This window comes from Sorex fumeus, unplaced genomic scaffold (genome assembly GCF_029834395.1).
Source record: "Sorex fumeus unplaced genomic scaffold, SorFum_2.1 ptg000009l, whole genome shotgun sequence".
Classification (NCBI taxonomy): domain Eukaryota; kingdom Metazoa; phylum Chordata; class Mammalia; order Eulipotyphla; family Soricidae; genus Sorex; species Sorex fumeus.
In genome coordinates, this window is record NW_026606066.1 from 28,493,489 (window position 1) to 28,637,667 (window position 144,179).

Consider the following 144,179-nt stretch of genomic DNA (forward strand, 5'->3'; position numbering starts at 1 on the left):
TTATAATTACTTCTTGTTCCTCAGAAAGTTTACAGGGAGAAGGTTTCAGACAAGCAACTGAAACATAAAAGGAACATTCCTTAAAGCAAAACGTATGGATTAATGAAAATTCAATGTGAATAAAAGGTAAAAGGTAAAGGCCCTCCCGTTGTTGGTCGATTTGCTCGAGCGGGCCCAGTAACGTCTCCATCCTGAGACTTTGTTGTTACTGTGTCAGGCATATCGAATACGTCACGGGGAGCTTGCCAGGCTCTGCCGTGCGGGCGAGATACTCTCGGTAGCTTGCCGGGCTCTCGGAGAGGGGCGGAGGAATCGAACTCGGGTCGGCCATGTTGGCTGCGCACAAGGCAAACGCCCTACCGCTGTGCTATCGCTCCTAAAAAGTAACTTTGCTTAAGAGGCCACTTCCTTAGCATGGGAGGATATATCTTTTTGGGTTACCATGGCACACCCAGAGCCATGAATAAGGTGCCATACACATAGTAAATATTGGGCAAATATTAATGATTGAACTAATGAGAGACCAAAATTCAAGTCCTTCTCATTTCTCAGATACAAATCCTAGAAGTTTTTACTTTGGTCTCAGTTCTTTGTACACAGTGATAAAGCTACACACTCAGTCTGCCTCAGGTGCTGAGAGGAAGGCAGTAGGGATAGAGAAAGGACCACTATGACAAAGATAATTGGAAATGGTCGCTCTGGAAAAGAACTGTGTGCTGAAAATAGGTAAAGGAACAAATCCTATAATCTCTCATTATCTGTATTGCAAACCCCAAAAGGACAGAGAGAGATAGAGAGAGAGAGAGAGAGAGAGAGAGAGAGAGAGAGAGACAGAGACAGAGACAGAGACAGAAGAGAAATGTCTTCCAAAAAAACAAGGAAGGAGGGAAACTAGGAACATTGGTGGTGGAAAATGTGCACTGGTGAAGGGATGGTGTTGGAACATTGTATGACTGAAACAGTATCATGAAAGCTTTGTAACTGTGTATCTCACAGTGATTCAATTTAAAAAAAAAAGCTACCTGATCACCATCCCTCTCTTAAGCACTGATGTTAATTGCTGTCATTGAGAATTGACTGGCACCAAAAAAATAACACAGCAGGACCCCACTCTAGTCTAGCCAATTTAAAATGAGGTGATGCCTTCCTCTGAGTCCCGTTATTTTTATGCTCTTGCTACAGAAAGCATAAACTAGGTAAGCAGCATTGACCTAAAAACTGACACAACTTGATTTACTTACCTGCTCTTATCTCAGTTTCCACATCTGTTATACTATGTATTTGCGAGAAAAAAATGAGTCATTGTGGGTAAAAATCTTAGGTTCTCATTAGAGATAACATGTCTTTCAAAATAATTAGTATCATCTCTACGGATTATAGTAATCTATAATATTAGTTATTATATTATTATGTTTATATTATTGTTATTATTATTTACCATAGGTCTATGCTCATCCAATTCACTTTACAATGCATTTTTTGTTTTTTCTTAGTTTTGTATATCAGTGAGAATCACTCTGACAGTGAACTGACTGAGAGATAGAAGGAAAAGTTTGTGTCACAGAACCATCAGTCTAACAATAAAGTATGGCATGACAAGGGTTGTGTTCACAGTTGACTAAAAGTTTGATTTTATCATTGATTTTCTCTTCTTTTATTATTCTTTTAATTCACTGTAAGTACAGTCAGGAAATAGACTGCCCTAACTCTTCTGCACCCACCCGTGCTCTGTCCTGTCCACATACAAGAGAGCTCTGATCATTCTTTCGACATCTAAAGTTCTTCTCAAACCAAAGACTTTAAAACTATCACTTTAAATTTTTTATTTTTCTTTTCTTTTCTTTTTTGCTTTTTGGGTCACATCCTGATCTGTAGTCAGACGCGTTATCCATTGCGCCACTGGCCCACATCCAGTGATACTCAGGGGTTGCTCCTAGCTCTGCACTAAGGAATTACTCCTGGTGTGCTTGGGGGACCATATGAGATGCCAGGAATTGAACCTGGTTTGGCCGTCCACAAGATAAATGCCCTACCCAGTATACTATCACTCTAGCCCACATTTTGATTTTTGAATGTTTTCTTTCAAACCTGCACCTTGGCTCATTAGCATGACACCTTAAAGACCCCTAGTTTAAGACAGAGGCATCATAAGCTTTTTTCCTTCGTTGAGACAGAAAGCTTCATTTTGTGAAAAATAAACCTACATCCCTAGAGGACCTAAGTTTCTTTCACACGTCAGAAAAGGAAGCAATTCAAGCTGTGTTTACAATCTGGCAGTATACTTCTCTTCTAAGCAGAAACCAGTAGGCAAGTTCTATAGATCACATTTTAAGATATCACTAATAAACATTTTTCCAATCTCATTAGAAAATAGATTAGAAAGTCTGGGCAAGTGCAACCTTTTTATTCAACCTGTCCATCCATGCCTCTTGTCCCATGGTAAACTCTCTACAGTATTTTAGTGGAAAATGTGAACAAATCAATTATTTTTAAAAAGTAATGAGAAATTTTATAACTTTCTGAGAGAATGTTCCTTTACTCAAGAATCTTCTATTCTCTTATGTGACTCTTTGAGGAAGAAGGTCAAAATATTGAGTTTGAACAATTTAAATAGGAGACATTGGGCAATTTAAAAATGAGCTGTTGAGTACAAGATCCATTCATTTAAATTACATGAAAATCCAAGGTAGACAGTGTGTAATTAGGAGCCATGTAAGTCCACAGGCAATTTCTGTGAGGGTTAGAAGATTACTCTAATAGAATATGACAAGTTTCCTTTTGTTTTTCATAAAATACTGTATTCCCTCTTGAAATGGAACAAATCCTTAATGAAATCACAGTTCCTTTATTGTTAGGGAATACTTTTTATGTTTTGAGAGATCAACAATGTCAAAACAATTACTGCAAATTAATGATGGACGAACCTCCAAAGATTCAGAGGTTGGTTAGTTCAAATATATGAAGCCTCATATGAACCTATTTGAAGGCTCAAGTCTAAATCTAACTTGCTAAGGTACTCCCATGAGAGAGATAAGGCTGGTGAAATGCAGGGTTGCTCTGGGGAGAAAATGCTGGGTGAGAGGAAATCTGATTTTTACTGGTTCTGTTATTCATCTCCTGGATTATCCCAAGGAAATAACTAGAAGTCTCTAGACATGTTTTTCAATTTGGTTGTCTTTTCTTTGTTTGGGGTTGTTTAGTGAGGAAGAGAAATGCATTCTTTTTTGTGAAGAACAGAAGATTTTTGAGAAAAGAATTTTTTTTATAATTTGTAAGTGTAACATAAAGTCTACAGGTAAATTAATAGTAATCAGCTTCTGCTAAGTGAAAAACTTTAATTTTTTCCTAAATAGTGGAGTTATAGGTCCTGGATAAGTATGTAACAAAATTATGGCATTTAGTATACATATTCTAGCCAATGCCACACATTCTTAATGGGATTTACTGAAAAATAAGAGACTTAAGGAAGCAGCAAACCAAAACTATGCTTTATGAAAAAGTTACACCAAACTTATCTCTCTCTTTGGCGTTAATAAATATCTATCCAGTATAAAGTCAGTAAAAACTCTTGCACAGTGGTTGTCTTGACTACAGACAAACATTTTAAGTTAATTAGTTTGCAATACAATCAATTAGAATCAGAAACTTCCAAATTATTTGGCCTGGCACTGCCTTTTTGGAAAAGAAGTACCTAGTGACTTCTAGAAATCTATCTTTAGTGGAAAAACAGAAAATGCCTCTCCCCATGGCACCCAGGCTACTACTGGCCTTTGGATGGTTCCAACACCCTCAGTATTGGTATAGCCCACTTTAGAAAAACACTGAATTTAATAACTGTAGGATGGGTGATGATATAAAGCAAATGCTTTGTAATTGATTCAGTGACATTTTTTATGACAAGGTTTAAGTCACAGAAGGCATGCTTATCATACTCCCAGAAGAGAGAGAGAGAGAGAGAGAGAGAGAGAGAGAGAGAGAGAGAGAGAGAAAATTGGGACAATGATGTCACCATGAAGATTTAGACTTAATAAGCAGAAAGATAAACTTAAATAAATACTAAATAAATACCAAATAATAGAAAGCAAACACAAAAATAAATCAAGTGAACTTTAATAGGGGTAGAGTCTTATATTGGGGTTAAAATACACATATATGCAAATTGGATACACATATGGGGCATTGATAAGAGATGTTGATTTTTAGTACCTTTGTATTTAAATGGTCACAGTCCAGCTGACTAGAGTTTAATATGATCTCACAGTGTGGCATGACACTGAAAACATAAATATGACAACTCACACCCATGACTCAGGCCTCTGTTTTAAGATACTCACCAACATGATTTCATTTATTCCCAGTCATTTCCTGGATGGAAGAAGCAGAGGAAGAAAAAAGGCAGGTAACTTAGTTTGATACAGAGTTGAGATAATGTTTCCAGCGCACATCACAAAGTTGCTCTGAATCTATGTATCATGATGAAGACTTCCACTGTTAGTTGTTTCTTAGTGCTGAAAAGGGCTTTGTATGAACTCTTATCTCTCTGAGTACCCAATTCAATCAAAAAGAGCCATTTACCTAATGTTGGATTAGACCTGGTCATGGAGGGTGGGATTTACCCCAGAAATACTCTAACTCTCCATTTACAGCTCAGGAAAAGCAACTGCCTATTGTTCTCTGAGCTGCAAATTGTTTGTTTGTTTGTTTGTTTGTTTATGAGAGGATGGCATCTTAAAAGGAAGGGGATGCAACAATTATAAGTACAGAGCAACAAATTCATTATCACTGTATCACTGTCATCCCATTGTTCATCAATTTCCTTGAGCAGGCACCAGTAACATCTCCATTTGCCCTAGCTTTGAGATTTTTAGTAAGTGCCACATTGGAGGCTCTTTCAGGGTCAGGGAAATGAGATCCATCATTGTTACTGGGTCTTGGCATATCGAATACGCCACGGGGAGCGTTCCAGACTCTGCCGTGTGGAAAGGATACTCTCAGTAGCCTGCTAGGTTCTCTGAGAGTAAGGACTAGACAAAATGAGTCACTTGTCCACAAATGCGGCCATGCGTGCTTCCGAGAGCCTTCGTTTTATAGTCTCTGGATCTTGGCCATTGATGGGATTACATGGCAGCACCAGGGCAGTTGGAAAATGGGGGATCTGGGTGGAGGAGGCCGAGTCCCAATTTGAGCAGGCTTGAAGATCTCAGCCCCAGATTCCGCACACCTGGGTTCATCTGCCAGTTCCTACATGTATGAGGTGTGTCCAAGTGTGTGGAGAGTGGTCTTAAGCATGGCTCTGGCTGGGTTTCAGAGGTCTTCAGCTGCCAGGGCTCTGCTCGAGGCAGGGAGGGAAACTCAACCCATCCCCCTCCAAGGGACCCCGATGAGGACAGCCAGGCACAGGGGCTGGAGCGATAGCACAGCGGATAGGATGTTTGCTTTGCACACGGCCGACCCAAGTTCGATTCCTCCGTCCCTCTCGCCTGGCAAGCTACCGAGAGTATCCTGCCCGCACTGCAGAGCCTGGCAAGCTCCCTGTGGCATATTTTATATTCCAAAAACAGTAACAACAAGTCTCACAATGGAGAAGTTACTGGTGCCCACTCCAGCAGAAACAAATCCATTAAAAAATAGAAAAGCATACTTAGAGGGAGAAAGCTCTGTAAAGTCATGAGAGGTGTTACCAGATGTCAGGACTAGAGATTGTCCAGGAAGACATTGCATCTTTTCATAAGGAGTGTACATCAGAGAAAGCCAATCTATGTGGCTTTTTATTTTAATTTGGTGTGGGGAGGGGGAATTGGGCCACATCCATCATTGCTCAGTAATTACTTCTGGCTCTGTGCTCAGAAATTACTCCTTGTAGTGCTGGAGGACATATGTGGTACCAGGGATCAAACCTGGATCAGCTGTATGAAAGAAAGACAATTGCCATACCCACTCTAATATCTCTCCAGCCCCATTTTATGGCTTTTATGTATGCAGTTATAGCACTTCATTAACACAAAAGTGCCCGAGATCCTCCATCTATAACCTTGCATGATTTCTATTCTACCCTTTTATTTCCCTGTCTCCTCAACCCCAGTGGTTGGTAATCTCAGTTTTGTAATCCAAAATCAAAGGTTTATCTACTCCCTTGTTTCATTTCTCTTATACTGTAGATGAGTGAAATATTCTGGAATTTGTTCTCTTCCCTCTGATTTATTTTGCATGATAAAAATAAATCAAAATTTAGTTTAATATTTTTTGAAAAGAACATAGGAACAGAGGATAGTATAGGGGTTAAAGCATTTGCTTACATACCACTAACCCCGGTTTAATCACCAGGATCTAGCACTTCCAACAGTGATTGATTGCATGTGGCCCTAAAACAAATAAAAATTTATTTCTAGAAAAAAGCTTTTCTAAGGCAACACAAAGTTGACTCACAAAACTGAATATATTGGGGATGTCAAAAGGGAGGGGGATTGGAAATCTTGGGGAAAGAAGGTGAATATACCAATGATAGGTGTGGTGTTGGGAAATCACAATTAACAATATTGTAGGGAGTTTTTTCCAAGCCCATGTTCTCTCTTAAATGTATATCTCTTTTTATCCTCTGCTTTAAAAAACAAGTTTTATTTTGTTTTTGTTTGGGGACCACACACAGGGAATCAGTATGGGCTACCTCCCCATACTGCCCTGTACTTCCTGAAGCCTCAGCAGTCATGACCTCACCCTCAGGGACTGTGCCTGGCTCTGAGTTCAGGGGACCATAAGTGGTGCCAGGGATCAAACCCAGGTCGGCCATGTGCAAGACAAAAGCCCTACCGACCGTAATCTCTCCAGTTCTCTTCTGCTTTTTTCAAAGCCCAGCTTCTCTCTTAAATATTTATTTCTCTCTTCTCTCCTCTACTTTTTATCCAAGACAGTGTTCTCTTTTGAACAAGTATTTCTATCTCTCCTCTGATTTTTTTTCCACTCTGAAGAAGTCTGTGTTCTCTCTTGAACACATACCTCTACCTCTCTGTTTTCTCACTCTCTAAATTTCTTTCAATGAAGAGAACAATAAGCCACAGAAAATATTTTGGGACACCTTCACTTGGCTGAGATATCTGTGGCACCCCCAAAGGGAGTGGGGTCAGCCAAGTGCCCATTCAAACAGAGCCTGGCAGTAGCTTGCTCCCACACTATAAAATTACCACCATGCACCTGGCCAGACTCCATCATCTCGAGATGAACCTCACTGAGAAATTAACCTGCCAGGAGTTCAGATATGCAGATTTTGTGACTGAAATCTCAGGCTTTCTCGGAATCAATATGAGCTACCTCCCCATACTGCCCTGTACTTCCTGAAGCCCCAGCAGTCACGATCTCACCCTAAAGTCGCCACCTAGTTAAAAATTTAACTTCAGCTGTACCACCCTGTTAAAAATATAGAACTTCTTGGAGCAAACGTAGGAACATTACATTTCAAACTCTACAACACTGATAAACCAGTAGTAGCACACTAGATTGTATATAATGTAACACAGAAGGCAACCAATCTTGATTAACAAAACATAAAAATTGCTTAACCTATAACAACATCTTAGTAATCTCTCATACATTTACTTAATATCTCCATGGTGAGATACAATACTTTACACTAATCTCTTATAATGAAACTTTTTTGTCATTTTTAGGAAATTATTGATAACAAATAATATAAAATGAATTATTGAGAGCCTGCTATGGGCAGGCTTAAGGGGTGGTAGGGAAAATTAGAGACAATGTGTGGAGTGAAGGTATAATGGTCGTGGGAATGGAGTTGGAAGTATTGAATGCCTGTAACAAATCATCATGAACAACTTTGTAAACCACAGTTTTTATATAAAGTGTAGGGGGCAATTTTACATAAGCAGGCCTTACCTTATTCATATAAATGCAATAATATATTATGGCATAATTGCTTAAAAAGTTTTTATTAGGTCTGGAGTGATAGCACAGCAGGTAGGGTGTTTGCCTTGCACACAGCCAAACCAGGTTCAATTCCCAGCATCCCGTATGGTCCCCCGAACACCACCAGGAGTAATTCCTGAGTGCAGAGCTAGGAATAACCCCTCAGCATCGCTGGGTGTGACCCAAAAATGCAGAAAAAATGTTTTTATTAATGGCAAGTGAGACATGATTATTACCCTAATGAGAATGAGATCAAGTATAAAATAAGATCAAATGTAATATATTTTAGATTGCAGAGTTGAAAACATATATGCAAATAAAAATAGGCACTTTATTATATTGTATTAAATGGTTTTAATTTTCTTATTTGCACAGGTCAAAACCATACAGTAATCACAAATTGGCTCTTACTAAGTTATTTTCTGATCATTCTATTTACCATTTCTTAAAGTTTTGTTGGAATAAGCAACATAAAGTAAATTTGTTATGTGCTTTAAAGGGCTCATTGTAATTGCGAGGGAAACTGGGGGTATTGGTGGAAAGAAAAAAATCACACTGGTGGTGTTGGAACACTAAATACTTGAAATAATTGTATAATGAACAACTTTATAAATCACGGCATTTTTAATAAAGATTAATTTTAAAATTTCTTTCAATAAAAACTATTTTGCTTCACCATTTCTTCTCCTAAAATTCCTTTCTATGAGGGAAGGCATTGGACCTGGTACAGCTGTGTTGAGGTTAGTACTGACATTTTTTCTGCAAAGCACAATTCCTCACCCCAGCCTGAGTCCATAGCTCCTCCCAAAACAAAAACAAGTGGGCTTCAGGTGCAGCCTGACGGGGCTGGTGGGAAGCAAGTATCAGAGCTTCATAAGTGCTCAAAGCAGACTTTTCCAATCCTGAGCCATGCCGGGCATTTCCCCTGGTGACAGATTGGTCGAGCAGAGAGAGAAAAGCACTGTTTTCTCGAGGTTACCTCCCTGGCTCCCCACTGTACCAAATTACCAACAATATAATTGGTAAGTCATCCAGGATGAAAGGTGAAGGAAACTGTAGTATAAACTCTCCAGGAGAAGGGAGAAAAAACTGAAAATTTGCAGTGCAGAAATCATAATTCTAAAAATGAAGATCTTTAGGACCAGCGTGTTCTGATTGATAACTCTGAAACCCAATAAACCACTGCCTGGACTCCATTAATACTAGAACAGCATGAGATTTCACTCCTCTGTAGGCAGGGTCTGTGCCTACATAAAATGTCAGCATGAAGAAGTTACAGAAGACAGACCTTCACTTATGTACTCAATATGCCAAAAACCAATAACAATCATGGACCTCATTCTCCTGAACCTGAAAGAGACTTGAATATGGCACTTTCTAAAATCTCAAGGGCTAGGACAAAGGAGACGTTACTGGTGCCTGCTCGAGGAAATCAATGATCAACAGGATGATCGTAATCGTGATCATGGGGAAATTTTATATTTAAATAAAGAACTGTTAAAATGGAAAATATTTGTATGCACGCATTTGTGTGTTGTGTGTGAGACTCTGTGTGAGAGAGAAACCACATAATGTGCAACTAAAAATAAAATAAATGCCAAAGTTAGTGATTCTATATTTATGTATTCATAAAATACCTACATGAGTTCTTGTAGCAATACCAACATAAATTCTTATTGCTGAACACCAGTATATAATATCTATGCACACTGATATCAACTTTAAAGATATAGAATCATTGGAGATCATTTAAAATAAAACAATACAAGATTCTTCCAAAATGTAATTTTAAATTTAACCACTCAAAATCTACTCTTCACATGACAAGAGTGAAAATATAAGCAGGTCAATTACAAAAGTATTACCTTTAAGGAGCAGGATATTATGTTCTATCATGAGTAAGATAACAGATGTGGAATAAATGTAGAAACTGGAGATGAGGTGATTTATTTTCAATTTTCCTAGATTACATTACAACTGAATCTTGAAGTCATCATTAAAATATAGGGGTTTAAACTGTTCAATAAGAGGAAAGTTCTTTAGCTCAGGCTTAGTGTTGTGAGGAAGCTAAACATGTTTCTCATGTGTGTAAACTAAAGATAAATAATGCATCAACTAGAATTGGGATAAAACTACCAATAATAACAAGCACTATAGCACTGTCCTCTTGTTGTTCATTGATTTGCTCAAGCGGGCCCAGTAACATCTCCATTGTGAAACTTGTTGTTACTGTTTTGGGCATATCAAATACATAATGGGTAGCTTGCCAGCTTTGCCTTGCGGGCGAGATACTCTTGGTAGCTTGCCGGGTTCTCCGAGAGGGGCGGAGGAATTGAACCCGGGTTGGCCAAGTCGACCGTGTGCAAGGCAAACATCCTACCGCTGTGCTATCACTCCAGCCCAATAATAACAAAATAAATAGAAAGCATTTAGGTAAATTGCCAACCTAGTTTTCAATCTCCTCATGCTTAGTAGATTATCACTGGACCTTTTTTATATTTCAGTTTTTGAGCCACACCCAGCTGTGATCAAAGTTTACTCTTGGGTTTGCATTCGGGGTCATTCTGCGGAGGCTTGGAAGCTCATATGCAGCTCTGAGAATCAAAGAGTGGTCAGTCTCATGCAAGCCAAGTGCCTTAATCCCAGTAATATTTCTCCAGCCCTATACTATAGCACTTTCATTTTTTCGATAAGCAAAATTGTTTTTGTAGAAATTTATTTAGACAGATAAGAGAGGTAAGAAAGAGGTAAGTGTTCAAGGTAGAACATGGGCTACTCCAGAATGTAAAAATTCCCTAGAAAAGTTTTTTTTCTCTGAGATTACTTTTTTGTTTGGAATCTCTAAATAGAATGCAAAGTATATTAGTTTATACCTGCAATGGTAACATATTTTGAGAGGACAATGGCCAGCAGTTGATCAAAACTCATTCTCCCTTCTTAGGCACGCTGTAGATTTTACTTCTTAGTCTTCCCTCACACTAGATAGTTTTCTTAATTATTTTTTATGAGTCTATCTATGGTGCTGGTAGGGATAAAGAGTGTTGGAGATCATTTCAAAGAACATTCACCCAGTATTGCAGTTGTGCCCAACATCCCACTTGCATTCTAGACCTAAATTTATATGAGCAATTCTCACTTCATTTACTTAAGATGAGCCTTCCTGGTTAGAAGCAATTTGATAAATGCTTGAAGCAAATTATGGGCTGACTCCATGAGTACCTGGGTAGGATATCCTACCCTATCCTCTGAAACCTGATCCTTGGAACTCGCCTGGGTGAAAAAAGAGAACACTTTTGTTTTATAAATTAATTTATTGCCAGGTCTCTTATTATAGCCTCTTACAATCTTGTCTAATTAATACATAAGGCTTAAGAGTTGTTTTCATTTTCTTATACTCAAAAATGTGGGACTACAGGGATTGACTTTTTAAAAAATATTTTGAGAAGAATTACTATGCTCAAAACTTATAAATGCTATAGTCACTCTAAGAATTTAATTAGATTCTTATTTTTAGATTTTTCTTATTTTCCTTTCACTTCATCAAAATAACAGTATGCCTTTATAAAAGCAGAATAAATTATCTGACTTCAGATCATTTGAATGAGAGTGATTAACTCAGAAGTTCTATCATCAGTTTGAAAATAAGTCTTCTCGGTTTTCTTAGTTATTTTTTATGAGTCTATCTATGGTGCTGGTAAGGATAAAGAGTGTTGGAGGTCATTTCCAAGAACACTCACCCAGTGTTGCAGTGCTTGGTGTTGCAGTGTTGCTCAAACCAAGCTAAGTAGTGCTGGGGACCACCAGGGCTACAACCCACTATTCTTGGGATGAGTGTGGGAGGGCATGTGGCAGTAGGTATCATACTCAAGGTCTCAAGCATGTAAAGGCTATGTTCCATCCTCTTTCAGCTATCCCCCAGTTCCCTGTGTTATGTTCCTATCAATATTGTTTCAGTAGACATCTAGAGAGAAAAAGATAAAAGAATCCTTATTTTTGAATGAAAGATTAAATAATCCTAAGCAGGAAGTAGTTAACTATAGCAGTCCAAGAATGTTATGCTTAGAAAGTCCTATTTACAAGTTAGATCTGTATATCTGGTTATGAAAATTTGCCAGAGATAATATCTGGGAATGAAAATTTCAGGCAGGTTCCAACCAATCTCCGCAAGGTTAGTTCAATGTAGTTAAACCTCATTCAAACCATGTGGTTTATGCAGAAGCCCTGCTTTCCCTCAGGAGTCTGGACACCATACCTGTGAGACAAAGGGGGACTGTTTGACTTTTCCCAAGAAGAAACTTTAGCATTGAGCAAAAGGAACTAAGATTCTCTGGTAGAAACTCTCACACCAGTGACACATTTGTCTTTGGAGGCATTAGGTAATCCTATGTCTCTGTTGGGAGAAGATTCTGGCAGCTTACACTGGTTTCCTCCCCAGGTTTTTCCCTGCACCTTTTTCCTGTGCTGATTTTTCTTTTTGTCCCTTCACTGTCATCAGCCAGGCCTGTGTGTATGGATGAGTTGGCCCCTAGAGCAACTCCAATACTAGAAATCCTAGTTCCTCTGCTCCTTCTATTATCTTTCAGTGCTCTCTGGATTTCTATCTATTCTTTTGATAGATGCTTTTATTTTGTTCATCCTGGAAATCACTTGCACAATTAGGGCTTTGAAATCCAAATAGCTAATGGCAAAATAAGAGGAAGAGGAATGTCCTAACAGACTTGGAGAACTGGATCTAAGGTACAAAATTCCTGGGACTCAGAAATAAGGGGAAACCAACAAGAACTCCCAAAAGAAAGAACCCTCAAAGTTGGGAATATTGCCACAAAGGCATGGAAAACCAACCTTTGGTGTTCCTATTAAAGTTCCTCTTTCAAACTTCTTCAGGATCTCTGAGATTTGCAAGCCATAAGTCTCCATATTCAGAGTAAAGGGTTGATAGAGGGAAAGACTTGTTTAAGGTCATAAAGCCAGAATTTTAGAATTGACATGAAACACAGACCTTCTGAAGCTGCATTACCTTTCATTTATTTATTTATGCTCTGACTCTATGCTCAGGGATCACTTCTGGCACAGTTGAGGAGACCTTATGTGGTGCCAGCTATGGAACTTGGGTGGGTAGCTTTCAAGACACACACCCTACCTGCTGTCCATCTCTTCAACCCACCTTCCATTCTCCTCAATCTTTTCACTCTGTTTCTGCAACTGCTGGAATTTGAGACAAGTTTTAGGGGATCATCAGTTGAAGGTGTGATAAAGCAAGACAGGAAGACTCTAGCTGTCTATTTGACCTCATTCAAATGGATGTACATTTATCAGGTTCAGACATAGAAGTTCTGCTTAAATTCATACAAAGGCAAGAACTCTTTTGTTTGCTTCATTACCACTGCTTTAGGCTCTCCTGCCTCATAAAATAAAATTTAAAAATTTTAAATCAAAATTACAAATTCATATTTTTATCTGTTCACTGTTTAGTCTTTTTTACACTTTCCCAAATATAAAGTCAGGTGCTGGGCATCCAAGCAAGGGCCTCCTACCACCAAGTCACTTGCCCGAGTCCCAGTGTCTTCACATCTGAAAGGCAAAATCCACACTATCAGGAAGTTCAGACTCAGCAAAATGATTCTAAAGTAGGCACTAAATATAAGGAATTAGTGATGACCACACCATACACTTTTTATTCTGTTCTAGTGCAACATTTGTTTATTAGTTTCTCTGCCTCTTCCTTTGTCTTCCAGTGCTCTCTGGCTTTCTATCTGTTCTCCTTTTGATAGATGCTTCTATTTTGTTCATATGTACTGAACCTAAAGCTGAAATAGGACCAAGATCTGTCCTGATTAAGGTTACACAGGTTACCAAAGGACAAAGGAAGATTAGCTTTAACAAATTGACTCTCAGCTTTTGTTGGACAGTGTGTTATCATTACTAGCACAAATCCATTGGCCACTAAAAGTATAAAACAGAGATTTTGGTTGGAACCATAGCATTCTGAAATTAGATCCTGATTCTCTGCAGCTCTGGGGCCTTGATTACATCAGCTTAGCCCTTCTAAGCCGAAATATACCAGCAAAGAGACAGTAACAGCTCCCATGTTGGAGGGGGTTGAAAGTACAAAAGAAAATATCAGTTAGTCAGGGTGTGATGTTCTTTTTATGTAGCCCTATTACAAACATGGGCTAGAGTGATAACACAGCAGGTAGGGTGTTTGCCTTGCACACAGCTGACCTGGGTTCGATTTCTCCCCCCCTCTTGGAGAGCCCGACACGCTACCGAGAGTATCCCATCGTCACGGCAAAGCTGGCAAGCTAACTGTGATGTATTCAATATGCCAAAAAAACAGTAACAACAAGTCTCACAGTGGAGATGTTACTGGCGCCGAATGGATGAACAATGGGAGGACAGTGACAGTGATAACAAACTTGATAGAGTGTAGTATCACCCATACTTGAGGGTAAATTTCCTAGGGGGATATAGAGGAAATAACCTGTTATAAACCTTTGATTATTCACAAAGGAGAGGAAAAAGGTAACCTCTGAAGACAAAAAAGTATGCAAAATGCTGAGAGTTTAGAGGCCCTTGCTGATAAATGCTGTAGGGTAAATTGGAATAAGAAAGGAAGTGAAAAGTTAGAGAAGATTCACCCTAGTAAAGAGGGTTTTTTTTCAAGATCTCTCTCTCTCTCTCTCTCTCTGTGTGTGTGTGTGTGTGTGTGTGTGTGTGTGTGTGCGCAGAAACAACAGAATCACATGTCCAAACATTCCAACATTCTAAGTCTGAATGGCTAGAATAGGTGATAAGTGTTGAATTATTCACACTGCCCTGAATTAAAACATAAAGGAGGCTATACAGAAACTGAATGCTTTGGCCTGGAAGACTTAACTGGCCTCTTGTTATTCAGTTAGATGACCTCAGCTATCACAGTGCACTTTATCTCTGATTCAGAGATGTGCCCTTTGCTCCACTGCCCAGTATCCCAGGGGTTATCCTACACTCAAGAACTCTTGGAAAAATCCATCCTTAACTCAGCACACATCCTTAACTCAGCACATCCTTAACTCAGCACACTCCTGCTTCTCTTCAAATGATTCACAAAGCATCTAGCAAGCAACAGCTCTGAACCCCGTGGACTACATGAAAAATGTGGACTGTTGCAGTGCCTTGGAAAGCAATGGCCCAAATTGGGGCTGTAGTGAGGTTCTAAGAGACTTGGCTCCTTGGAAGTTAATTTGGGTCCCCCTTCTCATAGTGGAGTGCAGTGTTTCAATTGCCTAGGTTATAATCAGTATGTCCTTTTATCCACTAGCTCTTAACCTCATTATATGTAATAACAATATGCTCTGCAGGTATTTAAAATAAGATTTATGAACCCCCTTGTAACAAATTCTGGTTCATTAACTGAAGATGAAACTCTGGAATCTATTTTTGTGGAGGACAGCACACCCAGTGGTACTCAGGCTACCATGCAATGCTCAGGGTCACAGGCAGGGCCTGTACTAACAAGGTTTGTACACTGCCATTTGAGCCACATTCCTTGTCAAGGGATCTGCTGTTTGTTTCTGAGACAGGAATTCATTACACTATATTATGATTTTCTCTCTCTTTTTTTTTTTGGTGCGGGTTAATTTGTTTCAAATATTTGATTTAGGGGCCACACCTGGTGGTACTCAGGGATAAATTCTGGCTCTGCACTCAGGGATCACTCTTGAGGGGGTTTTGGAGGATGATATATGATGCTGGGGATGAAATGGATTAGCTATGTTACTCATTGAGTGCAGAGCCAGGAGCAACCCCTAAGCATCACCAAGTTTGACCCAAAAGGCAAAAAAAAAAGTCTTCTTAATGTTGGGATGAAGGCTCATCTACTAACTTTCAATTCCAGTAGTTTTTATTCTTGCTATCTTCATTCTTTATCAGATATCTGTACCTGTAAGTTTAATGCTCAAAAGTAAATACTCCCACCCCCAGTGCCGTCTTACAACACACAGCAGCATAGAAAAAAATGGCTGGAGGGCCCCACAGCTCCCGGAGAATTCTCTGGGCCCATACAGAGCCAATATCACTGGGAGGTCCCAGATGGGGTAGGTGCTGTCTCCCCGCCTTCTCCAGATGGAATCCCAGTGACCATGAGCTTCTACAAGCATGGCTCTGGCATGCGGGTACCAGGACTATTTCCGAACCGCGTGGCTGCGTAAGGGGCTGCGAGACATTTCCTGATATGCAAAGTGATCGATGGAAAGTAAATGATTTGTCCCTGAAAATCAGGCTTGAATGGTGGTGGGAAAAACTGAGCAAAATATAATGCCCAACCGAAATACATCTGGACTGTGTATTTAACTATAGTGCTATGTCGCCCTGGGAGGAGAAGGGTGTCTGTCTCTCCGCCTTTCCCTCTTTGCAGCGGCGACATGGTGGCCTGCATCTCTTAGTCTAAGGAACAGCCAGGTATGAGACTGCATTGACGAGGCACGTGGGGCTTCATGAGATAGAGGGTGGAATTGGCCCTGCTCCCTGCCATGACAATGCTCTGGGTTGCCACCCTCAAACGCCTCCTCCGACTTCTGACCAACCATGAACCCAGAGGCACACATGCCAATCTCAGAAAACAGGGGCTTCTGGCAGTAATCCCTCTAGGTTTATTAATAAAATATGAGAAATCCACATTTGCGTGGCTGCTATTGTGGCCACACGACATCATATGCTCTTCATAATCAGCAATAGAAAACAAATTATCTAATGATGTCTTTGTAGCAGACCTGAATGTTGGGGAAAATTCCAAATAACAATTTTGGGTCTTTTGTAGTAATATTGAATGTGATCAACGTAGAGAGAGAGAGAGTAAAGGGGAAATCTGCCACACGGTGGGGGGGGGGTGGGCTGGGAGGGGGTATACTGGGGTTCTTGGTGGTGGAAAATGTGCACTAGTGAAGGGACGGGTGTTTGATCATTGTATGACCGACCGAGATTTGAACTGAAAGGCTTTGTGACTGTTCTCATGGTGTGATTCAATAAATAAATAAATAAATAAATTTTTAAAAAACAAATACTCATGCTCAAACATGTGTGAGCATGATCATTTGTGTGGAATTGAATGAACAAAAAGAATAGGCTTTGGTATGTATTTCTTTTTGTACTGTTTAGCCTCCTCTTACTTTCCCTTGCTGGAATATCATCTTCTGGTGCACCCTGGTTATTTCATCCTCTTTCAAGAAATGCATGTATCTACTTCTTATTCTGAAACCATATGCATGCTATGTGACATGCACTATACGAGGTAGTGTATATTTTAAACAATAAGTAAGTCATAATCTTTGTCCTTGAGAAGGTTACAGTGCTGTGAGCAAGGCAGACACAGTACAGTTATTGACAGTACCATCTGACAGGTGCCTTAATAAAATCATATTGTCATGAAAGTACAAGGAGAGGAAGATTAAATATATTGAAAGGGTAAAGCTCCAGGAAAATATGGAAGCTTTAGAGAGGAGAAATAATATTTTAATAGGAAATTTTTGTGGTACTCAGGGCTTACTCCTGGCTCTGTTCTCTGGGATTCCTCCTGGAAGGGCTCAGAGGATCATATGCGGTGCTGGAGATCAAACCAGGACTGGTCACATGTGAGGCAAGTGCCTTATCCCCCTGCACTGTATCTTCAGCCCTCCATGGACTCTTGAAATAGGAACCGGAGTATGATAGAGAAGACAAAGTGTCATGAATACAGCAAGTAATGAATTTTGAGACTCAGAGTTGTGAACAACAATTATGTCAGAGAAGGAAGGTGTAACAGTAAAAATGGTGGTTTTTAAGACCATAAAAAGGAGAACAAACATTCGCACAATTAGAGACTACAACTATTTCCTATTGGAAGGAAGCAGGGCAATATTTAATCCAGAAATACAGCTTGTTATTAACAATGTATAGGAAGAAATGAAAAGTGAAAGTTTAATTTAGGAAATGTTCATGTCTCTAGGGCAGAGGGATGAAAACCTCAACAGACAATAGAAATGATAACAAAGGCATAGATTTGAGATAATTTCTGAAGTCAAATCCAAAGTTTCATGCAAATCAGTTGGATAAAGTGAGGAAAGTAAGGAGTATGCCATTTGCTATAATGTAGACTATATATCAGAGAGTAGACTTGTTGAAAAACAAAACCATTTATATAATTATAATAAAAAATTTTCCACACCATATCAGTTTCCAAACAAAATAACAGGGGGCCATGGCAATAGTACAGCGGGTAGGGCATTTGCCTCGCATGCAGCCAACCCAAGTTCAATCCCCAGCATCCCATATGGTCACCCAAGCACTGCCAGTAGTAATTCCTGAGTGTGAAGCCAGGAGTAACTCCAGACCATTGCTGGATGTGACACAAAAAGCAAAATAATAATAAAATAAAATAACAGGATTCCCAGTCAAATGTAAATAGTAAAAGTAAATTGTAGTATAAATATCCTCAAAATATTGCTTCAGATACACTCATAGTTTTTTAAAGTATTGTTTATTTGAAAATATTTAATTGGTGATCATTTTTTATGTTTCTTTCCTTTTTACTTTTATTCCCTAAAGCTGGTGATCCAGTACCAGTTTGAGTAACATTATCACTGTCACTGTCCTCCCGTTGTTCATCGATTTGCTTGAGCTGGCCCAGTAACATTGTGATACTTGTTATTGTGTTTGGCATATCGAATACGTCACGGGTAGCTTGCCAGGCTTTGCTGTGCAGGCGAGATGTATTATAGTAATATATAATTATTAGGCATATAGTTATGTTATATAATGATAGCTCACCTATAAATTCACCTGGATCAATAAACTGCATACCCCCCAAATAGAAGCAACTCAAATTTCTCCCCAAAAGGAGATTGTTTTTCTAGAATTTCTGGTACCTGTATGTGCTCTAGATTCTTTCTGATGATCTTACTATTCCTACAGCATCATTCTCACTATTTCAAATCCATGTGCTCTTCTATGAGCTGGAGCGATAGCACAGCAGTAGGGAATTTGCCTTGCCACAGCCAGCCCGGCCAAGCCGGTTTCAATTCCTCCGCCCCTCTCAGAGAGCCCGGCAAGCTACTGAGAGTATCTCGCCCAAACGGCAGAGCCTGGCAAGTTACCCATGACATATTCAATATGCCAAACACAGTAACAACAAGTCTCAAAAAAATGGAGACGTTACTGGGCCCACTTGAGTAAATCTATGAACAACGGGAGGACAGTGTTTTTGCTTGTGCTCTTCTAACGTTTCTGTGAGCTGAGTCATTTGACTTAATCAATATAACTAATGTATTGCTATTCCATGCTCTGTAATTGTTATGGAGTAGCTGTATGCTGCTCCAGCCCAGTTGGAGATTTACTCAATGTTTCTGAGGTCCGGAATTATTTACCATCCATTTAACTTCAGTTCTTACATTTATATTTCCTTTCATTGTGTATGGAAAGACAATAACCACCATTCTTTCTATTCTTTTTTATGGTCTTTCGAGCAATTATTGGGGCCCTTGGTGATATAATTTTTGGTTTTGTGTTTGTTTTACTGCACTAGACCCTTGTTACTAGGAAGTAAATTCAACCTTTTTAAGAGATGCAGGCATTTTTGGATACAATCACATATTTAGAAAGCAACTTGCTAAAGTTTGACATCATACCAATTGCTTTCCAGAAGCCCTCCAAGACTGTTTCACACACAGTGTTCTTCCAACTTCAGTTCCTCAAATACATTCTAGTCCCAGATTGAATTTCTATCTCATGGAGCTTCTGAGTTCCATACAAATAAACAGTAATGGCAAATATCAAGTATGGACAGTGTTTATGGCATTTTAAAACATAATAGCGGGGTTCCTCTCTGGGCACGCGCAGCTAGAAGCAGCCCCGAGACAGCCGGTTTTCAACCCCTGAGCCGCGTGGGACAGGCACAGAGGCCCAGCTCTGGGCAACAAAGCTGAACGGCTCCAATTCCAACAGGTACAGCCCGCCCCCAAGGGCCTGGGTTCCTCTCTGGGCACGCGCAGCTAGAAACAGCCCCGAGACAGCCGGTTTTCAACCCCTGAGCCGCGTGGGACGGGCACAGAGGCCCAGCTCTGGGCAACAAAGCTGAACGGCTCCAATTCCAACAGGTACAGCCCGCCCCCAAGGGCCTGGGTTCCTCTCTGGGCACGCGCAGCTAGAAACAGCCCCGAGACAGCCGGTTTTCAACCCCTGAGCCGCGTGGGACGGGCACAGAGGCCCAGCTCTGGGCAACAAAGCTGAACGGCTCCAATTCCAAACAGGAGACATTCCCAACTCCTCGCCCAGTGCCAGGGACTCTTTCCGGAGCCGCGGCCGCGTTAGCGGCCGCGAAATATTTTCCCACTACATATGCCATAGGAACCATAAGCTAACTTCTTAGATGGAAACTTCTCTATTTTAGCTCAGCCACTAGAAATACAGTTGCCAATAACTCATAAGCCTATCTTAACTCACACTGCATATCAAGCAGAATAGTAACACTGAACGTGAAGGACTAAACCACACCTCTCACAATGGTAAAGCAACGCAAAAGCCCACCAAACATTCATATTGAAGAGTCTAGCCCAGATGACACCAACAGTACTGTAGTGTTAGACAACCTCTCTGACAAGGAATTCAGAAGGGAGCTACTTAGGATGCTTAGGGAATTAAAAGAAACAATGGAAACCAATGCCAATAGAAGACAAGAGGATCTGAAGGCAGAAATGAGGAAAATGCAATCAGAAATGTCAGACCTGAAAAATCTCGTAGGCGAATTGAAAAGCTCAGTGGAAGGCCTCAGCAGCAGAGTAACAGCGGCTGAGAACAGAATCAGTGAGCTCGAAGATGAAGTTCAGAGACTCTCCCGAAAAGAGCAGAAAATGGAAAAGAGACTCACAATTCGGGAACAGATGGCAAGAGAAGATCGTGATGAAGCCAAGAGGGGTAACATAAGAATTATTGGAGTCCCAGAGGGACAGGAAGAAAACCTCGATGAAGAAGAAACTGTCAAAGACATCATTGCTACAACATTTCCAGAGCTGAAGAAAACTTGTGACCACATTCAGGAGGCCCGAAGGGTACCAGCTAGAAGAAATCCGAATAAAAATACCCCAAGACACATTCTGATCAAAATGACCAAAACCTTAGACAGAGACAAAATTCTGAAAGCAGCAAGATCGAAGAAAGAAATCTCTTACAAAGGAGCATCCTTAAAATTCACAGCTGATTTTTCTGATGAAACCCTCATGGCCCGAAAACAGTGGTGGGACATAGTAAAAAAACTCAATGAAATAAATGCCTCCCCCAAAATACTTTTCCCAGCAAGACTCTCATTCATAATAGAAGGAACAACACACAGTTTCACAGACAAACAACAGCTCAGGAACTTCATAGACTCAAAACCATGGTTACAAGAACAACTAAATGGGCTACTTTAAGGCAAGAAAGGCCCCTCAAATACACCCAATTTTAACATAACAATGGGACAAAATCCCATAACAATAATCTCTCTCAATGTCAATGGGCTAAACGCACCAATTAAAAGACATAGAGTGGCAGGATGGATTAGAAAATTGAACCCAACATTCTGCTGCCTGCAAGAAACGCATCTCAATAGTCAAAGCAAACACAGACTCAGAGTCAAAGGCTGGAAAACAATCCTACAGGCAAACAGCTCCCATAAAAAAGCTGGGGTAGCCATCCTTATATCAGACCACATTGATTTCAGAGTGAGGAAGGTCATAAGAGACAGTGAAGGCCATTACTTATTGATCAGAGGATCTGTACAACAGGAAGAACTTACAATAATAAATGTATATGCACCTAATGAGAGACCAGCAAAGTACTTAAAACAACTACTCATAGATTTGGAAAAAGACATCAATAGCAACACAATACTAGTGGGAGACTTCAACACTGCTTTGTCACCTCTTGATAGATCAACCAGACTCAAGCTTAGTAAGGACATACTTCATTTGAGGGAAACAATGGAAGAAAGGGACTTAGTAGATATATACAGGACACTTCATCCACAAAAAGCTGAATACACATTCTTCTCAAGCGTACATGGAACATTCTCCAAGATAGACCACATGCTGAGCCACAAAACATGCCTCCATAAAATTAAGAAGATAGAGATTGTATCAACAATCTTCTCAGACCATAATGCGCTGAAATTAGAAGTAAATCACACACAAAAACAGAAAACTAAATCAAACACCTGGAAATTAAACAGTGCACTATTGAACAACGAGTGGATTAGACAGGAAATCAAAGAGGAAATCAAAAGATTCCTAGAAACGAATGAAAATGAGAACACGAGTTACCAAAACTTATGGGACACAGCAAAGGCTGTGTTAAGAGGAAAGTTTATAGCTCTACAAGCATTCCTCAGGAAGGAGGAGCGAGCACACATAAGTAACCTAACCTCACAGCTTAAGAGCTTGGAGAAGGACCAAAAAAAGGAGCACAACCCGAACAGGAGAAAGGAAATAATAAAACTCAGAGCAGAGATTAACGAGATGGAAACCCAAAAAACAATCCGAAAGATCAATGAAACCAAGAGCTGGTTCTTTGAGAAAATTAACAAGATCGATAAGCCTCTAGCAAAACTCACAAATAAAGGGAGAGAGAAAACCCTAATAAACCGAATCAGAAATGAAAAGGGGGTCATTACAACAGAAACCACAGAAATTCAGAGGATCCTCAGGGAGTACTTTGAGAAGCTTTATGCCACGGAACATCAAAACCTCGAGGAAATGGATAAATTCCTAGACTCCTACAGACTCCCAAGGCTGAACCAAGAAGACCTGGAATACCTGAACAGACCTATCACCATCAAGGAAATTGAAATGGTAATAAAAAGTCTCCCCAAGCACAAAAGTCCTGGCCCGGATGGATTCACTAGTGAATTCTTCCAAATCTTTAAAGAGGACTTACTCCCAATACTCTTTAAGCTTTTCCACGAAATTGAAATATCAAAAACACTTCCAAACAGTTTCTACGAAGCAAATATCACACTGATACCAAAAGCAGACAGAGATACCACAAAGAAAGAGAATTACAGGCCGATATCCCTGATGAACACAGATGCAAAGATCCTCAACAAACTACTAGCAAATAGAATCCAACTACTCATCAAAAAGATCATACACCATGACCAAGTAGGATTCATCCCAGGGATGCAAGGATGGTTCAACATTCGGAAATCAATCAACATAATCCACCATATCAACAAAAGAAAAGATAAAAAGCATATGATCATATCAATAGATGCAGAGAAAGCATTTGATAAGATCCAGCACCCCTTTATGATGAAAACCCTAGCCAAAATGGGTATAGAGGGGACCTTCCTCAACATAATTAAAGCCATCTACCACAAGCCTACAGCAAGCATCATCCTCAATGGGGAAAAACTGAGAGCCTTCCCTCTAAGATCAGGGACGAGACAGGGATGCCCACTCTCTCCACTGCTGTTCAATATAGTACTGGAAGTACTTGCAATAGCGATTAGGCAGGAAAAAGATATTAAGGGCATTCAGGTAGGAAAGGAAGAAATCAAGCTCTCACTATTCGCAGATGATATGATACTCTACTTAGAGAACCCAATAACTTCCACCAAAAAACTCTTAGAAACAATAGACTCGTATAGTAAAGTTGCAGGTTATAAAATCAATACCCAAAAGTCCATGGCTTTCCTATATGCAAACAGTGAGAGAGAAGAAAGCAACATGAAAAAAACAATCCCATTCACAATTGTGCCCCAGAAAATCAAGTACCTAGGAATCAGCTTAACTAAGGAAGTAAAGGACCTGTACAAAGAAAACTACAAAACGCTACTTCAGGAAATAAAAGAGGACATGAGGAAATGGAAAGATATCCCCTGCTCATGGGTCGGGAGACTTAACATTGTCAAAATGGCAATACTACCGAAAGCATTGTATAAATTCAATGCAATCCCTATAAGGATACCCATGACATTCTTCAAAGAAATGGAGCAAACACTCTTGAAATTTATACGGAACAATAAGCCCCCACGAATAGCTAAAGCAATTCTTGGGAAAAAGAAAATGGGAGGAATCAACCTCCCGAACTTCAAACTGTACTACAAAGCAGTAATAATTAAAACAGCATGGTACTGGAACAAAGGCAGAACTGCAGACCAATGGAACAGGGTTGAATACACTGACATCTCTCCTCAATCATATGCTCATCTAATCTTTGATAAAGGTGCAAGTAATGTGAAGTGGAGTAAGGAAAGCCTCTTTAATAAATTGTGTTGGCATCACTGGATGGCTACATGCAAAAAAATAGGCTCAGAACTCTGCCTAACACCATGTACAAAAGTAAGATCAAAATGGGTTAAAGACCTCAACATCAGACCAGAAACCATAAGGTACATTGAAGATAAAGTTGGCAAAACCCTCCGTGACATTGAAGCTAATGGTATCTTCAAAGATGCCACGCCACTGGCCGAGCAAGTGAAAACAGAGATAGATAAATGGGACTATCTTAAACTAAGAAGCTTCTGCACCTCCAAAGAAACAGTGACCAAAATACAAAGACAGTCTACAGAATGGGAAAGTATATTCACCGAATACACATCTGACAAGGGGTTGATATCCAGGATATACAAAATACTGGTTAAACTCCACAAGAAGAAAACATCCAACCCCATCCAAAAATGGGGCAATGAAATGAACAGAAACTTTCTCAAAGAAGAAATCCGAATGGCAAAAAAGCACATGAGAAAATGCTCTACATCATTAATCATCAGGGAGATGCAGATCAAAACCACAATGAGATACCATCTCACACCTCAGAGACTGGCCCAAATTCAAAAGAACAAAAGCAACCGATGCTGGCGTGGATGTGGCGAGAAAGGGACACTCCTTCACTGTTGGTGGGAATGTCCACTGGTTCAGCCCTTCTGGAAAACAGTATGGACGATTCTCAAAAAATTAGAAATTGAGCTCCCATTTGACCCAGCAATACCACTCTTGGGAATATATCCCAGAGAGGCAAAAATGTATAGTCGAAGTGACATCTGCACTTGTTTGTTCATTGCAGCCCTCTTTACAATAGCCAGAAACTGGAAGAAACCTGAATGCCCAAGAACAGATGACTGGTTAAAGAAACTTTGGTACATCTACACAATGGAGTACTATGTAGCTCTTAGAAAAGATGAAGTCATGAAATTTACATACAAGTGGTACAATATGGAAAGTATCATGCTAAGCGAAATGAGTCAGAAAGAGAGGGATAGACATAGAAAGATTGCATTCATCTGGGGGATATAAAGTAACAAAGTATGAGATTAATACCCAAGAATAGCTGAGATCAGCACCAGGAGGATTACTCCATAACTTAGAGGCCAGCCGGGTATCCTAGAGGAAAGGGCTATTCAGATAGAGAAGGGAGCACCAAATAAAGTATGTTTGGAGGATCCTCCCAGGAGGGGAGATGCATGTCGAAAGTAGACTATGGACTGAACATGTTTGCCACTCAATGCCTCTTTTGCAGACCACAACACCCAAAAGGAGAGAGAGAACACAGGGGATTGCCCTGCCACAGAGACGGGGGGATGGGGGGATGGGGGTGGGAGGGATATTATCCATGGTGGTGGAAAATGGGCACTGGTGGAGGGATGGGTATCTGATCATTGTATAATTGAAACCAAAGCACAAAAAATTGTAAATCTACAACTTTAAAAAAAATAAAATAAAATAAAGGGGAAAAAAAAAAAACATAATAGCACATCATGAATGCAATAAGTAATATATATGTGTGTGCATAGATGTATATGAATATATATATTTGTTGTATATATGTATTTATAATTCCATGTCATTTTCATATGAAGTTTATATTGTTATGTAATATATATTTTAATAAGTTATCAATAAGCTGTAAACATAAAAACCAAGACTAATACTACACCAACTCACATTATAACCAAATTTCCACAAAACAGTGATAAAAAGAAAATAAATGGTGAAGGTATCAGGAGAAAATAGCACTGTAGCACTGTAGCACTGTCCTCCTGTTGTTCATCAATTTGCTTGAGTGGGCCTAGTAACATTATGAGACTTGTTACTGTGTTTGGCATATTAATACATCACAGGTAGCTTGCCAGGCTTTGCCATGTGGGCAAGATACTCTTGATAGCTTGCCAGGCTCTCCAAGAGGGGTGAAGGAATCAAACCTGGGTCAACCAGGTCGGCTGCATTCAAGGCAAACACTTTGCCTGCTGTGCTATCGCTCCAGCCCAGGAGAAAATAAATTACGGATAAAATTAACATAAAAAATTACAAGTTTCCTGTTAGATATGATTTTAAGAAAAACATCAACAGAGTAATATATTGAAGATTCTAAAAGAAAAAACTAACAACCCAATGACAGTGTCTTTCAAAAGTTAAGGCAGATTAAGAATGCTTTAGTTATACAAAAACCAAAATAGCTATGAACAGCAAATTTACACTAAAAGAAATGTTAAAAAAATATTCTTTAGGTAGGAGAAAATGATGGAAATATAAATCTATACAAAAATGAGGAACACCAAAAAGCTTCACGCATAAATATATAAGATTCTTAAATTGTTCAAACACCTTTAAAATATAATTGACCATTTAAATATAATAGCAAAAATGGGGAAGATGAAAATGTATATGTATATGCACCTAATGAGGGACCAGCTAAATACTTAAAATAACTGCTAACAGATTTTAAGGAGGACATTGCCAGCAATACAATAGTAGTCAGAGACTTCAACATTTACCTTATCACCTCTGGATAGATCAACGAGAATAAAACTCAGCAAGTAAACACTGGCTTTGAAGGAAGAAATAGAAGAGAGAGGGCTAACAGACCTATACAGGGTTTTACACGCCAAAAAGAAAGAATACACATTCTTTTCCTGTGCACATGGAACATTCTCTAAAATAGACCACGTGGTGGGTAACAAAACATACCTCAATAGGATCAGAAATATAGAAATTGTATCAGCTATCTTTTCAGACCACAGTGCACTGAAGATAGAAGCGAATCACACACAGATGCGGAGAGCCAGAAACAAAAAAACTTCTGGAAATTAAACAACTCAATGTTGAACAATGAATGGGTCAGGAAGGAAGCTAAGGAAGAAATCAAAAGATACCTGGAAACAAATGAGAATGAAGACAAGAGCTACCAGAACCTATGGAATGCAGCTAAAGCCGTGTTAAGAGGGAAATTTATAGCTTTGCAAGCATTCCTCAGGGAGGAAGAAAGGGCCTACATAGATAACTTGACTTCACAGCTCAAGACCTTAGAAAAATAATAACAGAAGGAACCCAAACCTGGCCAAAGGAAAGAAATAATAAAATTTAGAGCAGAAATTAACGACATGGAAATCCAAAAAAAAAAATTCATAAAGGTTACTTAATCACTTAATTACTTAACTTCCCGTTAGTCGTCAATTTGCTCGAGTGGGTGCCAGTAACGTCTCCATTTGTCCCTATCGTGTGCTAGTGTAGCCCAATGGCATCTGTTCGCTCTGGGAACAGGAAGAGTCTCAAACCGATCGTTCATGATCTTGATGAAGAAGTCTGACCATCTGGTAGGTGGGCGGCCACGCGGTCTTTTGACATCCCGTGGAATCCAGTCGGTAACAGCTCTAGTCCAGTGGTCGTCTTTAAATTTCATTACGTGACCAGCCCATCTGATTTTTGACACCTTGGCAAACGAGACAGCGTCCCTGATTCTTGATCGTTGATGGATGTCGGAACTCCGGATTCTTTCTCTCATTTGAGTGAAATGTGATATTCCAAGCATAGCTCTTTCTATTCTTCTTTGGGAGACCTGAATAGCGTCCTCATCCTGTTTGCATAGGGCCCAGGTCTCTGAGGCATATGTTAATGCAGGAAGAACAGTGGAATCAAAGAGATGTGCCCAGAGCCAGAGGTTCTTCGTCCTCTTAGCTTTTTCTTTGACGTTCTTGAAGGCGTTCCAAGCCACTCTCTTCCTCCTGCGCAGCTCGGGTGCCAGGTCATTTGTCATGTTGACTTCTCGACCTAGGTACACATAGCTGTTGCATTCAGAGATGGTCGTTCTGTTGAGAGCGAATGGGGCATCAGAAACGAGGCTGTTTCTCATAAACATTGTCTTCGTAAGATTCAGCTGTAGTCCTACCTTTCCACACTCACGGTCAAAGTCGGCCAGCATTTGTGCCGCTTGGCTGATGTTTGGTGTTATTAAAACAATGTCATCAGCAAAGCGGAGGTGGTGTAGTTGCCAACCATCTATCTTCACTCCCATTTCTTCCCATTCCAGTCTTCGCATGATGTTCTCGAGGGTGGTACTGAAGAGTTTTGGTGAAATGGTATCACCCTGCCAAACCCCACTCTTGACATCAATGAAGTAATCATAAAGGTCATAAAGGTCAATGAAACCAAAAGCTGGTTCTTTGAGAAAATAAACAAAATTGATAAACCACTAGCAAGTCTCACAAAGAAAGAGAGAGAAAACCCTAATAAACGGAATCAGAAATGAAAAACGGGACATTACAACAGAAACCAATGAAATTCAAAAGCTCCTCAGAGACTACTCTGAGAGTCTCTAATGTCACAAAACAAGAGGACTTCAAAGAAATGGATAAATTCCTGGATTCCTACAACTCTCAAGACTGAGCCAAGAAGACTTGAAATACCTGAATAGACCCATTCATAATAAGGAAATCGAAACCGTAATCCAAAGTCTTCCCCAAAACAAAAACCCAGGTCCAGATGGATTCACTAGCGAATTCTTCCAAACATTTAAAGAAAAGCTATTGCCAATTCACCTCAAGCTTTTCCATAAAATAGAAAAAAAAACAGAAACTCTCCCAAACAGTTTCTATGAGGCACATATCTCCTTAGTACCAAAAGCAAACAAAGACACCACTAACAAAGAAAATTACAGGCCAACATATCTGATGAACACAGATGCGAAGATCCTCAACAAAATATTAGCAAATAGAATCCAACATTGCTGGAGTAATAACACAGCAGTAGGGCATTTGCCTTTTGCACAGCTGGCCGGGCCGAGCCGCGTTCAGTTACTCTGCCCCTCTCAGAGAGCCCAGCAAGACACCGAGAGTATCTCGCGTGCACTGCAAACCCTGGCAAGCTCCTCGTGACGTATTCGTTATGCCAAACACAGTAACAACAAGTATCACAATGGAGACGTTACCACTTGAGCTAATTGATGAACAATGGGAGGACAGAATCCAACAATTCATCAAAAAGATCATACACCATGACCAAGTGGGATTCATCCTGGGAATGCAAGGATGATTTAACATTCTGAAATCAATCTATATAATCCATCATATCAACAAAAGTAAAGATAAAAACCATATGATCATATCAATAAATGCAGAGAAAGCATTTGCCAAGGTCCAACACCCTTTTATGATGAAAACTCTCACCAAAATGATCTTAGAAGGAACTTTCCTCAAGATAGTCAACCATCTACGGCAAACCCGTGGCAAGCATTATTCTCAACGGGGAAAAAATAAGGGCCTTCCATCTCAGATCAGGGAGAAGACAAGGATGCCCACTCTCACCAATTCTGTTAAATATAGTAATGGAAGTACTTGCAATAGCAGTTAGGCAAGAAAAAGATACTAAGGGCAACCAGATAGAAAAGGAAGAAATCAAGATCTCACTATTCGCAGATGATATGATACTATATTTAGAGAATCCTAAAGCCTCTATCAAGAAACTTCTAGAAACAATAAACTTGTACAGTAAAGTCGCAGGGTATAAAATCAATTACCCAAAAATCCATGGCCTTTCTATACGCAAATAATGAGACAGAGGAATGAGACATGAAAAAAAAAATCCCGTTTACAATCGTGCCCCAGAAAATCAAGTACCTCAGATTCAGCCTAACTAAGGAGGTAAAGGACCTCCACAAAGAAAACTACAAAACGCTACTCCACAAAATAAAAGAGGACATGAGGAAATAGAAACATATCCCCTGCTTATGGATAGAAAGAATTATCATTGTCAAAATTGTGATACTCCCCAAGGCACTATACAGATTCAATGCAATCCCTATAAGGATACCCATGAAATTCTTCAAAGAAATAGATCAAGCATTCCTGAAATTCATATGGAACAACAAATGCCCACGAATAGCTAAGGTGATTCTTGGGAAAAAGATGTTGGAAGGCATCATCCTCCCCAATCTCAAACTCTACTACAAAGTGGTAACAATTAAAACAGCATGGTACTGGAACAAAGGCAGGGCTACAGACCAATGAAACAGAATGGAATATCCCTACACACAACCTCAAATGTATGAACATCTAATCTTTGATAAGGGAGCAAGAAATGTGAAGTGGAGCAAGGAAAGCCTCTTTAACAAATGGTGCTGGCATAAATGGAGAACCACATGCAAAAAATGGGCTTAGACCATTTGGTTCTTTCCTAAGATCTTGTGCTGTGTAGTCAAGTTGTTTATGTGGGTCCTTTCTTTCTTCCTGAGATGTGTTTGCAGAGCTATAAATTTTCCCCTTAACAATGCTTTAGCTGCATCCCATGGGTTCTGGTAGCTTGTGTCTTCATACTCATTTGTTTCCAGGTATCTTTTGATTTCTTTCTTGACTTCCTTCCTGACCCACTTATTTTTCAACATTGAGTTGTTTAATTTCCAGGCATTTGATTTGATTCTCTGTGTCTGTGTGTGATTCACTTTTATTCTCAATGCATTGTGGTCTGAAAAGATTGTTGATACTATTTCTATTTTCCTGATTCTGTTGAGGTATGCTTTGTGGCCTAGCACATGGTCTATTTTTGAATATGTTCTGTGTGCACTGGGGAAGAATGTGTATTCTTTCTTCTTAAGGTGTAAAGCCCTGTATAGGTCCATAAGCCCTCTCTCTTCTATTTATACCTTCAAAGCCAAAGTTTCCTTGCTGAGTTTTGTTCTTGTTGATCTATTTATAGGTGATAAGGTGATGTTGAAGTCTCAGGTACTGTTGTGTTGGTGAATTTAGACTGATGACATTGAGAGAGATTATTGTTATGGGGCTTTGTGTCATCTTTCTATAAGGGTCTGTTGTGTCTTGTCTTATAGTAGCCCCTTTAGCCCTTCTTTTAGGTTTTGTTTTGAGTCTATAAAGTTCCTGAGCTTCTGTTTATCTAGAAAATAGTATACCATTCCTTTGAGTTTGAGTGAGAATTTAGCCGGATAGAGTATTTTGGTCAAGTGTTCATTTCAGTGAGGTTTTTTTTTTCTCACTATATCCCACCATTGCTTTAGAACTTGGAGGGTTTCCTCTGATAGATCTGCTGTGAATCTAAGGGGTGATCCTTTGTATGTGATTTCCTTCTTTGACCTTGCTTCTTGCAGTATTGTGTCTCTATCTGCTTCATCCATGATTCTAAGTAAGATATATCTTGGAGTGTTTTTGTTAGGGTCTCTTTTTTCTGGGACCTTCGTGCTCCTTAAATCTGAATGGCTACATTATGCAGCTCTGGAAACTTTTCAGTAATGATTTTTCATTGGGATTGTTTCCCTGATCTTCTGGTATTCCAATGATTCTAATATTGTTCCCCTTGGAATCATCTCCTAGGACTCTGATACACTCTAGAGCTATTTTGAGGTCTCTTGCCATTGTTTGTTGTTGCCTGTTAGCTTCGTGTAGTTGATCTTCCAACTCACTGATTCTGTCTTCAGCTGTGGCCATTTTACTCTTGAGGACACAGATGAGTTTTTAATTTCATCTACTGAATCTTTTATTCGTGACATTTCTGTGCATAGCTTTCCAATTTCTGCTCTTATTTCTTCCCATATTTTCTTGATTGTTTCTTTCATGTCCTCTTTTTATTTACTGAATATCTGTCTCACTGTTTCATTGAGTTCATTGAACATATTCATTACTTCATATCTGAATTCTTTCTCAGAGAGATCCCTTAGCATATACTAGGCTTCTCGACTCTTTTCATCGTCCTGCCCTCGGTGGGGATTTGCAATATTTCTTCATGTTGTTGTGGAGGTACGGAGACTGAGATGTTATGTGAGATTGCTGAGTATGAGTAAATTACCTGTGACTGTCTGAGTGTCCTCCTGCCCACAATTAGGCCACGCCCACTACTACAGAGACCATGCCCCCTATGGGTACCTGGTGTCTATGGGTGGGTACAACCTGAGGGAGGAAGAAGACCGGGCAGAGCACTGGGGACAAACAAGAAGAGGCTCCTCTCCAATATTTTAAACCCAAATAATAATACTGCAAATAATCCCTATCAAAGAAGAAATCAACGGGAAAAGAGAAAAAATTAGATTATTTAGGGCTAGATTTAAATTAAAATGAAAACATACCAAAATTTATGAAATTCTATTAATGTAATTTTCTAGAAGAATATCCCAGCAACTTTAGCTTTACCTTCTGAAGTCAGAAACAGAAGATCAAATGAAATTCAAAGTAAGCTGAAGAAAAGGAAATAATAAAGATAAGGGTAGAGATCAGAGAAAATAGGAAAGCAATAGAGAAAAATCAATAAACCAAAAGCTGATTCTTCAACTAGACAATAAAGGTACTAAATTTTTGCCAAACTGATTTGAAATGAAAACGGAAAAAAAAACACTTATATGAGAGTGGTAGCATGACTATATTATTTACAGATATTAAAAATTATTAAAGAGGGACTGGATAGATGTCACAGCATTTATTGCCTTGCCTTGCACGTGGCTGATCTGATTTTAATCCCTGGCATTCCATTTGGTTCCCTATGCCCTGTCAGGACTGATCCCTGAGAACAGAGTCAGGCATAATCCCTGAGCATCTCTGTGTGTGACCCAAAAACCTAGTAAAAAAAAAACACTACATTTTTATGACAATTAATTTAATAATTTACATGAAATGAAATTTCTTTTTTTTAAATTTTTATTAGTGAAACACCATGAGGTACAGTTGTAGACTTACAAATTTTTGTGCTTGGGTTTCAGTTATACAATGTACCCATCCCTCCACCAGTGCCCATTCTCCACCCCACTAATCCCACTATCCCTCCCACCCCCATCCCCCATCCTACCCTGCTTCTGTGGCAGGGCACTCCCTTTTGTTCTCTCTCTCCTTTTGGGTGCTGTGGTTTGCAAAAGAGGAATTGAGTGGCAATCATGTTCAGTCTGTAGTGTACTTTCAGCATGCATCTCCCATCCTGGGCGGATCTTCTCAACACCCTTTATTTGGTCCTCCCTTCTCTATCTGAGCTGCCTTTACCCCTAGAGTGTGCGGCTGGCCTCCAAGCCATGGAGTAAATCTCCTGGTATTTGTCTTGGCTATTCTTGGGTGTTAATCTCCTATTTTGTTACTTTATGATGAACAAATTACTTAAACACACAAATACCAAATTTAGTTTAAGAAGAAATAGATTACCTGAATAGTCTTACTATTACAGAAATTAAATTTATGGCTAAGAAGTTTCTCCCCCAGAAATTTCCAGAATCAAATGACCTCACTAATAAAATCTATCAAAGAGTGAAGGAAGAAATTATATCAATTATAAGCAAACTCTTCCAGAAAATTGAAAAGAAGAGAATGCATACCAGCTCATTTATGAGACCAGCATTACCCTAAGCCCAAAACCTCAGAGTCACAAAAAATTACAGACTTGTACGGCTCATGAACATAGATGCATATATTCCAAATAAAATTAGCAAATTTAATCAGCTATATTAAAAGGATAACATATCTTGACCTAAAACTGCTTATTCAGGAATTCAAGACTAGTTTAACATCATGAGGTTAAGCTATTTAGAAGTTCTAGTTGTTGTTGTTGTTGTTAGTGATGGTGGGTTGTGGTGTGTGTGTGTTTACTTAAAAATAATAGGCTATATTCAGTATGTTTCTGTTTTCCTGCCCAGGGAAAATCCTGTCTTTAGTGAGGATAACCAATAGCAGAAGTGTTCACTCTTCAATATATAAAAGCTCTGACAAAGAAGCCAAATGTATACATTAGAATGAAGGGAAAAACAACTTAGTTTCTTTGTTGTTGTTTTCTTGTTTGGGGTTCACACCTTCTCGTGCTCAGGACTTACTCTTGATTCTGTGCTCATAGATCATTTTTAGCAGGGTTCAAGACTATGTGTGGTGCAGGGGATAAAGCCCAGGATGGTTGCATGAAAGGCAAATGTCTACCTACTGTATTATCTCTACAGCTCCAACTCTGACTTTTTGTTCAGAAAAGACACACAATTGAATCTTAACTTGCTAGCTAAGTGACTTTATCAAACTACTTAAACTTTGAAGATTCAGCTGCCTCATCCATATAAAACATCTACCACATATTCATGTTGTGAAAATGAAATGAATTAAATGAGATAACACATAGTCATTGAGTAAATGGAATTTATCAATATTTGCAAAGGAAAATGGAGACTTTCTGAGTTTACAGTGAATAGCTATTAGGAAAACAAGGTACTGTCACTGATAATAATGATAGTCATAATGAGATAGAAATCTGATGTAATAATTGGGCATCAAGTTATTGGAGACTCTTTACAATTATTGGATACCATACTTCACAGAAAAAGAATATTTAGGGGACAATACCAACATAGTATTCAAGAGATAAAAAGACTCAGAAGATTAAGTGTCATAAGAATGTGATAGATCAATAACCAAAATAAGGATGGAAAAATTGAAGTTCATGATAAGCAATGTAGATATGTATCTCATGCAGTGTTCTTGCACTTCCTGCATCAAACAACCATGAGCACATGTTAAAAGTGTACTTTCGGGGCTGGAGTGATAGCACAGTGGGTAGGGCGTTTGCCTTGCATGCAGCCGACCTGGGTTTGATTCCCAGCATCCCATATGGTCCCCCGGGCACTGCCAGAGGTAATTCCTAAGTGCATGAGCCAGGAATAACCCCTGTGCATTGCCGGGTGTGACCCAAAAAGCAAAAAAAAAAAAAAAAAAAAACTGTACTTTCCAGGAGTGGGATTGTGGCTCACATGGTCAAACACAGGCTTTGTAATATGAGGCCCTTGGTTCAATCCCCAGCTCCCCGTGATCCTTCCATTTTAGAAGGTTGGGAGGGGCAAGGCTGGAGAAAAAGTATAGGGGTAAGGCACTTGCTTCAAGCATGGCCAAACATAGTTCAAGCCCAACTTGAACATGGTCCCCCAAGCATCACCAGAAGTGATTTTTGAGCACAGAGCCAAGAGAAAATTCTGACAATTGTTGGGTGTGGCACACACCTGCAACCTCCCACCCCTTCGAAAAAAGAAAAAGAAAACCTTTATGTTTTGCTTTCTTTGGGGGGGCACATCCAAGAATTCGCATGGTCTACTTCCAGCTCTGTGTTCTGGGATTTCTCCTGGCAGTGCTCAGGGGACCATGACGCTCTGAAACTGGAACCTGAGCTTCCTGAACATTAAGTGAAAAAGAAAAAAAATAATTCAGCTTCCTTGGCCCCTGTGCTCAGATTCCTTGTGTGGCATCACACCAGGAGGGACCAACTTCTTCCAAGATTGTCAATCATTAGGTCTGTAGGGCCCAGGAATCTAAATTTCAGATAAGCTTCCAGGTGACTTCTAGGCCCAGAGAAGTGGGAGGATCACTGCCTCATGGAAAGATTTGTGGTACAGAAATACATCCTAAAGAGAAAGCTCTGATGAGAAAACCACTGATGGGGATGTTTGGCATGCTGGGACAGTCAGAGATGGCATGTTATTAGCATACCTGTGGCACTGACCAATCAAAAAATAAGTTGTCACCCCAAATAAAGGTGAATCTGAGTGTTTTATCTATCCTTCCCTTCATGGAGTAAATAAAGCCTAAGGACTTGGGAGAGAGGAAAGCACATGAAATAACCCACTCATGAACATAGATTAAAACAAGGCACTTAAAGAGCTTTGATATGTAATGAAAAGACCACAGGAAGCATCTCTGCCTAAAGGGAAGCTAAGCATTGGCCCAGTTCCAGAGGATAGCCTTCCAGGTTATCTGATTTCACTTTGTCCTAACTTTGATCAATCAATAAGTCTGTAAACTGGATAAAGCAGATAGCTGCGCTAAATAATTCCATTCTTTAAAAAAAAGTTTAATATATTTATTCCTTCTCCCTTCTCCTTCCTGCATCATTATCATTATTGAAGCTTTGCAATAATCAAGGGCCATGGCTGTGGCACTTTCACATTTGGTTGTGGTGCTTGCTGGGGTCAGCTGCGGTGCTCATACATCTTTTAGTTGCAATATTCCCTGGAGGTTGCCTTGTTTCGTTGGTGATGCTCACACACACCTGATTGTCAGATAGCCCAAAATTACTGTGACATGGGATCCCAGACAGTGAAGCTGCCAGAATTTCAGCTGGTACATGTGAAACATCAGGAATTGGGCTCTTAGCCTTATACTTTCCTGGCAAGAGTTCTAAGCCATTGAACCTTTTCTCTAGGCCAACCTCTCCAAATTCCCATCTATAGGCATGCAAATTCTTACCCATCAAAATATTCCAATTGACTACTACCAACTCCCATGAACAAAACAATTTTGCCTCCATTTTCTATTTTATTTCAATGTTTGCATTCACCTACTTGTTCATAGCATCCAATTTATCCTTTAGGCAAGTTATAATGTGTGTTCTTTCACAGATAAATTGTTAGAAAACATCTCTACTGTGCTCACTTCATATCTGTGAGAGAATCATGATTTTACCTTTCTCAAAAATTATATTTTAACTGGGCTAAGAAACGGGTCCTCCATCACGAAAGCCTGTACAACCTGTTGCAGTCAGCATCTGCAAAGCTCTTCTCAGAATTTTCATTCTGCAATCTATTTTCTCAATTGCTTTGATCTGACACTGGTTACACTGAGGTGTTTGAACACAGGCAGAAAGTTAATAAAGAGTAGTTATTAACTGTTCTGGCAAGTTAAGTTAATAACTTCTAAATTGGAGGGACATTATAGGATAATCTGAACAAATTAATCATCTAAACAGCAGCAGAACCTTAGTCCATTTTCAATACGCAAAGACCTGAGAAACGAAAAGACTATACTTTCTAGGTGCCTTCAACACACACATGGGAACACTCTACCTGTTCCACAAAATTTCCCACGCTATTTCCTATGAGCCCAGCACACCCTTCTTTTCCAGAGCTGTCATGCAGTCACTCCTGATCCTCTTTGCTCAACAGCTGCATCACTGTTATCAAATATGCATCTTATGTTATCAAATTTGCACCCTTTGTTAGATGCTGAGGATATAAAGATGAGTAGGCACAGCCCCATAGAGATACTGACAAACCCAGCGTGGCTGTAGATATGATGTGTGCTGCGGACACTGTGTTGTACAATGCTAGGCGATGAGACAGACAACACGGAAAGGAGAGGTGACTCACCTTCACTGCAAAGGCACAAACTAAAAACAGAAGGTTACAAGGCAGTAAATAAGGTGAGGAAAAGAAGATTCATGTTCTAAATAGGGGAGCTATTGCACATTCCAAAGGTGTCAGAGAAAGTCTTGAGGTACAGGAGGCTACAGATCATTTGGAATGTAGAAGGCAATATGTGATGGTATGCAGAAAGGCAATCCTGACTGCTGTCTGTACACTGGTGCAGGAAAGTTATTAAAGAACAATTTCCAGCATGTCAGCTGCTTACTAGATGCCAGGGATTATAATAAGCAATTTACAAATATTGACTCACTTAATCCTCCCCAAATCCTAAGTAGGTCAAGTAGGTTTTACTGCTCTTTTATTGTATTTTAATTATAAAATGAATATACGATTGTTGTAACTCATTAAACAACCCGTCAAGCCCTAACCCTGAGCAAATGCGATGATTTGGCTATTTTTTCCACCTACTTCCCAACGTTCTTCCAGTGAATAGAAATGTGTAACAATGCTTATTTGTAAAAGACGTGTTTATTTTCAGAAAATTATTAGCAGTGTTACATACTTGGACAGAAAGACCAAAAATACTGAGATAAAATATATCTTTGTTCCCACACTCCCTCATTTTTTCTGAGGGGCTCCTTATTGCTATGAGGGCTGAGCAAGTGCTAGGCGATCAGGATACCAGATTCTAAGTGGAATGTCATTAAATTATGAATGAGTACCTGTCATTGTGGTCACATGACAGGCCTGTTCTGACCGAATCACTCTGCAGCCAAATCAAAAACTATTTCATCAGATGAAACCCTGTCATTTGCTGCAACTTGGACGGATCTGTAGGGTCTTCAGCAAATGTTGAGAAAAGTAAGTCAGAGAGAGAAGGGCAAATACACGTTGATCTTACCCATCTGTTGTATAAAGCACAACAAGGCAAGGGAATGAAAAGTATCAAAGGATGGCAAAGTTTGGCTCTGAATTACAGAAGTGATAATGTTAAGAAATGGAGATTGGAGAAGAGGAGATTATATGACATAAGGATATAATATAAGGGCATTGGTCTTGGACACTATAATAGTTAATATTTTTAAATGAGCTCACTAAGGAGGTTGTAAGGTTGCTCGGGATCACCCAGCTATGTCAATATTTCCTCTGCAAAATCTCTCCCAGTTCCCTTCCCTAGATCCTCAATTCTGACCACTTTTCTCCCTGCTGTCAGATTGTGTTCTCATTACATCTTGGAGTTTGGGGTCTCTCACCACCACTGTGTTCCTAATAAAACAAGGGTTATGTCTCACTTAAGGCTGAATCTCAGTGCTAGAGCGATAGCACAGCAGGTAGGGCATTTGCCATGCATGCGGCCGGCATGGGTTTGATTCCCAGCATTCCATAAGGTCCCCCAAGCACCATTAGGAGTAATTTCTGAGTGCAGAGCCAGAAGTAACCCCTGAGCATTGATGGGTGTGATCCTCCCCCCCCCCAAAAAAAAAGACTGAAGCTCTCAGGGACCCAGCAAAATACTTTTAGTCGACACTTGTTCAATGTCCATAGACATATATTCAAGTCACAAAGGCAGGAACCAAAGGATACTTTTCATTTTCAAACTCCCCAAAAGATAAAAGATTATCAGTTTTCTAAAACCCTGTCCTAAGAGTCAAACCAAACCTTTATTCAACTCCTGTAAAACCTGCCCAGGCAAGACAAAACTCCATGTGTAAGGCATAAACCTGCTGAAACCTGACAGTGGAGCTAGCCTCTTAGCTCACACTCCATTGAGGCACTAGCTGTGCACTCGTGAGTCAGTTCCTGAGCTGTCCTGTGCCTCAATTTCCTCATCTGGAAAACAAGTATGAAAATAGCACCTATTCCATAGAGTAATTGAGAGGATTCAATTATTATATAAAGTGCTTAGCACAATGTCTGGAATAATAATGTCTGCTAGGGCTGGAGCGATAGCACAGCGGTAGGGCGTTTGCCTTGCACGCAGCCAACATGGCCGACCCGAGTTCGATTCCTCCACCCCTCTCAGAGAGCCCGGCAAGCTACCGAGAGTATCTCGCCCGCACGGCAGAGCCTGGCAAGCTCCCCGTGACATATTCGATATGCCAAACACAGTAACAACAAAGTCTCCAATGGAGACGTTACTGGGCCCACTTGAGCAAATCGATGATCAACGGGAAGGCCTTTATTTACTTACTTACTTACTTATTACTATCATTATCAAATCCAAAATTATTTAATGTCCTTGAACATTATTCAAATTTTTCTATATGCAAATTCCACTAATATATTCTCAATGATGCCAACATTAATCATATCAGAATTTGCCCCATAAGCATATTTGAACATAGGAAACTATGCCAGTATAGTAGGACTTCAACGGCCACCATTCCAGGGACTAGCAGTGAGAATGTATTTCAGTGACCTTTGCCCTGGCAGTTAACAAATGATAAGTGAGTTCATTCTCTGGGATTTTAAAGGCAGCTAAATTGCTCCAAGTTTAGACTATCTGAAACTGTTAGGGCAAAGCTCACCCTGGCAGCAGGGGCACTGAATCGGTGACCCCTGCTAGTTAGTATGAAGGGGAGCAAGCAGAGGGAAGAGGGCCCCTGGAGCATAAAGAATGTAGAATGAGAAAGAGAGGGTTCTCTGACATGTGGACGATTTCTCAGGGGAAAGATGTCGACGAGCCTGGGAAACATAAGTTTTAACAAGGGTTGCTTTTCTTCTTTTTTTTTTCCACACACAACTTCTGTTGCATTGTTCATTCTCTATTTAAGGTGATTACTAACAAGCTAACCTCAAACTAACATTTTAGAGGAACCGTTTTCTATCCTAAGAGCAACAGCAAAATCTTCCTATTTATTTCCAAGACAAAAATAAACTATAATATTCACTAGTCTCCAACTCAGGACAAAATGCAAGTTTTTTTTTTACACAAGATTGTAAATCTGTTTAACAATCCCTATTTGGCAAACACTATACAATGTTCATTCATAACTTTACCTCATCTGCCCAAGAAGACAGGACCTCTATTAAAAACCCAGCTACAGTTAAGCTTAGAGGCTGGAGCGATAGCACAGCGGGCAGGGCGATCGCCTTACACGCGGCCAACATGGCCGACCCGAGTTCGATTCCTCCGCCCCTCTCGGAGAGCCCAGCAAGCTACCGAGAATATTCGATATGCCAGACACAGTAACAACAAAGTCTCCAATGGAGACGTTACTGGGCCCGCTTGAGCAAATCGACGATCAACGGGAGGGCCTTTACCTTTTACCTTTACCTTACTTTTTTTTTCCTCTTTTGATTTTTGGGCCACTCCTGGCTGTGCCCAGAGCTTACTTTTGAATCAGCTAGGGATCATTTGTGGAGATATTTGGGGGATCATATGTGATGGGAGAAAATGAATCTTGGTCAGCCTCATGCTGAGCAAGTATCTACCTACAAGACCATCTCCAGCCCAAAATTGCATTGCTCTTATCCAGATTCAGTTTCAGTCAACCAACTATGGCCAAAAGTATAAACTCAGTATTAACTTTGCTGTTAGAATAAAACAAACATTTTTAAAAAATTTTACATGTATGTTAAACTTAGCTAGCAATTATTTTTGGTCCCAGGATTAATCAAGGAAATTTCAAGAAGATCAGATGCACAAGAAATAGTACTACTCCAAATTCCATAATTTTGTAGACTGAATTGTCCCCTCACATTCCCCCATTTGTATGTAGAGGTCTTAGGTGTCAGCATTTCAGAAGCTGTGACTATATTATTATGTCTGAAGAAGTAATTAAGAGAAAGATACTTTAGGGTAGTTCTAGGCCATTTGTAAGGACAGAGTCCTTACAAAAGGAACAATGTATATGCTCTGGGCATGCAGAGGGAGACAACCAAGGTAAGAAACATCGTTGGCATTTGGGTAGTCAACCACAAATTGATTAGGAAATTCATCTCAGAGCAAACTTTGATCTTGGTAATCCAGCCTCCAGAATCATGAGAAGGTAGACTCTGTTACTGAAGCCACCCAATCTCTGGCAGCCCTAGCAAACAAATACTAAGAATTGCAGTAATTGATCCCCTATGGAATTGTAATAATGGGTACACTAGTTCTTGTCCTCAAGTACTCAAAATTGAAAGCAATGGACTGGAGAGGAAATGGCCAAATTCAGTAGAAAACTTTTTTCAGGGAAAGGGAAAGGAGGGGAAAGAAATGACAGGAAGCTCCCAGGTTATGCGATGACCCCCTAAAGCAGGATTCCAGAGAAAGACAAAAGCCCTTCTCCTTTTATACCTTTTTGACAAAGGTGAGGCAATATTTCTTTAGTATTCTCCAAGAATTCTGGCTTTTAAAACAGGGGAGAGGATGCTGAAATGATTATTGTTTAGTGTCCAGATTCAGCAGAGCCGGGGTCATCCACCTAGAATACACTTGTGACATTCCATACCATTAATTCTCTTGTTTAGGGTCATATACCTAATCTTTCCCTGCCTTCTCCCCTTTCATTCCTATCAGAATGATGAACAAAATTCTTAAACTCTGTGCCATTAATGATAAGATGATCATGAGAAAGTTTTCACCTTTGCTCCCTCTTCCTTTCCCTGCACCACGTGGCCTTGGTCTGAACAAGAGCTTTACTGGGAACCCGCCTTCTTCTATCAGAGACCAAGGGAGCTCCAGTCTCCAACAGTCCTTCCCCAGCTCTCCTCAGATATCAACGTCATGAATCACAGAGTTTATGGAAACAGGTTTCTGGGCCACATCCTATAGTTTCTATTTCAGTAAATCTGAAATCTGAGTAAATCTGACATGGGACCCAATAGCTGGCATTTCTAACAAGTTTCACGTGAACCTGTAGTATGGATCAAACTACCACTTTATCACATGTAAGTTACTCATCATCTCCCAACATCAGCAGCACCTATCCCCCACCCCCACCCCACCAACCAGTGCCATATACAGCAACTGGGGGTGGGGGTGTGGAAGGAACCCTCATTCTATTCTCTGCTGATGGGAATATAAACCGGTTAAACTTTTTGTATAAAACATTCTGGACACTTCTCAAAAACTAGGAATTGGTCTTCCATATGGCCCGGCAATGCCACTTCTTGGGGTCTCACCCTGAGTGCCCCACAACTCTATTCAGGAAAGATATTTTTCACTTTTATATTCATTGCAGCACTATTCACAATAGCCACTATCTATTGGGAGACAACCCAAGTGTCCAAGAATAGATGGCTGGATAAAGAAACTATGGTGCATATACACAGTGGAATAATACTAGGCTATAAGGAAAAACAAAATCATGCAATTTTCTGGTACCTGGGTAGATCTGGAGACTATCATGATGAGTGAAGTTAGTCAGAGGGAAAGGCACAGATACAGAATGATGTCCCTCATATATGAGATATAAAGAAATATAATAAACAGCAAATTTCCAAAGGCAACAGAAAAGGAGAACTGGTCTTTAGTAGGAAGCATATCACTGTAAGGGGGATGGATGAGGGGAATAGGATGAGAAGGGAACACACCGGGACAGTGATGGAGGGAAGATGACACTCTGGTAGAGGGCACAGTGATGGAATGTGTTATGCATGGAACCCTGCCATTATCAACATTGTAAATCAATGTGCCCAAAATAAAAACAAAATAGCAAAGACAGTACCACATATCCAGAGAGTCCTACTTAGATCTCGCAGGTTAAGATTATAAATTAATGTTTATGTGAATAAATATACTGTCCCTCCTAGGATATTTTCTTTTATAGCACCATTAGAATATTAACTACGGTTAAAAATCATTTGCTGGGCTGGAGCAATAGCACAGCGGGTAGGGCATTTGCCTTGCACGCAGCCAATATGGCCAACCCGAGTTCGATTCCTCCGCCCCTCTCGGAGAGCCCGGCAAGCTACCGAGAGTATCTCGCCCGCACGGCAGAGCCTGGCAAGCTCCCCGTGCGAGACACAGTAACAACAAAGTCTCCAATGGAGACGTTACTGGGCCTGCTCGAGCTGTAAGTCAAAATTGACCTATATTATTTAGACAGGCTAATTCTATTACAAAGGATCCCCCAAATCTCCATGGTTCAGTACAGATTTATGTCATGCTCACACTAGTGCAGGTTATGAGGTGGAGGGTACTTAGCTTCATGCAGTGTTTTAAGGATTCCAAGGCTACTAAGAGCCCTCTGGGTTTGCTCCCCCTTGTGTTTTGGAGCACTCCTTTTCTTTCACTAGAGGTGAGTTAGTTCCTGCAGATGCACATGGCGCAATGGAGAAAGGAGGTGCCGGGCTTCGTTGTGGAAGCCTGTCACTTTCCAATGGGAGACTCCAAGTCTGTCATGTGTGATTTAAAGCCTAGGTGTCCTCATTTATAGAATGGAAGCAAGAACATCGAGGTCTTGGATGGGTTATGGACTTATCCCAGGATCTGATAGACAATAACTGTTCACTGGAGGTTGACCCAATACCTCTCTTCTTTCCATTTGCAGAATTCTTTTTTCTTGTTTGTTTGTTTGTTTTGGGTCACACCTGGCAATGCTCAAGGGTTGCTTCTGGCTCTGCACTCAGGAATTGCCCCAGGAGGTGCATGGGATGCCAGGGATCAAACCCTGGTCAGCTGCACATGAGGCAAGCACCCTACCCTCTGTAATTCTCTCTTCAGCCACCATTTGTAGAACTATTTAGGGTACTAGATCTATTTAGGGTGTAGATCTCCAAGCCTGCTCGGATTGGGACTGGGGCCTCCTCCACCCAGATCCCCATCTTCCAGTATGTAGGCATTACACCCACCAACTGCCCCTGCACTGTGTAATCCCATCAACGGCCAAGACCCAGAGACTATAAAACCCTGGTCCAGGAAGCACGTGGCCACATTCATGGCTGCACATCTTATCATCTAATTCTTACTCTGGAGAATCTGGCAGGATACCAGTAGTATCCTGCCCACACGGCAGAGACTGGCAAACTCCCCTTGATGTATTCAATATGCCAAAAGCCAGTAACAATGATGGGTCTCATTCTCCTCACCCTGAAAGAGCCTCGAATATGGCACTTTTTAAAATCTCAGGGCTAGGACAAAAGAGACGTTACTGGGGCCTGCTCGAGGCAATCGATGAACAACAAGATGACAGTGATACAGTGATTTAAGATGGAAAGTTCCTTGTTCATCCTGGTGTCCCCTTTGCTCTATGCAGAGTAAGTGCTCCCCCCAAAAAAATTAAGACAAAGCAAAACATTTGTAGAGTGCAGGCATCTATGCATTCTGCTCAGAATCATTTTTCGAACATGAATGAACAGATTAATTGCTCTGTGTTTTCTTGAATGTCTCTCTTATCTCTTGTCTTTCTTCTCAAAAGATGATTAAGAGGATATGGTTTCTTAAGTTCTTAGGAGAGAAAAATTAAGTCAGTCAGAATTGCTCACTAATTTTCCAGGGCTCATCCAAGCTTGGGCTGGTCCCCTGGGAGACGTTACCGTGGCCTCGTGGGAATTGGAGCAGCTGCTGCAGCAGCCTGCCAGTGTCTGCGGTCTGTGAGGCTCCGCCGGCCTGGCTGTGTGCCACTGGGGCCGGCTCTAAACATGGCTGTGAGGACGAGTGGCAGTAGCCGCAAGGAGGTTGGGATCATCTCCTCCAGCACAGCCAGAAAAGTAAATTTTTGAAAATTTTCTCCCAGTGTTGACATTTGACCCCCTCCCAGTCACTTCTATGCCTAAGGAAACTCAGGCTTGTTAAAGATATTGTTCCTTCCTGGGGCCGAGACATTGACTCAAAGGGCTGCAGTCTGTGCTGGTATGCAGATTCTGGCTGTAATCCCCAGCACTTCATGGTCCCCCGAAAACTGTCAGGGTGGTCCAGGTGGCCCCAGCACTACTGGTCCCAAGAAACTCCAGGATGATTATAGCAGGGGTGGCCTCCCACCCTCTAAGCATTGCTTGGGAGACAGCTAAAATATAAATTATGATTTGGGGCTCAGAATAGTAGAGTCCCAGCACATGAAGAATGGCCAAATGTGGTTTCATTCTGTCTGATTTTGATTTCACGGCAACACACTCGGGAACTGGTGGGGGCTGAAGCTGGAGATACATTCTCCCAGGTGCCCCAGTGACAGTACAGAGGGTTCAGCCAAGAGGGTCTATAAGGTTTATTTGGAGCTATGGAAGCAGAGAGAGAGAGAGAGAGAGAGAGAGAGAGAGAGAGAGAAGGCTCTTGCAGGCTAGCAATATCTGGGGTTGTGATAATCACATGACTAATATGCAAGCTGTACTGAGTACCCATAAACTACTTCCTAAAGCACACTCAACCGTTTTAGAACCAAGGAACCTGAGGTACAGAGAGATAGTTACTTGCCAAGATCTTCTAAGTAGCAATTATCAGTTTGGACCATGGCCTTGCTCGACTTTTCTTTTCTTTCTACTGCGTTTTGCTTCTAGTCAGGAAGTATCAGACTCTAGGGGTTCACCAGAATCATGGGAGGCTGGGTTAAGACCCAGATACATGAAATTTTCATGCCAGAGGTCCAGAGTAAAGCCCACTGCTTCACATGTGTCATGAGTTCCTTGGTGAACCTCACACTGCTAGTCTGGGAGTTCTGCTCTAAGAAACAAAATCTAGAGCAAATGCACACCTGCCAAATCTAAACCATAGAAGTTCAGGAAAGCCACAACTTCTCAAGGAAACTGAAGGGGTGCGTATTGCTGTCAACTCTAAACCCTACACTCAGCAGAAAACAATGATTGCCTTCTTTTTATCAGGTGACTATATCTTTATTTTGGAAAATTTTGTCAGCATTACCAATAATTCTTACTAGACCAAAATATAAAAACAGCAGCAACAGGAAAACAGTTTAACAGAGTTCCAGTAACTGGAATTGCATGCAGATTCCTGTTTCCTTGTTTGGTGCATTGGTGGTTTTAGCATCCCCATCAACCAAAAACATTTGCACCTGGATGCCACATCTAGGCTGGAAGTTAGACTAGAAAAAGTATGGCTAGGAATTCAGATAACTGGACTCATGCTGACCCTGCTGGTTCTAACCATGTATCCTGGAGGACTCACTCTAGCATCTCAATTACACTGTGGGAGCCCTCAATTCTCCTCTAATTCTTGCTTCTACCATTTGATCTAGAATGATTGGCTAATATTGGCAGACTTTGGCTAATCTTGGTGACTGGGACTGGATGAGGCCAAGTGAGCTGTCTCCAGTGACTCTTCTCATGGTCTGGACTCTACCTCACTTCCATCACTACTGTCTGAACTCAAGACCCTGATTTTCCCACCAGTTGCTAGTCTGGCTTTCCCTCTAGGTCTCAACACAACCTATTGCTGGAGTCTCTGGAAACATGGATGCCAGATTCTTCACTGGGTGATACCCAGATTCTTGGAAAGAAAGCAGAAGGAGTCTTACCAAAATCCAAGCTACAACATGGGGCTTGTCACCTTTTCCGTTATCGTGATCCTACAAAGGATTTCAAGATTGTGGCAAACTTGATTAGAGCTTGCAGTACCACAGGAGCAAGACTAGGAATATCAGCACTTGGCTGGTTTCTCTTCCCTGAGGAAGTAACTTCCTAGTAACAATGACAGGTTAGCTCATTTTACTCTAACTAAGACCCCTGTGTTCATTATTTACACAACTACCAAAATAACTATATGAATAAAGTTGTTCCCTGAAATTTCAGTACTGTCCTATGCTCAGAATCCACATCTCTAGGGAAATTTGTTAGGCAAACTACTTAATTCTAAAGCTCTTTCAATATTTAGAGATGGGATGTTCAGGTAACTACAATCAACTAATTCACTTCTTCTCTCAACATGTAGAACAGTGATATTTTTTCCACTTCAATGATAAATACTATATGAACAATAACTTCAGTGAAATTCTTTTCTATTTTGACTTGAGGCAGATGGACCATAAGAGATTTCATAGTGACGTCTAAGAACCAATTGGGAAAAGAAAGAGAGTTCCGGCAGTGTTGAGAGGTGGAAAGGAATTTGAGTTCTAAGAAGTAATGGAGGGCAGCTCCTGCCATTCCTGTGAAAGCCAGGAGCCCCAGACACCACCTCTGTCAGGTAGGTATCTAGGCACTCACACCTCTGATCACCTTCAGTGGAATTCACTAATCCAAGATGAAGTTCTGATATCATGTTTGTAAGCCTGTTCCTGGACCATACGTAGTACCTTCTATGGACTCAGATTCCCTGAATCTGGTGTGCACAATATCACTGTCTCCTCCATTCTTGCAGATTTCCTTTCTTCTCAACTTGTTTTCCTATTTATAATTTTGCTTTTTCTTGTTTGGTATCTTTATTGAGATCTTGAAACCTGGAGTCACTGGTCTTCTCTAGAGTTCAGACTATTTGTTATAGTAACCCTTGAGAGACAGACCCCCCAGTACAATTATCTGGTAGTTTACCCCCATTCTCCTCCCCACCCCCACACACCACCAAGACACACACTGATTCTCACTTCTGTTCTCTCCCAACTCTATTGCTGTGTGTGTGTGTGTGTGTGTGAGAGAGAGAGAGAGAGAGAGAGAGAGAGAGAGAGAGAGAGCCACCTATGCTGGAAACATCCAATATCCTGCCCTTTTATCCCCCTTCCATGATGGCTTTATCTAAAAAGGATTTAAATTTCAAATGATAAAATATGCATTTAAAATTCCCAGTCTTCTGCAGACCCACCTCTGACCCTACCTTCTGCTACAACTTAGGTAAATTTGAGGAAATAAATAGGAGATAGAGATATATTCTTTAACACTTCATTTATTAGGAAAAGAAAAATGTATTATTGGGACAGAGGTGTGTGTGTGTGTGTGTGTGAGAGAGAGAGAGAGAGAGAGAGAGAGAGAAAGACAATGGTAGGAGTACCCTTGTTCATTTAGCCTGAATAACAGGGAAGATACAATTACAACTCGGCATTTAGCAACAGTACAAACGAAACCAGGCAGTAAGTGGGCAATTCCCCTTCTGTTCCAATATGCCCCAATTAACACAAACAGAGGAAGGAATAAATTTAAGCAGGAACAGCTTATCAACATACAATTAGCACTCAATAATTTATCCCTGTAATACCAGACCAAATAAAAACATGGTGTTATAAATCACTTACTCAAGTAAACCACCAACCCTACACTGAAATGATATTTTGGTTGATTTGCTTTCTATTCACCACCTTCTGGCACAGCATCTTTTTTTTTCTCTCTCAGCTCCTCGACAGGAAGGCAGCTGCAGTGGCATTTGCTACTCTTCAGAGTTCAAGGTGATCTTAACCATAAACAGAATTATAGTTGGGGTAGCTCAGCCCCACAGAGCATGCACTTAACTCCACCACACAACAGCAAAGAAATAGATGCCTGGTCCTTGAACCTTTCAGTGGAAGTGAACATTTTTTTTCCTCCATTCTAAGCATCTTTAGGTCTTTCAATTATTACAGATCAAAGTTTCTTAACTCTTCCATCCTTGTTTTCTATTTTAACTGAAAATTCATTGATGTTGGGACAATGGGGATTAAAAACAACAGTTCATTATCATCCTCTCCATAATAATATCGACAATATCGACTTTATTCCTGCAAATTTGCCTCTTGACTAACATATACATGTCACCTCATAATCAGTACTGTTTTGTTCATCTTCTTGCTTGTTTGTTTTGGGGGTCATATCTGATAGTGTTGGGTTTGGCTTCTTCCTGTGCTCAGTGTTGGTTTGATTTATTTGCTCAATATTAACAATCTATTTAATTTGTATTTTTTTCCAGGGGATTTATTAGACGGGTTCAATGGGGGGTGGGGGGGATTAGTAGTTATTGATGGTGGCATTTATTTCAGCATAATATCTGGCTGACTCCCTTTTTTGCGATGTTAACAGTCTTTAGTAAGTGACAGTGTGGTGTATAGATAAATAATAATTAGATAGATCGATATGTGTGTATATATATATATAAATTGGTCTTAGTTTCTATTTTTATCACAAAACTCTGAATATCAATGAAATTTGTGAAGTAGCAAAGTAGCAAAGGCGTCTCTTATGTTAGTACGGTGACTTTTACTAACTCACGTAAGGACGGGATTGCTGACCAGGAAAGCCAACCACACTTCTGCAGAGTTGAGTTGCCACTCCCACTTTCTGACCTCTGGGAGAGAAGAGGGACTGGGAGTTGGGTTCAGTCACCAATGGTCAATGATATTGGTGACTGAATATCATTGAATATTCAGTATCAGAGTGCTTCCTGGCTAGTGACATGGGGAGTTTTGGGGACAGTGATGCCTAAAATGCTCATAGAGGCCCCAGACCCTTTCCTTGTGCCTTTTTCTGTGCATTTTTTACATCTAGTTTTTCCTAAGTTATACCCTTCCATAATTAGCTGGTAATTAATCTCAGAGAGCCTGGCAAGCTACCGAGAGTATCTCACCTGCACGGCAGAGCCTGGCAAGCTACCCATGATGTATTCGATATGCCAAACACAGTAACAACAAGTCTCACAATAGAGACATTACTGGGCCCGCTTGAGCAAATCGATGAACAACGGGAGGACTGTGACCATGAATTAATTCAGTGAAATGTTTCCCCTAAGCTTTGTGAGTGGCTCTAGAAAAGTACTAGAACTTTCCCAGGAGGAGGTCATTGGAACTATCATTCAGTGTACAGGTGAATATGTTGGCTTCTGATTGTCATCTCAAGTGCGGAATGTATGTTTTGGGGACATGGGAGATGACATGCAGTCTTGTAGTACCGTGTTCTTAACCCATGGAATCTGATGCAATCTCTGAGTAGTTACAGAATTCAGTTGAATTGTAGAATTCCAGCTGTCTTTTGAGAGTTGCTTGGTCGTGGGAGTAATTCCCTTCACTCACTCATCCCCACATACTAACACTCTCTTTAGTTTGGTATTTATTTCCAGGGGACTTATTAGATGAGAACTTTATTAATTTATTGGGGATTATAGAATGGTGAGATTATAATTCTATCCTTCCTTCTTTTGTTATGTAGGAGATAGATTTGTTTATAAAGGAGAATTTAGCCAAATCAATTTGGTTATTATAAAATACACTTCATACAAGAACAATTTTTATTTCTCTACTATGTGTTTGGTTCATTGCCATCTTCCAAAGGCTACTATTGATGATTTCAGTTTTAGTAATGATAATCATATATTTAAATATAACTGATATGTTTCAATTCATTACATTTTAACCCTTATTTATACACAAATTGACCTATATTTAGCCAAGGAAACTTCTTCAAGATGATTCCTGAGTTTTTGGACATACCATGGTCTTTGATAGCTGTGACTTGGCAAGATATTCCAGAATCACTTTATTTTCTGTCCTGGGTATAGAATCAGCCATTTCTCCAAGAACTAGTTCTATAAATTGGACATTATATTTAGAAATTACATCATGTGCACTAATAGTGATCATCAGTAGTGAATTGTTTTTTTTCTTTTTGACAGAGTTAGTAAATATATTTTTAATGATGAAATATTCATAATTTAACCCGCTAGTTCCTACTCCAACTCAATCCTATATGATTTGTTGTTTTTACTGTTTTGGGACCATGCCCAGCAGTGCTTGATGCTTGAGGATCACTCCCAGCAGTATTCCAGGGACTATACAGTGCCAGGATGAAACTTAGGCCTTCTACATGCAAAGCATGAACTAATATCTGAACCATCTCTTTGGGTCCCAAGATACATTATGAAGTAATCCAACCAAAGAAAGTTTTTTCATAAAATAATATTCTAGAATAGTAGATTTTCTTTTTTTAACCACAAATGCTAGTACAAGGGTATAAAAAAGTTGGAAATCACAACTCTAGAAGAGCTCAAGAAAATTATATCAACTCAATAAGACCTTTTTCCTACAATGGTCTTACTGAGAACAGTTTAATGTTACTATTTCCTTGGTTTTGGTTGGTTATTTAGCTTGATTGTTTATTTTATTACCATCTTTTTTATACTGAAATGCACAAAGACTAAATGAATATTTTACTTACGCATACTTAGCTCTTATTCTACCTTACATAAAAAATCTTTAAGATTTAAGTTTCTTTTATATCAGCAGATAAAATTTGTCTTCATCTCTTAAGATGGCTATTATAAACTATACCTTATCTACTTTCAAGCTGGTGCCTGTGGCAAAAAATAAAAGTTACTATCATTTCATTTCCAACTGAAAGATAGGTGGTGTTTTTTAATGAAGTAACATTAGTTTAAGGGACTATGTGTGTTTTAATGGTATAATTTTGCACATCTTTAAAGTATGTCACTACACCATCAAGAATTTAGTACAAACATTACAGGATTTTTGGAAGAGTTGGGAATGCAAAAGAAATGGTAAAGGGTTAGCCAAAACATATATAACTACTAGAAATTCTAGGATTGGAGATGTTAAAGTGGCAAATTGTATTGTTCAGAGTCCATGAACCTCTGCATGTCACTGAATCCCTCTACTTCCTGGAGCAGAGAATCATGAATGCACATTGTTGTTATTAGTACTCTGACTTTGATTTTCCTCCCATCTTCTTCTCTTACCTGAATGGAACTCACTGGTACAATCCAATAGAACCAGCTGATAAGCCATCTGAGTAACGCAGTAAGCATGTATTCATTCCCCCAAATACAAGACAATAGAAAGACTGTGAGAATCAAAGACAACATATAGCTACTATGTCTAATATTTATTTAGATATATTTCTCAGTAGAAACAGAGACTTAACATCTCTCCTGGTCCTGTTCAAGATTGATAATTCATAACTAAGATGAAGGACATACTCTGTGGTAGAAGCAAAAGTAAAATCAAATGCCTTGAAACACTATTAAAACCATGGCATTAGCCTTTTTAGTAAAAAAAAAACAGTAATCTCTTCTATTTTATGTCTTCAATCCTCTAAACATAAGGAAAGTAAGGATCATACAGTCATGAACAGATATCTAAGCTCAGAGAAAAAAGTAACTAGTTTAAAAATTTTTATTCATTTAATTTTTCTGATTGGAAATTATTTACTAATTAAATAGGCTAACAGCTAAAGTAAAAAAGAGACAGACATTGAAATCTGTTAGTATCAACTGTATAGTCATTCTTCTGAACATGACATATTGTTGCTATATATAGTTTAGATATGAGTAATGAGAATGTGATTGCAAGCCAATATTTAGGAAAAATCTAGGCCTATCACGACCACAACTCTGATGGAATGTCTTGGTGATGGATTTAGTCTTACACTTTCTCAATTTATTTTTCTCTGGGATGCTTTTCTATTTAGGGTATTAAATGACTTAGAGTTGATGGACAGAGAAGGACACTTATTAATTGTGAAATCTTGGGCAAGTTATTTAACCTTTCCAATATTCCTTATCTATGAAATGGGATAATAATAGCATCTACCTCATACAGTTACTTATGAGGATTAAATGAAACAATATGAAAAGTTGAGGTTACTGTCTGACATAGTTAAGCTCTCAATAAAAAGCTGCTTTTATTCTAGAGAACAGCTTAAGAAATAGAAAGTGATTTCAATTGTCAGTTAAAAGTAATCTTATTTGAACATTAATTCTGGTAAATTATAACCAATTCTAGATCTAGCAAAAGTTAATGATACAGGTAAAGGAGCCACTAAAAATAGAAAGAAAATCTTATATAAAACAAAGGCTACTCTGGAGAGCAAGTACTTCTGCTCCTCTAAGAGGATGAAAATAAAAAACTTTAAGCCAATTTAAATTGGAAAAAATATATAAGAAACATTTAATTGGAAGGTCATTCCAAGGAAGTAGGAGTGTAAACACCCATCTCTCATATTCTTGGTATTTCATATGAGATGAAAAGGGAGAGTGATATTTGACACAAAATATGAAAAGTCGTCAGAAAACAGGGATCCAAGAATGTCCCTGAGAGAGAGAGAGAGAGAGAGAGAGAGAGAGAAGAAACCTGGTTTTCTTTCATTTTGTTTTGTTTTGTTTGATTTCTCTCTCTAGCCTGTTCACCTCTATTAGAATCAAAATGGTCTGGGTTTGTTTGTTTTGTTTTGATTTTTGTCTAGTGTGGTTAAAGCTAAAAGCATGAATCCATGTGAAAACTGTGTACATTTTCATATCCCCTAGAGAAAAATGTAAATTTGCAGTGCGCCACCTTGATAAAAGTGACACTGTCTCACCACAAAGTATTACTGTGTAATGAAAACCTTGGTGCTTTCATATGACTCAAGACAGTTGGAGACCCATATTGAAATGGTGATCCTTACACTAGAGTCACAAATATAGTCATACACAGACGTACACATATGCAATGTGTAAATGCACACACCTAATCATATATACAAAATTATATGTCCATACTCCAATGTACACTAATACAAACATTGCATCAGCACAAATCAAATCAAATCAGTAAGATGAGTTTCTGAATCATTTTTGTTACGTTTCTACACCCCCCTCCCCACCCCCCCCAAAGTCCCTCTCCTCTTAATTAGATGCTGTTTGCATTTTCAGGATCATTAAACCCAAGAAAATCTACTTGTTCTTCTAAGTTAAATATAATTGGACTTAAGGTTCAGAAAAATTTTAGACAAATCTTGAGAAACATTAAAACTTTATCATGCCGCCTATCTTCAGTATCTTTAACCACCACTGAACTATGCTCATGAATACCAGAAGTGTCCTTTCATCATTGTGTCAACCAAAATTGCCTTCCATATCTTCAAATTGCTTCCCCTCCTAGGGGTGGTGCCACCTGGAAAGCACTGCTATAAGGGAGTCAGCCAAAGCCAGAATAAAATGGACAAAATGCTATTTTTAGGAGACAACCTTATTTTACAAATTATTAACAGTGAAGACTATTGTGTGTCTCACAGGGCATCAGTATAGCTAACTCAGTCAAAGAGGTAATAAACATTGCTAAAACATCCTCACTGAGAGAAATGTACATCCCTAGCCTTAGCCAGCTTCCCATATCTAGGCCATTCAAGAGAGCATACCTCACTCTGTAGTGGGCACCCACCCTTTTCTTTCTTATCTTAAAGTAATTAATTTTATTTAGGACATATGAGCAAGGAAAGAGACCGTCCTGGAAAGTAAAGGAAGATAAATTACACACCCCAAGCTGGGATGCAGTTGACTCCAGAACAGAGAGCTGCATCAACCCTTTTCATCATTGTCAGCCCTAGAGCTCGGCTCCCTAAGTCCCACGTAGGATGTTGGAGCAAAAATGTTTGTTTGCCTATGGGAAGTGTTGCTTTGCACTACTATCAACAAGATAGCCCTTAAATTACAGTTGATTCACAATTCACCTTGCTGTGTGGAGTATCTAGTGGAAAAATAGCCAATCTGAGAGCCCCGTGGGTTGAGTGTCAGGGTGCTCATTACAGGGTCCAAAGGGAATTTTAAGTTAAACTCAAGGCAGGAGCTTTACGAAGACTGATTCTTCCTGCAGCTGAATCTAGAGAACTCACCAGCAAGAGATTCTCAAACTACCACTTCTCCCTCTCAGTCACTTTTAGTAGGCCACTCTCAAGTTCAGACAGGTAAAGGTAAAGGCCCTCCCGTTGATCATCGATTTGCTCGAGCGGACCCAGTAACATCTCCATTGGAGACTTTGTTGTTACTGTGTCTGGCATATCGAATACGTCGCGGGGAGCTTGCCAGGCTCTGCCGTGCCGCGAGATACTCTCGGTAGCTTGCCGGGCTCTCTCGAGATGGGTGGAGGAATCGAACTCGGGTCAATCATGTTGGCTGCGTGCAAGGCAAACGCCCTACCGCTGTGCTATCGCTCCAGCATGGACATGGATATGATTGGTCTGGTTTATCCTTCAGAATTAAGCTGCAGGTGACAAACTGTCCGTTGACTTGGAGGTAGGCGCTTTCCCACACGTCTGTGTGCACTCTTGTAGTTTGAATGAAAAATAGAGACACAGGACCCACAGTCCACTCAGCAGAGGTCATGGGCAAAGATATATTTCCTGAAAAAGCAAAATGGCACTCTGAAATATATTTGATATACTAGAAGATGAGAGGAACTTTTCAAAAGGTAACCAAAATTTTCTTCTCACATCTGAAGGAAGGATGAAAATGCTAAAAGAAGGAAGAAATTTTGTGCAAGAATGTATTTATTAATTGAGAAGGGAATCTGCATTCTCACATTCTAGGACATCATAAATGAGTACCCTAAATGTGACCAGAGAGTAAGGTATTTAACTTAAATTAACCCGACACACACACACACACACACACACACACACACACACACACACACACCTTAATAGATAAAATCTCCCTCTATGAAATCTCCTTTCAGAAGTTGGTGGAGTAAGTAGGCTCTTTAGGGCTCTTGAATAAAAGATTTGACTTCTCTGAGAAATCAGGAGAATCAGATCAGGAGTTTCTAAAAACATTTTTATTTTTGGTTTTTGGGTTACTCTACTGCTCGGCATGCTCATCCAGTGTTCCTCCTGGTTCTGTGCTCTGTGTCACTCTGGAATTGTTGGAAGACTATATGTGATTTGGGGATCAAACCAAGACATTTTAGCATAATTATCCCAAGTAAGTTAATTATGGATTGGGAACAGGCTTCAAGAGTCAGGACACTCCCAATCCAGAAATTAGGAATATATTTGCATATGTCTTGTTCCCATTGAACACTTTGCATTGGATGAAGGTAATAGAAGTGCCACAATGGTGACAGGATGGTAAGAGGGAACAGTGCTGCTAAGCAAATTCCCAGAACATGTAGATAGTTTGAGACTGAGGACCTCTGTTTTAGCTAAGTTTGCTTAGCAAGCATTCATCACATGTTAAAGGGGTCTATGATCCCAATTAGTTTAGCAAAACAACTCTAAGCTTAGGGGACAGGCCACAGAGAACTCTGCTTGGAATCCTCACTTTATGCCTGCTTCTTCTAGTTTCACCCAGGACGAAGTCCTTGATTTCCTCTCTACACAGTCCTCAGCTTCCAACTCAACCGCCCCAGTCCTTATCTCACAGAAAGAAGAATCCAAATGCCAACCACCTCCGAGCAGACCATCTCTCTAACCCTCTCTCTGCCACTTAACACTCCTTGACATTTTACCTTTCCACAACCTCACAACCTCAACCTATCTCATCACCCCAAGTATATCAAGCTGAAAAGTTATTCACTACTTTACCTACAAGTACCACAAGGCTATGCTTCGACTCATGCTATGCTTCGACTCATGCTAAGTCATTAAGAATTTTCCTGCAGTCAACAATCAAGTGGTTTTATGTCCTACGTGCTGTAGACTGTACCTTTTCAACTCCATAGAAAGATAAAACAGGTGGAGCATGGGTGTACAGGTGGGGATGAAGTATGGAAACACTTGTGGAGGAAAGTGGACATAGGTGGTTGGATCGATGTTGAAATATTATATATCTAAAGCACAACTATCAGTAGCTTTGTAAATCACAGTTCTTTAATTAAATTAAAAAGCATAAAATGAATATTTTTTAAAAAAGAAAGATAAACCAGACTTTCTAAAAGGAATGACAAAGCATCAAAGCATTCTTTCTCTACTAAGCAGAAGGGAACTCTAACCTAAAGGAAGCGGTGGGACTGGATCATGTTAGAGTGGGCACTGCTTGCAGTGGTACTTTGCCTTGAGCAGAATGTCCTCATCTGTGAGGTCCCTTAGGTCTCTGCAGGAAAGAGAGCACTAGGGCTGTTTAAGACTTTGTCACAAAATATAAGTTCACATATTAGGCTACCACAATGAAACATACCTTACATAATCCAGACTCTGATAATATGCAGTTAAATAGTCAATGGAGGAATCACATGGAGGAGACCAGAGAGATAGCTCAGTGGACTGAGAGCAATCTCCAATACTGTATGTTCCTTCAAGCACTGCCATGCAGAGGAAACCCCGAGCACAGAGTTGGAAGTATCCCCCAAGCACAGCCAGGTATGACCATGTCTCCAAAGAAAAGAAATCATAAAAGCAGAGAGTTCTATATACAAGTTAGAAAAAGAAATAAAAACAAAATGCAGGTGCAGGATCAAGCCCAGCCAGGCACTAAATGCAATTTTCATTTGCTTTTACCCAGGGGCATTTGTAGAAAAGATTGTTTTGCCAAATATTTATCTTTTTCTTCATTTTCTTGAAAGTTGTCATTTTGTGAAAGAAAAAAATTTTAACAAGTATTAAAAACATGTGTTTAAGCCATTTAGAAAGTTTCATTTTCTTTACAAACTGTTTCTGGAGCTGAGGTCTTCTGCAAGTTTCTGGAGGTGCATTTTCACCTGATCATATGTCATATCTGACTGGAGTGATCCTAAGGGGGGTCCTGTCATTCACAAAGGGGTCTGTCCCTGGACTCCCCAGTTAAGATATATACTATAACAGAGAAGCAAAAGCAAGCATAAGACAAGACATATTTGTTTGATGTAGAAAGTTGAGTTGGTTTTGAATTCTGGGAGTTCATTTTAGCTTATAGAGAAAGCTATAAAGCAACCTTCTGGAAGAAACCAGAGACTTTTGGACACTGTTTTCCTGAGTCACTCTGGTCCATAAACAGAATCATAGTTTGCATTAAGTTTATACCTTGGATGTAGTAACAACAACAACAACAACAACAACAACAAAGTGCTGCCAAAGATGCTACAGCCACTCAGAGAAGATCATGACCATGAATGAAAATTAACCATTGCCTGGTGCATGGTAAACTAGACCCTGTCATCCTATTGGGGAATGTGACCGAAGAAAAGCCAGGTGCCAGCTTCCATATCCCATTCCTACATGAATTTCAGGTTACCTGCCCAGGTCACAAAGGCAGAGTTATAGAACATGGCTGAGACTTCTTATTTTTTAAGGATATGTTTTCCAGTGACATAAATTAAATTATTTTTTAATTTTTTATTGAATCATGTGAAATACAGTTACAAGGTTGTTCAAGATTGGATTTCAGTTACATAATGTTCCAACATCCATCCCTTCACCAGTGTATGTTTCCCCACCACCAATGTCCCCAGTTTCCCTCCCCAGCTGACCCCCACCTCCGGCACTTGTCTCTGTAACAATCACTTTTGTTCTCTCTCTCTCTCTCTCTCTCTCTCTCTCTCTCTCTCTCTCTGTATGTGTATGTGTGTGTGTCTCTCTCCGTCTCTGTCTTTCTGTCTCTGTCTCACTCACTCACTATCCCTCTTCTTGTAGCTTTGACTTGTCTGGATCCAAACTAAAACAGCAATGGTCTTTTCCTGCAGGATGAAATAAATAAAGTAGATCCTTAAAGTCAAATGACTGTTGTCTTCTTTTTTTTCTGATCTGTTCATAAATGGCATATATGATTAAAAGTGCTTTAGCACTCTATTTTTATCAACTAAATCTTCAGAAATCAAGCTTACAATTGTCAATGAACATTAGATTTTTTTTAAAGGGAGAAACAAAGAGATATCATGAAGACTAAAAAAGTTTAAGACTCATAAAAGTCAGTTTCTGTGATGAAAACAAAGAAATATATAGGTAGTACAATACAAAATACAAGATGCTAAGTATGACTTGGGTGGTAAAAAAAATGTATTTGAAGTTCAGCAAAGGGCTTACTTTTGAAGCACTGTGATCAGCAAAGGAGGACCAAGAGCAAGTAGCACATCAGTTCTGTTCAATGAGAGCAATACAGAAAAATTGAGCCAAGAAATGTGCCATAATTTTATTTTTTTAACTCCTTTTTTTAAAAAAAATTTTTTTATTAGTGAAACACCATGAGGTACAGTTATAGACTTACAAATTTTGGTGCTTGGGTTTCAGTTATACAATGATCAAGTACCCATCCCTCCACCAGTGCCCATCCTCCACCACCACGGGTCCTAGCATCCCCCACAACCCCCCCATCCCACCCTGCCTCTGTGGCAGGGTATTCCCCCTTGTTCTCTCTCTCTTCTTTTGGGTACTGTGTTTTGCAAGAGAGGCATTGAGTGGCAATCATGTTTGGTCTATAGACTACTTTTAGCATGCTTCTCCCACCCTGAGAGGGTCCTCACAACACCCTTTATTTGGTGCTCTCTTCTCTATCTGAGCTTCCTTTTCACCTAGCACGTGTGAATGTGCCATAATTTTAAATAGCCAAGACGCTAGTAGAGTTTTCTGTGATTAAGACCAAGAAGAGTTGGTTTTGAAGTCAAAAAGTAGACTTGGGTGCAAAGAAAAAATAAAATGAAAGACTGAAAAGCATAAATACCTAGAGTGAACAGTGATTTACCAGATTCTAAAAGTTCTTGAAACTAGATGAAAGGCATAAATACAAAATGTTAACTCATCTGTCTAAGAATAATTGTCTGTTTATATATTACTTATAATGTGTCTATACATACACTCTCTAAGTCTTTAGTTGATGAATGAGAATTTTCCATGGGAAAAAATGACAAATTCGTTCTAAATATACTTTGCTGGTTGTAGTTAGACTCCAAAAATGCTGTGTAGATGTTTTAATTAATCTTATTTATTTAATTGTGTGGTAAACCTAATATTTTTTTAAATTTGGGGGTGACATTCAGTGATACAGTTCAGGGATTACCCCTGGCTCTATGCTCAGGAGTCACTCTTTTGGGTGCTCCAAGGACTATATGCAGTGGGGATCAAACCTGTATTAGCCACATGCAAGTTAAACACCTTACAGCTACACTATATCGCCAGTCCCCAAATAAAGTATTCATTTTTAAAAAAATGGGAGGGCACTCTAGTTTCCAAACTATTATTAGTAGAATTTTATACATGAACTATTCCAAACACCCCATTGGCCTAGGGTTCCTCACCCATCCTCCCACCCTTATGGTAAGCTTTTTATTAAAAACAAATTCTAGGTTTCTATCACCTTTGGGCATTTGTTTTTCCCCTACTATGTTTCTGCATATACTGTATAGGAGAGAGATCATTCTGTGTCTGTTCCTGCCCTGGCTGATTTTATTCTGCAAGAAAGTCTCCAGCTCCATTCACAGGATAGCTATTCTTAACTGAGAATGGATGAATGAATAAAACTTCATCAATTAACATAGTCTCTCACTTTCAATATATTAAAGTTTGTCTATGCTCAAGCTGCAAACCAAGATGCCACCTTGAGGAAAATAGAATAGTCTTTGAAACTGAGATAACTTATATTCAACATATTAAAAAGAAAAGTAATTATGTCAATGTTAAAACATACCATGTTTCCACTGAATGAAGAGAAATAGAAACTAGAAGACTAAAATTAATAGCCTTAAATTATGACATCAACCAAAAGCTGGTTTTGTCATAACGTGAGACACCCAAGGACAGTAGACACAAGGGCCAGGAATATTGCTCCATAGTTGGAAGTCTGCCTCATGAGCTGGGAAAGAAGACTGTTGGAATAAAGAATTGCTAAGTCATTAATGGTTGGAGGGATTGTTCGGGATGTGAGATGTGTGCTGAAAGTAGATAACAGAACAAACGCGATGGCCTCTCGGTATCTGTAGAGCAAACCATAATGCCCAAAAGTAGAGACAGAATATGGGGAAAATTGTTTGCCATGGAGGATTGGGAAGGGGGTGGGGATACTGGGAACACTGGTGGTAGAAAATGTGAACTGGTGAAGGGATGCGTGTTCGATCATTGTATGACCGAAACTCAAACATGAAAGCTTTGTAACTGTAGCTCAGGGTCATTCATTAAAAAAATACATTTATGAAAAGTTGGTTTTGTATCATGCATTTATATCTGCTGTCATAAATGACAGTTCTTTGTCCAAAATGTTTTGCTTTAACCCATCATCAAGGAGGAAATCAGAATTTATTTTTATTTGAGGGGTGTCAGGGGAGCTGGGCAATAACCAGTGGTTCTCAGTAGTTATTCTTGGCACAGTACTCATGTATGAGTCCTGGTAGTGCTCAGGGTACCATATGTAAGAATCCAGTTTATTTAACCTGATTTTTACTTCTTTTTTTAATTTTTATTAGTGAAACACCATGAGGTACAGTTGTAGACTTACAAATTTTTGTGCTTGGGTTTCAATTATACAATGATCAAATACCCATCCATCCATCAGTGCCCATTTTCCACCACCATGGATCCCAGAATCCCTCCAATTCCCACCCTACCATCCCACCCTGCCTCTGTGGCAGGGCATTCCCTTTTGTTCTCTCTCTCCTTTTGGATCCTGTGGTTTGCAAGAGAGGCATGAGTGGCAATAATGTTGAGCCCATAGTCTACTTCCAACATGCATCTCACATCCTGGGGGGATTCTCCCAACACCCTTTATTTGGTGCTCCCTTCTCTATCTGAGCTGCCCTTTCCCCTAGAATGCCCGGCTGGCCTCTAAGCCATGGAGTAATCCTCCTGGTACTGATCTCAGCTATTCTTGGGTATTAATCTCCTATTTTGTTACTTTATGTCCCCAAGATGAATGCAATCTTTTTATGTCTATCCCTCTCTTTCTGACTCATTTCACTTAGCATGATACTTTCCATGTAGTACCACTTGTATATAAATTTCATGACTTCTTCTTTTCTAACAGCTACATAGTACTCCATTGTGTAGATGTACCAAAGTTTCTTTAACCAGTAATCTGTTCTTGGTCACTCAGGTTTTTTCCAGATTCTGGCTATTGTAAAGAGTGCTGAAATGAACAAACAGGTGCAGATGTCACTTCGACTATACATTTTTGCATCTCTGGGATATATTCCCAGGAGTGGTATTGCTGGGTCAAATGGGAGCTCAATTTCTAATTTTTTGAGAATCGTTCATACTGTATTCCAAAAGGGCTGAACCAGTCAGCATTCCCACCAGCAGTGAAGGAGTGTCCCATTCTCGCCACATCCGCGCAAGCATGGTTGCTTTTGTTCTTTTGAATGTGGGCCAGGTGTGAGATGGTGTCTCATTGTGGTTTTGATCTGCATCTCCCTGATTATTAATGATGTAGAGCATTTACTCATGTGCCATTCGGATTTCTTCTTTGAGAAAGTTTCTGTTCATTTCATTGCCCCATTTTTGTTGGATGTTTTCTTTTTGTGGGGTTCAACTAGTGCTTTGTATATTCTTGATATCAACCCCTTGTAGGATGAGTATTGGTTGAATATCATTTCCCATTCTGTAGACTGTCTTTGTATTTTGGTCACTGTTTCTTTGGAGGTGCAGAAGCTTCTTAGTTTAAGATAGTCCCATTAATCTATCTCTGTTTTCACTTGCTTGGCCAGTGGCATGACATCTTTGAAGATCCCATTAGCTTCAATGTCATAGAAGGTTTTGTCAACTTTGTCTTCAATGTACCTTATGGATTCCGGTATGATGTTGAGGTCTTTAATCCATTTTTATCTTACTTTTGTACATGGTGTTAGGCAGAGGTACGAGCCCATTTTTTGCATGTAGCGGTCCAGTTTTGCCAGCAATTTGTTAAAGAGGCTTTCCTTACTCCACTTCACATTTCTTGCTCCTTTAACAAAGATTAGATGGTAATATGTTTGAGGGCAGATGTCAGTATATTCAACCCTGTTCCATTGGTCTGCAGCTCTGCCTTTGTTCCAGTACCATGCTGTTTTAATTATTACTGCTTTGTAGTAGAGTTTGAAGTTAGGGAGGCTGACTCCTCCCATTTTCTTTTTCCCAAGAATTGCTTTCGCTATTCGTGGGGGCTTATTGTTCCATATGAATTTCAGGAGTGTTTGCTCCATTTCTTTGGAGAATGTCATTGGGTATCTTTATAGGAATCGCATTAAATTTGTACAATGCTTTGAGTAGTATTGCCATTTTGACAATGTTAATTCTCCCGATCTATGAGCAGAGAATATCTTTCCATTTTTCTCGTGTCCTCTTTTATTTCCTGAAGTAGCATTTCTTCTCTCTCACCGTTTGCATATAGGAAAGCCATGGACTTTTGGGTATTGATTTTATAGCCTGTAACTTTACTATACAAGTCTATTGTTTCTAGGAGTTTCTTGGTAGAGGTTTTAGGGTTCTCTAATTATAATATCATATCATCTTCGAATAATGAGAGCATGATTTCTTCCTTTCCTGCCTGAATGCCCTTAATATCTTTTTCTTGCCTAATCGCTATTGCAAGTATTTCCAGTACTATATTGAACAGCAGTGGAGAGAGTGGGCATCCTTGTCTCATCCCTGATCTTAGAGGGAAGGCTCTCAGTTTTTCCCCATTGAGGATGATGCTTGCTTGCTGTAGGCTTGTGGTAGATGGCTTTAACTATATTGAGGAAAGTCTACTCTATACCCATTTTGGCTAGGGTTTTCATCGTAAAGAGGTGCTGGATTTTGTCAAATGCTTTCTCTGCATCTATTGATATGATCATATACTTTTTACCTTTTCTTTTGTTGATATGATGGATTATGTTGATTGATTTCCGAATGTTAAACCATCCTTGAATCCCTGGGATGAATCCTACTTCGTCATGGTGTATAATCTTTTTGAGGAGTCATTGGATTCTATTTGCTAGTAGTTTGTTGAGGATCTTTGCATCTGTGTTCATCATGGATATCGGCCTGTAATTCTCTTTCTTTGTGGTATCTCTATCTGCTTTTGATATCAGGGTAATATTTGCTTCATAGAAACTGTTCGGAAAGGTTTTTTATAATTCAATTTCGTGGAAAAGCTTAAAGAGGATTGGGAGTAAGTCCTCTTTAAAGATTTGGAAGAATTCACTAGTGAATCCATCTGGGCTGGGACTTTTGTGATTGGGGAGACTTTTTATTACCTTTTCAATTTCCTTGATGGTGATAGGTCTGTTCAGGTATTCCAGGTCTTCTTGGTTCATCCTTGGGAGTCTGTAGGAGTCTAGAAATTTATCTATTTCCTTGAGGTTTTCATGTTCCATGGCATAAAGCTTCTCAAAGTACTCCCTGAGGATCCTTTGAATTTCTGTAGTTTCTGTTGTAATGACCCCTTTTCATTTCTGATTCGCTTTATTAGGGTTTTCTCTCTTCCTTTCTCTGTGAGTTTTGCTAGAGGCTTATTGATCTTGTTAATTTTCTCGAAGAACCAGATCTTGGTTTCATTGATCTTTCAGATTGTCTTTTGGGTTTAGTTCTCGTTAATCTCTGCTCTGAGTTTTATTATTTTCTTTCTCCTGTTCTGGTTGTGCTCCTTTTGTTGGTCCTTCTCCAAGCTCTTAAGCTGTGAGGTTAGGTTACTTATTTGGGCTCGCTCCTCCTTCCTGAGGAATGCTTTTAGAGCTATAGACTTTACTCTTAACACAGCTTTTTCTGTGTCCCATAAGTTTTGGTACTCGTGTACTCATTTTCATTCATTTCTAGGAATCTTTTGATTTCCTCTTTGATTTCCTTTCTTAGCCATTCGTTGTTCAATAAGGCACTGTTTAATTTCCAGGTGTTTGATTTAGTTTCCTCTTTTTGTGTGTGATTTACTTCTAATTTCAGCGCATTATAGTGTGAGAAGATTGTTGATACAATCTCTATCTTCTTAATTTTATGGAGGTATGTTTTGTGGCTCAGCATGTGGTCTATCTTGGAGAATGTTCCATGCACACTTGAGAAGAATGTATATTCAGCTTTTTGAGGATGAAGTGTCCTGTATACATTTACTAAGTCCCTTTCTTCCATTGTTTCCCTCAGATGAAGTGTGTCCTTGCTAAGTTTGAGTCTGGTTTATCTATCAAGAGGTGATAAAGCGGTGTTGAAGTCCCCCACTAGTATTGTGCTGCTATTGATGTCTTTCTCCAAGTCTATGAATAGTTGTTTTAAGTACTTTGCTGGTCCCTCATTAGGTGCTTATAAATTTAGTATTGTAAATTCTTCCTGTTGTATAGATCCTTTGATCAATAAGAAATGGCCTTCATTGTCTCTTGTGACCTTCTTCACTCTTAAATCTATGTGGTCTGATATTAGGATGGCTACCCCAGTTCTTTTATGGGAGCTGTTTGCCTGTAGGATTGTTTTCCAGCCTTTAACTCTGAGCCTGTGTTTGCTTTGACTATTGAGATGTGTTTCTTGCAGGCAGCAGAATGTTGGGTTCAATTTTCTAATCCATTCTGCCACTCTGTGTCTTTTAATCAGTGCGTTAAGCCCATTGACATTGAGAGAGATTATTGTTATGGAGTTTTGTCCCATTTTTCTGTTGAAATTTGGTGTATTTGAGGGGCCTGTCTTGTCTTAAAGTAGCCCATTTAGTTGTTCTTGTAACCAGGGTTTGAGTCTATGAAGTTCCTGAGCTGTTGTTTGTCTGTGAAACTGTGTGTTGTTCCTTCTGTTATGAGAGTCTTGCTGGGTAAAGTATTTTTGGTGAGGCGTTTATTTCATTAAGTTTTTTCACTATATCCCACCACTGTTTTCGGGCCATGAGGGTTTCATCAGACAAATCAGCTATGAATCTTAATGATCCTCCTTTGTAGGAAATTTCTTTCTTTGATCTTGCTGCTTTCAGAATTTTGTCTCTATCTAATTTTTTGGTCATTTTGATCAGGATGTGTCTTGGGGTATTTTTATTCGGATTTCTTCTAGCTGGTACCCTTGGGGCCTCCTGAATGTGGTCACAAGTTTTCTTCAGCTCTGTAAACGTTGTAGCAATGATGTCTTTGACAGTTTTTCTTCATCAGGGTTTTCTCCTGTCCCTCTGGGACTCCAATGATTCTTCTGTTACCCCTCTTGGCTTCATCACGGTCTTCTCATGCCATCTGCTCGTGAATTGTGAGTCTCTTTTCCATTTTCTGCTCTTTTCTGGAAAGTCTCTGGACTTCATCTTTGAGCTCACTGATTCTATTCTCAGCAGCTGTTACTCTGCTGCTGAGGCCTTTCACTGAGTTTTTCAATTCGCCTACCAGGTTTTTCAGTTCTGATATTTCTGTTTGCATTTTCCTCATTTATGCCTTCAAATCCTCTTGTCTTTTATTGGCATTGCTTTCCATTGTTTCTTTTAGCTCCCTAAGCATCCTAGGTAGCTCCCTTCTAAATTCCTTGTCAGAGAGGTTGTCTAACACTACAGTACTGTTGGTGTCTTCTGGGCTAGCCTCTTCAATAAGAAAGGTTGGTGGGCTTTTGCGTTGCTTTACCATTGTGACCAGTGTGGTTTAGACCTTCACGTTCACTGTTACTATTCTGCTTGATATGCAGAATGAATTGAGATAGGCTTAACAAATTATTGGCTAATGTGTTTCTAGTGGTTCAGCTAACCTAGAGAAGATTCCATCTAAGAGGGTAACTTATGGTTCCTATGGGATAAGTAGTGGGCAAATACTTCGTGGCCTCATTAGCAGCCGCAGCTCCAGAAAGGGTCCGTGGTGCTGGGCGCCAGGTGGTACCTGTTTGAATGAGGAGAGAATGCCCGGAGCGGTTCAGCTTTGTTTCCGCGCAATGTGCCTCAGTTCCCGTCCCGCGCAGATCAAGGGTGAAAACCAGCTGTTCTAGGGGATCAAGTTAGCTGTGCATGCCCAGAAAGGGTCCCTGGCACTGGGCACTGGGCGATACCTATTTGAATGAGGAGTTTTTACTTCTTACCCCCAATCCAGAGTCATGTGGAAGTGGAGGAAGTGAGCATTGAGCATTGAGAAGCCATCTGGAATTGATTTCTGAGTAAAGGTTCAAATCACAGTACTGAGGTCAAATTATCTGAGCAGTCTTGAATCTTGAATCTAAGACAAGTGTGAGATCCAGAGGAAAAAGTGGGTGTTGGAATTCACCAGAAAATGAGTCAGCCTCTTGATGCAGTCCCTCTGGGAATTCACTACTGTTCCACTGTAGAGAAACATGAGCATGAGTCCCATTATGTACAAGTGGATGTTAGACTCTAAAACTGGAATCAGAGCTGAAAAGATAGCTCAGTGGCTGAGCACATGCTTTGCATTCAGGAGAGTCAGATTCAATTCCTAACACCCTGAGCACATTTCAGGGAGCAACCTCCAAGCATCACCCAGAGAGGTCCCCAAATAAAAACTAAACAAAAGAAGATAGACTTGGTGCAAAATAAAACTTGGAGAAGGGACAGAGGGAGAAAGTGACCTCAGAGTGAGTATAAACCCTTCTCCTGAACTCTGCTTCTGCTTGTCCAAAGGCTGTGAGATTTGAAAGGCAAGAGGGATGATAATAATGACCAACTACATGACCAGGTCAGAAAGCTACATTGAATAAGCAGGATCCCAACTATCAAGAATCTGGGTGTGAAGGATGGGGAGAGATGGGCACTGACAGGTCATTGAAGAGCCTAAGCAGAGCTTTGTTCCAGGGTTTTTCAAAAGTCTGGGAGAAACTTTAGAACAATGGTTACAGTAATTTCTGAGGCTCTGTTGATTACTCCAATTGATATGTAAAAGCTGAGAATTCGAAAAATTCCTTTTTTTCTTTTGGAGTCTGAGTTGTGATATAGTCTCTTCTCTCTATTGTGACATGCCCATCTTCTTTCCTAGGCAATTCGAAATCCAACTCCTTGACTTTCAGGGTAAATTTTCTTCTTTGTTTGCTCCTCAGTCTTCTGGAGGATCTTAAGCTTTCTCTCCTCACTTCAGTATACTCATTACTAAGAGCTGAACGGACCAGTTTGGCACTGAAAGGGGATTCAGTAAGCTCCCTTGTGCATTAGGCCCCTGTAGAAAATCATCGGACCTGAAACTAAATGATGATGCATACCACAAAGGTACATGTAACTTTTGTCTCAAAACCTAAAGAGTTTTTGAGTGTGAGAGAAGGACGGAGTGAATAGAAGATAGATAGGAAACAAAAATGACATAATAAGGATCATATTGTAGCTGAGAAACTGGTGTGTGAGAAGAAATTTTATTATTCTGTTTGTTTGAAACTCTGTATGTTTAAATTTTACATAATAATTAGATTTATCCAAGGTCAGTTTACCCGCCATTATTCGAACCCAAGACTTGGCTTTCTCCGCACAAACACCCCAGGCATCCTCTAGGACCCTGGGTCACCCACCATCCCTGAGCCTTTTCCAGTTCGAACCCAATGTTGTGCCAGTCTTCTTCCCCTCCCAGGTCACTTAACCCACCAGTATTCGAACCCGGGACTTGGTTTACTCTGCGCAAGTGCCCCAGGTGTCCTCAAGGACCCTGGGTCACCCACCATCCCTGAGCCTCTTCCTGTTCGTCCCCAACACTGTTGGTCTTCTTCTCCTAGCTGGTACCCCGCACACACACCAGGTACCTGCAGGGGTGTGGCCTCTTCAGAAGTGAGCGTGGCTTCTGTAGAGGTGGGCGTGGCCTAATTTTAGATGGCCAGCCACTCATGCGGCTGCAGTTAGTTTAGTCATACCAAGAAATCTAGTGTAACATCTCAGTCCCAATACCTCCACACAAAAATGCAAATCCTCACCACGTGGGGAGGACGATGAAAAGAGTCCAGAAGCCTCAGTAGGTGCTACTCACCTAAAAGACCTTTCTGAGAAAGAATTCAGATGTGAAGTCATGAAGATGTTCAATGAACTCAATGAAACAGTCAGACAGATATCCAGTAACATGAGAGAAACAATCGAGAAATTACGGGAAAAAATGAGAGCAGAAACTGGAAAGCTACGCACAGAAATGTCACAGATGAAAGATTCTGTATATAAAATAAAAAACTCAGTCTGTGCCCTCAACAGTAGAATGGCCACAGATGAAGACAGAATCAGTGAGCTGGAAGATCAGCTGCAGCAAGCCAACAGGCAACAACAAACAATGGCATAAGACCTCAAAAAAGCTATAGAGCGAACCAGAGTCCTAGGAGATGATTCCAAGGGGAACAACATTAGAATCATTGTAGTACCAGAAGGTCAGGGAAACAATCCCAATGAAAAAGCCATGATTAAACAAATCATTGCTGAAAAATTCCCAGAGCTGGACAATGCAGCCATTCAGATACAAAGAGCCCAAAGGGTACCAGCTAAAAGAGACCCTAACAAAAACACTTCAAGACCTATCATAGTCAGAATGATGGATGCTGCAGATAAAGACACAATACTGCAAGCAGCAAGGTCAAAGAAGGAAATCACATACAAAGGAGCACCCCTCAGATTCACCCCTTAGATTCACAGACCTATCAGAGGAAACCCTTCAAGCCCGAAGGCAATGGTGGGATATAGTGAAAAAACTCACTGAAATGAACGCTTCACCAAAATACTCTATCCGTCTAAACTCTCACTCAAACTCAAAGGAACGGTACACTATTTTCTAGATAAACAGCAGCTCAGGAACTTCATAGACTCAAAACCAAATCTAAAAGAAGGGCTAAAGGGGTTACTATAAGACAAGACAAACCCTACAAGTACAACAGACCCTTACAGAAAGATGACACAAAACCCCATAACAATAATCTCTCTCGATGTCAACAGTTTAAATTCACCAATTAAGAGACATAGAGTGGCAAAATGGATTCAGAGATAGAACCCAACATTCTGCTTCCTACAAGAAACTCATCTGAACAGTCAGAGCAAACACAGCTTCAAAGTTAAAGGATGGAAAACAATCCTGAAAGCAAACAACTCCCTCAAAAAAGCTGGGTTGGCCATAATAGTATCCGAAAACATCAATTTCAGGTTGAAAAAGATTAGAAGAGACAGTGAGGCCATTTTCTATTTATCAAGTGTTACATATAACAGGGCTGGAGCGATAGGACAGCGGGTAGGGCGTTTGCCTTACAAGCGGCCAACATGGCAGACCCGAGTTCGATTCCTCCGCCCCTCTCGGAGAGCCCGGCAAGCTACCGAGAGTATTCGATATGCCAGACACAGTAACAACAAAGTCTCCAATGGAGACGTTACTGGGCCTGCTCGAGCAAATCGATGATCAACGGGAGGGCCTTTACCTTTACCTTTTTACATATAACAGGTAGACATCACACTCTTAAATGTATACGCATATAATGAGGGAACAGCTAAATATTTAAAACAACTGCTAACATATTTTAAGAAGGATAATTGTTAGCAACACAACAGTAGCTGGAGACTTCAACATTGCCTATCACCTCTGGATAGATCAACAAGAACAAAACTCAGCAAGGAAACATTGGCTTTGAAGGAAGAAATAGAAGAGAGGGCTTATAGACCTATACAGGGCTTTACACCCCAAAAAGAAAGAATGCATATTCTTCTCCAGTGCACACAGATCATGTTCTAAAATAGACCACGTGCTAGGCCACAAAATCTACTTCAATAAGATCAGGAAGATAAAATAGTATCAACAATCTTTTCAGATCACATTGCATTGAGAATAGAAGTGAATCACACACAGACACAGAGAACCAAATAAAATGCCTAGAAATTAAACAACTCAATGTTGAACAATGAGTGGGTCAGGAAGGAAGTCAAGGAAGAAATCAAAAGATACCTGGAAACAAATAAGAATGAAGACAGGAGCTACCAGAACCTATAGCATACAGCTAAAGCCATGTTAAGGGAATAATTTATAGCTCTACAAGCATTTCTTAAGGAGGAAGAAAGGGCCCACATAAACAAATTGACTTCACAGCTCAAGATCTTAGAAATGGATAAACAAAAGGAGCCCAAATCAGGCAGAGGGAAAGAGATCATAAAACTTAGAGCAGAAATCAACGACATGGAAACCAAAAAAAAAAAAAAATCCAAAAGACCAATGAAACCAAGAGCTGGTTCTTTGAGAAAATCAACAAGATAGATAAACCAACAGCAACACTCACAAAGAAACACAGAAGATCATCAGAGACTACTTTGAAAGTCTGTATGCCACGAAACAAGAGAACCTAGAAGAAATAGATAAAATCCTGGATTACTATCATCTCCCAAAGCAAAATCAAGAACATCAGAGTACCTGAATAGACCTATTAACATCAAGGAAATTGAAACTGTAATCAAAAGTCTTCCCAAAAACAAAAGCCCAGGTCCAAATGGATTCACTAGCGAATTTTTCCAAACATTTAAAGAAGACCTACTGCCAATACTTCTCAAGCTTTTCCAGGAAACTGGAAAAACAGAAACTCTCTCAAACAGTTTCTATGAAGCCCATATCTCTCTAATACCAAAAGGAAACAAAGACAGCACAAGAAAAGAAAACTACAGACCGATATCCCTGATGAACACGGATTTGAAGATTCTCAAAAAATACTAGGAAATACAATTCAACAACTCATCAAAAAGATCATACACCATAACAAGTGGGATTCATCCTTGGTATGCAAGGATGGTTTAACATTCGAAAATCAATCAACATAATCCATCATATCAAGAAAATAAAAGATAAAAACCATGTGATCATATCAGTAGATACAGAGAAAGCATGTGACAAGATTGTGCACCCATTTATGATGAAAACCATCACCAAAATTGGTATAGAAGGTATATAATATATATTATATATTATATATAATTCCACAATATAGTTAAATCCATCTACCACAAGCCTATGGCTAGCATCATCCTCAATGGGGAAAAACTGAGAGCCTTCCCTCTAAGATCAGGGACGAGACAAGGATGCTCACTCTCTCCACTGCTTTTCAATATAGTACTGGAAGTACTTGCAATAGTGATTAGGCAAGAAAAAGATATTAAGGGCATCAAGGTAAGAAAGGAAGAAATCAAGCTCTCATTATTCGAAGATGATATGATACTATACTTAGAGAGTCCTAAAACCTCTACCAAAAAAACTCCTAGAAACAATAGACTTGTATAGTAAAGTTGCAGGCTATAAAATCAATACCCAAAAATTCATGGCTTTCCTATACGCAAATAGTGAGAGAGAAGAAAGCGACATAAAAAAAAACAATCCCGTTCACAATTGTGCCCCAGAAAATCAAGTACCTAGGAATCAGCTTAACTTAGGAAGTAAAGGACCTGTACAAAGAAAATTACAAAACGCTACTTCAGGAAATAAAAGAGGACATGAGAAAATGGAAAGATATCCCCTGCTCATGGGTCGGGAGACTTAACATTGTCAAAATGGCAATACTTCCCAAAGCATTGTACAAATTCAATGCAATCCCTATAAGGATACCCATGACATTCTTCAAAGAAATGGAGCAAACACTGCTGAAATTCATATGGAACAATAAGCATCCACCAATAGCTAAAGCAATTCTTGGGAAAAAGAAAATGGGAGGAATCAACCTCCCTAACTTCAAACTCTACTACAAAGCAGTAATAATTAAAAACAGCATGGCACTGGAACAAAGGCAGAGTAGCAGACCAATGGAACGGGATTGAATATACTGACCTCTCCCCCCAAACACATTATCATCTAATATTTGATAAAGGAGCAAGAAAAGTAAAGTGGAACAAGGAAAGCCTCTTTAACAACTTGTGCTGTCAAAACTGGACAGCTACATTCAAAAAAATGGGCTCATACCTCTGTCTAGCACCATGTACACAGGTAAAATCAAAATGAATTAAAGACCTCAACATCAGAACGGAATTCATAAGGTATATTGAAAACAAATTTGACAAAACCCTCCATGACATTGAAGCTAATGGTATCTTCAAAAATGTCACGCCACTGGCCGAGCAAGTGAAACAGAGATAGACAAATGGAACTATCTTAAACTAAGAAGCTTCTGCACCTCAAAAGAAACAGTGACCAAAATACAAAGACAGTCTACAGAATGGGAAAGGATATTCAACTAATACTCATCCGACAAGGGGTTGATATAAGGATATACAAAGCACTGGTTGAACTCCACAAGAAGAAAACATCCAACAAAAATGGGGCAATGAAATGAACAGAAATTTTCTCAAAGAAGAAATCTGAATGGCTAAAAGGCACATGAGAAAATGCTCTACATCATTAATCATCAGGGAGATGCAGATCAAAACAACAATGAGATATCATCTCACACCACAGAGACTGGCCCATATCCAAAATAACAATAGCAACCAGTGTTGGTGTTGATGTGGTGAGAAAGGGACTCTTCTTCACTGCTGCTGGGAATGCCAAATGGTTCAACCCTTTTGCAAAACAGTATGGACGATTCTCAAAAAATTAGAAACTGAGCTCCCATCTCACCAGCAATACCACTCCTGGGAATATATCCCAGAGAGGCAAAAAAGTATACTCAAAGTGACATAGGCACTTGTTTGTTCATTGCAGCACTGTTTACAATAGCCAGAATCTGGAAAAAAACCTGAGTGCCTGAGAACAGATGACAGGTTAAAGAAACTTTGGTATATCTACACAATGGAGTACTATGTAGCTGTTAGAAAATATGAAGTCATGAAATTTATATACAAGTGGCACTACATGGAAAGTACCATACTAAGTGAAATGAGTCAGAAAGAGAGGGACAAACATAGAAATAGTTCATTCATCTGGGAAACATAAAGCAACAAAATAGTAGACTAACACCCAAGAATAGCCAAGATAAGTACCAGGAGGTTCACTCCATGGCTTGGAGGCCAGCCGTACATACTAGGGGAAAAGGTAGCTCAGATAGAGAAGGGAGCACCAAATAAAGGGTGTTGGGAGGTTCCTCCCAGGATGGGAGATGCATGCTGAAAGTATACTATAGACCAAATATGATTGCCACTCAATGCCTCTTTTGCAAACCACAGGACCCAGAAAGAGAGAGAACAAAAGGGAATGCCCTGCCACAGAGGCAGAGTGGGATGGGGGTTGTGGGGGGGAGGTATACTGGGATCAGTGGTGGTGATAAATGGGCACTGGTGGAGGAATGGGTACTTGATCACTTTATAATTGAAACCCAAGCACAAAAATTTGTAAGTCTACAACTGTACCTCATGGTGTTTCACTAATAAAAATTTTTTTAAAAAATTAGATTTATCCAGATATATGTATCCATGTATATGTGTATTTGTATGTATGGATCCAGATATGTTTGCTTTCCCTCTCTGTCTCTCTGTCTCTGTATCTCCTGTCTCACACATGCGTGCACACTTTCACACACTTGCGTGCAGACACACACACACATACACACACATTCCAAAAGAGTGAAGACATCTGTTTTAAAATCATCTGATTTTGGCCCACAGAGATGGTTCAAAGAACTAAGAGCACATACTTTGCATGGAGGAGTCCTGAGTTTGAAACCTAATACCACATCTCCTGAACACTACCAGGAGTAGTCCTTCACCATATGATCAAGACTTCCCTCCACCCCTCCCCCATATTTTAGAACCATCATGTCTTGATATGATCATGTGTGATTTACTACTTACCCAATGATGAAGAGTGGGCTTCTATCTGACAGCCTATCAACACTGCATTGACTTAAGCATTTGGCTCTGAAATCATCTTTACTTTTTTTCTGGTCTCCAAAATGAGTGCTGGACCGTTGGAACACATCTCCTCTGCAGTAAGATTTCCAATAGCACGACTTTATATAATCCTCCCAATCTCTTGGCATCCTCCTAACTGCTGGTCTGTGCTCCATCATTTGGTATGATATAGGGCCTGCAATGTGATAGCTCAATGAACAGCCAGGTATGTGACTAAACATTTTCCCCTAAAACTCACTTCAGTGAAAAGTATCATTAGGTATATAGTTCTTCTCATTCTTGTCTGGTGGTTTATTTCCTTTTCACTAGTACATTCTTAAATTACCGAAGTGCTGTATAATATATGGTTTCTTACCAACTCTTTAACAGATTTATTTCACCACCAAAATATGGATTACTTCCCATCATTTTCTTTTTTTCGCACTTTTGCTTCATTTTCCTTGATATGATCTCAGAAATTCTTGGGGGCAATTTTCTTTAAATGGAATTTATTCCATAAAAAGTTGAGTATATGTCCTAGAAATTGTTTAAAATATTCTGTATATGAACTCCTAGTATACATTTGATGATTTTGACTTAAAAGGTAAATTCTAGTTTGAATTATGTAATAGTTAAATAGAAATCTGCTATAAAATAAAAATTCTTACAACCTATAAAAGACAAAGATATACAATTAGTAGAGGTAGGAATGCTTACAAACATATTCTGATGTTTTTAATTATCAATGTTTTTAATTATCATTAATGTTTTTACAATTAATTTACCATTAATGTTTTACCAATCTAATAACCTTTTATGGAAATTTTTCCTGCTAAAATATTGAGAACACCAGACTTTCCTAATGAGGTGGATAAGAAAACTGACTTTCATTATTCATCTGCTTCACAGAATTGTTCTTTCTTTTTTTTATGTTTAAGATAAACTGGGAAGATCTCTGCCTCCATTTTCAAAAATTGTGAGTTTCTGGGTCCAAATTCATGAAGTTCAAATAATATATAATAATGCAGAGGGGAGTTCTGCGAGGGGGGGACGGTATTGTTTTGGTTTTTCTTTTTCTTTTGTATTTGGGACACACGCAGCTGTGCTCATGGCTTATTTCTGGCTCTGTGCTCATAATTACTCTTGGGGCTGGAGCAATAGCACAGCGGGTAGGGCATTTGCCTAGAACGCAGCCAATCCGGCCAACCCAGGTTAGATTTCTCCGCCCCTCTTGGAGAGCCCGGCAAGCTACCGAGAGTATCTTGCCCACACGGCAAAGCCTGGCAAGCTATCCATGTCGTATTCGATATGCCAAACACAGTAACAAGTGTCACAACGGAGACGTTACTGGGCCCACTCAAGCAAATCAATGAACAACGGGAGGACAGTGACAGGACTTGGGTGGATCATAGGGAGTCCCAGGATCAAACTTGGGTTGGCCTTCAAAAGTAGAAAGTATGGGGGAAATTGTCTGCCATAGATGCAGCGGGAAGTTTGGGATGGAGGTGAGGGGGATCCTGGGGACATTGGTGGTGGAAAATGTGCACTGGTAGAGGGATGGGTATTTGATCACTGCATGACTGAACTCAAACACGAAAGCTTTGTAACTGTATCTCCCAGTGATTCAATACTTGTCACTTGTCATCCTGTTGATCGTTGATTTGCTCAAGCGGGCGCCAGTAACGTCTCCATTTGTCTATGCTTAGAGTATCACTCATCACTCAAGTGAGAGAAGGAATTCGGAGTTCTGACCTCCATCAATGATCAAGAATCAGGAACACTGTCTTATTTGCCAAGGCATCGAAAATCAGATGGGCCAGACACGTAATGTGATATAGAGACGACCGCTGGACTAGAGCTGTTACCGACTGGATTGGGTGTTCGATCATTGTATAACTGAAACCAAAGCACAAAAATTTGTAAGTCTACAACTGTATCTCATGGTGTTTCACTAATAAAAATTTTTTTAAAGTGATTCAATACCAAAAAAAAGGTCATTAAAAAAAATGGGTTTGCCTTGTGCAAGGCAAGAACCCTATCCACTGTACTATCACTCTAGCCCAATATTGCAGAGGTTTTGAGCAATTGTGATCTGACTTACACGTTTTTTGAGATGGATGGTAGCTCTTCCTTCTCCTTTATTTTCCCACTTGAGGAATGTTAAATACCCACGAAACAACTCCCTCTTGCCTCTGGTGGTTTGATTGCAACCTGTAGAAAAGAAGCATTCTGAGTCCATTGCTACAACTAAGATCAGAGAATGTGAAAGGAAATGGTTAGTTAATAGCACCTAGAAGCCTATTGTCTCAGCAAAGGAGGTTGCCAGGGAGCTCACCCTTGCTTCTTGCTCACAGACTTTATTTCAGCTATCTTCTATTTTTCTTCCAGAATGCCCTGTGCGATTTCCCTTAATGCTGGGAGATCCCAGATACTGTCTCTTACTTCCTAGACTTTGTGCTTTGGGACTTTTCCGCCAAAGTGTTTTAAAGATCCTTTACCATGGGATCCATAAAATTCAACTGTGTGGGGTTTAAGCCCAGACAAAAGTGGGATCTGAACTAAACTAATAATTGAATAGCCTGGCACAAATAAAACAGTACTCAAAGTTAAGTGTACCTCCCTTGATGCTCTAAACCTTGGCCCCAGTTCCACATCCTGCTAGTGAAGGAAGGGCCAGACCACAAATTTATTACTCTGGTTCAGTTCTGAGCACATATGTAAGTATTTCATTAGTGAAAAAATGTGCCTGAAGTCCAGGTTAAAATGAACTTGACATTTAAAATCAAGAGAAGGAACATATCCTGAGAGTCCCAGAGCCCTTGTTTTTCTCTTTTAAGCTTCTCTTTATTAGCTATAAGTGCATTTTCCAGATTTTGTATTTTCAGCAACAAATTCCTCTTATGTTTCTCTCGGCTCAAACTAATTTGGATATACCTGAGTTAAACACAATCAGATAGGAAAATCTGCTTAAGAAAGAAAAGGCAGTTAGCTCAAGAGTATTATTAGATACTGTACATTTATCTTTGGGAAGTCTGTTTCCTCTGCAAATATCAGAGCTACTTCTGAGGACATTTAGAAGGTTACATGTGTATATAATTTTGTATCTGTGTGTTTGGCAAATTTGTCTGGTTTCTAGATACCACAGAATAAACATGTCAGGAAGAGGAACTTACATAAGGTTTCAACATCCCAACTGTTGTTCTCGTTCTGGAGACTGTACTTGAGTCAATGAACTCAGTAAACTTACTTTTCCTCTCTTTGCAAAGATTTCCCTTTCTCTGTCCCACAAGGATTAGACTTGTCCAAGGATTCCATCTCATGAAGAAATTTATGTGTTTACCCTTTAGTAAGAGTATCTATATCTATACCAGATATAATCAGAGTCACCACATAACCAAGTATGGCAAATGGCCTGTAGACAGAAGTGATCATACAGAGAAAAGCAGTTAACCAAATTAGATATGGCAGTTCATCCTTGTTTTTGGCTAAGAAAGAATACATTGAACAGTTCAATTTCAAACAATAATAGAATGAGTAATTTATAATACAAAGAAAGAGCTTCTTTTACCAAGTATATTATGTTAGTTAAAATCAGAAGCCTGGTTCAGTATAGTCCAACAAAAGCATACCATCATTATGATTTCTAGGAATTAGGTGACCCACCTATCATTAGCACATATTAGTGTTGCCAATTGCACTCTAATAGTGGGTTTGATTTAACTTGTTCAAATCAATTATATTGATAAATAAGGACACCTACAATGTATCACATGCAGTTTCGGCTAAAAATTTAGTGATTGGCTAGAAATGAGAAATTAATACTTGGTTTTATTTCTAGTGTTGTTTACGCTCCTCTGGCACAGTAATCTGCTTCTACTTGTAGACAGTTCTTGGAAGTAAGTGGTAATAGGTAACTTCAGTAAAACTGTAAAGATATGGAGTAATTTGGTTGCTTGCTTGTGCATGGAAAAGGAGGATGTGTACTTTCTCCCTTTCACTCTTGCTTTCAATATTTGAACTCATCCTAGTCCCTAAGGGGCTTCTGAAACATCGTTTTTATATTTATTATAATTAGGAAGGAATTAACACTTATAAAAGGAATTGCAGAATGAACTTCAATTAGACCTGACTTTCTAAAGGTACACCCTGCTAGCTTCTGCCTTCCATTCATCTCTCATTCTTGCAGAAATCAATCTGATTCTCCTCTCTCTGTGCAGGATGTCTTTTTCTTTTTGCCCAGATCGTCCCACTGGGTGAGAGGTGCTATAACTCCAATTCTAAATATCAGTCCTTTTTTCATAGTATCACTAGCTAAAACTTTGACTATTGCAGCTGATGGTTAGTATTGAAGACATTGAACATATATTCACCTTCTCAAAGAATACTAAGACACTAGAAAACATGGACTCATACTTCCTAATAGGTGGGAAAAAAATGAAAAATTTCAAGTCAAAAGCAAAACTTTCAAGGGGGTATGGTGCCGCCAGCAGGTCAACCTGTATCTGTGTGGCAAGTGCATCAGCAGCCTGATGGTACCTTCAAATTTCCAGATACCCCCAAATTGCTCCTGTGCCTTTGGCCAGATCCCAACAACTTGGTACCAAGTTTACCAAGAAATTAAACAGTCAAAATTTAGGTATGTGTGAGACACACCCACAAACCATCCCCGTCTCAGCTATATAAGCTCATTTATTGACCTTATTTCAGAGACCCATAAATCTCAAAAGAGATCAAAAGAATGCAATTAGGATCTATAGCACAGAGGTGGGCAGGAACCTGTGATTGAGAGCTCCAGGCCTGCTTGGATCGGGACTGAGCTTCCTCCCCACAGGTTCCCAGTTTTCCAGTAACTTGGCAGTCACACCACAAACTGCACCCGGTGCCATGTAATCTCATCAACAGCCAAGACCCAGGGACCATAAACTAAAAATCCCAAAAGAGAACACCGCAGTATATCTTGACCTCATACCAGGCTCTCTTCACTGTGGCGCCCCAGAGGGGGGAGAGTGAGAGCTCTCCCCACACCAAGGGACCCAGCTCTGGCAGCCAGAAACATCCACAACCCAACCACTGCCATGCTCAAGACCACTCCACAAGCTCTCGGGCAGAGCCTCACACGTGAGTGAAGTCCTATAGAACCCAGATAATGTGGAACTTTGTGACTTTGGACTCTGAGCTCAAAAGAACTAGGAGCGGAGATCCTCTGCCTGTTTCCCCAGTCTCCAACTACCCAGGGGTCATGCCCATAAGCTCCCTCCTGTGGGCACAAGATAATCTTGCCATTGGCCGCCATCCAGATCACAAAGCTACTTCTCCCAAAAGAGAGCATAAAATGAAGCCCCATAACCATGTCACTGGACTTTGTACCAGGCTGTTTCACACGGGGCGCCCCAGAGTGGGGTTAGGTGAGAACCTTCCCTGACCCAAGCAACCCAGCTCCAGCAGCCAAAAACCTCCACAACCCGACCACAGCCATGCTCAAGGTCGCTCCCCACTCATTCGGGTCGAGCCTCATATATGATAAACATATTCCTGGACTGCATGGCCACTTTTGCAGCTGCGCAACACATAATAAAACACTCCTTACCCATTCTCCATAATTACCACACCACATTTGATGAGGTTCAGATAGTAGACAACAAATCATAGAAGGAAATATATATATATATACTATATACATATTTTCAGATATATATTCCAAAGCTTACATCACCCAAACTTTAACAACATGTTAGTGATATCCTATAAAATGTCTTAATGGCTCCTGCCAAAATAAAGCAATCTTCACACTGTTCCCTATATGAACACTTTTTTGTAAGCATGTTCATCAGTTCTTCATAACAGATGATATGAAATATATTATTTCAGTTGTGTTTTGGGACAGGGATTGGGGTTTGGGATGGAAAGATCCTAAATTTGGTGGTGGGAAGATGTAATGGTGGTGGAATTGGTGTTTCAATATTGAATGCAATAAAATATTGTGAGCTAACTTATAAAATTTTTAAAAGTTTTTAAAAAGTAATGTAGGGTTCATGCCCAATTTAATCAGCTTAATCAATGGCTGAATAAATCGCAGTGCTCCTGCATTATAAAAAAAACAACCTTTCAGATAAGGATAAAATGTTGATAGTTAATCTGCCAAACATTTCAAATGTGTTGTAGTAAAAATAAGTCTATTTATGTTTGAGAGGACGCATGTACAGTCAGAGTGAAAATGGAGGAATACATGTTGGTTGCAGTGAGTATCAAAAGGGAATTTGAGAGAAGGGAGAGAGCATGACTGTTGTCAGACTGATCTGCCCTCTACATGCTCCTAGGTGAAAATGGGGCAAAAATCCACTAGATCCCTAGATCCACTCATGAGCTTGGAATAGAAATGTGTCATCTGGAGGAAGAGATCCCATTTTCTAATTGAGCGTAAGTTGTATGAAAAATAATTTAGTGTACGTGGAATAGAAAATGTTCAATTATTTCTGAGGCACCAAATGAGCTAGAAGAGACCCCATGAAGTAGTACTTCACAAAAGTCCCCAATATGGGCTGCATGAGCACTCCAGAATGAGACAACTGCCTGCTATTTGCCAGATATTGAATCTCACAGCCATAACCAACTCTCAGAATTTCTGTAAAGTTCCCACAAAATTCTCTGATAGGAAGTTTTACTTTGGTTAACTAGGGATGATGACAATACAATACACATTATGCCCCTGATCAAATTCCCATAACTTCAACGTTTAAAAATGAGTCCCTCAGGTTTCTTAATTTCAAGCATCAGAAACCAACTTCAACAGATTTGACAGAAGGAAATTTATTGAGTAAGCAAAAAAAAAACCAAAATCACCAGAAATACTTGGAGGAGGGAGAAACGCATCCTCAGAAAATAGGTAGGAAATGTGTGTTCAGGAAGAGGTAGACCATAAAGAAAAACAGTATGTATAATCAACCCAACTCCTGCCATCGCCACTGAACATTTGGCATGTCAATACCCCAACCATTTCCAGTACTCACCAGAGGAGCGTGATTTTCCCCAGGCCCCGCTTTCTTGCACCATTCCCTTTGGATGTCACATCTTGCGTTGTAGCACCTGATGGGCTGAACCTTTGGGAGCACCTAGAAAAATAGAATTGCGTATCTTCAGCATTTCTATGTAAGGTGAACTTCGTTTCCCACCTTGATTCCCAATGTGAGGGATTCCTCAAACACAGCTATGGGATTCAGACTGGGAAAGTTGAAGAATCAGAATTTTTAAGTATTATTTTATTTTTATAAAGTTCACAATAATTCATTAAATTTAATATTCAAAACCAATCCTGCCACCATTGCACCTTCCCACTACCATATTTCAAATGTTTCCACCCCAAATCCCGAATAGTGCTCCCAAAGCAGAACCAAAACAATTATTTTTGTATTGCTTATTATGTATAATTTGCTAAAAATGGTCCAATAAAGTTTCCTTAGAGGAAAGAGTGTGAAGATTGTTGTATTTCAACCTGGAACCATTAAACCCTTGTATAAGAGATTACAAACACAGTTGTTAAACTCAATCAAATATTGTGTGCTACTCTTGGTACATCAGTGGTGTAGAATATGAAAGACCGCATGCTCCAGGAATTCTAAAATTTAGAAGACGATTATACAGCAGATTCACTCATAGGTCAGATCTATGTCACTCTCTTCCAGGAGCTTTATTTGTGAGTCTCTGGATCATGACCATTGATGATCTTATATGGCACCAGGGGAAGTGTGGTTGTGACAGCCAACCTGCTGGTAAACTTGGGAGATGGGGAAGGAGGCTCATTCCTATTTCCAACGAGCTTGGAGATTTCAGTCACGAGTCCCACATACCTGGGTTTTTGTGCAGATTCACTAGTGAGTGATGCTCTTCCAAGTCTTTTGGCCCTGAGCATGGTGGCAATTGAGTTCTGGAGGTTTTCAATTGCTGGGGCTCTCTTGAGGTGGGAAGGGAAACTCACCCCACCACCCTCTGAGTTGCCCTGGTGAAGATGACCTGTTGCTCTCTTAGGGAGCTTTATTTCTGAGTCTCTGAAAATCAGAATATTTATCTGTGACTACATATATCTACATATTGAGCCTCAGTTACATGCGAAAAATTTCCTATGTATGGAATGGAAAATTTTGTTGTTTCACTTCAATTTCATTTGTTTTATTTCAGTTTCATTGTGAAAGTCAATAATAAACATGAATCCTCTCAACTACATGACTTCAAGTGAGATCCCAGCACATATAACATTTTATAGAGGTTGAGAGTACCATAGAATTTCACCAAAATGTACTGAATTGGAGCAAATTATACATAAGGAGTAGAGAATTCTCAAACAGGAAAAATGGTTTCAGCAAATTTTCCTTAATTTTGATAGGTGTTTAATGCCAAACATGGAGTAATACAAAATTAAAAGTTATCATAAAACCCCTGCCTTTCCTGCGCACAGGTGCATCCCCCAGTCCTGTCCAGCTCCGTGAAACCGCTCGCCTGGCACCCAGACAGCGGCCTGAGGGCACTCCCCAGAGTTCCGGCACGTGAGTCCACCCAGTTCCCGCCTTTCCTGTGCACAGGTGTGTTCCCTGGGCGACCTCCAGTCCCGTCCAGGCCTGGGATCCCGCTTGCCTGGCACCTGGGACAGTGGCTTGAGGGCACTCCCCAGAGTTCCAGCACACTAGCCGACCCACCTCCTGCCTTTCCTGCGCATAGGTGCATACCCTTGTCCTGTCCAGCCCTGCATCCTGCTCGCGTGGTACCCAGACAGCAGCCTGAGGGCACTCCCCGGAGTTCCCACCCACGAGCCCACCCAGCCCCGCCCTCCTCTACACAGGCCCCTGGGCCCATGTCTGTGGACTAGCATCAGTATCAGCTGGGGGTGTGGCCTCCACGTAGGGGGCATGGCCTCCTCAAAAGTGGGCGTGGCCTTCTCTGAGGTAGGCGCAGGCTCACGCAGATATACATCCTACCTCGAGCACTCTGACTGAAATCCCAACCTGTATCACCTAACTCTTTGGAACAAGTCCTGGTCACCTCAAACAAAACACGACAATACTCCACTGGCCTACCCCAATCACAACAAAAGGCCATTATGCAAGAAGCTGTTCAAGCCCAATAGAAAAAAGTATCTCCTCCAATGCTTTACTAGATGCCTATCATAAGCCAAAGATTAATGTCTGAGAGGAAGGACATATTGTAGAAGGGGAGAAGGTTGAGCACCATTGACCGACCTTATTCAGAATCCTTTCCCATAATAAGAGGGAACACTGCTAGTGAACCTCAAGGTTTTATCTCCATACAACCACAACAGCATGAAGAAATAGTGCAAATTTCCACTACAAGAAGACAAAGAAAAGAGTCCCGAACCCTCAATAGGGATTACCCACAAATACATCTCTCCGATAAAGAATTCTGAGATGAAATGCTGAAGATGTTCAAGGAACTACTCAAAGAATCAATGGAGCGGACATCCAGAAAATTAAAGGAAGAAATGAAGGAAACAGTGGAACAGATAGTCGAGAAAATACAGGAAGAAATGAGAGCGGAAATAAGAAAGCTACAAAAAGAAGTGTCCAAAATAAAGGATTCAGTAGATGAAATTAAAAACTCACTGGGTGCCCTCAGCAATAGAATGTCTACAGCTGAACACAGAATAAGAGATCTTGAAGATGAGCAACAGAAATCATACAGGCAACAACAAACAATGGGAAATGACCTCAAAATAGCTCTAAGGCGAATCAGAGAACTAAGGAATGACTCCAAGAGGAACAACATTAAAATTATCAGAATACCAGAAGGACAGGGAGGCAACCCAATGAAAAAGCCACAGTGAACGGGAGTATGGCGCCACCAGCAGGTCAATCTGTACCTGTGAGGTGAGTGCATCAGCAGCCTGATGGCACCGTCAGACTTTCAGATACCCCTAAATTAGTGCTGTGCCTTTGGCCTGACTCCAAAAACTTGGGGAAAAGTTTACCAAGAAAGTAAACGGCCAAGTTAGGTATGTGGGAGACACACCCACAAACCACCTTCAGCTCAGCTATATAATTGGAGACATGGCCTCTCTGGTTCCTGATCGAACTGCTTAATGGCCATGATCCCAGAGACTCAGAAAGGAATCTTGGAACCCAAAGGCTTTTGGCAGAAATGAGTCCTGTTCCTGCAGTAGGTTACTGGTGCTGGACCACTCCAGGTGGGAATAGGTTTTGGGCCTTTGCTGTTCCCCATGGCGGCCTGGTGACTGCCATCCTCCAGAGGTTACTGGACAGTCAGGTTTGGGCCTGTAGTGACGAGACACGTGGGGCCTCACCAGATGAGGGTGGAACCAGCCTTTTCCTCTCCATCCCAACGAGACCCCGAGTCGCCACCTACAAACGGCCTCTCTGGCTCCTGATCAAGCTGCTTAATGGCCATGATCCCAGAGACTCAGAAACAAATCTCGAAACCCAGTGTCGTTTGGCAGAAATGCATCCAGACCACATACAAGGTATCTGCCGCCTCAGAGCTTATTGGAAAGCCAGGTATGGCTGGCGGTGACGGGGCAACTGAAGTCTCATGGGAAGGGAGACGGTACTAGCTCGTCCTTCATGCCTTACCGAGGTCACAAGTTGCCGCCATGAGCGGCTCTACAGCATGGCCATGGCTCCAGAGGCAAAAGGATTTAGTCCAGAGCCCAGCAGCTTGTGGCAGAAAAGTGAATGGACCATGCATTAAACTACGATGCCATGCCTCCCTGGGAGGGAAAGGGTGTTACTCCCTTCTGCCTTTTTTGCCCCCAGCAGCAAGGTGGCCGCCACCTCAGAGCTTATTGGAAAACTAGGTATGAGCCGCCGGTGACGGGGCAACTGCAGTCTCATGGGAAGGGGGGTGGTACCGGTTCATCTTCACGCCCTACCGAGGTAACACGTTGCCCCCCATGAGCGGCTCTCCGGCACAGCCATAACAGGAGACACACAGAAACCAATCTTGTGATTATCTGGCTCTTTGCAGAAATCTAAAATCATTATATGATTCTCATAATCAACTATAGAAAACAAAGTATTTCACAATGCCTTTTCAGTAATTTTGATTGTTGGGGGGGGTGGAATTCTGAGCAATAATGGTGCATCTTTTGTCGAAATAATGGATTTAATCAATATAGAGAAGAGTTAAGTAGAAATCATCTGCCTCACAGGCATTGGGAGGGATAGGAGGGGGGTATATTGGGGTTCTTGGTGGTGAAAAATAAGTACTGGTGAAGGGAAAGGTGTTTGATCATTGTATGACTGTGACTTAAAAATAAAAGCTTTGTAACTTTTCCCACAGTAATTCAATAGATAAATATAAGAAGAAAAAAGCAATAAATAAAATTATGAAAAAAGTAAGGTGGAGTTTATGCCCAATTCAATCAGCTAATCAGTACCTGAAAAAATAGCACTAGTCTTACATTTAAAAAAAGAGCCACAGTGAAAGAAATCTTTGCTGAAAATTTCCCAGAGATAAAGAATGCAGATATCCAAATCCAAGGAGCAAGAAGGGTACCAGCAAAAAGAGACCCCAATAAAAACATTCCAAGGCATATCACAGTCAGAATGATGGATTCAGTGGATAGACACACAATACTGCAAGCGGCAAGGTCAAAGAAGGAAATTACATACAAAGGAGAAATCCTTAGATTTACACCAGATCTGTCAGAGGAAACCCTCCAAGCCTGAAGACAATGGTGAGATATAATGAAAAAACTAATGAAATGAACGCCTCACAAAGAATATATTATCCAGCCTAAAGCTCATTCAAACTCGATGGAATGATAAACCATTTCATAGATAAAAAAAAACTCAGGAACTTCATAGACTCAAAACCAAACCTAAAAGACAGACTAAAATGGCTCCTGTAATTCAAAAAGGAAAACACCAATAAGCACAACAAGCACTTACAGAAAGATGGCAAAAAACTTCATGACAATACTCTTTCTCAATGGCAATGGTCCAAATGCACCAATGAAGAGACACAGAATGGCAAAATGGATCCAGAAACTGAAACTGACAATCTGCTGTCTACAAGAAACTTATCAGAATAGTCAGAGAAAACACAGGCTCAAAGTTAAAGGATGGAAAACAATCCTGAAAGCAAACAGCACCCTCAAAAAAGTGGGGTGGCCAGACTAGGATCCAACAACATCAATTTCAGGTTGAAAAAGATTAGAAGGGACGGCTAAGGCCATTGTCTGTTTATCAAGGGATATGTACAACAGGAAGAAATCACTCTCTTAAATGTATATGCACCTAATGAGGGACCAGGTAAATACTTAAAACAACTGCTAACAGATTTTAAGGAGGACATTGTTAGCAATAGAATGGTAGTCAGACACTTCAACATTCACCTTATCACCTCTGGATATATCAACAAGAAAAAAAAACTCAGCAAGAAAACACTGGTTTTGAAGGAAGAAATAGAAGAAAGAGGGCTAACAGACATATACAGGGATTTACATCCCAAAAAGAAAGAATACACATTTTTTTTCCAGTGCACACAGAACAGTCTATAAAATAGATGACGTTTTGGGTCACAAAATCTACCTCAATAGGATCAGGAAGATAGAAATTGTATCAACTATCTTTTCAGACCACAATGAGATGAACATAGAAGCAAATCACACACAGACAAGGAAAACCAAGTAAAACACCTGGAAATTAAACAACTCAATGTTGAACAAAGAGTGGGTCAGGAAGGAAGTGAAGGACGAAATCAAAAGATACCTGGAAACAAATGAAAATGAATAAATGAGCTACCAGAACCTATTGTACGCGGCTAAAGCCATGTTAGGAGGAAAACTTATAACCTTGTAGGCATTCCTCAGAATGAAGAAAGGGCCTATATAGAGAACTTGACTTCACAGCTCAAGATCTTAGAAAAAGACCAACAAAAGAAACCCAGGCTTGGCTGAAGGAAAGAAATATTAAAACTTAGAGCAGAAATCAACGACATGGAAATCCAAAATATAATCCGAAAGTTCAATGAAATCAAGAGCTAGTTCTTTGAGGAAATAAAGAAGATTGATAAACCACTAGCAAGACTCACAAAAAAAGAGAGAGAGAAACCTAATAAACCGAATCAGAAATGAAAAAGGGGACAACACAACAGAAACCAATGAAATTCAAAAGCTCATCAGAGACTACTTTGAGAGTTTGTATGTCACAAAACAAGAGAACCTAGAAGAAATGAATAAATTCCTAGATTCCTACAATCTCACAAAACTGAGCCAAGAAGACTAGGAATACCTGAATAGACCCATTCATATCAAGGAAATAGAAACCATAATTAAAAGTCTTCCCAAAAACAAAATCCCAGGCCCACTAGTGAATTCTTCCAAACATTTAAAGAAGAGCTGTTGCCAGTTCTCCTCTAACTTTTCCAAGAAATTGAAAAAACAGGAACTCTTTCAAACAGTTTCTATGAGGCACATATCTCCATAATATCTAAAGCAAACAAGGACACCACTTACAAAGAAAACTATAGGCCAAACACAGATGCAAAGATCTTCAACAAAATATTAGCAAATAGAATCCAACAACTCATCAAAAAGATATACACCTTGACCAAGTGGGATTCATCCCACCTCCAAGGATGGTTTCACATTCGGAAATCAATCAACATAATCCATCACATCAACAAAAGTAAAGATAAGAATGATATGATCATATCAATAGACGCAGAGAAAGCTTTTGACAAGATTCAGCACTGTTTTTGATGAAAACTCTCACCAAGATGGGTTTTGAAGGAACTTTCTCAAGATAGTCAAAGCCATCTACGACAAACCCATGGCAAGCATTATCCTCAATGGGGAAAAACTAAGGGCCTTCCCTCTAAGATCAGGAAAAATACATGGATGCCCCCTATCACCACTTCTGTTCAATAAAGTACTGGAAGTACTTGCAATAGCGATTAGGCAAGAAAAAGACATTAAAGGCATCCATATAGGAAAGAAAGAAATCAAACTCTCACTATTCGCAGATGATATGATACTATATCTCAAGAATTCTAAATCCTCTACCAAGAAACTCCTAGAAACAATAGACTTCTACAGTAAAGTCACAGGCTATAAAATGCCCAAAAATACATGGCCTTCCTACACCCAAATAATGAGACAGAGGAAAGTGACGTGAAAAACCAATCCCATTCACAGTCGTGCTCCAGAAAATCAAATACCTCGGAATCAGCCTAACCAAGGAGGTAAAGAACCTCTACAATGAAAACTCAAAACTCTTACTTCATGAAATAAAAGAGGATACGAGGAAATGAAAACATATCCCCTGCTCATGGATAGGAAGAATTAACATCGTCAAAATGGCAACACTCCCCAAAGCATTATACAGATTCAACGTGATCCCTATAAGCAGACCCATGAAATTCTTCAAATAAATAGATCAAGCACTCCTGAAATTCATATGGAACAACAATTGCTAAAGCAATTCTTGGGGAAAAGACGTGGGGAGGCATTACTCTCCCCAACTTCAGACTCTACTACAAAACCGTAATAATTAAAACAGCATGGTACTGGAACAAAGGCAGGGCCGCAGACCAATGTAGCAGGGTGGAATATCCCTACACATAACCCCAAATGTATGAACATCTAATCTTTGATAAGGGATCAAGAAATGTGAAGTGGAGCAAGGAAAGCCTCTTTAACAAATGGTGCTGGCATAACTGGACAACCACATGCAAAAAAATGGGCTTAGACCTCAACTTATCACCATGCACAAAAGTCAGATAAAAATGGATTAAATACCTCAACGTCAGACCAGAATCCATAAGATACATTGAAGACAAGATCAGCAAAACCCTCCACAATATTGAGGCTACAGTATCTTCAAAGTCGACTCTGCAATGACCAACCAAGTGGAAACAAAGGTAAACAAATGGGACTATCTTAAATTAAGAAGCTTCTGCACCTCAAAAGATATAGTGACCAGAATACAAAGACAGTCTACAGAATGGAATGTATATTCACCCAATACCCATCCAATAAGGGGTTTTTATCAAGGATATACAAAGCACTGGTTGAACTCCATAAGAAGAAAACATCCATCCCCATCAAAAAATGGGGTGATGAAATGCACAGAAACTTTCCCAAATAAGAAATCCAAATGGCTAAAAGTCACATAAGAAAATGCTCTTCATCACTAATCATCAGGGAGATGCATATCAAAACAACAAGGAGATATCATCTCACACAACAGAAACTGGCCCACATCCAAAAGAACAAAAGCAACTGCTGTTGGCACAGATGTGGCAAGAAAGGAACCCTCCTTCACTACTGGTGGGAATGCCGACTTGTTCAGCCCTTTTGGAAAACACTACAGATGATTCTCAAAAAATTAGAAATTGAGCTCCCATTTGACCCAGAAATACCGCTCCTGGGAATATATCCCAGAGATGCAAAAAAGCATAGTCGAAATGTTCATTGCTGCACTGACCACAATAGCCAAAATCTGGAAAAAACCTGAATGCCTGAGAACAGATGACTGGTTAAGGAAACTTTGGTACATCTACACAATGGAGTATTATGCAGCTGTTAGAAAAGATGAAGTCATGAATTTACAAACAAGTGGTACTACATGGAAAATTTCATGCTTAGTGAAATGAGTCAGAAAGAGAGGGACAGACATAGAAAGACTGCACTCATCTGGGGAATATAAAGTAACAAAATAGGAGACAGGTACCAAAGAATAGTTGAGATAAATTCCAGGAGGTTCATTCCAGGGCTTGGAGGCCAGCTGCACATGCTAGGGGAAAGGGCAGCTTAGATAGAGAAGGAAACACCAAGTAAAGGGTGTTGGAGGATCCTCTCAGGATGGGAGATGCATGCTGAAATTAGCCTATAGACTGAGCATGATTGCTACTCAATGCCTCTTTTGAAAACCACAGCACCCAAAAGGAGAGAAAGAACAAAAGGGAATGCCCTGCCACAAAGGCGTGGTGGGCTGGGAGGATGGGAGATGGGAGGGATACTAGGATCAGTCGTGGTGGAGAATGGGCACTGGTGAAGGGATGGGCACTCGATCATTATATAACTGAAACCCAAGCACAAAAATTTGTAAGTCTACAACTGTACCTCTCGGTGTTTCACTAATAAAAAATTGTTTTAAAAGTTATCATAAACATATAAACATCAAAATTTCCAAAACACTACAGAAAATTTTCCCAAGAGTGAACTTCATATTTTTACTTAAGATGAGAGTGGCAAGACTTTGTAAATAGAAGGGAATAGCACAGATTATTTCATTGGCTCCTCTTTAAAACCTGTACTGAAATTTAGAATGATACTCTAAATCTCAAAAATATATAAAAGAGTAACTGGATTCTCTTTCTTAAATTCTATTCTAACAAATGCAGAAGATATTGTTACAATTCCTCCTACTTTGCTTCTATAAAGATATTCTGTCTCAATATTTAAAAGAGCAATAACATATTAACAATTATGTTAGGATACAATGAGATAACTAGTCAAATTTTTTAAACTCTTAAAAATAGTAATAAATAGCAAGAATATTAAAGTATAATTTCTCAGCTAAATGATGGACAGTGACAAATACTATGAATCTCACGAGTAACATTTGGTTTTGCTTTAAAAGAGCCATATAATATACACTTTTTTATTTTCCAAAATCAGGTGATGATTTTTGTCATCTCTTGCAACTACACCACCTCCGCTTCGCTGATGACATCGTTTTAATAACACCAAACACCAAGCGCACAAATGCTGGCCGACTTTGATCGTGAGTGTGGAAATTTGGACTACAGCTGAATCTCATGAAGACAATGTTTATGAGAAACGGTCTTGTTCTTGACGTTCCATTCACTCAACAGAACGAACATCTCTGAATGCAACAGTTATGTGTACCTAGGTCGAGAAGTCAACATGATGAATGACCTGGCACCTGAATTGCGCGGGAAGAAGAGAGTGGCTTGGAATGCCTTTAAGAGTGTCAAAAAAATAGCTAAGAGGATGAAGAACCTCTGGCTCTGGGCACATCTCTTCGATTCCACTGTTCTTCCTGCATTAACATATGCCTCAGAGACCTGGGCCCTACAAAAACAGGATGAGAACTCTATTGGGATCTCCCAAAGAGGCATTGAAAGAGCTATGCTTGGAGTATCACACTTCACTCAAGTGAGAGAAAGAATCCGGATTTCCGACCTCCATTGACGATCAAGAATCAAGAATCAGGGATGCTGTCTCATTTGCCAAGTTCTCGAAAATAAGATGGGCTGGACACGTAATATGATTTGGAGATGACTGCTGGGCTAGAGTCCTTACCGACTGGATTCCATGGGACGTCAAAAGATCATGTTGCCACCCACATACGAGATGGTCAGACTTCTTCGTCAATACCCTGAACGATCGGTTTGAGGCTCTTCATGTTCCTAGAGCGAGCAGCTGCCATTGGGCTACACTAGCATGCGACAGGGATGAATGGAGACTATACTGGCGCCTGCTCAAGCAAATCGATTATTAACGGGATGTCGCAGTGATCAAGTGATCAAAACTCATGCTTATGCTGAGAACATAGGTAATAATCTGGTTCTTTTTCATTCATTCATCATTCATCATCCTGTTAATCGTCGATTGCCTCGAGCAGGCCCCAGTAACGTCTCTTTCATCCTAGCCCTGAGATTATATTCAAGGCTTTTTAGGAAAATGAGACCCATCATTGTTACTGGTATTTGGCATATTTGGTGCGCCACGGGGAGTTTGCCAGACTCTGCCCTGTGGTTCTAGGCTCTCTTTTTCATTTCACTGAGCAGAACTCTTCACTGAACTCTCAGACCCAATTCCTAAGTTCTGTGAAACCCTCAACTTCCATGACATGCTGTGTATAGTGGGCTCTTCTCTAAAGTTAAGTAGCAGAGAGCATTAATATTTAATGAAAAACTGCCAAAAAAGTGGTTCACTCAGGTGAAGAGTATTAAAATCTGTATTAATAAAACTAACTCCAGAGAGAAATTCTCCTCGTGTACCTTTCAATCCTTATCTCCCACGACTTGTGACCATTGACATATTCCCATGATGTCTCATTTTCTTTCTTTCTTTTTTTTGTTTTCTTTTTGGGGGTCATACCCGGCTATGTTCAGGCTCTGCACTCAGGACTTACTCCTGGCAGTGCTCAGGGGACCACATTGGATGCCGGGATTGAACCTGAACCCCGGGTCGGCCATGTGCAAGGCAAATGCCCTACCCTCTGTACTATTGCTCTGGCCCCAATGTCTCATTTTCAATCATTCCCATAACCTGTTGCTATTGCTTGCCATTTCAACCGTTCTCTTTTTGATTTTTCATTCTGAAAAGTCTTCAGTACACAAACGAAATCATTTAAAGTAACAGACACCCTCCAGAATATGGACTTATGTCCACACTTTCCTGGGAAACTGCTTATAGATACAAGCTTGCTTTTGTGGGAAGAAAAGCAGTATCTGGCATGGAGACTTAAAAATCAGTGCATCTGAGTAATGTCTCAGAAGAAAGTCCTCAAGGTTTGTAAAAACAGAATTTTACGGGCAACGATGAACTAACCAGCCTGTGTTCTGAAGGCAGAACCAAGGAGGGAGACCCATGACATGACGGTTTCCTCAGTAATTGATCTGCACTAACATTTTTGTGATTATTAGCCCATATGTCAGAGGTCCACAACAGGTGCCAGTAGAAATAGAGAGCAAGCACTGAAAATTTGTATAGTAATTTGAAAATCCTGCTGCATCTAATAGTAAAGAACTGGTATTTGTATTTATCATATTTTATATATATTTTCTAATGATTCACTTTAATGATCCACCTTAGAGTGGAATGGATTTATAAAGTATTGTAAACTCTTTTTAATTGTTCTTCATTAGTTTGATGAGCACTGATTTTGAAGAGTTAGAGACAAAAGTGAATTACTTACAGTACAACCTACTAGCCCTATGGTACATACTTCCTTATGGTTTTAGTTTACTTGAAGATTTAATTTAAGCAAATCATAATAATCAGGAATGCATATTTGTGTGAAATGTGTGTGATCATTTGTGTACTCATTACCCTAGCAATACTAAGAACATGGAACACTCCAACCTGAAAACTTTCCCACAGGAGGTGAATTCTTTTTCAAGTCTAAGAAAGTGTTATAATACGAAAAGAGTAATGGAAGCCATTTGGATTCTTCCATTAAAATAACAACTAACCTTTCAAGCCCAAAACTGAGAAAATGCTTGCTTATTTGGCCCTAAAAATTTCCTCCCCGGGGCTCCCAAGATACTCTGAAAATCCCTTTTGGTCTTTGGTTGGCTCTGGAATACCATCCTGGCTTACACTGAAGCACAAAAGGACATCTCAGCTCTTGCCCAGCTTATCTTCCCTCCCAACACCTGTTCTCAAGATTTCTGTTGGCAAGAGGAAGTAGGTGGTCAGCATAAATGATAAAGTCACTGTCATCACCCCAGTTAAAAAAGACCTGGGAAGATCTGAGTAGCATGTACAAAAGAACTTCACAGCCCTCCCCGCAAGCTCCCCTTGTAACAGCCTGTATTAAAGGCTTTTGATTTGTGATTTTTTTCAATTTTCCATTTCCTATGAAACTAAGAGAATTCCTTATCACCTCTTGGTATAATTAGAAAAAATCAGACCTAGCCCACACCCTAACCTCAAAAGAGTCCTGTTGGGGAAGAGCAGTTACAATGGCAGAGAGCTTCACAGACATTTCTGGCACCTGAATAGTTTTACTTCATCTTGAACCCATTTAACAGCATAAAATCAGGCTGGAGCAATAGCACAGAGGGTAGGGTGTTTACCTTGCACGCAGCCAACCCAGATTCGATTCCCCCATCTCTCTCAGAGAGACTGGCAAGCTACCGAAAGCACCCCGCCCGCACAGCAGAGCCTGGCAAGCTCCGCATGGTGTATTCAATATGACAAAAACAGTAATAACAAGCTTCACAAAACGGAGATGTTACCAGTACCCACTCGAGCAAATGGATGAACTACAGGAGGACAGTGCTACAGTACCAATCAGGGGACATTAAATTTTTCCAGTGCTCCTCTCTGGAAAGAAAAATGGCGGCCGCATGGGAGCCTTGTGGACAGCAGGTATAAGCCAGGGGTGGGGCGCGACTGAAACCTCATGGGACGGGGGGCGCTCCGGCCCGTCCTTCACGCCCTACCGAGGTCCCCAGTTGCCCCCCACGAGCGGCTCTCCGGCACGGCCATGGTCCCAGAAGCACAAGGACTTAACGCAGAAAACCAGCAGCTTGGAGCAGAAAAGCGAACGGACTATGCATTAATCCATGCCATCATGCCTGCCCGGAGGGGAAAGGGTGTTGCCCCATTCGCCCTCTCCTCTCTGGAAAGAAAGATGGTGGCCGCATGGGAGCCTTGTGGACAGCAGGTATGAGCCGGGGGTCGAGGGCGACAAAAACCTCATGGGAAGGGGGCGTTCTGGCCCATCCTTCACGCCCTACCAATGTCACCAGATGCCCCCCTCAAGCGGCTCTCTGGCACGGCCACGACTCCAGAGCACAGACACCAATCTCTTAATTATCTAACTTTTAGTAGAAACACTTCCAGGGTTAATAAGTAAAATAGCAGAAATCCAAAACTGACAACATTTAATTCTTGAACCCAGCTGTAGAAAGTAAATCATTTCACAACGCTTTTTCAGCATGTCTGATTGGGAGAGGGGGGAGGGTGGTAAACTCTAAATAATAATGGTGCATCTTTTATCGAAACAATGAATCTAGTCAAATTAGATAGAGTGTTAACTAGAACTCATCTGCCTCACAGGAATTGGGAGGGGTGGGAGGTGGGGTTCTATTGGGGTTCGCAGTAAAAAATAAGTATTGGTAAAGGGAAATGTGTTTGATATTTGCATGACTGAGACCTAAATCTGAAAGCTTTGTAACTTTTCTCACAGTGATTCAATAAATAAATAAATTATAATAAAAAAAATTTTCCCGGCAATCTATAGCAACTCCCTACAATAAGGTAAATTGAGGAAGGAAATAAGAAAAAAAAAGTGATACTATAAAATGTAGTACTATTTTGTACTCCTATTTTATACATGTATACATATATGCTATTTATACATATATGTATTTATCATGGGGCTGGAGCGATAGCACAGCAGTAGGGCGTTTGCCTTACAAGGGGCCAACATGGCTGACCCGAGTTCGATTCCTCCGCCCCTCTTGGAGAGCCCGGCAAGCTACCAAGAGTATCTTGCCCGCATGGCAGAGTCTGGCAAGCTACCCGTGACGTATTCGATATGCCAAACACAGTAACAACAAGTCTCATGATGGAGACGTTACTGGGCCCGCTCGAGCAAATTGATGAACAACGGGAGGACCGTGACCATGACCGTGTATTCATCATATGCATCTATACCTTTGTTCCTAAAAGTGAACTCAACATCGTTCACCTTGCTGCAGGCAAGATAATAGGTAGGCAGACAGAAAACTCTTGGCAATGTGGATTTAAAAAATTACAGACACCAGCTTAAAATTTTGAGTGTCAGAAAGCCACTGAAACGCAAAATCTCAATCCCAGAAAAGGCTGGATCCACTCAGGAGAGGAAAAACTTTAGCAAAAACAAAAGGCTGAGACAAAAACATGAAAGGAGACCACCAAAGTTCTCATGCTTCAGTTGACAATACCCTTGCAATAGATTTTTATCTCTATAGAAAGCACCACATATGAGCAGTTTGGGAAAATTCTTATAACTCTGACATTAAAGAAGTAAGTGGGGCACATTCTCCACTGGGGCCATCACCCACATCTCAATTTGGAAGTATATTCCCCATCTTCAAAGTCACCTGCATCTGGTTTTATTTTATTTTATTTTTTGCTTTTTGGGTCACACCCAGTGAGGTACAGGGGTTACTCCTGGCTCTGCACTCAGGAATTACCCCTGGTGGTGCTCAGGGTACCATATGGGATGCTGGGAATCAAACCCAGGTTGGCCGCGTGCAAGGCAAAGAGCCTACATGCTGTGCTACTTCTCCAGCCCCTGCATCTGTTTTTAAACTGAGATGTATCAGTTAAAAAACGGATGTATCTAGTATGAAACTAATACCCAAGTACAGTAGAGTCAAGGATCAGGAAGAGTGCTCCATGGTTGGAAGCCTGCCTCAAGTGCTGTAGGAGAAGGCAATTGTGATAGAGTAGGGACCACTAAGTCAATGATGGTTGGAGGGATCTCTCAGGATGAGAAATGTGTACTGAAAGTAGATAATGGACCAAACATGATAGCCTCTCAGTATCTGTACTGCAAACGATAATGCCTAAAAGTGGAAATAGAGTAAGAAGGAAATTGCCATAGAGGCAGGGGGGGTGGAGGTGGCAGGAGGGATACTGGGGGCATTGGTGGTGGAGGGATGGGTGTTCGATCATTGCATGACTTAAACTTAATCATGAAAGCTTTGTAACTATCACACTGTGATTCAATTTAAAAAATAATGGATGTCAGCCCGCCCCCAAGGGCCTGGGTTCCTCTCTGGGCACGCGCAGCTAGAAACAGCCCCTAGACAGCCGGTTTTCAACCCCTGATCTGCGTGGGACGGGCACAGAGGCCCAGCTCTGGGCAACAAAGCTGAACGGCTCCAATTCCAACAGGTACAGCCCGCCCCCAAGGGCCTGGGTTCCTCTCTGGGCACGCGCAGCTAGAAACAGCCCCGAGACAGCCGGTTTTCAACCCCTGAGCCGCGTGGGACGGGCACAGAGGCCCAGCTCTGGGCAACAAAGCTGAACGGCTCCAATTCCAACAGGTACAGCCCGCCCCCAAGGGCCTGGGTTCCTCTCTGGGCACGCGCGCTAGAAACAGCCCCGAGACAGCCGGTTTTCAACCCCTGATCTGCGTGGGACGGGCACAGAGGCCCAGCTCTGGGCAACAAAGCTGAACGGCTCCAATTCCAAACAGGAGACATTCCCAACTCCTCGCCCAGTGCCAGGGACTCTTTCCGGAGCCGCGGCCGCTGACACGGCCGCGAAATATTTTCCCACTACATATGCCATAGGAACCATAAGCTAACTTCTTAGATGGAAACTTCTCTATTTTAGCTCAGCCACTAGAAACACAGTTGCCAATAACTCATAAGCCTATCTTAACTCACACTGCATATCAAGCAGAATAGTAACACTGAACGTGAAGGACTAAACCACACCTCTCACAATGGTAAAGCAACGCAAAAGCCCACCAAACATTCACATTGAAGAGTCTAGCCCAGATGACACCAACAGTACTATAGTGTTAGACAACCTCTCTGACAAGGAATTCAGAAGGGAGCTACTTAGGATGCTTAGGGAATTAAAAGAAACAATGGAAAACAATGCCAATAGAAGACAAGAGGATCTGAAGGCAGAAATGAGGAAAATGCAATCAGAAATGTCAGACCTGAAAAATCTCGTAGGCGAATTGAAAAGCTCAGTGGAAGGCCTCAGCAGCAGAGTAAGAGCGGCTGAGAATAGAATCAGTGAGCTCGAAGATGAAATTCAGAGACTCTCCAGAAAAGAGCAGAAAATGGAAAAGAGACTCACAATTCGGGAACAGATGGCAAGAGAAGATCGTGATGAAGCCAAGAGGGGTAACATAAGAATTATTGGAGTCCCAGAGGGACAGGAAGAAAACCTCGATGAAGAAGAAACTGTCAAAGACATCATTGCTACAACATTTCCAGAGCTGAAGAAAACTTGTGACCACATTCAGGAGGCCCGAAGGGTACCAGCTAGAAGAAATCCGAATAAAAATACCCCAAGACACATTCTGATCAAAATGACCAAAACCTTAGACAGAGACAAAATTCTGAAAGCAGCAAGATCGAAGAAAGAAATCTCTTACAAAGGAGCATCCTTAAAATTCACAGCTGATTTTTCTGATGAAACCCTCATGGCCCGAAAACAGTGGTGGGACATAGTAAAAAAACTCAATGAAATAAATGCCTCCCCCAAAATACTTTTCCCAGCAAGACTCTCATTCATAATAGAAGGAACAACACACAGTTTCACAGACAAACAACAGCTCAGGAACTTCATAGACTCAAAACCATGGTTACAAGAACAACTGAATGGGCTACTTTAAGGCAAGAAAGGCCCCTCAAATACACCAAATTTTAACAGAACAATGGGACAAAATCCCATAACAATAATCTCTCTCAATGTCAATGGGCTAAACGCACCAATTAAAAGACATAGAGTGGCAGGATGGATTAGAAAATTGAACCCAACATTCTGCTGCCTGCAAGAAACGCATCTCAATAGTCAAAGCAAACACAGACTCAGAGTCAAAGGTTGGAAAACAATCCTACAGGCAAACAGCTCCCATAAAAAAGCTGGGGTAGCCATCCTTATATCAGACCACATCGATTTCAGAGTGAGGAAGGTCATAACAGACAGTGAAGGCCATTTCTTATTGATCAGAGGATCTGTACAACAGGAAGAACTTACAATAATAAATGTATATGCACCTAATGAGAGACCAGCAAAGTACTTAAAACAACTACTCATAGATTTGGAAAAAGACATCAATAGCAACACAATACTAGTGGGAGACTTCAACACTGCTTTGTCACCTCTTGATAGATCAACCAGACTCAAGCTTAGCAAGGACATACTTCATTTGAGGGAAGCAATGGAAGAAAGGGACTTAGTAGATATATACAGGACACTTCATCCACAAAAAGCTGAATACACATTCTTCTCAAGCGTACATGGAACATTCTCCAAGATAGACCACATGCTGAGCCACAAAACATGCCTCCATAAAATTAAGAAGGTAGAGATTGTATCAACAATCTTCTCAGACCATAATGCGCTGAAATTAGAAGTAAATCACACACAAAAACAGAAAACTAAATCAAACACCTGGAAATTAAACAGTGCACTGTTGAACAACGAGTGGATTAGACAGGAAATCAAAGAGGAAATCAAAAGATTCCTAGAAACGAATGAAAATGAGAACACGAGTTAGCAAAACTTATGGGACACAGCAAAGGCTGTGTTAAGAGGAAAGTTTATAGCTCTACAAGCATTTCTCAGGAAGGAGGAGCGAGCACACATAAGTAACCTAACCTCACAGCTTAAGAGCTTGGAGAAGGACCAAAAAAAGGAGCACAACCCGAACAGGAGAAAGGAAATAATAAAACTCAGAGCAGAGATTAACGAGATGGAAACCCAAAAAACAATCCGAAAGATCAATGAAACCAAGAGCTGGTTCTTCGAGAAAATTAACAAGATCGATAAGCCTCTAGCAAAACTCACAAAGAAAGGGAGAGAGAAAACCCTAATAAACCGAATCAGAAATGAAAAGGGGGTCATTACAACAGAAACCACAGAAATTCAGAGGATCCTCAGGGAGTACTTTGAGAAGCTTTATGCCACGGAACATCAAAACCTCGAGGAAATGGATAAATTCCTAGACTCCTACAGACTCCCAAGGCTGAACCAAGAAGACCTGGAATACCTGAACAGACCCATCACCATCAAGGAAATTGAAATGGTAATAAAAAGTCTCCCCAAGCACAAAAGTCCTGGCCCGGATGGATTCACTAGTGAATTCTTCCAAATCTTTAAAGAGGACTTACTCCCGATGCTCTTTAAGCTTTTCCACGAAATTGAAATATCAAAAACACTTCCAAACAGTTTCTACGAAGCAAATATCACACTGATACCAAAAGCAGACAGAGATACCACAAAGAAAGCGAATTACAGGCCGATATCCCTGATGAACACAGATGCAAAGATCCTCAACAAACTACTAGCAAATAGAATCCAACTACTCATCAAAAAGACCATACACCATGACCAAGTAGGATTCATCCCAGGGATGCAAGGATGGTTTAACATTCGGAAATCAATCAACATAATCCACCATATCAACAAAAGAAAAGATAAAAAGCATATGATCATATCAATAGATGCAGAGAAAGCATTTGATAAGATCCAGCACCCCTTTATGATGCAAACCCTAGCCAAAATGGGTATAGAGGGGACCTTCCTCAACATAATTAAAGCCATCTACCACAAGCCTACAGCAAGCATCATCCTCAATGGGGAAAAACTGAGAGCCTTCCCTCTAAGATCAGGGACGAGACAGGGATGCCCACTCTCTCCACTGCTGTTCAATATAGTACTGGAAGTACTTGCAATAGCGATTAGGCAGGAAAAAGATACTAAGGGCATTCAGGTAGGAAAGGAAGAAATCAAGCTCTCACTATTCGCAGATGATATGATACTCTACTTAGAGAACCCAATAACTTCCACCAAAAGACTCCTAGAAACAATAGACTCGTATAGTAAAGTTGCAGGTTATAAAATCAATACCCAAAAGTCCATGGCTTTCCTATACGCAAACAGTGAGAGAGAAGAAAGCAACATGAAAAAAACAATCCCATTCACAATTGTGCCCCAGAAAATCAAGTACCTAGGAATCAGCTTAACTAAGGAAGTAAAGGACCTGTACAAAGAAAACTACAAAACGCTACTTCAGGAAATAAAAGAGGACATGAGGAAATGGAAAGATATCCCCTGCTCATGGGTCGGGAGACTTAACATTGTCAAAATGGCAATACTACCGAAAGCATTGTATAAATTCAATGCAATCCCTATAAGGATACCCATGACATTCTTCAAAGAAATGGAGCAAACACTCTTGAAATTTATATGGAACAATAAGCCCCCACGAATAGCTAAAGCAATTCTTGGGAAAAAGAAAATGGGAGGAATCAACCTCCCGAACTTCAAACTGTACTACAAAGCAGTAATAATTAAAACAGCATGGTACTGGAACAAAGGCAGAACTGCAGACCAATGGAACAGGGTTGAATACACTGACATCTCCCCTCAATCATATGCTCATCTAATCTTTGATAAAGGTGCAAGTAATGTGAAGTGGAGTAAGGAAAGCCTCTTTAATAAATTGTGTTGGCATCACTGGACGGCTACATGCAAAAAAATAGGCTCAGAACTCTGCCTAACACCATGTACAAAAGTAAGATCAAAATGGATTAAAGACCTCAACATCAGACCAGAAACCATAAGGTACATTGAAGATAAAGTTGGCAAAACCCTCCATGATATTGAAGCTAATGGTATCTTCAAAGATGCCACGCCACTGGCCGAGCAAGTGAAAACAGAGATAGATAAATGGGACTATCTTAAACTAAGAAGCTTCTGCACCTCCAAAGAAACAGTGACCAAAATACAAAGACAGTCTACAGAATGGGAAAGGATATTCACCGAATACACATCTGACAAGGGGTTGATATCCAGGATATACAAAATACTGGTTAAACTCCACAAGAAGAAAACATCCAACCCCATCCAAAAATGGGGCAATGAAATGAACAGAAACTTTCTCAAAGAAGAAATCCGAATGGTAAAAAAGCACATGAGAAAATGCTCTACATCATTAATCATCAGGGAGATGCAGATCAAAACCACAATGAGATACCATCTCACACCTCAGAGACTGGCCCACATTCAAAAGAACAAAAGCAACCAATGCTGGCGTGGATGTGGCGAGAAAGGGACACTCCTTCACTGTTGGTGGGAATGTCCACTGGTTCAGCCCTTCTGGAAAACAGTATGGACGATTCTCAAAAAATTAGAAATTGAGCTCCCATTTGACCCAGCAATACCACTCCTGGGAATATATCCCAGAGAGGCAAAAATGTATAGTCGAAGTGACATCTGCACTTGTTTGTTCATTGCAGCGCTCTTTACAATAGCCAGAAACTGGAAGAAACCTGAATGCCCAAGAACAGATGACTGGTTAAATAAACTTTGGTACATCTACACAATGGAGTACTATGTAGCTGTTAGAAAAGATGAAGTCATGAAATTTACATACAAGTGGTACAATATGGAAAGTATCATGCTAAGCGAAATGAGTCAGAAAGAGAGGGATAGACATAGAAAGATTGCATTCATCTGGGGGATATAAAGTAACAAAGTATGAGATTAATACCCAAGAATAGCTGAGATCAGCACCAGGAGGATTACTCCATAACTTAGAGGCCAGCCGGGTATCCTAGAGGAAAGGGCAGTTCAGATAGAGAAGGGAGCACCAAATAAAGTATGTTTGGAGGATCCTCCCAGGAGGGGAGATGCATGTCGAAAGTAGACTATGGACTGAACATGTTTGCCACTCAATGCCTCTTTTGCAGACCACAACACCCAAAAGGAGAGAGAGAACACAGGGGATTGCCCTGCCACAGAGACAGGGGGGATGGGGGGATGGGGGTGGGAGGGATATTATCCATGGTGGTGGAAAATGGGCACTGGTGGAGGGATGGGTATCTGATCATTGTATAATTGAAACCAAAGCACAAAAAGTTGTAAATCTACAACTTTAAAAAAATAAAATAAAATAAAGGGGAAAATAAATAAATAAATAAATAAATAAAATAAAGGGAAAAAAAATAATGGATGTATCCTCTCAGATCTCTCCTTGTGAAGAAGTCAGCAATCTCTATGACTCGGTCTCTCTCTCTCTCTCTCTCTCTCTCTCTCTCTCTCTCTTTGTCTTCTCTCTTCCTCATATTTCTGGAATAAATACACCTTAATTCACTCTTTGTCTTCCTAAAATTCTTCTCTGTGAGAATAGAGGATAGGCCTTGAAACCTGGGCAGACGTCAGGATAGACTTTTCTTGTTCTGCTAAGAGCAATTCCTTGCTTCATCCTAAGGTCATGATTCCCTGAGAACTTGGGTGGTGGAGACCAATTCCATACCATGAAGATCAAGAAGAATTCAGATACAGCGTAACACTGCTTGGTGAGGCTGTTGGGACAGAAGCACTTCATGGCTGACTTTACAAATTTTAACATCACACACACACACACACACACACACACACACACACACACACACACACACCTCACAGTCCCCACTTAAGTCACCTGTGAAGACATCCAGCAGTCAGCTGACTGCAACACCTCATGAGCCACACAGGAGACCTAATTTTGGGGATGGGGGTGATAAATTCTTTCACCTGTAATAAATTTCCCATCTCTTATAGCACTGTGCATATAAATGTGTTCCCCATGAGATAGTAACAGCAACAGGAAAACAGGGTCAGGCTCTGACATAAAGTCCACAATGCTAAACTTAAAGCAGAGGTGAATTGTTGTTTAGAAATAGCTTAAAATACAAACAAGCATAGTTTCCTGTCTGGGCTTTGTTCCTTAGTTTCTTTCACTTATTAAATGAACTTATCTCAAAAATAAAACATCTGTGTAACAACTACAAAAAAGTATTGCAAATAGATTTGAAGCCTTTGAGTTAAAGACCCATGATGAAGGAAGAAATTATTTATAGAATTATTTTCTAACTACTAGTAGTCAGAAATGAGGGAAGAGGGGTGGTAAAGAGAAGGTGGACAGTTGGTCAATGTGGCAAGGACAATAACCAGGCTCTCAGCTTGCCACTGCATTAGTTAAATGGCCTGTATTGTTTGGGCTAAGAAAGGCCAATTAATCACCCAAAGTGTGATCTGACAGTAATTAACAATCAGCAGTGACAAAATATCCATAAATGCTCAGGACAAAGAGGTTTCGTTTGTTTTCTCTTTCCATATACCACTGAAAAAGGCATCATTGACACTCCATACTTCCTTTTACAGCTTCATTAGTGATATTTGGCTCCTAAGAAGGAGGAAAAAAAATGTAAGGGTTGCAGCTTACCTAAGCAGGCCCATGGGTAATTAGCACTTCTTCTGCAGAATCATCTTTTAACAAGACTCTCAAATGTTTCTGGGCAAACCTTGCTTAGAAAGGAGAGAAAAGAGTAGGTGGCATAGACCACCCCTTGGCCTGAATGGGCTCCACAAATTACAGAATTGGTGAGGGGAAAAAAAAGTTTGTTAAGCTGAATCCCAATTCTGGGTTATGGGAAATTAAAGCTAATATTACAAATTCTCATCAGTGCTGCCCCATACCTCAAGATTTACGGCCAACAGAATAAATCTGTACACTTATCAGTTTGTTTTTGTTTTTGACTTGGACTACACCCAGCAAAATACTGGGATAGTACACTCAGGATACTGTCCTCAGAGGACACCCAGAGCCTTACTCTTGGCTCTGCACTCAGAGATCACTCCTGACAGAGCTCAAGGTATGATATAGGGGTGCCGGGGATTGAACCACAAGCAAGGTGAGTATGGTTCCAACTGTACTGTGTACTTTTTTAGTGCAAGTTTCAGTATTCACATTTATACCGCAAGCAGAAGATACTGTAATGTCCAGAAGTCCTCAAAGGTTGATGTTCACAGTCATTGCTGCAACCTTCATAGCTCTCATTCACATCCTCAACAAGGGAAAAGTCCCACCTTGCTTCAGGGAGGCCCTCGTTGCTAAATCTTCTTGTAAACCTGCAGGTGAGGCAAAACCTTTAGGTCTGAGGTCTTCTCAGATATGTTTATAGACAATTCTGTTGGCTCAGCAACCAGCTCTCCAACCTGAACCCAGCAAGGCTGGGGCTGTGTTCTTGGTCTTGTTTCAATCTGATGCTTCCCTCTGAGACACAGTCTGTAATCTAGCCTTGATATTCTATCTTCCAAGTCAATAATTCGGTAACATAGGTGACTTTTGTGAGAAGAATCACAACTTGTTTCAAATAAAAGATGCAAGTAGGTTCGCTTCACTATGTAGAAACCACAATGCTACAGAACACTGTTTTCTCAGCAACAGAAGAAAAAAGGCCAATTCAGACACTTTCTCTTCCATACCTGGGTAGGTTGTGGTTTCTTTTTTTACAAACTCTCTGAGTTTAGGAATACGGAGCCATCTAACACTTTCCTGACTGTGAGTCAACCATGGATCAGTGATCTTCAATAGTTTCAGGGGATGGAACTCTTGAAAAAGTGTCTCCTCTGGCTGTTAGCTCTAGAAAGCACAAATTAAAGTATTTTCTAACTTCAATCATTTGTTCCAGCACTACCTTTTGGGTGAAACACAACTTGAACATATTTTCCTGTTTAGCACAATCCCCCTAAAGTCCTGAACAATCCCTTCCTCTCCATCCTAGCTCCATTTCCTGTCCAAGCAAAATGCTACTTGTCCCTTACTCTTCTCTATTATAGGATTTCTAGATGCTTAACTCTATCTAGACCCTTTAACCCTTTAAATTTTAATTAAAATTTCATTTCCTAAATTCCCATGAAAACAATCTTTTCCAGAATATGTGTTCAGCTCAGAGGTGACCAGTATTAACATTAATGCCTAGAAGACTATATTAGTGATGTTGGAAGTCCAGAACATGATAGCCCATATAGGTGTGAGTAACAGGATCCAATATGCTTTGAATTCCCCATGACAAATGAAGCTGTTTCTCCTCTTCTTGCCTCTAGGCAAGGTCTATCCTCTATTCTCACAGAGAAGAGTAAGGAAGTCTTCAGAGATTATAGAAGGGGTAAGTAGCCCCGAACTGGAGGGATGTGTGTAGGACTCACCACAGGCATCCTTTCTAATTTGTCCTCATGGATTGGGTCTGCAAGGACACACTGGACGGTTTGGAACAACTCTAAGGAGAGGAGTTGTTTTGTTTGAATCAACACCATAGTCCTCTTCCTTCCTTCCTTCCTTCCTTCCTTCCTTCCTTCCTTCCTTCCTTCCTTCCTTCCTCCTTTCTTTCTTTCTTTCTTTCCTTCCTTCTTTATTTTCTCTTTCATTTGTTTTCTTTGGGACCACACTCAGCATGCTCAGGGGTTACTCCTGACTCTGCACTCAAGAATTACTCCTGGGAGAGATACTGGGACCCGTGGTGGTAGAAAATGGGCACTGGTGGAGGGATGGGTGTTTGATCATTGTATAATTGAAACCCAAGCACAAAAATTTGTAAATCTACAACTGTACCTCATGGTGTTTCACTAATAAAAGTTTTTTAAAAAAGAATTACTCCTGGAGGTGCTTGTAGGACCATATGGGATGCCAGGGATCAAACCTGCATCGACCATGTGCAAAGAAAATTCCTTAACAACTGTACTATAACTGGCCCCAATCCTTTCCTTTCTGGATCCAGCTACTGTACTAGATGGAGCCTTAGTTCATGTGGTATTTTTGTCAGTCTCAGCAATATCTCAGCAAAATTCCCTTGTGGACAAGAGAAGCAGCCTCAGCAGTATGGGATGTGGGGTTCTCAGTTTCTCCAAAGATACCAGCTCCCATCTTCTCTGCTTGTTAGTAACATCATGGTGCCCAAGATGCACTAGTTCTCCTTCACAGCACCAAAGGGATTTTGATCAGCAGTTCTTGAGGACAAAAAATTAAAAACTGCAAAGAACTTGGCTCTCATAATAGACCTATTAATAGGGCTATTATGCTAGTATAGAGTTCCCAGTATAAATGTAAAAAGAAATTGGGGTGGGGGCGGTGCTGCACCCAGCAGTGCTTACTCTTGCTTCTGTGCTCAGAAGTTACTATTGGAAGTCCTCAAGGGAGCATGTTCCAGGGATCGAATCAAAGTCACAGGTGCAGTGGTCACATGCAAGGCCTTACCTCCTGTACTACCTCTCCAGCCCAGCCCAGAATAAACTTGATCCATGTAACACCAGCTACAAATTATGGATGAATGAAACTACAGTCTGTATTTATTGTCCCCCACTCATGAGTGAATACTTTATATAGCAGTTATCGAGAAAAATATTTTAGACCTTTCCAGAATAACTGTTTCTTAAATGATGTCATACTATCCACTGATTAAATCAAGGATTCCATAAAATTGGGTCTGCTTTCTGCTCCTACACCTAGACTACAAAGTCCACTGGAAGAAGATGCACAATGCCACAGAAAAATCTTGTGGAATTTTTCTTCTCTAATATCAACTAAATCTTTAAACTCATGTAAATGTATACTCATTTGGATAGCGATGATGTTTATACATTTTTTTTTAATTGGCACATGTAGGATTTCAATAGAGTCATCGAAATCCTTCTGCCTTTCTGGTGTTGAAATGTAAAATAAAGCAGTCAATTTGTCAGTTTCTAAAAAAATTAAGCATGGAATTATCGTATGAGCCAGGAATTCTACTTCTGGGTATATATCAAAAAGAAAGAACTCATACAAATGCTGTCATGTTCATTATGCCATATTAGTCACAATTATTAAAAGGTGGAAGCAAGCCAAGTATCCACTGTCCTATTCATGGATAAACTCAATATGATGTGTAAATACAAAATAATCTTACTCAACCCTGAAAGGAAGAATATTCTGATACATGCTGCTATATGGGTGAGCCTTAAAGACATTATTCTCAGTTACATAAATTATACACATAAAAGACAAATATTGGCAATGGAGAGATAGTACAGTGTGGGTAAGTCACTTGCCTTGCATGCAGCTGACCTAGGTTTGATCTCCAGCATCCCATGTGGTACCCTGAGCACCGCCACGAATAATTTCTAAGTGCAGAACCAGGAGTAAACTCTGAGCACTGCAGGGTATAGCCCCCCAAACAAACAAAACAAGACAAAGACAAATATTGTGCAATTCCACTCATATGTAGCAACAGCAGTCAAGTTCATAGAGACAAAAATGGAGGTAGAATGGTGGTAGCTAGGGGCAGGGATACGGGAGTGTTGCTTGGCAGCAGCAAGAAGGGAAAGAATCATGAGTTCCTTCAAGAAATGCTAACATGTGATCTGAGGGAAGAGAGAGGATTCTAGAAACATGTAGATGCGCAATGGTTCCATCTACTGAAGGAAGAGCAGGCTTGGGGGAGAGTAAAACATTCTATTCTGGCAAGTTTCATTTAAGATTCTTGTTGGACAACCAAATGAAAATTGGTTAAGAAGATTACTGGGTATCCAAGTCCAGCATTCAGGGAGAAGTTGGGTCTAAAATCACAGACGTGGGAGTGTATTTGAGAATCACCCAGAAATCTGTTTATAATAGTGATACCCAAGCCACATTCCTAGAAACTCAGGAGGCCAGAAGAAGTGAAATTCACACTTCTAAGTAACTCCCAAATAGTTCTGAAAAATCCTCCAATCAACTATTCCACTTCCACTGGTTGCCACTAATCATTAAACAGTTGCCCTTCATTATTTATTTTTACATCGTATACACTGACTTTTCATATTTTACCTAAATATATAATATTTAATTTTGTAAAATAGTTAATCATATTGTTATTAATAGTATATTGTACTGTCATGCATGTCATATCTGTCACTGTCACTGTCCTCCCGTTCTTCATTGATTTGCTCGAGCGGGCCCAGTAACATCTCCATTGTGGCACTTGTTGCTGTGTTTGCATATCAAATAAGTCATGGGTAGCTTGCCAGGTTTTGCCCTGTGGGCGAGATACTTTCAGTAGCTTGCTGGGCTCTCCATGAGGGGCAGAAGAATTGAACCTGGGTCGCCTGGGTTGGCCGCATGCAAGGCAAACGCCCTACCTGCTGTGCTATCGCTCTATTATATGAAAATGCTATTTCCTCCTTAGTCTACTGGGCCATTAAAATAAAATACCATAGATTGGGCAACTTAAACAACACGTTTAGTTCTCACAGTTCTGGAGGCTATTAAAGTACAAGATCAAGAGGAAGAGAAAGAGAGGGATGAAGGAAGACTCAAAAGATTGATTGCATTGATTTTTATTTTATTTTGCTTCATTTTTTGAGTCACACCCTGAAGTACTGGGGACTACTTCCTGATTCTGTAAGCAAAAGTCACTCCCAGTGATACTCTGGGGACCTTGCTGTACTAGGAGTCAAATATGGGCCTCCCACTTGTAAAGCCTGTGTTTAGTCAGTCCATTAAGAGCACCACTCCAGGAGAGATTGATTGCATCTGTTTGCATTGATATTAACTATTCTTATGAGTCTTTGCAGTTCTGTAAAACAAAACCATTATGTGTCTAGGGGTTTATATACATTCTGTTCTAAAATCATGCAGGTCCTGAGCCAGTCCTGTTATCTCTACATTTGTTAGAATTCTCTTTTTGAAGCTAAGATAGAATTTTTCTCCAATCTGTGACTTTTGTCACCCATGATTCTCAAAACGGGCTGACTGGCGCTATTATCTCCAGATCACATTTGTGAAGTATTTCAAGAAATCTCAGCCTATGTGGTTTCTCTCTGAGTAGTCATGTGCTTGGCCTTGCTGCTGAAAGCCGTTCTCCTAGAGAGCTGGGAACTCATATGACAGGCCTGTATCTGGGGAAAAGGACTGTCCACTCATTCGGATCATTTATTACCAATGACAAAAAAAACAAAAACACCCATATTTTCCATTCTTTTTCCTTTGGAGGCATGGTATCTTGGATTTAGTTGGATTTTCTTTGTTTTATGCGTGGTTTCTTTAGCCCCCAGCTCAGTCCCCCAAGCTCCAAAGGTTAGCCCTCCGAACTTCATTTTCCCTGGCCTCTGAATACTACATCACATGCATCTTTGGCTCCTTCCAATGTCTTTTCTTGTGCCCCTAGTTTCCAGGCACCCACATACGTTAATGGGTACCAAAACAGATGTTTCTAAGTACAGGGTGAACATCCATATACTCTTGTGGCATGGTGGAAGCACCCCAGCTTTGTCTGAAGAATCAAGCCTGGTCAGGAACCGTCAGAAAAGCTGAGCGTGTGTCAACTGCCACTGTTGCTCTTTAGCTGACTGCTCTGGTGGGGTCAGACTATTAAAGGATTCAGGCCCTTGACCACTGACCTTAACAGCTCCCAAGGCTCATTTACTAAGTAAGATAAAAAGGAATTTTGAAAAGAAAGTTCTGGGAGAATTTGTGGTAAAATAAATGATGATGGTGAATTGGGACACGAACTTGTCATTAAAAGTGGCATGGTTATGGGGTGCTGACACAGTTTATGGTGTGCATTCCTTTGAGTACCAGCCAGATCCCTGATTTTCTTAATGCTTTAGAATTTTTTCCAAAAGTTTAGGCAACACAGCTCAGTTGAAATTACCAGAGAATTCCCCAGCTGAGGGTTGTTTTCCTGATGAACCCTTGGTCCCTTCCACAGCCAGACCAGTTCTCCAAACATGAGTCAGGGGTGGCATTTGCTTTAACTGGGACCCAAGAACAAGGACTGCATGTGGCATGTTTCAAGAAGGCCCTACCCACACAGTGTTCCATGCTGTACTCTAGAAAGACCTCCCACTGACTAAAGACAGAATGGCATGATCCTGTTTGTGCTACCCACAGACCCTGCTGGGACCCCTGCACTCCCCTTCACTTCTCAACTTCACATCTTTATACACAGCAGCCAGCTGCTGGGCATACACTGCTCCAGTGAATTCGGCATCAGGTTCGACCTACAGGTCATGTAGTGATGGTGTCCACATAGATTTCATAGCCAACTAGATGCAACTAGCCCCTGTTGCACATCTCAACAATCCCTGTGTGGAGAAAACACCACAGTCCTGCCTGAATCAAACAGGCCCAAAAATTCTTATTCAAATCCATAGTGTTCCATAACCAGTGGCCTGGCTTTCTCCCCTGCTCAAGGCTCTTTCCACTATTCCCAGTTGCCAGGACAACTGCTCAGAACATAGCAGATGACAGAGCCCTAACATTTATTTCTAGATCTAACCTGTTGCATCTCTGCTTCCTAGAATACTAGAATGGTTGGGGGCCTTGAATTTAGATCTTTGCTTTTCATTCAAAAGGAAATTTATGACTTTGCAATCCTAACTTCCTTAGCTTATGTATTGATCTAGATCTCTAGAACTTAATGTATCAAAGGCTTGTTTTGAGACAGACAACTAGAAGGTGCTATATTCTGTAATATTGACCTGCTCCATCTAGCTCTAAGTATAGAATGTGGTTAAGTCTCAAAAATTAGCTGAAGAGAAAGATGGTCCCTGCTCTTTTGGTATATGTTTTGATGTTTTTGGTGTTTTACTTTTTTTTTTTTTTGGTTTGTTTGTGGTGCCAGGGATCAAACCCGAGGCCTTACACATTCAAGGCAAGTTGTCTACCACTGAGCCAAATTCCCAGCTCCTATGCAAGGTTATTTTGTTGTTGTTGTTGTTGTTGTTGTTGTTGTTTGTCCTTGTAGAGGGAAAGGTGGGCCACACCCAGCAGTGTTCAAGGTTTACTCCTAGTTCTGAACTCAAATATCACTCCTGGTAGTGCTCAGGGGTCCATATGTGGTACCAGAGATCAAACTGAGGTTAACCATGGGTAAGGCCAGTGCCTGAACCCTATAATATCTCTCTGGCCACTTGCCCCACCCCTCCATGCTTGTTTTAGTCTCTCTCAAAATAACTTATTTTCTCTGCCTCAGTCCTCAGGATAAATCACAGTCACCAAGACTGCCAAAGCTTTATGAATAGAAATGTACTTGCTTTGAAAACAAGCCATCTGTTCCTCCTGTCCCAACAGGAACTCTCCTCCGGAAATGAGTATGTAGCTCAGCTTTGGTCAAGTGTCCACCACTGCACAAAGTGAACACAGTAAGACTAGACAAGTGATACTGACACATTGACCTTGTAAGCAGAAGCCAGAAAATAAGAGCAGGAACAGGTGGACTATAAGGAGGGGGACTGGACAAGGTGTCCGTGCTAGAAATGTTCATAACTTAGACTCTGTATTTGTACCAGACCTATTCCCTATTTAGAGCTCCATCCAAATTCCTCCTGTAGTTTCTGATCTGGGCTCTTTTGCCTGCTCCTATTACTTTGCTCCACATTGCTCCTTTTATCTTGATTTTTTTATACTTATTGAACTCAGCATTCATTCTGGCCAAGTGCTCAGAACATAGTCAAAAGGAGTTCACCTTCACCTTTACTTACCCCATGCTAGTTTCCACAATATATTTCAGAGCCACTGGACCATTGCTCAATCAGTTCTCAGTGTTCCCACCTAACACAAATGAGATGCTAGGACCCACTGCAGACCCTCCAACCTCCCCTGCTCAGACTGTCAGAGGTTAATGTTTTCTCTTTTCCTTCCTTTATGTCCTCTTCCTTGGCTTCTTTTTTCTCACTTTCTTCCCTCTGGAGTCTAGACTCACATGTGTTCTCTGCTCACTCCTGCAATATACACCCACTATAACAATATTCCCCCATATTCTTTTCCAATTTGATGAATCATTATTTCTTTGACTTATCTGTCACTTTTCTAGTCATAGTATTAACTTTCTTCAATGCACCATAACTTTTGTCTACTGTCTTCACACAGGTATTTGGAGAGAGTGGTTGGTATTCAGAATTTATCCTGTAAAAGAACTCAGTAATACTATTAGAAAAGGGATGACTATTCAAAATTAGCTACATATTAATTAAATTCCAACTTACTCAACCCTTACAAGTTGATAATAAAGTCAGTATGGATGAGTAAATACTTGAACTTCATAATGAATTTTTGAACTATGATGAGAGGTACAAACAGATTCAATTACATAGTAAAGTATCTGTAACTAAAACACCAAGGCATTCATATGATAGATTGATAGAACAGAGAAAACAGAAATAAATCCATGAATAAATGGGTGTTGAATGACTTTTAAATGCAGCATTTAAATTTTATAAAAGAAAGGTAAAGTAAAGTAAGGGCCCTCCCATTGATCATTTGCTCGAGCGGGCCCAGTAACGTCTCCATTGGAGACTTTGTTGTTACTGTGTCTGGCATATCGAATACGTCAACGTCACGGGGAGCTTGCCAGGCTCTTGCGTGCGGGCGAGATATTCTCAGTAGCTTGCCGGGCTCTCGGAGAGGGGCGGAGGAATCGAACTCGGGTCGGCCATGTTGGCTGCGTGCAAGGCAAACGCCTTTCCACTGTGCTATAAAAGAAAGGTAAGTCAATAAATAATTTCAAGGATATTTAAAGAATTTTGAGAAAATCAATAATTTAGATATTATCTCATATTAGACCCCAAGCAAAATAATAATTTACTGAATATTTCAACTTTTTAAAAAATTATATAATTATAGAAATATCAGAAATAACTTATTACAAGAGTGAAAGACATTTTATCAGGATTCAGAGATATGAAATCATAAATAATGAGCTTTATTTTACTAAAAATAGTAACTAAATCTCTGTATGATAGAGTTAAAAAGAAATAAAATACAAAATTTTTCCAGCTACTATCAAAATATGTATAAAGAGTATCTATGATGCAATAAGTAAAATGATATAGAAATAGAAATATATATTAAAATAATTAAAATAAAGAACACATATAAATATTCTCATATTATTATAAATTATAACAAACTAAAATGGTGATATGCTTTTATCTGTGCATCTAGAAATGTGTAAAAGAATATGCTTAAACTTAAGTAAAATGGCTAATTTCCATGTTGGAATGTCAAGAAACACACTTGTATATTAGTAGTAAGACTGGAAGAAATTTTAAAGCAACTTTCTATCATATAATTTGTCAATATGATAATAATTATAAACATTTTCACTCTACATTTAGAAATTTATCGTACAGAAATTCTTCCATTAAAGTCTAAGATAAATCAACCAAGATGTTTTTGGAAACATTATTTGTAAGTGAAAAGAAAGGTCCAAAAGGAAAAATTAAGGACCATTTCAATGCTCACATGTTCAAGGACAGTAAATGCATTCTGGTTCTAAAAATTTGCTATAGAATACCACAGAAGAATACATACCATGCTATAGAATATAATAGAAGAGTTCAAAAATATTTCAAAAAGTTTGTTTTTACATCTCAAAAAATTCTTTGCAATATGTTATTAGATGAAAAAGATAGCCATAAATCAGTGTTATAGTGTTATTCTATTTATGTTAAATAATAACATATTCAAACATTACTGAAAAAGAGCCAGGAGCAATATTTACTAGTTAGCAGTAGCTATCCTTAGAGCATAAGATGATGTATTTACTATTCCATCTCTATTATTTAAATATGACATGACAAACTTGTATTCTGTTCCTATTGCCTCCAAGTATCCCTACCTCTGGCCAGAACCCATCACATGTCCTGCCAGAGTCAAACTCAGTGATGTATGTGTGCACTCATCTTTAATGGTTAAATCTGGAGTGTTTTTAACATCTGCAAAACTCAATATGCAAAAGTAGCTATTACACTCAAAAAATCATTGTAATAGATTTAAAAGAGCTGTACTGTAAATAACATGAGCAAATGGTCAAGTTTTTGTATGGAATAACGCCAACACATTTTTTATATGAAGGGCATGTTTTGTTTTCCGTGTGTGTGTGTGTGTGTGTGTGTGTGTGTGTGTATGTGTTGTAAGCACATCTAGGAAGCTTTGTCCTCCTTTTATCCCCTAAAAGTCAATAAGAGATTTCACAGGCCAAGAATCTGGTGTCGAGCACCTGAACTAACATCTCCAGCTTGGGCCGAAAGGAAAAGCGACTGATGGTTGGCATCCTTCCAAGGACTTTTCAAATGATGCCAAATAATTAGGACAAGATCATGTTAAAGACATTCAGACAGACTCTCTCTGGGGATGGGGTCTGCAAGAAGAATAGTAGGGGCAAAGAATCTCTCCCCTCTCACACACACACACACACACACACACACACACACACACACACACACTTTATTTTATCATCAGTTGCTCCTTATTAGTGCACACTCTCTTTTTTTGCCCAAGGAAATTTATCTAATTTAATTGCAAAACATGCAAGGCGGGCAATTTATCTTGCCCCATGGCTCATAGAAACACAACAGAAGAGTGGCTGCTTCCTCCAGCTTCATCTCTAGCAAAGTCCTTTCACTTTCAAATTAAAGGAATTATAGAGTAAACATGGTAACTACAATTAAGATATTTTTAGAAACATAAAATCCTCTGGAAAACATGACACTAATACTGGTATTATGATGGAAGTTAGGAATTATGGTTATTAGAAGCTTTGCAGTTTATGTGCCTCATAAATCTAATCACTTCACACATCCAGGGCTGCTGTGGCTATATTTACTGCAGACATCTATGATGACAGACAGTACCTTTGAGAAAGGCCAGATAAACAAAATATTTTACATACTCCAGCTTCGCAGAGTCTAATGGATTCATATCATGGAGAGAAAAAGGCTTCATTAAAGGAATGGCACCAGATGCTGAGAAGCCGATTTACCACAGAGATTTGGTCTGAGTTATCTACCCCTTTCTAAATTGGGAGGCTGCTCCCCCACTCCCAGAATCCTGAGCATAGAATAGACAGGGAAGAGACTTGCAGGGCATTGAGGTTCAGGCAAGGAGGCTGGTAAGCTGAAAACTCCATAGATGCCAAACTTTCCCTGACAATGTGGAAAGCATACAGAAAAAAATATTTCAAATCTTATGTGCACAGGAACCATGGGAAAACCCTTGCAAATGTGGGTCAGTGATGCTTGACTTGAAGAAAGTGACCTCAGAAGACTACTCACCAAAGCTCTTGACGATGAGACAGAAGGATGAAGGGTGTTACCCCATCAAAGCTGAGATGAAACTGGTTCAATGCTGTACTAACATTTGATGGTTACTGTAAATCAGATGTGACCTCACAACTGAAATCCTAATCTCAAAGACAAAAATTTGTGTTTAAGATTACACTATAGAATTAGTGTAATTTAAGACCATGTTAAAAACCATGAGCTCCCTTTGATTATTTTTTCCAATCTGAGTATTATTGCAGAAATATTGTCATAGTAGATATATAATCGGTAAATTCATTTGTACCCCACCCCCATTTCCCTTTTCCAATACATACACACACCATGTGTCTGCTCACTAATCTCATAGACTCTCTAAATAGAGTCCTGCCTTTGGGCAGTGAACACTATATAGGGAGACAGGAAGAACCTTTCAGTCCCTCCTACTACATTGACCCTTCAGGCTTAGATTTTTGAGCCTGAGCATATAAGTAAGAGCAATATATGGCAAATGTTCACAAACATTTGAGTGTGAGTGACAAGATAATCCAGGAAATGGTGTCATCTTGGACCCAAATGTGGCACTAAAGAATGAGTAAGCAGAACAGCAGAGATTGGAGGGCTATTGTGAAAGTGGAACCGACAGCTTTAACTGTTGTCTGGTTGCGTCAAACAGTGCAGAGTGAGGAAGCAAAGTTGGAGTTTGAGTCTCTGGCTAGTGAGATTCATGATTTAGTGGCTAGAGGTGTTTGGGGGGGAAATGATGGATTCAGTTATAAACATACTGATGCAACAATGCCTGTGGCAATCGAGATGGAGAAAACCAACAGTCTTAATGAGGTATAAAAACAGCCATAATAGAAGAGAATCAAGTCTGGAACAGAGAACAGGAAACGCATTTTATGTGTTGGAAGACTCAGTGCACTTTTCTTATAATGAAAATACTATTTGGGTAAGGACAAAAATATTTTAAAAATTCCTCAGAATAATGAACTCTTTGAAATGTCATGTTTTTGCCATAATTCCTAGTAAATAAATGAGCTTTTGTTTTAGACATCTTTACAAACAAGAATGCCATTCACTCAATAAATGGAGCCCTGCCCTTTAACAAAAGAAAATAAACAAAAACTTACAATACAAACAAAATCTAAAGTCACCAGAAGAAAAATCCTGTTAATGTCAGATTACCAAAGTCAAACATTCTTCTGAAGGAAAAAATACCCACGTACTTAATACCAGAGTTTTTAAAGTAAGTTTAATGGATAGCAGTAAAGAATATAATCTTTGACCTTATCTAAATATGTGGAATTCTGATGGGGGGAAAAATAAGTTGTGTGTAGAAGGCCAGAAGCATGAATTATGCATGCAACATCATCACACTTGTTCCTCAATAGAGTTGCAGCATGCTTTGCATGGAAAGAGAAATTAGAATAGAACAGATATTGAGCAATTTTCTCCATAACTGGTTCTTACCTTAAATGTAAAATTTTATTTAGCTTATTTCAAAGGGAGACATCCTTATTAAGGAAACACATTTACTGGCGCCTGTAGAAAAGGATTTAATGCAAACAAGCCTGATATAATTGAAGGAAAAACACCTTCTGACTGTTCTCAGAAGAGCTTAGTAAAGAAGAGGATGGCAGGAAAGAATTACTTTATTATATTGATTTTCTTGGAGAAATCAAAGGAGGATAACTCAAATAGACCAATTCGCTTTTGCCAAACTCAGTGGAAGCTTGTAGAACAGCTGTGAATTTACATGTCAAAAACTGTTTGCCATCGTTTAGTTGAACATGCAAATCAGGATTCACACATTATTACTCTAATAAAATAGTTAATACAAAAGAGTATCTGGATTCATGTGCACATATTCCCTGTTTCAAATGATTGCAAGTATTTTGTTGTTAGGTTTTGCCTAACAAAATGTTGACAGGCCAATCAGATCATTAACCTGAAATATGAAGGGAGTGATGTATTCATTGCAGTGCAAGAACAAAGACACTGGAGCACAACAAAAGTAATTGGAAGACAGTTCTCTCTGAGATAAAATCTATTTTTCTTTCACAATGAGCAAAACATTTTACTTCTATAAAGACAGTTTCTTATCTAGATAGCATTGGTCATGCATTTTAGTATAAGGTGGCTTCTGGTCACTTAGATACACTTGCATGATGCATCAAATAACATCACCAAATAGTATTATTTTTTTTTGGCTTTTTGGGTCACGCCCGGCAATGTTCAGGGGTTACTTTTGGCTCTGCACTCAGGAATTACTCCCGCCAGTGCTCGGAAAATCATATGAGATGCTGAGACTCGAACTCAGTCACGTGCAAGACAAATTCTCCACCCACTGTACTATCACTCCAGCCCCAATAGTATTATTCTCCATTTAAATTTTTGTTTTGTTTTGAGGTCATTCCCTGCTGTACTCAGGGCTTACTTCTGGCTCTACATTCAGGGATCACTCCTGGTGGGCTTGGGAGGAAATATGGGATGCTGGACATCAAACCCAGATTGGTCTCATGCAAGGCAAGTACACTACCCACTATTCTACCACTCCTGCCTCTAGTATTCTTCTTTAATAAAAAAAACTTTGTATTCAGTTTTTTTACATTTTTTTTACATTTAGCACAGTAGGTAGGGCATTTGCCTTGCACGCAGCTGTCCCAGCCAACCCCAGTTTGATTCTTCCGCCCCTCTCAGAGAGCCTGGCAAGCTACCAAGAGTATCTCGCCCGCATGGCAAAGTTTGGCAAGCTACCCATGATATATTCTATATGCCAAACACAGTAACAATGAGTCTCACAATGGAGGCGTTACTGGGCCCACTCGAGCAAATCGATGAACAACAGGAGGACAGTGCTACAGTGCTACTTTAAGTATTCTTTTAAGAATACACAAATTCAAAGACGACACTCCACTGACTAATCAAGTGGAAACAGAGATAAACAAATGGGACTATCTTAAATTAAGAAGCTTCTGCATCTCAAACGCTACAATAACCAGAATACAAAGACAATTACAGAATAGGAAAGGTTATTTACCCAATACCCATCTGATAAGGGGTTGATATCAAGGATATACAAGGCACTGGTTGAACTCCACAAGAAGAAAACATCCAACCCCATCAAAAAATGAGGTGATAAAATGAACAGAAACTTTCTCAAAGAAGAAATCTGAATGGCAAAAAAGCACATGAGAAAATGCTCTACATCACTAATCATCAGGGAGATGCAGATCAAAACAATAATGAGATATCATTTCACACCACAGAGATTGACCCACATCCAAAAGAACAACAGCAACCAGTGTTGGCGCAGATGTGGCGAGAAAGGGAGCCTCCTTCACTGCTGGTGGGAATGCCGACTGGTTCAGCCCTTTTGGAAAACAGTATGGATGATTTTCAAAAATTAGAAATTGAGCTCCCATTTGACTCAGCCCAGAGAATACAGCCTGGGAATATAGCCCAGAGAGGCAAAAATGTATAGTCGAAATGACATCTGCACTTCTATGTTCACTGCTGCACTGTTCACAATAGTCAAAATCCCAAGTGCCCGAGAACAGATGACTGATTAAAGAAACTTTGGTACATTTATACAACGGAGTACTATGCAGCTGTTAGAAAAGATGAAATCATGAAATTTACATGCAAGTGGTACTACATGGAAAGTATCATGCTAAGTGAAATGAGTCAGAAAGAGAGAAACAGAAGTAGAAAGATTGCAATCATCTGGGGAATATAAAGTAACAAAATAGAAGACTAACATCCAAGAATAGTCAAGATAAGTACCAGGAGGTTCACTCCATGGCTTGAAGGCCAGCCACACATGCTAGGGGAAAAAGCAGCTCAGATAGAGAAGAGAGCACCAAGTAAAGGGTGTTGGGAGGATCCTCCTAGGATGGGAGATGCATGCTGGAAGTAGACTATAGACTGAACATGATTGCCACTCAATGCCTCTTTTGCAAACCACAGCACCCAAAAGGAGAGAGAGAACAAAAGGAAATGCCCTGCCACAGAGGCGGGGTGGGATGTGGGGTATGGGGGAGTGGGAGGGATACTGGGATCTTTGGTGGTGGAGAATGGGCACTGGTGGAGGGATGGCTACTCAATCACTGTATAACTGAAACCCAAGCACAAAAATTTGTAAGTCTATGACTGTACCTCATGGTGTTTCACTAATAAAAATTAATTAATTAATTAATTAAATAAAATTTATAAGAAAAGAAAAAAAGTAAAAGAATATACAAATTCCTTAGAAATTTGTTCTTGTACCTTCAGGTGGGACAACATTATTCAAACATGTGTCAATATTTCCCAAAGTATGCTCCATAAATACTAAATTCCACAGGATGTCAAAAGTATGTTAGTGGAAGAAATAAAGATTCCTAGTTAAAGAGGAATGGAAAATGCTGGAGGTCGGGGGCTGGAGGAAAGTCTGAAAGATTTTTCTACAGTCTTTCCCTAGTCTTCTAATGTGCCAATGCACAATGAAATTCTCAGGAAGTTTATAGAAAAACTCTTGAGTTCCCAAAATATTTGGTCTCCTCAAAACCCCCTTTTTGTGACCATTTTTAAGACTTTTATCAAATCTATTTATTTCCATGATCTAGACCAGTCAGATCAGGTAACAAGTGAAGCAGACAGACTGAAATGACAATACTGAGGTGGGGGAGAGTAGTTTCAAACTAACGAACAGGTTTTTTTGTGTGTTTTTTGTTTGTTTGTTTTGTTTTTATTGAATCACCATGAACTACAGTTACAAAACTTTTATGTTCGAGTTTCAGTCATACAATGATAGAACACCCATCCCTCCACCAGTGTATATTTTCCACCACCAATGTCTCCAGTATCCCTCCCAACCCCCGTATTACTCCTCCCCCTGCCTCTATGGCAGACAATTAAGGAACATTTTTGTTCTTAAAAAAAATAGAAGGACATTTCAATACTTATGAGTAGCAGGAAATTTGAGTTTTTTGTATTTGGATTTCAAAATTAATACGGTATGTACATTTATTTATAATAATAGCACTGTAGTACCAGTAGCAGGACCAGTAATGTCTCCATTGTGAGACTTGTTGTTACTGTTTTGGGCATATTGAATACGCCACAGGGAGCTTGCCAGGCTCTGCCATGTGGGCGAGATACTCTCGATAGCTTGCCAGGCTCTCTGAGCAGGACAGAGGAATCGAACCCAGGGTGGCCGCATGCAAGGCAAACGCCCTACCCACTGTGCTTTCACTCCAGCCCTCTGACTGCAATAACAGAATTTTATTCCCTTATAGACTAGAATTCCAACATCTAGGTATCAACATAGTAAATAAGTAGGTTGAATGTTTCAGAGTCCTCTATCTTTAATTTGTACATGGCTGTCTTCTTTTTTTTTCTTTCAGTGTTTTTATTTTATAGAGTAGTTCACGATATTTGATTATGTTTAATATTCAAACACCAATCCCACCACCATTACACCTTCCTACCATCATATTTTGAATGTTTCCATCCTGAACCCCAATCCCTGTTCCACAGCAGAACCAAAATACTATATTTTGTATTGTTTGTTATGGAAAACCACTGAAAACACTACAAAAAAAGTATCCTTCTATAAGGATACCCATGACATTCTTCAAAGAAATGGAGCAAACACTCCTGAAATTTATATGGAACAATAAGCCCCCACGAATAGCTAAAGCAATTCTTGGGAAAAAGAAAATGGGAGGAATCAACCTCCCTAACTTCAAACTCTACTACAAAGCAGTAATAATTAAAACAGCATGGTACTGGAACAAAGGCAGAACTGCAGACCAATAGAACAGGGTTGAATACACTGACATCTCCCCTCAATCATATGATCATCTAATCTTTGATAAAGGTGCAAGTAATGTGAAGTGGAGTAAGGAAAGCCTCTTTAACAAATTGTGCTGGCATCAATGGACGGCTACATGCAAAAAAATGGGCTCAGAACTCTGCCTAACACCATGTACAAAAGTAAGATCAAAATGGATTAAAGACCTCAACATCAGACCAGAAACCATAAGGTACATTGAAGACAAAGTTGGCAAAACCCTCCATGATATTGAAGCTAATGGTATCTTCAAAGATGCCACGCCACTGTCCAAGCAAGTGAAAACAGAGATAGATAAATGGGACTATCTTAAACTAAGAAGCTTCTGCACCTCCAAAGAAACAGTGACCAGAATACAAAGACTGTCTACAGAATGGGAAAGGATATTCGCCGAATACACATCTGACAAGGGGTTGATATCCAGGATATACAAAATACTGGTTAAACTCCACAAGAAGAAAACATCCAACCCCATCAAAAAATGGGGCAATGAAATGAACAGAAACTTTCTCAAAGAAGAAATCCGAATGGCAAAAAAGCACATGAGAAAATGCTCTACATCATTAATCATCAGGGAGATGCGGATCAAAATCACAATGAGATACCATCTCACACCTCAGAGACTGGCCCACATTCAAAAGAACAAAAGGAACTGATGCTGGCGCAGATGTGGCAAGAAAGGGACACTCCTTCACTGTTGGTGGGAATGTCAACTGGTTCAGCCCTTCTGGAAAACAGTATGGACGATTCTCAAAAAATTAGAAATTGAGCTCGAATTTGACGCAGCAATACCACTCGTGGGAATATATCCCAGAGATGCAAAAATGTATAGTCGAAGTGACATCTGCACTTGTTTGTTCATCTCAGCACTCTTTACAATAGCCAGAAACTGGAAGAAACCTGAATGCCCAAGAATAGATGACTGGTTAAAGAAACTTTGGTACATCTACACAATGGAGTACTATGTAGCTGTTAGAAAAGATGAAGTCGTGAAATTTACATACAAGTGGTACAACATTGAAAGTATCATGCTAAGCAAAATGAGTCAGAAAGAGAGGGATAGACATAGAAAGGTTGCATTCATCTGGGGGACATAAAGTAACAAAATATGAGATTAATACCCAAGAATAGCTGAGATCAGCACCAGGAGGATTACTCCATAGCTTAGTGGCCAGCCGGGCATTCTAGAGGAAAGGGCAGCTCAGATAGAGAAGGGAGCACCAAATAAAGGGTGTTTGGAGGATCCTCCCAGGAGGGGAGATGCATGTCAAAAGTAGACTATGGACTGAACATGTTTGCCACTCAATGCCTCTTTTGCAGACCACAACACCCAAAAGGAGAGAGAGAACACAGGGGATTGCCCTGCCACAGAGGCAGGGGAGAATGGGGGGTTGGGGGTGGGGGGGATATTATCCATGGTGGTGGAAAATGGGCACTGGTGGAGGGATGGGTATCTGATCATTGTATAATCGAAACCCAAGCACAAAAAATTGTAAATCTACAACTGTACCTCATGGTGTTTCACTAATAAAAAAAAGTATCCTTAGAGAAAAGAGTGTGAAGGTTGTTGTATTTCACCCAGGAGCCATTAAGTCCTTCTATAAGTCTATAAAGAAAATATTTCCCTCTAAGATTGTTTGCCTCCTACTTTGAACCTCATCAACTGTGGTGCAGTACTCTTGGAGTACAGGTAGGTGTGTAGTATGAAATTTCGCGCCGTCCAGAAATAGGTTCACTTTAAGTGAGGCTCAGCCCCAGCGTGTGCAGAGTGGCCCTGGGCTCAGCAGCGGTTGAGTTATGAAGGCTTTCAGCTGTGGGGTTTGGGTTCCTTGGGGCAAGAGGTGTCTCACCCCCCCCCCCACCGGGGCTCCCTGAGTGAAACAGCCTGGCATGGGGTACGGCATTATGGTTATGGCAAGTGTCATGGTATGCTCTCTTCTAGGAGAGGACATGCAATCTCACAAGGAGGTTTTCTATGACATCATCTGATCTCTGATTGTCTCTCTATCCTAATTTCTTCTTAAACGGACCCATTTCTAGTAGATTAGGACACATTCTGAAGACTTCATTGTACTACAATTGCCTCTTAAAGGACAGTCTCCAAATACAGTCATGTGGTTCTGTGGTTCAGGGAATTAAGATTTAAACACATCAATTTTGAGAGCTACAGCTCAACTCATTATTGTAAAGGATCTTATGAAGTGAATAAATGAATATTTAGACCTCTCTTTTACCTGCAGTTTTAAAAACCGTATCTAAAATCATAAACAATAAAAAAGGGAAACCTGTCAGAGGAAAGGAAAGCATCAAGCTAAAATTGGTAACGAAATAATCAGGAGACACTTTTGCAAAGTCAGGTGCTCTTCAATTGAAATTGCTTGCCCACTCAAGCACACAGCTCTAATAATGACCTACCATCATGACCATGTCGAACAGGGAGTATCTTTGGGACTTTCTTCATGATTGGAGACCAAGGCAAGGGGCTTTGTAAAGCACATCCTCAACCTCTGAAAATCATAGGACTGAGGTGTTCCAGATACAAAAAATACATCAATTTTGTGTCAAGTTTCCAGAGATGTTAAAGGACTGGATGGTAGCTAATAAAATGCTGAGAAGGTTAAATCATATTAAATGGAATATTAGAATCTTTTTTTCTTTTAGTAGTGTTGCCTATTTTCTGTACAAGTCATACTAATAAATTAAGAAGAAAAGTAGAGAAATAATGGTAGAAGTAAGCAGATACTCTGGCGAAGGGTATAATATTGGAACATTGTATATATATATATATATAAAATGCCCTATTACTAACAGTACTGTAAATTGTGGTGTTTCATATGAAAAATAAAGATAAATACATTTAAAAAAGAAAGAACAAATAAAAGCAGAAGACAATAACAGATACAGTGTACGTAGACTTCAGTGAAGTTGACAATTTTCTCATAAAAGCTTTTATCATGTTGGCTCTCAAATATAACCCTCCAAAATGTATTTATAGTGACTTGATGTAAGTGCAAGATTTTTCTCAGAAAGTTAGTCTTTGATTTTGATACAATATCTTTATTTACACTTTTATTATAAAATGCAATAATCCATTGGGCATACTATTTCTTTTTTTTTTGTACCAAAGAATATTTTATTTTATTTTTTTTCTATTCTTTATTCCCATCCCTCCACCAGTGCCCGTTTTTCACCACCATGGATAATATCCCTCCCACCCCCATCCCCCTATCCCCCCCTGCCTCTGTGGCAGGACAATCCCCTGTGTTCTCTCTCTCCTTTTGGGTGTTGTGGTCTGCAAAAGAGGCATTGAGTGGCAAACATGTTCAGTCCATAGTCTACTTTCGACATGCATCTCCCCTCCTGGGAGGATCCTCCAAACATCCTTTATTTGGTGCTCCCTTCTCTATCTGAACTGCCCTTTCCTCTAGGATACCTGGCTGGCCTCTAAGTTATGGAGTAATCCTCCTGGTGCTGATCTCAGCTATTCTTGGGTATTAATCTCATACTTTGTTACTTTATATCCCCCAGATGAATGCAATCTTTCTATGTCTATCCCTCTCTTTCTGACTCATTTCGCTTAGCATGATACTTTCCATATTGTACCACTTGTATGTAAATTTCATGACTTCATCTTTTCTAACAGCTACATAGTACTCCATTGTATAGATGTACCAAAGTTTCTTTAACCAGTCATCTGTTCTTCGGCATTCAGGTTTCTTCCAGTTTCTGGCTATTGTAAAGAGTGCTGCAATGAACAAACAAGTGCAGATGTCACTTCGACTATACATTTTTGCTTCTCTGGGATATATTCCCAGGAGTGGTATTGCTGGGTCAAATGGGAGCTCAATTTCTAATTTTTTGAGAATCGTCCATACTGTTGTCCAGAAGGGCTGAACCAGTCGACATTCCCACCAACAGTGAAGGAGTGTCCCTTTCTCGCCACATCCACGCCAGCATTGGTTGCTTTTGTTCTTTTGAATGTGGGCCAGTCTCTGAGGTGTGAGATGGTATCTCATTGTGGTTTTGATCTGCATCTCTCTGATGATTAATGATGTAGAGCATTTTCTCATGTGCTTTTTTTGGGCATACTATTTCACAAACAATAATTTAAAGGACTGTAGTTTGTTTGACATAAGCTAAAAAAGCAAAAGGTATAGAGGTAGGATGTTCAAAAGGATCTCTTAGACAAGAAGAGAGCTCAGGAAATTCTGGACCTACTTTCTTGAATGAAAATCAAATGTAAGAGTACTCTTTAAATGTATGATGTTCGTACTCAGAATTGAAACTTTTTCTTAATCTACCCAAGTGATTTGAGCCAGTTTCTAGCAAGTGACCTACCCTTATGGGCATGTCTTACATAGTTATATAACTTAACAAGCATGTAGTCTGAATTCCAACCCAAATCTGGTCCCTTGGTTTTGGATAAAGTACTTTCTGTGTATCTTAATTTCACTGAACATCTAGGATAAAAGGAATTGTTCTTATAATCTGTTGTATATAATATTTTTAGTTAAGGACTCCAAATACCTATACCACTATAAAGTCATCATTTGGCGAGTCTAGATCTAAGTTTGAGAACATTTAAGAAAAATAGGGTAAAGATGGATTCTTGGCCACTTAGCTACAGATGTTGCTAATACCATCAGATTCTGTGTTTATTCTACAACTGCTGAACTCATGTCTTGGCAGGTCAAAACCCTTTCTTTGCACTTTTCAACCCAGACTGAAGTCCAATGTCTGGAAAAACACTCAGGAAAGTATTATTTCCATTTGCAGATTTCCTTGTGGTAAGTTTGCTATTTTTTTCATAATCAGACAGAAATTAAATATCCATGAAATGCATAGTACGAATTTAATCAGTTAATATATGATTAACCCTTTCATTTTCATTAAGACACTAAGAGACTGGTTTTAAATTTTTAAAAAGATCTATCTTTATGAATTTCTATGAAAACTCACATGATTCAGACTTAACCTACAAAATGAAATTAAGTAAAATCTTACCAAAATTAGAATGTCTTACTAGAAAAAAATATTCCCTTAGTACATGAAAAAAATACTTATAAATATATATATGTACATCGTACTCATGCCTCCTTCCCTTTAGTTGTAACCTAAGATTTCTTGTTTTTAACCTACATTTATTGAGCAACTACTAAGTGATTAAATTAGAACACCTAATTATATGTTCTAATTTAAGCACTCAGATTCAAAGAATGAACTAGACAAGATTCCTGTATTCAGTATGCTCACATTTGAGGGACAAAACCCGTGAACTGAAGACATTGAAGAATGTAACTACAGTTCAGTATAAAGACTTTAACAGAAGCAAGTAAGGGTGGTGGAGAAAGGGGAGATTTATACACTCCCCAGAGTTCTAAGTCAACAATTGATTTCCCTTGTCTTGAAAGAGAGTTGGCAAACTACAGTCCACTGGTCAAATTTAACCATCTGGTTTTGTAAATAAAATTTCAGAGAACTTATTTACATAGGGAACAGCCATGCCCATTGGTTTACATTTGGTCTATAACTACTTTTGAGCTAAAGTGGCTGGAATGAAAGATTGAGAACTTCATGAGACAACACAATTCCCCCCTGCCTCCACCCAAATATCTAGATCTTAATACCCAAAACAGGTAGTACTTTTCATGGCCCAAATTAATCACAAATTCTTAATAGCAGAGAATCTTTTTTCTGTCTGTGGCCATTGAGAAGGAAAGCATCATGTGAAGGAATTAAGGCTCCAAATCTGATTGCTGATTCAGGAGATAATTTTTGTACTGTGCAAGAAACTGGATTCTACCAACGACTTCCCTAAGGACCCCATAAAGGAGTACAATTTTAATGTTAGCCCACTGCAGCTTCAGTAGGACTTCTGACCTAGGGAACTGTTCCATAATGGGTGTTGGGTGTTGTACTGTGGTAATTCATTATTGCAAGCAATAGAAGAAATATATAGAGAGAAAGATAGATATATAGAGAAAGAGATATATATATATATATATATCTATATAGAGATATATAGAGAAAGATAGATATAGATAATAGAAAAGAGGTCACATGGTTCACAAGGCCCATAATATTTAATTTTTGTCTCTTTACAGAAAAATAATCCCCACTATGTTCTTGATTATGTCTAGTTGATACTTCAGGGATGTTTTAAAATCAAGTGGTAGGAACTCCCATTGTACCCCACTCTCCATTCTCCTCATATTTTTTTAGTGGTAAGACCTAATCCACACATAAGTTTTTTCATGGATACTCATCTAGAGGCTACATTCTTTTACAGCTAAGCACATCCAAGTTATAAACTTCTAGTGATAGATCATGAGAGGAAGTGAGATGTATAAATACCATATCACTTTCTTAATTGCAAGTTGTTTTCCTCCACATCCTCTTATCCCTTCACACATGCTGGAGTGCAAACCTGTTAATATTAAATCTCCTTTAACAAAAATGCATAAAACATGATAACTTTATTAAACAAGAAGAAAGAAGGAATCTGAATCCCTAGATGGACTCATGAGGTAAGGATATCTTACTAGCCTGGCTTACACTACCTTGATCTAGACTCTTAAAGCAGAGAACAAATGTCTATCTTAGTTGAATCATCCTATTCTGTTATATCTCAGTTGTAGTGACTCAGGCTTTACTTTAACCAGAACAGGGGTAAGTCCCTTACCTTAGGGTAGGATTAGAAAAGAAACAGATCCATTTATGAATGAGTTGCTTTAGGCTACAGCCACCAGAGATGCTTGGAGTTTTCTCAGAATACCTTAAAACCTCTTCTAGATATCTTAATACTTGGCTACAAATTCTTTGACAGTTGTCCCATAAATTATGAGATTTACATTCCCCTTTCCTTGTGTTCGGAAAGACTTGTATCTGCGTTAATTCACAAAGAATGCCAGAGTGATATTAATAACTTTAGAAGCTCTTTAATAAAAGGCCATGAATTGAAATTTGCTTATAAGTGGACGGACATGGAGAGTATCATGCTAAGTGAAATGAATCAGAAAGAGTGGGACAGACATAGAAGGACTGCACTCATTTGTGGAGTATAAAATAACATAATATAAGACTGACACCCAAGGACAGTGGAGACAAGGGTCAGGGGGATTGCTCCATGGTTGGAAGTCTGCCTCAAGTGCTGGAGGAGAAGGCAGTTTGGATAGAGAAGGGACCACTAGGTCAATAATGGTTGGAGGGATTACTTGGGATGGGAGATGTGTGTTGAAAGTAGACAAAGGACCAAACATAATAGTCTCTCAGTATTTGTACTGAAAACCATAATACCCCAAAGTAGAGAGGGAGTAGAAGTAAATTTCCTGTCCGAGAGGTAGGAGGGATGGAGTGTGGGGGGGGGGGGGGAGGGTTGGAGGGATGCTGGGACATTGATGGTGGGAAAGCTAAATTGGTGGAGGGATGGATGTTCAGTCACTGCATGACTGAAACCAACCATGAAATCTTTGAAACTGCATCTCACAATGATTCAATTAAAAAAAATTTAAGGCCATGAAGTTTTTACATTGCTTTCCTAAACAGTGAAACATGGAGCCATGGGCCAGCATGTTTTAAGTCCTTTTCTGAGACTACCATGCAGGAGAGGCCAGAGATCATTCCTCAGCTCAATCATCCTTACTGAGACTCAAAAATACCTTCAACTCTCCAGCCAGCTGCGAGAAATGAGAGTGATTATGCTTACCTTAGAAGTGGAGACTCACCCAGCTCTTCAGCCTCCTCCACTGGGGCCATACCCAGTTGTTGGAGACTTCAGACAATGTGAAACCTAAACTCTTGTTCTTCCTAAACTCTGAATCATAAGCATAATAAAATGGTTGTTATTTTATGCCATTACATTTTAAGGAGCTTGATTACACCTCTCCCCTTAAGAAGAAAGTCGAAGTTAAATGACAGAGGAAAAACATTCTGGCTACTAACCACTCATCATCTAGTGATTGGGATCCATCCTGAAGAGTTGAGGTGTCGCCACATCATTCCAATATGACCTGCGTGTGTGTTTGTGTGTGTGTGTGTGTGTGTGTGTGTGTGCATATGTGTAGGGTGGTGGGGATGAGGTGTCAGTTTAGGCCAAACCTATCAATGCTCATGGCTTACCCTTGACTCTGTGCTCAAGGATCTTTTCTGGAAGTGCTGAGGGAACCATAAGTGGTGCCAGAGATTTGGATTAGGGTAGATGAGATGCAAGGCAAGTGCTTTAACTCCTGTATACTCTCTCCAACCCCAGAGAGCTTCTTTTTAGTGTAATGTAACTCCAAGGTCTTGAATGGTTGGTGCCCGCAAATCTGTACTTTCTGAGCTTCTCCTGGTCTTGGAGCACCACAGAAACAACTCTGAGCAGGTGACATGATACATCATTATGCTGATTTTACTCATAAGAAAAAATAGCAAGTGTTAAGCTTTGCCCAGTGACAGCCCAGCTATAGCCTTAGGCCAGATAGCTACTTCTTTCAGCAGCCTTAAGATAAACCTTCATGAAGAAGAATGCCCTACATAGGTGTCAAATGAACCAGAAAATGTCAGTGTAGAAGTGCCAAGAACATTGGTAGCTTCCTTCTAATTATCTAGGGACTGTGCTGCAACCAGATTAGTACTTGCATTCCATTTATGTAACTTGGATTTTTATGATATGACTCTTCTTACAAGTGTGCTGGCATGCAATAACTTGAGATTTCCAATGAAATAAGGACTGTGAGCTTACTGACATGCATTGGAGTCAGAGCAAGATCAACCTACAGGTGAAGAAAGTAAAGCAATTCTCCCTCCCCTCTAAATGCTCCCTCTGCTTCAGGGAGCTCCTGGGTCTTTGCTACCTACTGTTGGCTGGGACCTTTGGCCAAACTTAAGGTTAAGCCTATTAGTTAAAACCAAATCATGTTTGCCTTGTTTGACCCATTAACTAGTTATGTCCTTGAAATGCTGTGTACAACTACACTTTCTAAAACTGTAAATCAATATATTCTGAAGATTACATTGAACCTACATAATACTCAGTAACCCAGTCATGTAATGGCCTTCGGCAAAAAGTAATAAAAACTAGTCCAAAGTTTACAAATGGAATGAGAAAGTAAATTTAAGGAAGGCTTACCATTCATACAATTAGACTTCCTGAGATCATCTTCTTGTAAAACTGTTGTCCAAAGATGCCTGATTTCCTGAAACTTTGCTCAAAGAATATGCTTTTTCTTCCTAAGTGGTTGAAATAAAGTTTGTGTGTCCATGGTAATCTGTCCAATACTACCATCACATCTACCTCTTGACCAAAATACCTCCATGTTTATTTTTTGCTTGTCAACTATATCTAATTGTCAACTATATCTATTACCATTAAGCTTTACAGCCTCAATAAGTATTAATATGAGCAAAGTTAGCCATGTGAATTAAAAGTTCAGCGAGTCTAGTTGAAGAATCCTTCATGGATTATTCACTCAAGCAGCAATGCATTGTTTCTATGTGTTCTATGATTCTTTCCAGAAGACAAGCCTATATTCAAAACTAAAGGGAGGACAGCCCAGGATGATTCAACATCTAGAGTACCTGCCTTGTAAGTCTAAACCTGCAACTTCAATCCCTAGTGCTGCCCAAATGTCCCAAGCAAGATCCCAGCAACTCTGGGGCCTCTGACCCCCAGAAATGCTGCAGTCACTGACACTGAGTGTGTTATATTCAGCACATAGCCAGGTGTCTGGGCACCACAACTAAAAATATGTGCAAGCCTGTGGTCAGAAATGTGACTCCTGGTGAACACATGTGTGAGGGCCACAGTGATCCCTGGCAAACATCACCACCACATTGTGCAATGAGCACCAGAACTAGAAGAGGAGCATGATCCCCAGAAAGCACATGACCAGTCCTGAAACTAAAGTGTAAAAAGTACCACAACCCCTATAATTTCAACAATAAAGGGAAGAGGAGAAAGAAGCAGAGGGCCCAGCCTATTGCATTGTGACAAACTGAACTAAACTATAGCTACACATGAAGTGGAGGCATCTGAAACTTCCAGGGAGTTTGATGTGATAATACCCACACTTACTACTAAACTTTAACCTTTAACAGACATACTTTCCCCAAATTCCCTTAAACATTAGGATTATAATGCTACAAGTTGCATACGCTTCTCTGGTATCAAGACTGCTCCTCTGAGCTTTCAGTGACCTTGATGACCCAAACATACATCTGAAAAAATCATCTAAAAAGTGCATTTAAAAAATGCATCCATAAAAGCAAAAGCTCATAAGTCTAAGGTCCAATACGTCTCCCAAATGACTTTTAAGAAATGATTTTCCAAGGAATCCATCTAATTTTGCCAAATTACACTCTGGAAAAACTTTCTCCAACTTGAAAATTAAAAAAGATGCACGATCTTAAATGCTTTTAATATGCATGACCCCTTAAATGTAATATGCAGAACAGTTTAGTTCTTAATCTGAACAGAAAATATTCTGAGTGGAACCACTGAGGAAAACAGATCTTGGGGCCCTAGTGCATGTTTGCCCCATATTACCTGATCTGGTACTATTTAAACTTCAGTTTCCTCATCTATATGCTCAGGACTGAAATAAAGAATCTTATAAGTTGATTCTTGTTTTGTTATCTGGATGAGGAAAATAGTTACTGATATTTGGGTGTTGACATTTTCTTAGGTCTTGTTCCAATGCAAGCAACATCTACTTACAAGATTTGACAGATCCCTCCCTACTGAGCCCCGGTTAAGCAGAAAACAATGCTTGACTCTTCAGGTGATACCAAAGTCTCAGAGCCTATTCTTCAGAGAACTCTGAAATTTAGAAGAGAAGAGGAGAACCAGATGTGAAGTTATGTGCTCTCAAAACACAATGTGCAAACAGCCACGAGCATTGGTTGTCTTCCCAACCTTCCACACCCAAGTTGATGAGAATCAACTAAGAACTTCAGGAGATGAAATTAAAGAGGTAGTACAAGGGGAGGGTGTTTGCCTTGCACACAGACAACTGGGTTCTGATCTCTAGAACCCCATATGGTTCCCTGAGCCTGCCAGGAATGATTCCTGAGCACAAAGCCAGGATTAAGCCCTGAGAAGAGTCAAGTGTGGCCAATACCAAATCAAAAGAAGCAAAACAAAACCATAAATATAGGAGAGGACAGATCCTCACTGGTTTGGTCTGTAGGCCTAAACCAGGAGTCCTGAACCCCCATTCCTAGAGTCCCACATTCACATGATAATTCACTCAGATAATTCATAATATAGCCTCCCCTATAGCGGTTTCCTACAGCTTGTACTAGTGTGTGGGGCTAAGCTACTATGTCATAATCCCCAATAATAAAGTCACTCTAAAAGCCAGTACAATATTTATTCAGAGGTAAGTAAGTTCTCTAGTCCTGGCTTTCATTTCTGGATTCAAAACAACTGCTATAGTTTCTTAGATTGATATAAATAAACAGTAAGAAATGATAATAGCAGAATAATTTGGGTGTCACTATCCTATTTTAGATAAATACTTTGGAACTTGGGGTCATACCCAGCAGTGTTCAGAAGGCTACTCTCAGCTTTGTGCTTGGGATTACTCTGGACAGTGTCAAAGATTGGTCACTTGCAAGGCAAAGGCCTTAAATCCTATAGGATCTCTTTGACCACTGAGTGTTACAATCTTAAAGTCTTCAGTGTTTAGTGGAAGGAATTACAAGGGTCAAAACCAGAGAGATAGTGCAAAAGGGTGGCACATACCATCTCCAATATCACATGTCACCCAACCTCCTTCAGCACTGCTGATGGCACCCTAGTGATTCCCTAGGAACCACTAGGCCAAGTACTAAGCTACCAAACTCACACCACCCTCCCAGGAATCACGAGGGATGGCTTCTGGGGCCCCTGAGCACCACCATAGGTGAATTACCCCCCACCCACCCAATAAAAGAAGAGGGTCTTAAATTATAGGCTTGTTCAAAATCAAGCCTATAATTCTGTAATTCACAGTGTTTTTTTGTAGGGTGTGTTCCTAGATTGCTCTGAGAAGCTGTTATATTTCTAGTAGAAAAAGAACATTTATAAATGTTAGCAAAACAGGGCAAGAAAAAGTAAGTGTGTGTAAATGATCTGTCCATACTGTAAGGCAGCCAAGATGTTTGCATCGAAAGTGCTACTGTTACAGGAGAAGTCAGTTTACTTTGCAACCCCCTAACCCCACCCCCACCATGAGCCCCCCCATGTACAGTGCAACGGGATTGTTTCAAGATTGAAAAGACTTTAACAGGCTGTTTCCAACGTGCAAACTTGAAACCTCAACCTCAGTTGAAGAGAGGTGACGTTTTGTAGAGCAAACATAAATAGGCACTTCGAAGTTAATAACATTTACAGTCTCCAGTAAGTTAGGAGGGGAAGTGTGGAGAGAACAGAGGTAGTTATCTGCAACATTCCAAGATCTGGGGAAATTGAGTCTAAATGAAATCATCCTGACAGCTGAATGTATCTTTGGGAGTCACCTCAGAAAAAAGGACATTACACCCACATCTCCAGATTGAATATGTGTGATAATGAATTCATGAGTTGGAGAATGTGCCCATGACATTTCTTTGAGGATAAGCTTAATACCAATAAAAATGAAAAAATTTTTTCAGAGTCACAGAGGGAAAAGGAAGACAGAGTGGCAATAGCAGAAAGAAACTTGCCACTTATCTTACCTAGTTATATGTCACTTTGCAAAATGGTAGAAAGTATCCTCTTCCATAACTATAGTTTTGAAGCAAAGTGTTCTCCAAATATTATACAGGGAAAATAAAGTAAGACATATCACAAGTAGGCTGTAATTCCAGTCAGAGCTTCTTCTGAATACTGTCTTTCTCACTTGAAGTTTCTTGTCCAATCCTTAGAGCCAACCACAAGGACCACCAGTGTTTTGTTAGCCCCTTTATATCTAAAAAGACTTTTTAAAAATTCAAAACAGGAAGTTCACACAACCACTTCTTTATTTTTATTATTGTAGACCACCTATTGTTCAGAGGTAAAACCAAAGTAATACTTTAAATATCAATATAAAACTATGTTTATTTATCTATCCTTACCACAATCACTTAATAATCATAAATTTAAATTTATTTCCCTTCCTGATGGAGATTTCCAATATTCTATGTGAACATATTACATTTTTAGCCCACTCACTGGATTCTGTGTGTAAGATCTAGGATAAAAAGTCATACCTAAAAACTATATTTCATAGTTTCTCTTCTTCCTTTTCTTCTTTTTTAATCATATTTCTTTCTAAGTATTTTGCTTAGATTTCAACAAGTGAAAAGAAAATTTAACTATATATCAAGATGTGGAGAGGGTCTTGTTAACTGTCATTACACTGGCAATCATATTAGAATCTGCAAATGGATTAAGTCAATGCTTATACCTTTAGTCCACAGTGTCATGTGGCAAATATATCACAATTTTTAAAAATTTAAGCATATACATTTTTTAATATACATTTTTGGAGTAGAGAATGGGTGTTGCTGAGGCATGAGGCTTATTCCAAGTTCTGTGTTCAGGGAGCCTGGTGAGGCTCAGTGGGCCACGTGTGTTGCCAGGGATTGAACTATTGTCATCTGCATGCAAGAGAAGAACCTTGCTCACTATATAATCTCTCCATCCCCCCAAGCATAACTTTTCTTTAAAATGAGCTAATGTTGTGTTCGTTAAAGGAAGTTTGACCCCTTTGACCCTAAAGCTCAAGTCTGAGACACTTGCCATATTGAGCAACAAAAAAATTCAGGTCCTCCCTATTGTCCTCCTTCCACCCAGTGTCAAGTCTTTCAGACTCAGAACCTTCCCCCAAATGAGATTTGTTGTCCAAGCTCTCGTGTTCATCTCCACAGAGTCCCCCTCCCTCTCTCTGCTATTGCTGTTAATGTTTCAAAATTAGGATGAAATAAAGTATCGCACTCATGGGCCCTCTACTCCCAGAGTATGGGGTAAGCAAGCTTCCCTGTAATCACCCTTTCACAGAGACTTGGTACTCAGTCCCTCAGAAATGTAATAAATACTGCTGTAGTTGTATTATTTTATTTCAACAAATCTTCCCTTAAAATGAGACCCTTTGTCTCATTCTGCTGTCAAGTGACTGTCTCCATCATTCATAAAGCTTAGATGTGAAGATTTCATATGAGTAAGTCAGTCTATGATCCCTGCTTCCTTCTCAGAGAACACTTGCTGTTTACAGAGGACAAGCTGCTTTTGTGTGATTCAAAGCATTACTAATTAAAACCTGTTACCTTCCTCAGAGCAGATATATTCTCCTCCAGAGCAGCATTTGTCTGTCCCATTAGCATTAATGGAAGTAACACAAGTGCATCGAGAGGAGAATGGTCCCCTTGGGTCTTTGAACTTAAGTCTACTTCAAAACTGAAACCGATATATACAATGGTATCATTGATGCCATTAAAAATCATTATACTTTACTGCAACTTTTATAAAAGTAATTGTAAGCTTCTTGAAATATACTTGGCTCTGGGGACTTGTGCATTATTAGGCTGAGACTGGACATGATAAAGTGAATTACGCTATAATACTTGAAAAATATTTTGGCCAAGGGAATTTATTAGATCCACGGAGCTTGTGCAGAGATTGTGTTCATTGAGACAATTAGCTCTGGTAGGTTTTTAAAGCACATGCAATTTGATGTGAAAATTCAAAAAAAAAAAGATCTGGTAAGAGGATGTGACTCATGCAACCCACTGTCTTTACAATGATATGTCTTAATGGGCTGCTATAAAATACCATCACCTCATGTCTCTATAATACCCCTCATTTGCATAGTCCTAAGTGTTTTACAGGCATTATATAGCTGATGTTCCAATTATTTTAGAAGGGGAGTGAGGAGGGCCTTCCATTATTTTCCAAGCTGCGAAATGAAGGCTTAAAAGAGCAAGCTGGTGATCAAAGGTGAGGAATGACTCCAAAGGAAGGAGCTCACCTCCCACAGCCAAGGCGATGTCAACTCACCAAACCAAAGGCTCTGCTCTTTCTATTCACAACTGAATCTTCAAGGAGATACAAGTCAAGCAGCTAAAACTCTGGGTGCCCTCAGGAGGGGTGCAGCTGAGTCCCCATCACAATGAAGACTTGGAAGCTGCACCCACACCCCACTGCTGCCACAATGCCAATGGCTCAACTAATAATCTCTGCAGAGGCATCAAACTGAAAAATTCCCAAGTACTCCAATGTCTATGCTGAGAACTCTGGGGTCTTATAAGTTTAGGGGTAGGCGGCCTCCCTATTTCTTCTTACTTCCAGAAGTTCCAGAAACCATGCCCACTTCTCACAGTCACCAACAGGTCAACTCATCAGCCCAGTTCTACAGATCGTAGGATTTCAGTATTGTGGAATTTACTGCACGCCCACCTAACAAATTCCACAATGCTGAAATCCCAGTAGCAGCACACCAAATCAGATGGGAAAGTAACATAGAAACCAACTAAATTCAACAAACAAAAACAATAAAATAGAAGCTTCAACTAGCAACAAAGAGCTCAGTAAATCCTAAGATAAAAACTTAACAACCCCTTGATGAGATGTAACAATTTTCACAGATTATTTTTTACTGAATAAGTTTTGATAATTCCATTATTCATTTAGTTGTAACAGACAGTATAAAATAAATTACTGTGTGCCTGCTAAGGGGGCAGACTTGGGAGTTGGTTGGGGAAATGGGGGCAATGGTGGAGGGAAGGTCACTCTGGTGTTATTGAAACTAGTGTTGAAACATTAAAAACCCAGAACAACTATACTATGAAAAACTCTGTAAATCACAGTATTTAATAAAGTATTTTATTTAAAATTTAAAAACAAACAAAAAGGAAGGAGTTCTGAGTGCCAACCTGAAACAATCTAGAAGATTCAACTATGTGAGTCATGTAGGGACACTCTGAACTTCCCACTTAGAAGCCCTGATTTGCAAAATCAGCTGTTGTACTCACTGTGCTGGAAGGCAGCTGAGTGTGACCTCCTTTGCCAAGTGCAAGCTTAATCAAGAGCATTTTTAACCATGTTCTCTGATGTAAAATAGAAATGAAAATGTACCTAGTACATAGATTGAGTTAAAGAGTACACAAACACATATAAAACTCCTAGCACATAGTGAGCATTCCATCAATTATAGTCATTATTTCTGACTTTGAAGCCCCACAAGGATGGCATTATCCATAAGGAAATATTGCATGGGGAAAGTAACTTGGCAGAGAGAACTGCATCCCTAACTGCTAATCTACCCAAAGGCTGCTCCATCATGTTCCCTTGCACCCTCTGGTCACATAGCTTAGCACTCTTAAAATACAGCTTTCTGGGAAAACACTCTCCTGATTCAAGTGTCTGGCTCACATGTCGCAATCTGTATCATTTCATCAGCTCCTTTCCCCAGAGGAAGAAAAGACTTTCTTCTCTGCACCCTCCAAAACGGGTAGACAAAAGTCAGGTTGATACCAACATCCTTGCCTACACTCAGCTTTGAACCAGGGTCTCATCTGCCACCTTAATTGCAGCCAGTCACTGATTCCCTTCCTGGCAAATTGTGACTGCCATTTTTGAACCACTAGCCCTCCTGAACCCAGTACTCCAGAAATGCAAGGTCTCCTCAGAAAAAGAACATTTGATTGCATGTTTTTACCAGCATAACAGTGTTACAGAAACATTAGTGTTCACTCACTGTCTTTTCTCTGTGAACTTGGCTGCCTGACAGGCATGGAACAGGAAGGAAGATACCCACAGAGAGTCCCTTCAGTGGCTGTTAAATCTCCTTTGAGTCCAAGAGGTTAGTGTCTCTTCTCTTTCTCCCTCAGCTTCCTTCAAAGCTCCTTCTTAACACTTCTCACATGTCATTGATCTATGGTTTTCTTCATTGGAGTGTAAATTTCTAATGGAGAAAAACCATGTTTTATTTATCATTGTACTAGTACAGTAGATAGCTATCAGTATTAGCAGATACTCACGTATTTATTATATGTAAATCCTCTGGGCCAAGGAGTTTGCCAAATTATTTCTTAAAGCCATAAGTTTAAGGAGCATTCTCCCAATTCTTAATTCAGGTTCAAGTACTCCAAGGGTATAGCTGGATGTTCTTGAAGGTGATTTAATTTTCTTCATAGTGACCTTCCAGTGTCTTAGTTTTTGAGTAATTACATAAATACAGTATTGGACATTTTTAAATTTATAAATGTCAGTAATAATAAACAACAAAACTTATACTTACTTTTCAAATGTAATGGAAGTAAAATTAGCCTATCAGATCAATTTTGCTGATTATTTTCATATCTTTGGGTCTTAGGCAAAAGAACAAAAACTGTGCTCTCCAGAAAACTAAAGAATATTCAAAATCACTGACTTAATAAGTTTCTATATATACGTATATGTGTGTATGTATGTATACATATATACATTTAGCATCTCAATAAACCTTATCAACTCTCTTTCATTCCACTGGCAATTTTCTGACCTCTAAGTTGAAGACTTGAGCCCTGAATTCTGCTCATGGGTGAGTAATCACAGCAAACCCATAGCAGAACCTATCCCCCCAAACTACAAATATATCATCTTCAGCATTGTAAATCAAAGCCTCAAAGAGCATCATTTAGCCTGCAGCTAAAATTGGTTGTTTATCAGATGGTGCCTGGTTTAGCGTGGAGTAGTCCCTTGTAAATCTCTGGGACCTTTTACAGCATATACTTAAGCAAGCACATGGGCTCCTGGGAGGCTTTCTGAGAGCTTTAATGACTGCAGGATGCTAAAAGATCCAGGCCTCGGTTTAGTTAAAGTGACTGGGGCACAGTTTGGCTCCATTTTGTAAACTCACAAAGATAAGGCGTCTGCTTTCTCCAAAGGAAGGGCGGGCATTGTTGCTTAGGAATTTTTTATATCTAAAGTGTTAATGTTCTTGTGGCTTTGGTTTTTTTGACCTTCTGTCTGCTAGCTTTTGATTTACAGAGGGAGAGAGTTCTTTCTGTGGGCTTTATTGCCATTCTAGAAAGACAATGAAATGCATGTGACTTTTTAAAATTACATCAACAACACAGACAGGTTTTGAATTAACACTGTAGACCACCTCATCTTCAATGACATTCCACTCCCCTCCGCCAAATACAACACTACAGCCTCTTTAGTTACATTTAAGAGTAAATATATGCCCAGGCTTCTTAGAAAGGGCAATTAATGCATTTGCCCCAGACACTGCTGGCCACTTGCTCACATCAGCACTTTGTTTTTCAGAAATAGAACAGCTTATATACATTCCAGCCATGTAGCTAAAGGTAGCAAAGGGAAATTGTCCACCAAATTCCCATTGGCTTAAAAACCAAGCTTCCTGCCAGAGTCATGAATAGCTTATTGACTAAATATACCACCAAGGACACAGGCAGCCCACCAACTATTTTACTGATGGATGTTGGAAAAGACCTGATAAAATTCACTAATTAAAGAAATCTTTACCTAGTTCTTTCTTCTGTAGACTCTCTTTGCTACAAGTTAATTAAAGTACTCTTCAAAACCTTCACCTGACTTGGGGAAAGTTCCCTGGAGTCTTGGAGAAGCAACAAAGCACATTTAAGGAGTTTGTCTCTTTTTTGCCAGCAGTGATCAATTGTTTTTATGCTAATTGTACAGTTACCATGGCTGGGTGTTGAAAATCAGATTTCTTTTCCTAAAACCTTGCCCTCGCTTCAGATAAGTCAAAACTTAATGTTTTTACCTTGACTTCAAATGAAGGGAAAGAGATTTTTGTTCTCTGTCGTTCAGGGTTTTTTTTTTTTTATGAGGAGAGAGTGGTTAGTAGTCTCACCATTCTCCACACAAGCTTCCGGCTATGGGTCAGCTCTTCTCTACTTGGCATCATTTCGATGAAGAGCATTCAAGCTGGGGACTCCTGAGGATAAGTATACAATACATGTCATAAAAGCTAAAAATATGTGCACCTGTTGAATCCTGCTGAAATCACAAGCTGGCATAGCACTAGGGAAATAAAGCCTTAACTGATTCATATGCTTCCTGAAAATAGACTTTATACACTTATGCCTCCAAATTCAGGTCTGAAGAGACAGTTTGTAATATTCACGCAAATTAGAAGCAGATGATGTTGGTGAATCCCAGAATATTGCAAACAAAAAGTGTGGGGAAGTATCATTTCTCTTCCCACGTGTGCCCAGTGACCCTCATTATTGCTATAACCTTCAAATAGCAAGACATAAAATTTAAAAGTAATTATTCCTGGGAGAAGGAGAAAACTCTTCACTGCTTATTTATTGTATTAATTTATGCAAGAACAATTTACTGAGTCATACATAGTGCTAAATCCTGGTACACAAGTTTCTTGATTCAATGGAGTACACAGCCTCAAAGGGGAAGATACCCTTAATAAAGTTTAAAAACTGTACCCAGTATGAGCAAGAATTATAAAGGAGAAAAATATAGAATACCACAAAAGTATTAATGCAGAGGACTTCTACTTGGTTTGTAAAATCAGGGACAATTCCTTAAAGGAGCAGTGAAATGAGAAGCATCAATTAGACTTACGTAGACAAAGATGGGAACAAAAACTTCCTAATAGAGAGAAAAGCATATGCAAAGCCCCAGTGGTAGGAGCAAAGTTAGAGCAGGTCAAGGTGACTAAAGAAGTGACCCCCAGAGAGATGGCTATTAAACACTAAAGATAGATGTTACAGCACTCCTTAATCCCTATTAAGGATGCATACAAATATATATAGACACATATAAATACATAATACATTACAATACCCATGTGTCAACTGGATGAGATAACCTGCAAAAACAGTGATCTGACTGTGACCAGAGGAACTATAATATTTATTTAATTTATTCATAGCTTTTATAAAATTTTATTGAATCACCATTAATTACAAAGTTACAAATATATTTATGATTGAGTTTCAGGCATACAAGTTTCCAACACTAGTCCTTCACCAATGTCCACTACCCTCTACCAATGTCCCCAATTTCCCTCCCACTGGCCATTACCTAGTGTTTTCTTCCTTAACATATTCTTCCCACCCCCACCCCAGTGGAAAGCTTCCAACTGAACACTCGTTCTCCTGCTCTTTGTTTCTATTGCATTTGGGCATTTAATATTCCCCTAGGAAGTTTCTTTATACCCCATATATAAAGAGAGATCATTCAGAGTCTGTTCCTTGAAATCAGTCAGAGGGAGAGGAATACACTCCAATATTTATTTAGTACGTAATGCTATTCTATTACATAGCAACTAAACTCATTAATTAAAAAGTTCCTTAGGAGTTTTAGATCATTAACAATTATAAACTCCCAAAGTTTCCTGCTCATTCATCATTAATATCCATTCTCTGTTCCCTTGCTCATATTTACTCTCCTACAATCTCCCCTCACCCCAAAGTCTTCTGTTAGTATGCTCAGCACTAATTAGCATTCACATTAATTGTGCTCCAAATATTCTTAACCAGTAGTCTTAGTGTGTTCCTTGGGGACAGTCTCTATATACTCCATTTCCCTGAGATTGCCATCATAGTATTTGCTTTAATATTTGACATGCAACAAATATCTGAGAGATGTCTATTGGTTGATAGTGTTGTTTTAGTTATCTGTTAACCATTCATTGTTGTTATTAGTTTATTACTGATATTAGTAATATCAGTAAATAATAGTAAATAATAAACTGATATTAGTTTATTACTGATATGGGGCTGGAGCGATAGCACAGCGGGTAGGGCGTTCGCCTTACAAGCGGCCAACATGGCCTACCTGAGTTCGATTCCTCCGCCCCTCTCGGAGAGCCCGGCAAGCTACCGAGAGTATTTGATATGCCAGACACAGTAACAACAAAGTCTCCAATGGAGACGTTACTGGGCCCGCTTGAGCAAATTGACGATCAACGGGAGGGCCTTTACCTTTACCTTACCTTACTGATATTCTAATATTTCTATTAAGCCACAAACTTAGTGAATTTATACAAATTCATTAACTTATAATTAATAGAAAACAAGTCCAATGTGTCTCTCACTGAGCTAACATTAATGCTGGCGGCACTCCCTTCTGGGGTCTCTAAGAAGAGATCTATTTCCTTTTCATTTTTAGCTTCTAAAGATCTTCATTCATTGACAATTTTCCTCTATTTTCAAAGCCAATAGCATTAAGAGAAGGCCTCTTTTCACTGATCACCTCTGCTTCCTCTTTCACTTTTATGGGCACTTGTGATAGCATTAGATCTACCCACATAGTCCAGAATCAATTCTCTATTTTAGGTCAGCTAGTTAACAACTTGAATTTCATCTGCATCCTAAATTCCTTTTGCTGTATTAGGTAACATGGTCACAGTTCCAGGGATTAGGATGAACAAACAAGCATCAAGGGTGAATCTGTAGTGGGGACCATAAGGAAGGTTATCATTCTGCCTATTCTATTTTACTCACACCCTGACTTAAATTACCTGTTCAAGACATTTGCCTTTGAACAGAGGTTCTCCAAACAGACTCCCCTGTCATTTTCATGAGCAATAATACTTCTAAATGAAGAAATGAAAAACCATCAATAATTAATAACTACTATATCTTTCAAATAAAAGGCAAAAATCAAATACTTAAAGATGACTCCTAGTCTAGAAGAGATGTGTCTACTGGGACTTGGAGTCTTGAAAGTCCTGTGAAATTCACATTACCTCAGTCTTTACCATTAAACTGAAGAGCCAAGTGCCTTTAATTGACAAGTTCATTTTTTCATCTGAATCAGGACATCATTAAGAGTGAAAGGGAGCAACAGATGTGAACTAAGTGTGTTCACCTGAAATAAAGAAAATAGCCAGATGGAGAACACAACCTTTTTTCACTTCATCGTTTGGAGCCAAAAAAGGGTGAAAGCCAATCCATTTCCTCCTGAGACTCTTGCTGTTTCTCCTTGTCCCTAGAGGAAAAACCATAGATGTGTGGAATGCCAAGGTTCCATATAGCTCTGTTCTCAGAATGATCACCTGTAACTTCAATATGCTTGCCCTGGGACTGGAGAGATAGCACAGCAGGTAGGGTGTTTGCCTTGCACACGGCCAACCCGGGTTCAAGTCCCAGCATCCCATATGGTCCCCCAGCACCGCCAGGAGTAATTGCTGAGTGCAGAGCCAGTAGTAACCCCTGTGTGTTGCTGGGTGTGACCCAAAAAGGAAAAAAAAAACATTATTGCCTTGCTCTCCAAAACTTCAGCATACTCCAAAATGCTGGAAAGCTGGTGTGGAACCTTGTCCTATGCAACCTTTCATACCTTCCTGCAGATCTATGCAAAGTCCCATACTGGGTGATGTAGGCTTGTCTGGCCCATTTTTTCAAAGAGGAAACTAGATGCAGAAGTGTTGAATGACTTTTTCAAGGTCAGAGAATCACTTAAACCAGGTTGCCAAACCAGAGTTGTTGTTAGCAGCCCATGTTCATCCCCATATTAGGTAGAAGCCAGAGAACTAAGTAGCTCACATGTAGTACTTCTCAAGGTATACTCAAGACCCTACTGACACTCTCACCTGAGGCTTAAGGCAAAGGTACAGACAACAGCTGTCCTTTGAATTGGACTTCCATAGACTAATGGAGCAGTCAAAGATCAGGGTCTTCGATCTCCAATTGCTCTGGAGACAGAGCTGTTCCCAGATCCACTCTCCAGCAGAAGCAAGAGCACCTTCAAATAAGGACGATGACACTTTTGATACATGAAATGCAATTTGCCTTCCCTTCAT